This window comes from Oncorhynchus masou, chromosome 16 (genome assembly GCF_036934945.1).
Source record: "Oncorhynchus masou masou isolate Uvic2021 chromosome 16, UVic_Omas_1.1, whole genome shotgun sequence".
In the NCBI taxonomy this organism is placed as follows: Eukaryota; Metazoa; Chordata; class Actinopteri; order Salmoniformes; family Salmonidae; genus Oncorhynchus; species Oncorhynchus masou.
The window spans coordinates 23,593,261-23,715,547 of record NC_088227.1 but is presented as its reverse complement, the minus strand read 5'-3'; the positions used below and the strand labels follow the sequence as shown (position 1 = coordinate 23,715,547).

Below are 122,287 nucleotides of genomic sequence, written 5' to 3'. Positions count from 1 at the left end.
GTTGGTCAGGATGATATCTAAGAGGGTGCCCATGGTTACGGATTTAGGGTTGTACCTGGTAGGTTCCTTGATAATTTGTGTGAGATTGAGGGCATCGAGCATAGATTGTAGGACGGCCGGGGTGTTAAGCATATCCCAGTTTAGGTCACCTAGCAGCACAAGCTCTGAAGATAGATGGGGTGCAATCAATTCACATATGGTGTCCAGGTCACAGCTGGGGGCTGAAGGGGGTCTATAACAAGCGGCAACAGTGAGAGACTTGTTTCTGGAAAGGTGGATTTTTAAAAGTAGAATCCCAAATTGTTTGGGAACAGACCTGGATAGTATAACAGAACTCTGCAGGCACTCGGCCCACCTTGGCAGTTCTATCTTGTCGGAAAATGTTGTAGTTGGGGATGGAAATTTCAGGATTTTTGGTGGCCTTCCTAAACCAGGATTCAGACATGGCTAGGACATCTGGGTTGGCGGAGTGTGCTAAAGCAGTGAATAAAACAAACTTAGAGAAGGCTTCTGATGTTAACATGCATGAAACCAAGGCTTTTATAGTTACAGAAGTCAACAAATGAGAGCACATGGGGAATGGGAGTGGAGCTAGGTGCTGCAGGGCCTGGGTTAACCTCTATATCACCAGAGGAACAGAGGAGGAGTAGGATAAGGGTACGGATAAAGGCTATAAGAACTGGTTGTCTAGTGCGTTCAGAACAGAGAGTAAAAGGAGCAGATTTCTGGGCGCGGAAGAATAGATTCAAGGAATAATGTACAGATAAGGGTATGGTAGGATATCAATACAGTGGAGGTAAACCTAGGCATTGAGTGGCGATGAGAGAGGTTTTGTCTCTCGAGGCACCATTTAAACCAGGTGAGGTCACCACATGAGTGGGGAGTGGAACAAAAGGGCTAGCTAAGGCATATTGAGCAGGGCTGGAGGCTCTACATCGAAATAACACAATAATCACTAGCCAAAACAGCAATGGACAAGACATATTGACATTAGGGAGAGGCATGCGTAGCTGAGTGATCATTAGCGTCCAGTGAGAAGCTTGGCGAGCTGGAGACACGGCGATTCAGACAGCTAACGGGCCGGAGCTAGCAGGCTAGCAGAAGGGCCTTCGGGGGACGTCGCGACGGAAGAGCCTGTTGAGACCCCCGTCGGCACACCAGTTGTGATGGATCGTTGGCACTCCGTGTCGGCAGTAAAAGGGTCCAGGCCAATTGGCAAAATAGGTATTGTAACCCAAGAAATTGGCTGATGGACCTCTTCAGCTAGCCAGGAGATGGGCCTAGCTCGAGGCTAGCTCCAAGCTAACTGGTGCTTGCTTCTGGACAGAGACGTTAGCCAGGAGTAGACACTCGGATAGCAGCTAACTAGCTGCGATGATCCGGTGTAAAGGTTCAGAGCTTGTGGTAGGAATCCAGAGATGTGGTAGAGAAAAAGTAGCCCAATATGCTCTGAGTTGATATCGCGCTGTGCAGACTGGCAGGAATTGACTGGGCTGTCAACATCATACTTTCAAAATCTTAGTTAGCAGTCATCATCATGAATCAAGTCGACAATCTACTGGCAAATAATTTTTAATTATTGTCATATTAAGAGAAATAATGAAGAGAAATTATAGATTAAACATTGGTGCTCATCGGCCATAAACATCACACAACAAGTTAGAAATCCCAAATTCAACAATGAGTGGTTTGGAAGGAATCAGTGACAGTGGCTAACTGCAAGCTTTGCAAACCAATCACTAGCCTGCTATTCAGTAGAATGGCTGTGTGGTCCCAAATCTGGGATTAAGGGGCTTTTTTCCAAGTTTCAAATGATAAACATTCACATTGGCCATGCTGTCAATGAAACATAATTTGTGCCGCGGTCTAAACAACTTAACTTGGAACTGCGAAAACAACTGGGAAGTCGGGAATAAATGCATTGGAAAATACATTTTGAACGGTCATCCAACTCGGAACTGTAAATCTGGTCTCTTTCTACAGCTATGACCTGAAGATCAATGACGTCATCACGATTTGACCTTGTTTCCCCCCCAGAGTTCCCAGTTGTTTTGAAAGCACCATAAATCCAGAGAATGACAGACTTTGATGACAAAATATGCCCATGAAGGACGTGCCACCTTCCTGTTCAAGTGAGCACAGCACAACAAGGTGAGTCCAAAAATGTATTGTATGCTCCTGCATAAATTATGCAATATGCCAGGTAGATATGCATACTGTAGCTAAGAAAGTAATACTAAGTGTATGTTGTGCAGTAAGACGTTAGTAGCCCATGTGCCTCACACTAATAATTTGGTCCATATACCCCTCTTAATTTTGCCTACTGTTCTGACTTGGTGGTGTACGTGTAGCATTTAACCTGTTTTAGAGAACTGTAATCATTGAATATTGTAAGAGCTTTCATTGTCTGCTTATATGCCCCCTTTATTTATCCTACGGTTCTTCTGACTTGGTGTACAAGGAGAACACTATAAGAATGGCCCATGTTCTGAATTGTGGCGCTGTACATTTCAATAGTGCAAAACAAATAGTTATATTGACTAGGTCCGTCCTACTGTAGCTCGCTCAATGTCTTCATCGAAATTTCAGATTGCCTCATCTGCTTGTCGTCACCTTATATCATAGTTTGTACATCTCAATTGTCAGTAGACACCACATTTGTTTTAGCAAGTCAGCCATATCAGCAGTTTTTTTAAAAGGCAGTAAATGAGGCTGAATAAACTGTTTTTCACTGCCAGACAAGGCTCTGCTGATAGCCAGGTGTAGCAGTGGTAAGGTGATGAGACTGCTGTTGGTTGGGACAGCTTTATGTAGGCCTTAACAGTTTGTGCGCATTGTTTGTCACCGTTATAGTGCAATTAATGTATTGTTTAGTGTTGTGTAGTGGCTTTGCTAGGATGCATCCCTCTTTTATTTATTTTCCCCCATCAAGATTTACTTGCTAAAATCGCTACTGGTCTTGTGTGCGTGCGGCTGCTCGCTCATAGAAACCCATTTCATGAAGCTCCCGATGAACAGTTCTTGTGCCGACCTTGCTTCCAGAGGCAGTTTGGAACTCGGTAGTGAGTGTTGCAACCGAGGACAGACAGTTTGTATGCACTATAGCACTCGGTGGTCCCATTTTGTGAGCTTGTATGGCTTACCACTTCACATCTGAGCCGTTGTTGCTCTTAGACATTTCCACTTCACAATAACAGCACTTACAGTTGACCGGGGCAGCTCTAGCAGGGCAGACATTTGACAACCTGACTTGTTGGAAAGGTGGCATCCTATGACACTGCCACGTTGAAAGTCACTAAGCTCTTCAGTAAGGCCATTCTACTGCCAATGTTTGTTTATGGAGATTCCATGGCTGTGTAGTCAATTTTGTACACCAGTCAGCAACGAGTGTGGCTGAAGCAGTCACATCCACACATTTTAAGAGGTGTCCACATACTTCTGTATATATAGCATATTTAACTCTTTATAGAGTGAAATATTTAACTCTTTCTGGGTGTAGAGATAGAGACCCAGCTGCACCTGATTTCAGTCAGAGCTGGGTACAGGCAGAGTACAGGGTGAAAGACCTCTTTCATTCCACCCTCATAATCAGCACAAACACACTCTTTGACGCTCCGCTCTGCTTATAGACCAACTCATTTTCATTCCTATCCATCTCTACAGAATCTTCAGACGGGGCCTTCTGTGTGTGGGTGGGTGTTGTCCCAAATACACAAGTCCGGCAGAACAAGACATGACTCACACTCACTCCCACAAACACACTAAAAGAAATGCAAATGTGTACATGGAGAGTACAAATCATTTTTATTAAATCAAACTTAATTTCTCCTCTTTCTGGGTGACAACGTATCGCAAATATTTCTATACATAAAATAATACCTCAACAACCAAAAAGCACATGCATCAGATAGAATATAGATTTATTTGTATTTATGTGACGAGAATAGAAAGAGGGAGATTAAATAATGATTGAAGATTGCACTGCGGTATTAAGTGGAGTGAGGCAGAGAAGAGCTGTCATAGACACCTGGATAAAGGCATGGCTGTGTCCCAATTGTCTTAACACATTTCCTTACTAACCACTGCTATGTAAGGATTTGATAGGTGAAAGCAATATTGTGAAACCGCTCAGCTGTTTTTGAAGGAAAGAAAACAAGGGAGCAATTTACGAGTATTGAGACCCAGCCACCATGTTTGGCACTGGCTTTGGGTGAAGCATTGGCTCGCTGATGTTTGGCTTCCATGGACGAGGAGTAGGCTCCCATTGCATAACCTCTAACATTCCCCATCAGGATTTGTCCTTCCAGAAGGGAGAAAAGCAGAACTCCATGTTTTTGGAAAGATGTGAATAGTAAAAAAAAAAAAAAAAAAAAAATAGGCAGGGGGGAATTAGCGAAGCATGCAGTTCTATTTTCTACAGAACGTCAACAAGGCACAGTGGCAGGAAAGGGTCGAGCTTCCTGTTAGAGATCGAGGAAGTGAGTGAAGGAAGAGGCGGGGCACTGCCAGCAGTGTTCAGACACACTCACAATCAAGGGGCGTGGTGACCCACTCTCTCTCATATCTGCTGGAACTTAACTGACACTGCATAATGCAACATGTCTACTCTGAACTGTGAGTGTTTCAATCACTTAAAAAAAAATCATAAACACAATTTCTGTTGAAATGCTGTGATGCTGGAGTAAGGTCCAAAAGATAACCAGGGGATAATAAAGAACCATGGAGCAAAAAACAACATCCACAAAAGCATGCTTGGTCATGGGAGAGATCCATAACACATCCATCCAAACATTACCAGAGAACCAAGGTAGGGAACTGTAGGTTTACTATAATGTGGAACTGAGGAAGTCAGTCAAACAAGGAAATGCAAACAGTATCCTCTTTGCCAGGGGAAGAGAGCTGCTCTTTGACCTCTGCATTTTGAGTGAATCACTGAGGCAGTGAGGGCAATGCTTAACTATGCAATATGTTCAACGAGGGCCTGAATGTTTGTCATGTTACCCTGACCTGAGACACAGGAAGAAGTCAGTGTTGTTTCCTGTGGGACTGGGCTGTTTGGTGATGTATGTGGCACCCACTGTGCATCAGGCATGGCTGCAATCCACCCATTTGGGTTTCGACTGTCTACACCTCTTCCTAAACAGTTCCTAGACTGTTTAAAACAGATTACATTAGCATCATTAGCTAACGACTGCAGGAAATGAAATTGCACTGAGCGCAAAGGGAAAAAGCAACAGAGTGAGAAATAGAAAAAGCGAGATCTCTTGGGTGTTAAGCTGTTTCTTGCATTTTCAGTCTTAGGAGGCAGGTTTACATGGTGGTGAATTGACTGTGTGCTTGCTTCAGCTTCTCAGCAATCTGCCCAAACCAGGAATAAAGAGAAAAATCCCATTGAAAGCCATGTGCTGAATGCCTAAATAAAAACATTCATCAGATTTGAGCATTGTTGATGGACTACTATTTGTATGTACAGATGCATCTATTCATAGCAGTCCCTCTCATAGCAGACCTTGTGACCAGGGTCAGAGACAATTGCATGTGAGCATGTGGAAATGACCCATTCATTAATATAATTTCAATGCTAGCAATACTCATTTGCTTTAGATCCACTGTCATTCAGGCAAAGAACTCATAGGTTTTCTATTTGAGAAGAAGAAGCTGACATTTTAAAATTGTGTTCTTACCGTCTCATAGAACTTCACTTGCTCCTCCAGGTACAGCTGCATCACCCTGTTGTAGTCGTAGATACGGTTGCTATGGAAGTGGTTCATCTCAGCTGTGGGCGGGGAGAAAACAGGAAATCCACTGTCACGTGATTTAATATAGATGATGGAAGCATCTCTTTATACGCCATAGGCTTACAGTACTTTGTGCTAGCACATTTAACCATCGCTAACACATTTAGCATTAGACCAGTAGCCTTACCTTGTAGTGCATATGACTTGGTGCTAACACGTTTAGCATTAGACCAGTAGCCTTACCTTGTAGTGCATATGACATGGTGCTAACACGTTTAGCATTAGACCAGTAGCCTTAACTTGTAGTGCATATGACATGGTGCTAACACGTTTAGCATTAGACCAGTAGCCTTACCTTGTAGTGCATATGACTTGGTGCTAACACGTTTAGCATTAGACCAGTAGCCTTACCTTGTAGTGAATATGACATGGTGCTAACACGTTTAGCATTAGACCAGTAGCCTTACCTTGTAGTGCATATGACATGGTGCTAACACGTTTAGCCATGGTCACTTTGTCTTGAGGGGTGATCTTGCTAGCTGCCACCAGCCGGTCTCCCTCCTTCACCTTCTCTATGGCCGCCTAACAGTGAAAAGAAGCAGTCTTTAGCTTTACAAAAAATCCTAGGGATTCAACTTTACAGCTATACTGGATTAAACAGGGATCTACATTAATAGCAAAGACACTGTAGGTCCTAACCAAAATAAAATGGTTTTGTTCTTTTAGCAATGTTATTTTCATATGGTTGTTATTCTCTCGCTCTTTCTCCTCTGCCCTAGGCTCAGTATCATGTGAATACCAATCCCTCTCCCTCTCCCTCCCTCTAGGAGCCTACCTTGTGTACTCCAATGGTGTCAGGGAAACATCCCAGAAGGCCTTTGTACTCATTGTTGTTCTCCATGAGGAAGTGCAGGTCTTTCCTGGGCTACAGGGAGAGAACATGGACAATTAGATATCAAATCACACACACAGCCGCACAACCCAATATCCCCTTTCAAATGAACAAGATGAGTACAATAATACAACTGTGACATCATCAGAAAGAAATGTAGTAGCAATGTCTCAAATAGCAAAAAACAGGAAACCACTTAAAAACGATAGAAATATGACCAAAAACAGAGATAATAAAGGACCATGTAGGGAAAACAACATCCACAAAGGCGTGCTTGGTCATGGGAGAGATCCATAACACTCCATCCAAACATTACCAGAGAACCAAGGTAGGGAACTGTAGGTTTACTATAATGTGGAACTGACACACACACACACACACACACACACACACACACACATATATATATAGACAGCACTGTGTCTGAGTGCTAGTAACTACCCAGGAATGGAACTACACAGCTAATGCTAATGATTGGTGGAGGTCAAAAGGTCAAAAAGAAGTCAAACAGAGTCTGGACCAAGGACAGAAACCTCTGGACTGGAGCAACACATGCTTACCAGATGAGTCCTCCATGTCGACGCTGCTGCGACAACATCAAAAACAGGGTGGGGCTTTGATTTCATTACAAACCACACTACACTCTCATGGATATAAATCAGAGAACTGATATTCAAACATTATGTTCAACTGAACTCTCAGAGGAACGTAGAGAACATATTTTGCTCTGGTGGCCTTAAATTTAGTGCTGGTGGCCTTAAATTAATGTCATGGAGTAATCATACAAGTCTTGAACTCTTCCCTTCAGATAGCACACACCTCACACACAGGATGCTTAGTGAAAGGGTCAGAAGAAGGTCAGAACTAGGATATAAAACAGACACTGTGAGGTCACAGGAAACGCACGCAGACATCCAGGAAGTGACATCAGACAGGAGCAGCTTGGGGCGATGAAGAAAAAAAGAGAGACCAAAGGAACGGGAATAGAGCACAAGGCCTTTGGGGCTAAAGGAAGTACACAGAGCAACAGGAAGTTGCCTCCACTCGCCCAAAGCTGCTCCTGAAAGTAGACTGGCATACATTCCCTCAAAGGCTTATTTTGGATTCCAAGGCCTCAACAACTGAGACAAAAAAAAAAACAAGGCTACATCTGACGTATAGCACACATTGCCTTTCAAATACTAATACACATATTTACAGCCCTTGAGCAACTACACTCTCAACGGAGACTCTTCGGCAGCCTCTGAGTGGAATAATGTGTCTGTGTTAGAACTACTCCCAGTAGCATTAAATGGATAGTGTGCTTGTGTGAGCAATCCCTCCTAGTTCCTTTGTGAATAGTGTGTAAACTGGATGTTTTTGTGTTCTTATGATTATAAGTAACCAAATTGACCTGCCAATTTAGATGTGTATGTTTTTATCGTGCCACATTATGCCAAACACTGTCATGAAAGAGGACCACAATGGAAATAAGTCACAGACATGTGCTTTTTTGTGTTCATCCTCAATGATTCTTTAATCAATGTAATAATTTTGTATGCATATTGTTGGATTCGAGCTCGAAATATACTTTTACTATACTAAAACATATTGATACTTGTACATGTATAAGGAATGTATATGTTGGGGTCAATAAAGGGTGGATAGGAATCTGGTGTAAGTCCTAAGGAGGGAGGTAAAGGGCAACAGGGTAGTTAATCTCTTTTAGGGCAGGCCAGCTGCGAAACGTGAGAGGAGCGTGGAATTCGGCTCGAGGTTAAGTCAACAGATGAAGTGAGAAGAAACCTCTGGGAGGGGGGCCAGAGGGGCCCACCACAACAGTCCTATCTCACACACACACACACTTCCACACCCACCAAGGTTCTAGCATCAGGAAGGACCATGACTACACCAGTGAGAGAAACCAATTAAGCTCCTGCCTGGCGACAGATGTATTGGCTGTCTAGACGTGTAAGGAGTTGACCCTGCCTAGGAGGAGGTTATAAATATATGTGCTTGTGTCATCATGCTTTGTCTTTGCAGGTGTATGAGATTTTTCCTAGTCATCCGTTTGAGTTTTTACTCTATTTGTTCAGAACCTAACAGTATCTTGTTTTTAAATGATCAAATAAAATAACATGGAAATTCAATTCTGACACTGAAAATAACCACACATTCGGATCATTTCTTTTAACCCAGAGGAGATAAAGGGTTAAGAGAGAGATCTGCAGGTTATGACACGTCTGTACTGGTACTGTACCTGCTCAGCCACCATCTGAGCTATCTCCTCATAGGTCTTTCCCGCTGAAGTCATGGCATCGGTGAGGGTGGCCTCTCCTGCAGATACAAGAACCTGTTTTTTTTACATTACACGCGGCAGGGTAGCCTAGTGGTTGGAGCGTTGGACTAGTAACCGAAAGGTTGCAAGTTCAAATCCCGAGCTGACAAGGTACAAAATCTGTCGTTCTGCCCCTGAACAGGCAGTTAACCCACTGTTCCAAGGCAGTCATTGAAAATAAGAATTTGTTCTTAACTGACTTGCCTGGTTAAATAAAGGTAAAATAAAATATTTAAAAAACACTTACATTGAACAAACTAAAACATACAGAGATCCATATATATCCCATTTAGTGGGGTAAATGTCTGTCCAAGCAGGCCTACCTTGGTATCCACTGCTGGTGAAGACAGACGAGAGGTTCTGGAAGGCCTTGCCAATCCTCTGGTACTCTTTGGGCAAAGCTGAGGACACACACAGATTCGGTCATGTGTTATAACTACAGTGCCTTGCGAAAGTATTCGGCCCCCTTGAACTTTGCGACCTTTTGCCACATTTCAGGCTTCAAACATAAAGATATAAAACTGTATTTTTTTGTGAAGAATCAACAACAAGTGGGACACAATCATGAAGTGGAACGACATTTATTGGATATTTCAAACTTTTTTAACAAATCAAAAACTGAAAAATTGGGCGTGCAAAATTATTCAGCCCCTTTACTTTCAGTGCAGCAAACTCTCTCCAGAAGTTCAGTGAGGATCTCTGAATGATCCAATGTTGACCTAAATGACTAATGATGATAAATACAATCCACCTGTGTGTAATCAAGTCTCCGTATAAATGCACCTGCACTGTGATAGTCTCAGAGGTCCGTTAAAAGCGCAGAGAGCATCATGAAGAACAAGGAACACACCAGGCCGGTCCGAGATACTGTTGTGAAGAAGTTTAAAGCCGGATTTGGATACAAAAAGATTTCCCAAGCTTTAAACATCCCAAGGAGCACTGTGCAAGCGATAATATTGAAATGGAAGGAGTATCAGATTACTGCAAATCTACCAAGACCTGGCCGTCCCTCTAAACTTTCAGCTCATACAAGGAGAAGACTGATCAGAGATGCAGCAAAGAGGCCCATGATCACTCTGGATGAACTGCAGAGATCTACAGCTGAGGTGTGAGACTCTGTCCATAGGACAACAATCAGTCGTATATTGCACAAATCTGGCCTTTATGGAAGAGTGGCAAGAAGAAAGCCATTTCTTAAAGATATCCATAAAAAGTGTTGTTTAAAGTTTGCCACAAGCCACCTGGGAGACACACCAAACATGTTGAAGAAGGTGCTCTGGTCAGATGAAACCAAAATTGAACTTTTTGGCAACAATGCAAAACGTTATGTTTGGCGTAAAAGCAACACAGCTCATCACAATGAACACACCATCCCCACTGTCAAACATGGTGGTGGCAGCATCATGGTTTGGGCCTACTTATCTTCAGCAGGGACAGGGAAGATGGTTAAAATTGATGGGAATATGGATGGAGCCAAATACAGGACCATTCTGGAAGAAAACCTGATGGAGTCTGCAAAAGACCTGAGACTGGGACGGAGATTTGTCTTCCAACAAGACAATGATCCAAAACATAAAGCAAAATCTACAATGGAATGGTTCAAAAATAAACATATCCAGGTGTTAGAATGGCCAAGTCAAAGTCCAGACCTGAATCCAATCGAGAATCTGTGGAAAGAACTGAAAACTGCTGTTCACAAATGCTCTCCATCCAACCTCACTGAGCTCGAGCTGTTTTGCAAGGAGGACTGGGAAAAAATGTCAGTCTCTCGATGTGCAAAACTGATAGAGACATACCCCAAGCGACTTACAGCTGTAATCGCAGCAAAAGGTGGCGCTACAAAGTATTAACTTAAGGGGACTGAATAATTTTGCACACCCAATTTTTCAGTTTTTGATTTGTTAAAAAAGTTTGAAATATCCAATAAATGTCGTTCCACTTCATGATTGTGTCCCACTTGTTGTTGATTCTTCACAAAAAAATACAGTTTTATATCTTTATGTTTGAAGCCTGAAATGTGGAAAAAGGTTGCAAAGTTCAAGGGGGCCGGATACTTTCGCAAGGCACTGTATATAGCCTGCATAGCTGCTGAGTAGTGTTTATGTAGAGTATACATACGTCCTGTGCATCTCTTCCAGTGCTCCTGGCCCACTGTGAGTAGATCCTTTACACCATCATCCATAGCTTTAGTGAAACGACTGAACTGATCACACTTCTGCTCCCTGTTACGCAATGGAAACAAATGAAGAAAAACAGCCCATAACATTTCATATTGTGTATGTGTGCTGCAGAGTGGTGTGATGTCACTCACACTTCGATGGGGTCCAGGTCGGGGGCTTCAGGCTCTATGGAGGAGAAGATCATCACTCCCACATCCTCGTCTTTCTCTGCTTTTCTCTTCCCTGTTTTCCAGTCCTGCAAAACACAGTGCTCAATAGCCAATCCTCAGTGTCACTACCAGTCCTGTACAGTCAGAGCTCCATGTCCAGTCTGATACTGCACCCCTCTGCTGTTCCTGGGGGAGGAAGATGAGGAAGACTCCTACTGTACCTTCTCGTCCTTGTAGGTCAGGAAGAGTTGGAAGACGTCACTGCTGGAGACCACAGGGTGCCGACACATCCTGGTCATCCAGCCCTGCAACCTCTCCATCCTCATCTTGATAAACTCCTCCTCAAAACGCCCTGGCAGAGAGGGAGAAAGGGAGAGAGAGCAGATATAAGTGGTGTGCATTGAAAGGAGAACCCCAGGCTCCACATATACCTTCCTGCATTAAGTGAACTCCTCTCCTATAGGATAGACAGAGGGTTTCTCAGTGGAGGAGAGGAGAGGTTAGCAGGTCAGTCTCTCACCTGTGACCTGCTTGTCCGGTAGAGAGGGGATGGGGATGGCTGAACCAAACTTGTCCAGTAGCCTCTCATACAGCCAATCAAAGTGCTTGTATCGGTGATTGACAGGTCTGTTTGTGGTCTGCAAACCAATCACACAAAGTTAACATGCACTATAATGCCAATGGGTTGGCATAATATTGGCTTTCGGCAACTGCAGCTTTTATCTGAGACAGCTCGTTATATCAGGCATTTGGACAATGTATCTGTCCCTAGAAATGATCGAGCCAGAAACACTAATGACCATTCACATTGATACTAGTAGTGGTCCCACAGACACTTACGTTGGGTATGACATGGTACTCGATGTAGCTCTTCAGGCCGTACATCTTGGTGCCCTTCTTAGGGTCGGCTACGACACAGTCCAGCTGAGCCTCTGGATAAGACCACACTGGACCAACCTCCCCCATCTGAGACGGAGCAGAGACAACCCTATTAAATCCTACAAGATAAATCCTACAGCAATTTGAAAAAAACTCCAGTACAAAAAATTGCTAAACAACACAGCCAACCACACTCCATTCAATGTCCAGTACTGATGAAGGTCCTCCACCAACTCACATAGATGGTTATCTTCTCCTTTCCCTTGGGTGGTTGCTTGCAGAGGAGGAACAGCTCAGGACCAGACTTGGAGAACCCGGGGAACCTGCTCAAAGAGGAACACACAGGGGTAAAGGTCAGGGGTTAAGTGTCAGTGGTTAGGTGGAAAGGGACACTTGACAGTCTGGAAATCCAACGGCAATGGTTTAACAGAGTTGGACTAACTATCCTCCGCCAAACGTCTCAGATTCTAAACCACAAACTAAGATGGCCAAACTCTGTATATTGACTCAATGTTTATGTTTACCGTGGGTAAAATCTGGGTAAAAGTGGCTAGTGTTTGTGGATTCAGTGTGATGGTTTGGAGTAGTAGTCAGCTGTCTTACTTGTTGAGGGAGATCTTCATGGAGGAGCCAGTAGCCCCTCCTCTCTGGATGGCCCCTCCATCTCCAGACTCGGAGTTTGACTTCACATCATCCCACTCATCATCCCACTCATCGTCCTCCGCTCCTACCCACACACACACACACACCCACACACCCTTAGTAACCAAATACATGGAAGAGAGATCATACAGCATAAAAAGCCTAAAACCGAGATCAGAGAACATGCACTAGACCAGTGGGTTTCAAACCTCTCCTCGAGGACCCCCAGACGTTCTTATTCCAGAGCTAGCACACCTGATTCCAATCACTAATCATTAAGCCCTTGATTAGAGAATTAGGTGAGCTACTTCAGGGAAAGTCTTGGGTGCCCGATGAGAGGTTTGAAGACCACTGCACTGCACTACACCGTGCTATGTTTTGAGAGAAAAATTGTAAATATACTGTACAGTATGTAGCCAAACAGAAACAACAAACCTATTACATCAGTCTAGATAATCAGTTAGATATATCCGCAAAACCAACCAATTAAGTGTTAAGCTATAAATACTGTGAATAGCTTTCTTGAGATAAAATACACACAATTGAAACACATGCCTGCAATAGAGAATATAATGTACATTTACTGGTTATACACATGCCAGACATTTTCTTAAAACAAGAAACAGTCACTCGCACAAACAGGGAAACCCTCCCAGCAGGCAATGCATGGTGGGATACCTGACCAGTCAATAAGGTAGGGATATGGATAGATATCTTTGGAAGGAAAAAGAAGAGGCACTTTGTTATTTCGTTCATTCAGTCAGTCACGTCTTAACTCAGAATATAGTTTTAAAACGGGAAGTGAAAAACCAAAGCCAGCAAAAACTCTGCAAAGGCAAGTGATCTCATAACTATCGATGACAACACCGTCCCCTGTTTAAGACCACACCTAGAAAATGCATTGCAAAACACCACCCTTCATGTATGCCAAAGGCTATATTCTTAAAACCCAAAACATAGATATTATCAATGGATAAAGTTCCTAAAAAGAGGTATAACAAGGGGGAAAAATCATTTCTGGAGACATCTTTCTGCAAGTCTTTTGCCAGAAACTTGCTAAAGTAGGTCTTCCCTACAGTATTACGAGTAAATTATTACCAAAGTGTTGAGGTCCATAAAGGGGCCCTCATTGCCCTTTAGTTCCTCTAGAACAGTGACTCTTACCTGGGCCCTGGTAGGCCTGAGGATGGCTCTGTGCTGTGGAGCCCCAGGGGTCAGGGGCAGCACTCTTGCCTGTAATGGTGCCTGTAATAGTGCCCTCTGGCTGGGCCGCCCAGTTGTTGGAGGAATCTCCCGTGGTGTCCTGGTTCCATACCGACCACGGGTCTTTACCGTTACTCGCCTAGAGGAGCGAGAGAGAGGAGAGAGAAAAATAGGTAGGGGTAGAGGAGTAGAGGCCTTTTTAACAACCAATACTGGTTTTAAATTGTCAGGGAAAGAAATTACAGGGTATATAACTGGACTTGATAGAAATTTGAATATACAGTAGGGCAAAAAAGTATTTAGTCAGCCACCAATTGTGCAAGTTATCCCACTTAAAAATATGAGAGGCCTGTAATTTTCATCATAGGTATACTTCAACTATGACAGACAAAAGGAGAAGAAAAAAAAATCCAGAAAATCACATTGTAGGATTTTTAATGAATTTATTTGCAAATTATGGTGTAAAATAAGTATTTGGTGAATAACAAAAGTTTCTCAATACTTTGTTATATACCCTTTGTTGGCAACGACAGAGGTCAAACGTTTTCTGTAAGTCTTTACAAGGTTTTCACACACTGTTGCTGGTATTTTGGCCATTCCTCCATGCAGATCGCCTCTAGAGCAGTGATGTTTTGGGGCTGTTGCTGGGCAACACGGACTTTCAACTCCCTCCAAAGATTTTCTATGGGGTTGAGATCTGGAGACTGGCAAGGCCACTCCAGGACCTTGAAATGCTTCTTACGAAGCCACTCCTTCGTTGCCCGGGCGGTGTGTTTGGGATCATTGTCATGCAGAAAGACCCAGTCACGTTTCATCTTCAATGCCCTTGCTGATGGAAGGAGGTTTTCACTCAAAATCTCACGATACATGGCCCCATTCATTCTTTCCTTTACACGGATCAGTCATCCTGGTCCCTTTGCAGAAAAACAGCCCCAAAGCATGATGTTTCCACCCCCATACTTCACAGTAGGTATGGTGTTCTTTGGATGCAACTCAGCATTCTTTGTCCTCCAAACACGACGAGTTAAGTTTTTACCAAAAAGTTATATTTTGGTTTCGTCTGACCATATGACATTCTCCCAATCTTCTTCTGGATCATCCAAATGCTCTCTAGCAAACTTCAGACGGGCCTGAACATGTACTGGCTTAAGCAGGGGGACACGTCTGGCACTGCAGGATTTGAGTCCCTGGCGGCGTAGTGTGTTACTGATGGTAGGCTTTGTTACTTTGGTCCCAGCTCTCTGCAGGTCATTCACTAGGTCCGCCCATGTGGTTCTGGGATTTTTGCTCACCGTTCTTCTGATCATTTTGACCCCACGGGGTGAGATCTTGCGTGGAGCCCCAGATCGAGGGAGATTATCAGTGGTCTTGTATGTCTTCCATTTCCTAATAATTGCTCTTTTTATTTTTTATTGTGTCTTTTATACTGATAACAAGTTCAAACAGGTGCCATTAATATAGGTCAATGAGTGGAGGACAGAGGAGCCTCTTAAAGAAGAAGTTACAGGTCTGTGAGAGACAGAAATCTGGGTGACCAAATACTTATTTTCCACCATCATTTGCAAATAAATTAATTAAAAATCCTACAATGTGATTTTCTGGATTTTTTCCCTCATTTTGTCTGTCATAGTTGAAGTGTACCTATGATGAAAATTACAGGCCTCTCTCATCTTTTTAAGTGGGAGAACTTGCACAATTGGTGGCTGACTAAATACCTTTTATCCCCACTGTAAGACTGCTTGAGAAAAATGGACATAAAACATGAAACAAGGAAGAAAAGATGGTGTTCTCACTCAAACCCTTACCTGGCAGACTCCCTCCCCACACATCCCACTCAAAATACAGTGTCAGGCAACACACTCACGTGTGACTGTGTGTTGAATGGTATGGAAGTTGAACCCTGGACTTGCAGGTACAGCATGTTTCCTCAAGTCACACAAAGTTATGCAAAAACGTCTCTCGCGCACAATGCCACTCTCACGCTTATCTAAATAATAGAGAAATTCATGCCTCGTATTCAAGTCCAGCATTGTGACGCACTGCACTGTCACATTCAGATCATGCCAAGGCACAGCAGGATGCAGCACGTCACTGTGAGCCTTTCTCCCAGTCATTTCCATTGCTGGAGGACTAAATGTGGTGAAGGACAACACAAGCAGAACAGACACACATCTCATGCGTTCTACAGTCATTCATTCACTGAGACTATAGAAGAATTTTGCATCAAGACAATCGACAGGACAACTGCATGCCATGCGTATGGGGCAGACGTTGGCCATGCCGCAAGCATGTGTGTGTAGATCAGGGCTGTTCCTGGAGCGCTACCCTTCTCTAGGTTCACCCCAACCCCAGTTGTAACTGACCGGATTCAGCTCATCAACTCGCAAATTATTAGAATCAGGTGCGCTAGATTAGGGTTGGAGCGAAAAACCTACAGGATGGTAGCGCTCCAGAAACAGGGTTGGAGAGCCCTGTGTGGATGTGTGTGTGTGTGTGTATGTGTGCACGTTTGGATAGGAAGTTGCTGACCAAACATCTCCATCATAGACTACTTACAGTAAGCCACAAAACAAACAGAGGGAGAGAGAGTACATTAGAGGACCACAGTGGTGGGGAACACAGGCTCATAGCAGCTGTAGTGTGTTACCACAGAACAAACTGCAGGAGTTTTGACTTATTCTGCTGAATTGTCCAACAATTTGTTTACAACATTTAAAAACAATGGTAAAATTGAGACAAATGATTGCTGGCTCTTGCCTGGTGGGAGAGCTTGTTCACTGATCACTGTAATAATTGATTGGTTATAGGGAACCGTGAATGTTGAGATCTTTCGTTTGGTGTTTAGTGCTGGTAATAAGAAACATTGATCCATAGCGGTGCATGTTGTATCAGAGATGTGCTGATCAATTTCATTCATCTGTGATGGGATGCGTGTCTGGAGGTGTAGGGGGTCGGTAGGCTTGATTCGGCCTCTGATTTGGAGGTTCCAGTTAACAGTTATCTTATCCTTATCAACTGGCTCCAGGTCAGTTGTAGTTTGAGGGACAGAAAGTAAGTGGACCCTGGTTTAGGGAGTGGGGTGTAGGAGAGGGTGGGGGTGGTACAATATAAGATCATGCTCTAGCAGGCTGAGCTGGGGGTGTGGAGGGAGGGGGGGGAGGGGTTGCAGGGGGGTTGAGATGGGAGGTGGGGGACGGGGCCCTGACCACCACTCGCTGCTGGTTACCTCATCAGGGGAAGAGGAGGAAGGGGGGGCCTGGGTGTCAGGGGTGTCCGGCTGAGGACTACAGGCCCCAACATCCACCTTGAGGGGAGAGAAGGTGACATCATCACAAAGCGCCTGCGAGTGAAGGGTAACCTGGGCAACGCGGACCCCAAGCAGGGGCCACAGTGAAGTAGGAATATTTGATGAGAGACAGTAATTTGGTGTTCTGTTGTTGACTGCCCTCTAACTTATAATAGGGGTACCATGTCTTCACAGTTGTATAGCTATCCCATTTTCCAAGAAAAATAAATAGCTTGCATCTAGCATACAGTGCCTTGTAAAAGTATTCAGACCCCTTGGATTCCTCTTGGATTTATTGTGCTACATAGTGGGATTAAAAGGGATTTAAATTGTCATATTTTGTCAATAATATACACAAAATACTCTGTAATGACAAAGCGGATAAGTAAAAAAAAAAATCTTCTGAATACAAAATGTAATAAATAAAATGTAGTTGTTGCATAAGTGTTCAGTCCCTTTGTTTAGGCAAGCCTAAATTAGTTAAGGAGTCAAATTTGGCTTAACAAATCACATAAAAGTTACATGGATTCACTTTGCGTGAAATAATAGGTTTGGTAGATGGGTAACAAATAGGGCTGTCGCCGACAACATAAAAACATTTTTTTTTTTTTAAATTGTCGACCGGAAGTTGTCTGTTCTTTCAAACAATCGATTGGTCGAAATTTTAAAACATGTATTTTTTTGCAACACACCCAATGTTCCCTCTAAGCTGCATGCGTGTGCACAGTAGCCCAAGACTGCCACGCAGCTCCTCTGGGACTGCCGCGCAGAAATACCAGCCCACAGAGAGAAGCACAAGATTAAACTTCACTTTCTAGAGCAGTGGTCACCAACAGGTCGATCGCCAAACATTTCTGTAAAAAACAACAAACGATAAAGCCTTGTTTTCCTCTTTTTTTTGTATTTGTCTCAGGCTGTTGGCGATAGATGCACCCGATTTAGCTTCCCTGCGCCAGGTAGGCGAACTGTTGCCATTTTGAACCATTTAATGTGTCTGAAGGTACAAACTCAGCCTTTCCAGCGGGCCAGAGAGCATATCAAGTGCACTATAGGTCTACCGCTGGCCAATCGGATGGCTCAGATGACCGTGTCTACAGTAACGTAACAGGCATAAAAGAAATCTACAGTAAAATTGATACTGTGATATTTCAAAACTTTTAAAACCATGACAGGAGAGAGACTGTCAACGAATACATCAAAGAGCTGCTGTTTGTAGGAGTTCATGTTCTTACTCAGCACTGTCAACACTTTGTATTCAACACTTTCAAAAACCATAAAATGCGCATTCTTCCTATTTCCACTCAGCGCTACAACAAGCACTGCAGCAGTAATGAACGAGTAGGAAAGTGTATCTATAGGATTGCATTATTATTATTATTAACAGCTTGGGTCTTTTTTTAATATCGAGGAATATTTCACTTTCTCTGTTCATACGAGTAACAACATGAATCTGTGGATGAGGCATAATGCGGTGCGACTCAAGTTTCGCCATTAGCTGGAAGACAGTGTGACTTTTTGGTCAGTGGAGGAAAGGAAGAGCGGAGGGATGTTGAGAAGTGGACCCTCAGTCGGCTGCTCTCCCTCTGCTGAGACTGACCATCAGATGCAGGCACCATCAGCCCAGTAAAAGAAAAAGCTAATTATTTAAATGCTTACTCAACTGTGCTTCACAAGTAATACAACATCAAATCTATTACTGGTGTGATCATATTAACTTTTCAAATGTTCTTACGTTACAGCCTTATTCTAATATTGATTGAATAAAGCATTTTCCACCAAGACGCTCGGCCAAATGGAGTTTTCCAAAAGGACTCTCGAACAATGAGAAACAAGATTCTCTGTTCTGATGAAACCAAGATTGAACTATTTGGCCTGAATAACAAGCATCACATTACAGCCAGGCACTGCTCATCACCTGGCCAAAACCATCCCTATGGTGAAGCACGGTGGTGGCAGCATCATGCTGTGGGGATGTTTTTCAGCGGCAGTGAGTGGGAGATTAGTTTGGATCGAGAAAGCTGAAAGGAGCTAAGTACTGAGAGATCCTTGATGAAAACCTGCTCCAGGACGCTCAGGACCTCAGACTGGGGAGAAGGATCACCTTCCAAAAGGACAATGACCCTAAGGACACAGCCAGGACAATGCAGGAGTGGCTTCGGGACAAGTCTCTGAATGTCCTTGAGTGGGCCAGCCAGAGCCCGGACTTGAACCCGATCTAACATCTCTGGAGAGACCTGCAAATAGCTGTGTAGCAATGCTCCCCATCCAACCTGACAGAGCTTGAGAGGATTTGTAGAGACGGATGGGAATAAAAGTGATACTTCAGTTTAATTTGCAAACATTTCTAAAAACCTGTTTCTGCTTTGTCATTATGGGGTATTGTGTGTAGATAGTTTTTTCCCCCTCACCAATTGAATCCACTTTAGAATAAGGCAGTAATGTAACAAAATGTGGGAAAAGTGAATACTTTCTGAATGCACTGAATGTGGATCTGTACCATTTACTTTGAACTGGACTGTGTTTACAGCATGAGTGGTCGTGAGTTGATGTGCTTGTTTTGAGATCAAAGTGAGAGCTGCATGTAGCCACGTGTGCACAGTTTGTTCATATCCTTTGCTAGTTACTGAGTTATTAGCCCAGTTATAGATCACTTGTAGTCAGCAATAGGGGAGTGATTGCTTCCTACAAGAGCACAAAATATGTACATGTCTAGACATCTTTGAAAAGCGAGTAAGGTAAAGAGCTTGTTTTGTCATAAACAGGTAGTGTTGTATTTTGAGACAGTCTTGAATAAGCTAAGAAACCAATAGGCAGAGGGTAGCATAATTTGTCTGATTCTCTGTAATAACGGTATGGGAATAATAATGCATTTTATTTTGTAAAGTGGTTTCTTGCATCCCACAACACTTTCAGTCACCTTGTCTGAAGGACAAGTGGATTAACAGGTTAATGTCAAGCCCTGCATGCTTTTTCTTCTCCAAAAGTCTCATGGAATGTAGGCCTACATTGAACACCACACAATGGCTGCTACTGTAGGCTGAATGATTTCCATGTTAAAATGTTATGGGATGCATTTTCTCCTTTGATTTTGATGCTATGCCACAATGGTAGGCCTACATCATGATGAAATAGTCATGGCCACTGTTAAAACTGTAACTTAAAGTGGGTACAGACTCAGTGTTCACAGTAAATGTGCACTGGAATTTGAACAACTTCAAGTTTGCACTCGGCATACCTGAAATTTGCTCAGTGCCGGAAAACAATTGAGGGAACATTGGGCACACCCAAGGGAACATTGTAAAGTAGATTAATGTGCATTACTTTAAGAAATTATTTGGCCAGCCACTTTAGTTGTGATACAAACCTTTAAAACATATAGGCCTATGGGCTAGGCTACATGAGGTTTGCGACTATGATTAGAAAAAGTAATTGCTTCTTATGCTAGGCATCATTTACAAGTGATAATATATCATATCAGTAATAGGCTAATATTGTCACCCATCAGACTATTCTTGATTTAATATTGTCTTTACATATACTAAATAATACGTGTGACATTTGTTTTGATATAAAATAGACCATTATCACACACAGGGGTAGCTTGATTTTCTACACATTTGCATTGATGTCAAAGTGATTAGAGGGACAATAGAGTGCTGAGTACCAGGCAGTTAGCAAGTTTGAAGGGCTAATAATGACCATCAGCAGCATCAGAGCTTAGAGAAGCCTAATTACCGTGACTAAATGGTCATGTGGAATTTGACAGCGTTCATGACTTGTGACCGCCGGTGTGGCGGTAATAGTCACCGCAACAGCCCTAGACACACCATTTGTGTTTTAATAAAATCAACTATACATTCACATTGAGCTTGTCTGTTGCTTTAAGCCAACTGTTTGATGAAATAAGACACAAATGACTAAAGAGGGAGCTCGAGATTAAGATTTTTGACCATCCTCTTCCCACTCCTACTGGCTTTTGCAGATTCTGCAGTGACTGCAATCTTTCTCATGTGGAATGCCAATTTAATCTTACCATTTACTACCATGCACACTACGTAAATATAGCCTATAAAGCCAACAAATAAACCACTGCAGCCTGCAGGTAGAAAATATTTGGATAAAATTAAATATCCTAAGGGAGAGAGCTGGAAAGAGTTTTTAAATACATTGAGGAACTATTGTCATTCTCAATGGATGTAAAAAACAGACTTCGCTTGTTTGCTGTTTGAGGTGAGGAAAACATTACTTTGAGAAGCTCCACAGCTCATTACTGGTGGTTTGTTAAGACAACCAGAAATACTATCAGATCCCAAAATTGGCACATTTATATGCCTACATTAGTGCACAGGCCAGGTAGCCTATAGGCCTAGTTCTATGGGTAATCAACATTGACAGGAGTGCTCCAAACAAAAGACAATGACTAAATTGACAACTTGTAAGTGGAATGAAATTAACCAAAAAGTGTTTCTCACAAGTGTAGCACAGGTTGTGCACTCTGGATACAACGTGTCCACTCCGACAACGCGAACAGCAAAAGACTGGAATAATATATTGAGTACATAATTGGCGGAGAGAGTGCATTCTGGACAGAGATGTGCATCTTAGCCACACTCCCCTTCTTCTTGGACTGTACCATCCCCATGGCCTCTGCAATCGATTAGTTCAGAGGAGCTAGCCAACAACACCCCTAACACAATAACTTCAAACTGAAGCTGGAAAGACCACAAACTAGCTGACCTTTGTTTATGTTCTACCTTTTATCAATTGACAATTCTTTGTATATATCCATAAAAATGATGTCAGCTGATTCATGATTTCGACTGGCTGAGAAACACTGCCTGCCTCTCTCTCTCGTCCCGACTCATTACTATGGAACAGCTGGAGATCGAATTGGAATATTGAAACAATGTTGCAAATGTCTGAGAGACAGACAGCAAGCTTATACAAATCTCTGCTGTTTAAAACTAAATGTTAGTCTAAAAGAAATGTGAGAATTGTCTAGATGCTTTTTATAGTGGAAATCAAGTTTCTAAATTGCCTGGCTGGGCTGATGAGACACTGGATTGCGCAGTCAGATTGAAGAGTAAATAGGCATTTTAAAGTCATAGATTTAGCCAGTGGTAACTTGTGGAATAGACACCGGCTGGAATGTGGTTTTAACCAATCAGCATTCAGTATTAGAACCACCCGTTGTATAATGAAGAATTATGCTGTGCATTATGTATTAAACCACCCAGACACCTCAAAGATAGTCAGTCATCCTTCTGAACTGAGCAGGAAGGAAACTGCTCAGGGAATGATACCATGAGGCCATTGGTGATTTTAAAACAGATACAATGTTCAATGACTGATGGAAGAAACCTGAGGATAGATCAACATTGTAGTGACTCCACAATAAATGACCTAAATGACAAGGGTGAAAAAAAGAACACAAACATACTAAATAAATATATTCCAAAACATGCATATATTGTATGCAACAAGGCACTAAAGTAATAGTGTAAAAAAAAAACATGGCAAACGAATACATGTTTTGGCCTTTGGGCAAATCCAACACCAGACATCACTGAGTAACTGCCTCCTTATTTTCAAGCATGGTGGTGGCTGCATCATGGTATGAGTATGCTTGTCATCAGCAAATACTGGGGAGTTTTTACAGGATTAAAATAAACGGGATGGAGCTAAGCACATGCAAAATCCTAAAGCAAAACCTGCTTCAGTCTGCTTTCCACTAGACACTGGGCGAGGAGGTCACCTTTCAGCAGGACAATAACCTACAACACAAGGCCAAATCTACACAGGAGTTACTTACCAAGAAGTCAGTGAATGTTCCTACTGTAAGTGGCCAAGTTTTTACTTAAATCTGCTAGAAATACTATGGCAAGACCTGAAAATTGCTGTCTAGCCTTGATCCCCAACAGCTTGACAGAGCTTGAAGAATTTAAAAGAATAATATGCAAATATAGCACAATCCAGGTGTGTAAAGCTCCAAGGAGACTCAAAGCTGTAATGGCTGCCAAAGGGGATTCTAACATGTATGGGCTGAGGGAGCTGAATACTTATGCAATGACTACATTTTAGTTATTTTATTAATTTACAAAAAATATAAATAATTTTTCCACTTTGACATGAGTATTTTGTGTAGATTATTGACAACAAAATGGAAATTAAATAGATTTGAATCCAACTTTGCAACAAAATGAAATCCAAGAGAAACTTTTTTTTGCAAGGCACTGTAGTTCCCATTCACTCATACTCACATTCCATTGTATTTTTCAATACATACACAATCACACAATGTAACCCCCTGTCTTTTGCTGAGTCCTAAGACCAATATCTAAAAACAGGGATCATTTAAAACCCACAACCGTGCAGAAATAGTTACGGCAGCTGCTCTTCCTTCTTCATTTCAGAGGTTCGGATGGGTAGAATAATATTCATTAGATGAATAAAAGACTGAGGTCATCCCTCAATTCTGCACTCTGCTATCTCTTTCACTCAAAACGTCACACCACCATGGTATCGTTGGGAGCAGTGCATTGTGGTCTAGCTTGGCACAGAGGCCACTGTAGCAGGGAGGGACTAGTATAGAGTGATAAGAATTAGTAAGAGGCGAGTGACATGTAAAAGCAGAGGAGAAGAGACAAGGGAAGTATGATATAAAGAAGTATTGGGACAAAAACCCAGAGGCAGACAGAGACATGAGGTTACACCACAATTATGATGATTTAAAAGACATTAGCTCCTATTTGAAATTAAATATTTTCTCACTGTGGATAAACATGTCATTACTTCTTCAGTGTGCTACCTGGTTCTGAGTGGTGTTGTTGACTGGGGCAGCGAAGGCGTCAAAGAATGATAGGTCTGGGGCGTGGGCAGCTACTGGGGCAGCCACATGTCCTACATTTCCCCCTCCTCCTGGGAGCTGCAGACAGAAGAGAAGCGACAAAGGAGAGAGAGAGAGACAAACATTTACAAACAACCACATTTTACACCTTCAAGTTCTAAGCTCAAGTTATGGTTGATTTATAGGTTGAGGTTGAGTGGCTAACCACCTGGGAGGCCACTGAAATGGTATAGTGAAACTAATTGAGTAGCCATACACTGATGAACAAAAATAAATCCTAACTAACTCTTTACTCAGCAGAAGTAGCCCTGTTTTGTATACACCTCCCCCCGAGATTGTAGCCTGGTGTACAGAGATAGAAACCACTTGCTTTAGAGACACAGTGAACTTTAGTCCTGCTGTTTTCACTGAAGAGAACAATAACAGCATGTGGATATCAGTTGTCAATGGGAATATTATGACCCTGTGTGGAACCCAAACTATCTAGGACAGCTGGGGAGGTAACTAAGGGTCAAATAGCTGGTGGGAGCATGCCCAATAGTAACAAACACGCACTTCCATCCTCTGAATAAAGAAAGTAACACTGAGCAGTTAGGGTGATGAGTTTTTACTGGTCCTCCAAATACACACACACACACACACACACACACACACACACACACACACACACACACACACACACACACACACACACACACACACACACACACAGTGATCTGTTACTGCTGTGACTACTCGGTGCTGTTTGGAGTAAGACTAAACTGTTTAGCAGACCTCTCCTCTCTCTGCCATCGACTGACTGGACAGAACTCACATCTCTGTCTTGGCTTTAAGAAGACCACAGAGTGACTCACCCCATACTGAAGTTGATACTGTATCACAGAAACACACTACTCAGAAGGGTCCCTACACCACTGCATTACATAAACATAGTGATACAACCCCCAGTCCCGAAGGAGGTTTATCCTGTCCTGGTTTCCCAAAAGCAGAGAAACTTGGCGAGTGCTGCCTTTTCCTTGACCCCTTTCCACAACCCTGAGCCCATTCCCATTGACAATCCCAGTAACACGACACAAGCTGCTTATCCATGTGTAGTAACACTGTAGGTACACTACTAACAGGTTCAGGCTACAAGGCGAACGCAACTGGTAAAAAAAGAAAAAGTAAATTATACATAGAATATTTTAAAAACGGTGAAACAATATATGAGAAGGAATAAGACATTGATATAAAGTGTAAATGAAGCCAGTTCCATCGACAACACTTCAAGCCACTCCCTAACCTCAATGTAGTCTTCTGGCACTAGTCCAACCTCTCCTCTGGAATTCTGTGCTTCTATCCAGCCTCCTCCAACACCCTGAAACAAAACACACCAATAAGAGAGACTGTGATTGGCTTTGTGAGAAGAGTGTCATGATATGACGTGATTGGCTGATGACAGATTTGATGATGAAACAGTTAGTCACTGCAGTGACCTTTGAACTGCCGTTCCCGCATGATAGCAGTGACATCACGTTGGCTCATTACACTACAGAGAGGAGCTTTTATTGTCTATGTGATCATGTGAGATATTGATCATGTGACTTTACAGGGCTGTAAACAGGACACAGAATATAGTTGAGCCAGCAAGACATGATACTTTTATACTCACATAAATGCACACAGAACTGATGATATGCATAGTGTGGTGTGAGGGGGAAAATGAGAGAAAGTTAGATGGGGGATAAGAGCTTGCACGAGAGAAAGGGGGTTCGAGAGAAAAAGATACTGTATGAGGACAAAAATAGAGACAGATAGAGAGATATGTGGAAGAGAAAGACAGCGATAGAAAAAGAGATGGGTAACGATAGGGATAGAAAAAGAGAAACGGGGTAATGAAGTGGGGGGGGTCAGTCACGTGCTCACCTGATTGGTGATAGTGACTGTCTCTCCCTCTCTCACGGTCAGCTCGTTGTTTCCAGGCTCAGCAGTGAAGTCATACAAAACCTGTGCCTGAGAGAAACACAACAAGAGTCAACACAATCAGGGCCAGGCCAATCAGGCCAAATACAGACACACATCATCATTTATCTGCTGAGGAGTGGAGTGAGGAAATCTCAACCTCAAACAAGCTGAACTGGTTCTGCTGCCAAGGACTTCTGCTGTGCGGACTCAACCTCAGCACCTGTATATACATATCAAACAGAGCTTGAACCCTGATAGGCCCATTCCGATGGCCTCAACTCACCCTAGTGACTCAGTCCACTAGACCAGTGGTTCTCAAACTGTGTGTGTGTGCGCGTGTGTGTGGGGGGGGGGGGGGTAGAATAGTAGAATGCACAAGGTGCAATTTCAAAAATTGGGTAGTGCATCATCAGTTCCTCTTGTCATGGCAGTCATTGCATACTTATATATTTATAGATATTTATAACTTGTCAGAAATGTCCAGATCAACTAGCCCATGTTAATGTTATTTAGCTACGATGTTTTGCCCATAGATTGTTGTAATGTTTGAGTTACTCAAACATCACATGAATACACATTAGACTTGGAAAAATGTGCAGAGTTAGCTTAAAAATGGAAACATTTTCTATGCACCCCATGACAAAATGTGTAGAATTAAAGGAAATAAGCTTTAAACCTGCTAAATGTTCTCTCAGCCAACAAGAGGGGTGTGAACAGTTTGTGAGATAAACAGAGCTTGTGCCCATAGAAATAAGCGTGTATGCAGGGGGGGATCTGACAGTGGGAACAGTGTTCTTGAAAGGGGGCTCCTTCGAGAAACAGTAACCCCCCCCCCCCAATTCCCTCTACGCCTCTCTAAGAGGGAAGTGAGAGAGAAACAAGTGATCATATCACTCCAAGATTAACCTCTTTCACTTCTTCACTGACACCATTTTTAGACAGCTCAGCTTGACCTCTGCACAGATTGGTCTATTGGTAATCCCAAGGCTACATCAGTAACTTCAAAGAACGTTGTAGCATTTCAGTATGAAAGGCCTCTGGGAGAGTTAGGAAGCCATAGCTAGGGGCAAGAGTTATTCCTGGTTAGGTCACATGGTCAGGGAAACCTCCTGGCCTATGCTATGTACAGAAGATAAAGGAGGGGATGAGAGTCTCGGACAGAAGAGGGAATGCTATTGTCATAATGGTGTAACAGAATCTCCATCAGGTTTTAATGGGACCAGATTTTTTATGTACTCTAAATTAAGATTCAAAGATGTCTGCAGAAAGAATTGTGTGTCAGCAATGACATGGCACCTTGAGTAAAAAAAATATATATTTTGGTTATTGAACTACAGTAAGTGAAGTGGATTTACACCCTGCAACAGAATTACGGTAGCGGAATTACATCATGGGTCCCTGATGTGTAACTTTGGACATCACAGCCCAGTGCAGCGGAGCACAGGAGAGTACAGTGCAGTACGATACAATACAGCACAGTAGGGTAGAGTTCAGTACAGTAAAGTAGAGCATAGTTCAATACAGTCCAATATACTGTACTATACCACATCGGACTGTACTCTACTGTGCTCTACTCACTATATTGTATTGTGGTGCCCTACTCACTATTGTACAGCACTGTAATGTACTCAATACTGTATTTGACAGTGCTCAACTGACAGTATTGTACTCAATACTCTACTCTACTCACTGTACTGTCCAAACTTGTGAAACATACAGTACCAGTCTAAAGTTTGGATACACCTACTCATTCAAGGGTTTTTCTTTATTTTTACTATGTTCTACATTGTAGAATAATAGTGAAGACATCAAAACTATGACATGACACATATGGAATCATGTTATTAATTTATTTAACCTCTATTTAAAAAGGCAAGTCAGTTAAGAACAAATTCTCATTTACAATGACCCGAACAACCCTGGGCCAATTGTGTGACACCCTATGGAACTCCCAATCAAGGCCGGTTGTGATACACCCTGGAATCGAACCAGGGTCTGTAGTGACGCCCAAACGTAGTAAACAAAAAAGTGTTAAATGGAAATATATTTTAGATTCTTCAAAGTAGCCACCCTTTGCCCTGATGACAGCTTTGTACACTTGTCATTCTCTCAACCAGCTTCACCTGGAATGCTTTTCCAACAGTCTTGAAGGAGTTCCCACATATGCTGAGCACTTGTTGGCTGCTTTTCCTTCACTCTGCAGTACAACTAATTCCAAACTCTCTCAATTGGGTTGAGGTTGGGTGATAGTGGAGGTCAGGTCATCTGATGCAGAGCTCCATCACCCTCCTTCTTGGTCAAATAGCCCGTACATAGCGTGGAGGTGTGTTGGGTCATTGTCCTGTAGAAAAACAAATGATAGTCCCACTAAGTGCAAACCAGATGGGATGTCGTATTTCTGCAGAATGCTTTGGAGCCATGCAGGTTACGTGTGCCTTGAATTCTAAATAAATCACTGACAGTGTCACCAGCAAAGCACCCCCACACCTCCTCCACCATGCTTCACGGTGGGAACCACACATGCAGAGATCACAAAGACACAGTGGTTGGAACCCAAATTTGCAATTTTTTTAGTCATCAGACCAAAGGACAGATTTCTACCGGTCTATGGTCCATTGCTAATGTTTCTTGGCCCAAGCAAGTCTCTTCTTATTGATGTCCTTAAGTAGTGGTTTCTTCGCAGCAATTCGACCACGAAGGCCTGATTCACACAGTCTCCTCTGAACATTTGATGTTGAGATGTGTCTGTTACCTCAATTCCGTGAAGCATTTATTTGGGCTGCAATTTCTGAGGCTGGTAACTCTAATGAACTTATCCTCTGCAGCAGAGGTAATTCTGGGTCTTCCTTTCCTTTGGTGGTCCTCATGAGAGCTAGTTTAATCATTGCACTTGAAAGCTTTTTGCGACAGCACTTGAAGAAACATTCAAAGTTCTTGAAATTATCCGGAAGACTGACCTTCATGTCTTAAAGTAATGATAGACTGTCATTTCTCTTTGCTTATTTGAGCTGTTCTTTCCATAGCACTATTTGGTAAAAGACCAAGTCCATGTTATCTTCTGTATACCACCCCTAACTTGTCACAACACAACTGTTGGCTCAAACACATTAAGGAAAGAAATTCCACAAATCAACAAGGCACACTTAATTGAAATGCATTCCAGGTGACTACCTCATGAAGCTGGTTGAGAGAATAGCAAGAGTGTGCAAAGGGTGGCTACTTTGAAGAATCTCAAATATATAATATGTTTTTTGGTTACTACATGATTCCATGTGTTATTTCATAGTTGATGCCTTCACTATTATTCTACAATGTAGAAAGTAGTACACATTAAATAAAAACCCTTGAATGAGTAGGTGTGTCCAAACTTTCGACTGGTGCTGTATTTGAGATTCTTCAAAGAAAACAATTATGAGCTGAACAGTATGCCAGTGAAAGGGAGTAGCAGGTAACCCAACTGTGGTTTGTGACCATTATGATTTCCCATTGTAGCAACTTCAGTTGCAGTAATTCCGTTACTGATTTTTTGGGTAATTCCGTTAACAATTTAATAATGAATCACTTAATCATTCAAACAAAGAGGAGTAAAATTATCAGTAAAATTACTATAACTAATTGGTAGGTCTACCAGTGCCTTCATTAACCTGTTGAGTGTAAGGGGCAGTATCTTGATGTTTGGGTGAAAAACTTACTCAAATGAAACTGCCTATTTCTCAGGCCCAGAAACTAGAATATGCATATACGTGTCAGATTAGGATAGAAAACACTCTAAAGTTTCCAAAACTGTTCAAATGTTGTCTGTGAGTATAACAGAACTGATATTGCAGGCGAAAACCTGAGTAAAATCCAAAGAGGAATCCCAAGTGCCTTCTATTTTGAAAGCTCCCTGTTCCATTGCATGCATTCGCTCCATTTAAAAGGGATATCAACCAGATTCCTTTTCCTATGACTTCCACATGGTCTGAACAGTCTTTAGACATAGTTTCAGCCTTTTATTCTGAAAAATGAGCGAGAACAATCACATCGCGTCAGTGGATGGCTGAATGCCAGCAGAGTTTTGCATGCGCCAACAGCTTGAGGCAGACATTTTCTCTCTCTCTCTCCTATTGAAAAATCTACGGTCCGGTTCAAATATTATCGATTATTTATTGTAAAAACAACCGGAGGATTGATTATAAAAAACGTTTGACATGTTTCTACGAACTTTACGGATACTATTTGGAATTTTCGTCTGCCCCGTCGTGTTCGCTCGAGCCTGTGGATTACTGAACAAAACGCGCCAACCAAATGGAGGTGTTTTGGATATAAAAATAATCTTTATGGAACAAAAGGAACATTTATTGTGTAACGGAGTCTCGTGAGTGCAAACATCCGAAGATCAAAGGTAAGCGATTCATTTTATTGCTTTTCTGACTTTCGTGACCAATCTACTTTGCTGCCAGCTGTTTGTAATGTTTTGTCTGCTGAGAGAGATGTCCTTACATAAACGCTTGGTTTGCTTTCGCCGAAAAGCTTTTTTGAAATCTGACACGCCAGGTGGATTAACATCAAGCTAAGCTGTGTTTTGCTATATTGCACTTGTGATTTCATGAAAATGTAATATTTTCAGTAATTTCATTTGAATTTGGCGCTCTGCAATTCAGCGGATGTTGATGAAAATTATCCCGCAAACAGGATGGGGGCGCCAAGAAGTGTTCCTACCTCTTGACTTGATTCCACATTTTGTTGTGTTACAGCCTGAACTCAAAATTGATTACATTTGAGTTTTTCACCAATATACACACACAATAGCCCATAATGACAAAGTGAAAACATGTTTAAAAAAATGTTAGCAAATGTATTGAAGATGAAATACAGAATCTCATTCATATAAGCATGCACAGCTCAGGCAATACTTTGTAGAATCACCTTTGGTAGCAATTACAGTTGTGAGTCTTTCTGTGTAAGTCTAATAGCTTTCAATACCTGGATTGTGCAACATTTCCCATTATTATTTTCATTCTTCAAGCTCTGTCAAATTGGTTGCTGGTCATTTCTAGATAAGCATTTATGTCTTGCAATAGATTTTGAAGTAGATTTAAGGAAAAACTGTAACTCGGCCACTCAGGAACATTCACTGTCTTCTTGGTAAGAAACTCCAGTGTAGATTTGGCGCACATCTCCCAGTGTCTGGTCGAAAGCACCCTGGACCAGGCTTTCTTATTGGATTTTGCCTGTGTTGAGCTCCCTTCTGTTTCTTTTTTATCCTGAAACACCCCCCAGTCCTAAACAATTACAAGCATACCCATAACATGATGCAGCCACCACTATGCTTGAAAATATGGAGAGTGGTACTTGGATTTGCAACAGAACATTACTTTGTATTCTGGACAAAAAGTGAATAGCTTTTTCCACCTTTTTTACAATTTTACTTTAGTGCCCTGTTGCAAACATGATGCATGTTTTGGAATATTTTTATTCTGTACAGGCCTCCTTTTCACTCTGTGAATTAGGTTACTATTGTGGAATAACTACAATGTTGTTGATCCATCCTCGGTTTTCTCCTATCACAGCCATTAAACCCTGTAACTGTTTTAAAGTCACCATTGACCTCATAGTGAAATCCCTGAGCGGTTTCCTTCCTCTCCGGCAACTGAATTAGGAATGATGCCTGCATCGTTGTAGTGACTGGGTGTATTGATACACCATCCAAAGTGTAATTAATAACTTCACCATGCTCAAAGGGATATTCAATGTTTGAAGTTGCCCTTCTTCGTGAGGCATTGGAAAACTTCCCTGGTCTTGTGTAGGCCAGTGACAAAATAAATCTAAATTGAATCAATTTTACATTCAGAATGTGTAACAACAAAATGTGGAAAAAGTCAAGGGGTGTGAATACTTTCTGAAGACACTGTATTTGTTACTTCTATGAAATTTCATTGTCGTCCCTCTTCATAAGGGCATGAAATTAGAAAATATTTTAAAGATACAGTATGTGGGTTTTTGGTAACGGAATTTAAAGGCACAAAGCAATATGTCTTGAATTTACAGAAGGTAAGGAAAAAACTAAATATAAGTGTTGATATTAGTTGACAGCGGTCTTTATCTATTTCTGATACCTTTTAAGACTTTCTGGTAGATGTTTTCTAAGACCCCTTTTCCATCTGTTTTTCCCAGAAATCAAAGCCTTTACTTATTCCTCATTTTTAGGATGGAAAATGGTTGAAAAACGTATTTATGCCTTAATTACCCAAACATATATACTTTCATTTGACACCCAATTTGATATGCTCCTATGATTTTCACATGTTGGTGCTCACGGGTCCTTTTCCATGGAAATGCCCCTGTCTGTCTCGGTCTCCCTCTCTGTCTGCCTGCCTGCCTGTCTGCCTGCCTGCCTGCTTAGCACCTTCAGCCTCTGAATAGAGGTCTATTTTAACATTAGCCTCCCAGACAGCTTCCACTAGGCCGGGAGAAGACGGGGGACAGAGAGGGGGAGGAAGAAAGAATGATACCATAGACAGAGTGACTCAGTCAGTTTTGGCAGAAATGCAAGTTGTCAGAAGACTTTAGGGTGCTCTTTAGCTCAGTGTCTGGATCTACAGCTAGGCTACACACTGAAGCTGATGGAAGAGAAGAGCGTTGGCTAATACAACATTCCTAATGATTCATAGAATGGATTACAATGAGACGAGAGGGTGGAAGCAAATAGCCAACATTCTTTGGAACGTCTGGACAGACCATAAAAAGGAATGCAGAACTTAGGCTACATAATAGGATCTATTTGATGTGGCCCTCGTGTAGCCTACATACTCTTGCCGATGATAAAAGTACAGGAATGGCTGACATGTTTCAGTTGAATACTCCATAGAAAGGCAGAACCACATAGTCAAGATTCCTTAGAATGTGAAATCAATTTCAATTCTGTCCTTCAAACGCTACCCCAAAAGGAAGCATGCAGTCTCAAGCGAAATCACCAGAGATTAACTCAAAAGACAGCATATTTTATACAACGTACACCTCCATAGAATTCTAGGATGCTCCATTATAGAATGTTAGAGGAGGAATCCTTCATAGAACGAATGGGCCTTTCCCTTTCATTCCAAGTCAGTCTATTTCACGCCGAGCCTCAACGTAGCATTTTGCACATAATAATAACAGCTATAGATTATAGTACCCTGCATAGTGCAATGTTAGTAGCTTGGTACCTTAGTTATCTTTAGTGGGCTTTTATGCGTATCAATAAGTTAACACCAACTCGTTTAACATTTTCACCCTCTGCCACAAAGTTCTGTGCTCAAAGCACTGCACTTCCCAGAGTTCTTAGCGTAAAGAAATGACCCGCACTGGAAGGGTAATAAAATGTCACAAGACACGTTTTAATGATACATATTTTCCATGTTCATATAAAAGCGTTCCTAAGCCATTTTGAAGTACGAACAACAGAGAAAATAAAATGTCTTCTCCCCTGTCTTAATACCGAGGAAATAGTTCAAATGTAACAAATTTCGGGGTAAGCGCCAGACTGAAAATAGAACTCTCACAGCCCTGATATTCTCCTTCTCCGACTAACTCTGGTGCTAAAACAATTCAAAATGGATAGATAGCCAGATTTCAGAAAAAAACACTTCTGTAAAGATGTCATCCTACCTTGTTTGCCATTGTCGGTGCATTAATCTATCATTACAAAACGGGCCGAGGTTTTCGTGGGTTACAAATCCTCAGCCAGACATTTCCTCGCAGCTCAACTGGGCGAAAACAAGGCACTTCTTGGGGCGAGTCGTCGCAGAACAAATTTTAATACATCACTAAATACAAGATGCCCTTTAACCTCAAACCTGAGAGAGACAGCTAAAATGGTTGAGTGCGAAAAAATCCGCGACAGTCAATCCCAATTGTGTATATCAACAAAAATATGACATTTCTTTATAGCGGGTAAATAGCTGAATTGACTCCAGAGCCCGGGGAGCAAGATTCCTGTAGCCTACCGGTAGTAAGAAACCGGAAAGATAGTGGGCTCAGTCCAATGGTTCTCCCAAGACAAGCAGGCCTATAGACTATGTATATGACAAGTTAGTTGTGTGAGTTTGTAGATCCAGGTCAGGACTCTCCTATCCCCAGTAGCCTTGGCCAAGCTAAAAACAATAATACTAATCAAACGTATAATAATACTAACAACAACAACAATAATAGTAAGGCCTAATAATAACATAAAACTAGCGCTACTACTACGTCGACTTCTAATAATAATAACAATAATCATTTATTTTAATACATTTTGGTATGTTGTCTTTTATTTTGAAATTGTATTTATCACACAGAAAGATCAGTGAACAGCATGTAATTGTATGTCAAATTAGATTCAAATAACAATTGGTTAGTGCCATGATATTTCAATATAATAATTGAATTGTTACAATGTATCCTTGTGAAAAAGTTTTGACAGTTTGACAGCGCATGACAGGCAGGTGTGAAGGGCGCTGTTCAAAAGAGGACTAATAAAAATGTCGCCATCTGCTGGACAGAAGCATGGTTAAAGGTCCACAGGCCTAATGAATTTACAGTGTCAGTCCATTAGAAACGCATTCAAATTGTTTTAAGTTTGACACAGGCTTTTCTTCCTTCCTAGATAAATTTGCTCAGGAGTTTGTCCCACTGTTTAAAATGATTTGGATTCATAGTTATAGGTAGATTCTGGAAATGTAATACAAATCTTGTGAGGAAAGTAATTTAAAAGTTTAACTTATTCCTGTTAGAACAAAGGTTCAAACGATGAACGTAGCCTTAAGATGCTTTTGGGCGGCCCTATCCTTACTCCTTCCAATGTGTATGATATGATGAAATATGTGCCCCTTGTTATTGTACTGTTTGGAGAAATGTAAGCACTAAATAATCATATATATACCGTATATATTTATATTTGTTGCCCTACATTATATCCCTTTGATACCCATGTCATCAGTTTGATAATGCTAATTACTCCTTTGTTATGTTTATCCTGGCAGTCTCCTGCGTTGGTTGTTATATGTTAAGCCAATTCCCCATAGTCACCTGGCACTACTTGGTCATGTCTGCACCTCTATGTTATGTGTTGATAAAGTTTCCCTTTTGTATCTTCCGTCCAGATCATCACATGTCTGTCCTTGCCCTAGTCCTTTTCTTCACTACTACTATTTGGATAGATAGGAGGTGGAGGATGATTGTAGATAATGTCTACAGTATCTAATTCTCTAGTTGCAAGTCATTACGTGGCACTGTTTCTCCTCATAGGCAGTACTAATATGAGTTTGACCTAAATGTAATGTTTCTGTGTGAATTGCATCCTGATTCCCCACCTTTTTCCCAAAGCACATTTTCTTGTACGGATTTAGCAAAGCAATGCTGGAAACTATCCTATGCTTTTAAATCCATGACGAGGAGTGTGCAAATGCACACTTCAGGAGAAGGGTGGAGAAGAGCCCTTGTAGTTGAAGCCTACAGTGCTCTCTCAACCACCTTCTATGCCAAGTCCTGTAGCTGAAGCCTACAGCAACATATTCTGGATGTAAGTGCTACTCTACAGCATGGTAGTGTTCAGGTTATTGTAGTCCCATCCTCCACCACAGTGCTTGTGACATTTTGTTTGCAAGTAAAGTTTCTGTTTGCATACAGTAGTAAATATAGTCAATTGTCAACACTACAGTAGTGAGTTATTATATCTCACAGGGGACAATACCAGAGACTCTGTAAGGGGGCTGATCTATGATATGGACTGTAATCAATCTTATTCTTCTGAATTTCTGTTGTCTAAAGGGTACAAAACATTTTGGGGGAAGAAAAGCCTTTCCTATATTCACTTATTTGGTCCAGTCCAGACCTTACATTGTTCCTTTCAACTCATCTATGATCTGTGATCTTACCCTTTGGAAACTATGAGAAGGGAGTGGTTCACCTGACGAGATGTTTATGTCTCCACCCTAACAATGGGAATCATTGTCCCAAAAGCGGGAAGGCAGGGAACAAGCCCATAGGGCCAAAATAAGCCCATGGAAACACATTGGGCTTATTTTGGACAGATCTTGTCAAGAGTGAAACCTCTCGTTTTGCCTCTTCCTCTCTGCTAACGTCATTGCTGTGTGCAGGCATACCCCAGCAGCTTTTCCAGCAGACTTCCCCCTCCTGCCTTCCAGATGCTGCTGACCAAGCTGCCCCCCATCAGCCAGGTGGAGATGCTCACCCATTGGAAGCAAGGGTTGGAGTGGCACCAAAATGGCAGAAAAATTACCGGTTACTGGTCTTAAAACGCATGTGTAATTCTGGTAAACTGTTTGCCACTTGTGGCAATACATATTGTTGCCACATTTTTGCCACAGATTGAAACAGAATCTCGATATAATTATTTGCCAGAAAAAACTCAGTTGAACTGTTTGCAACTAGTGCAAATACATTTTTATTGTTGCCAAAGGTTTGCCGCAGTTTCACCACTAGTGGCAACATTTGCAAACTTCTGGCAACGTTTTGTGGCACACAATTTAGTTTGCAGCAAATTTGCCACAAACTTGCTGGAAGTTTGCAGCTAATATTTACTTTTGCAAGGGTATACATTGCCACTCAGCTGTGTTCAGTCAAGTTTACAGTGTCAATTTGTTTGCCACTAGTCACATGTTCAATAATTCTGCAAATACAGTTGAAAGGAAAAGTATGTGAACGCTTTGGAATTACCTGGATTTCTACATAAATTGGTCAAAAAAGTGATCTGTTCTTCCTCTAAGTCACAACAACAGACTAACACAATGTGCTTAAACTAATAACCCGCACATTATTGTATTTTTCTTGTCTATATTGAATACATAATTTAAACATTCACAGTGTAGCTCGGAAAAAGTATGTGAACCCCTAGGTTAATGACTTCTCCAAAAGATCATTGGAGTCAGGAGTCAGCTAACCTGGAGTCCAATCAATGAGACGAGATTGGAGATGTTGGTTAGAGCTGCCCTGCAATCTAAAAAAACACTCACAAAATGTCAGTTTGCTATTCACATGAGGTATTGCCTGATGTGAACCGTGCCTAGAACAATAGAGATCTCAGAAGACCTAATATTAAGAATTGTTGACTTGCATGAAGCTGGAAATGGTTACAAAAGTATCTCTAAAAGCCTTGATGTTCATCAGTCCACGTTAAGACAAATTGTCTATATATTGAGAAAGTTCAGCACTGTTGCTACTCTCCCGAGGAGTGGCCGTCCTGCAAAGATGACTGCAAGAGCACAGCACAGAATGTTCAATAAGGTTAAGAAGAATCCTAGTGTCAGCTAAAGACTTACATAAATCTCTGGAACATGCTAACATCTCTGCTGATGAGTCTACGATACGTAAAACACTAAACAAGAAGGATGTTCATGCGAGGACACCATGGAAGAAGCCACTCCTCTCAACAACAAAAAACATTGCGGCAAGTCTGAAGTTCGCAAAAGAGCACCTGGATGTTCCACAACGCTACTGGCAAAATATTCTGTGGACAGATGAAACTAAAGTTGAGTTGTTTGGAAGGAACACACAACACTATGTGTGGAGAGAAAAAAGTCACAGCACACCAACATCAAAACCTCATCCCAACTGTAAAGTATGGTGGAGGGAGCATCATGGTTCGGACTGCTTTGCTGCCTCAGGGTCTGGACAACTTGCTATCATCGACGGAAAAATTAATTCCCATGTTTATCAAGACATTTAGCAGGAGAATATAAGGCTATCTGCCAACTGAAGCTCAACAGAAATTGGGTGATGCAACAGGACAATGACCAAAAAAACAGAAGTAAATCAACAACAGAATGGCTTCAACAGAAGAAAACATGTCTGACCTCACCCCGATTGAGATGCTGTGGCATGACCTCGAGAGTGGTTCACATCAGACATCAAAAGAATATTGCTGAACTGAAACAGTTTTGTACAGAGGAATGGTCCAAAATTCCTCCTGACCGTTGTGCAGGTCTGATGCTCACCTACGGAAAACGTTTGGTTGAGGTTATTGCTGTAAGAGGAGGGTCAACCAGTTATTAAATCCAAGGGTTCATATACCTTTCCAACCCTGCACTGTGAATGTTTACTCGGTTCGTTCAATAAAGACATAAAACATATAATTGTTTGTGTGTTATTAGATTAAGCAGACTGTGTTTGTCTATTGTTGTGATTTAAATGAAGATCAGATCAAATGATATAACCAATTTATGCAGAAATCCAGGTAATTCCAAAGGGTTCACATAATTTTTCAATACAAAAATGTTCTTGCTCTTTCGTGAAGTTCTTCCAATCTTAAGTTGTAAATCATTATCAAGGTAAACTAGTTGAAATTCTAACCTGTTAATAACAGGTTACCTGTAGGACAATGTCTCTATCACAGATCTCCAAGTGTACAGTAAGGGGTACAGCCTTCATCAAATCATTTGTGATAGTTAATTATGCAGACTGATTGCTACGGTATGGACATGACAAATCGGTATGGACATGACAAATCAATGAATTAATTGAACACTGTTATCTGCTTTATGCCTCTCATTTTCCAGTTTACATTAGCAAGGAAAAACCTGCAATAACACCTCATGTCTTGCAGCTTTAACAGTATTGAGTTAAGAAACAGCTTTGTTAACTGCCTCACCGAGGACTAACTCAACTACTCAAAGAATGTTAAGGCCAAGGTTATGTAATCTACTCTGATGATTTTGTTACTGGCCATATATTCATAGATTGATGTGTTTAGAAAAAGTTGGTTTTGGCTTTGGTTATGTTGCACTGCAGCTATTTAGCTAAATGACCACAGACATTTGTGTGAATCAACTTGCTAGCTAGCTTCTTAGCCTGTTAGCTAGCTAACATATTTAGGGGCTGAAGATAGTAGTTCAGGGGATACAATCGACACATCTAACTTCTGGAATTAGCAATCAAGCAAATTTATATGTAGTGGACTTGAGTCTGTCATGGTTGCTCATGGTCATGTAATGAGGTAGCCCCACCTACAACTTCAAAATCAGTGTTGGCCCTTAACCCAAAAGATCATGTAATGAGGTAGCCCTGCTTGCAACTTCAAAATCAGTGTTGGCCCTTAACCCAAAAGATCATGTAATGAGGTAGCCCCACCTGCAACTTCAAAATCAGTGTTGGTGTCACGACTTCCACCGAAGTCGGTTCCTCTCGTTGTTTGGGCGGCGTTTGGGGTCACCGTTCTTCTAGCCATCGTTGATCCATTTTTCATTTTTCCATTTGTTTTGTCTTGTTTTCCTACACACCTGGTATTCATTTCCCTCATTTATTGTTGTGTATTTAACCCCCTGTCCCCCCCCCCCATGTCTTTGTGTGGTATTGTTTGTTGTAAGTGCTTGTGCACATGTTGACTGGTGCGCGTCGGGTTTTGGACCCATGTTGGTTATTTCTTTATGCCGTTGGTTTTTCAATGAAACTGTTCCGGCTATTACCTAATGAAACTGTTCCAGCTATTACCTAATGAAACTGTTCCAGCTATTACCTAATGAAACTGTTCCAGCTATTACCTAATGAAACTGTTCCAGCTATTACCTAATGAAACTGTTCCAGCTATTACCTAGTGAAACTGTTCCAGCTATTACCTAATGAAACTGTTCCAGCTATTACCTAATGAAACTGTTCCAGCTATTACCTAATGAAACTGTTCCAGCTATTACCTAATGAAACTGTTCCAGCTATTACCTAATGAAACTGTTCCAGCTATTACCTAATGAAACTGTTCCAGCTATTACCTAGTGAAACTGTTCCAGCTATTACCTAATGAAACTGTTCCAGCTATTACCTAATGAAACTGTTCCAGCTATTACCTAATGAAACTGTTCCAGCTATTACCTAATGAAACTGTTCCAGCTATTACCTAATGAAACTGTTCCGGCTATTACCTAATGAAACTGTTCCAGCTATTACCTAATGAAACTGTTCCAGCTATTACCTAATGAAACTGTTCCGGCTATTACCTAATGAAACTGTTCCAGCTATTACCTAATGAAACTGTTCCAGCTATTACCTAATGAAACTGTTCCAGCTATTACCTAATGAAACTGTTCCAGCTATTACCTAATGAAACTGTTCCAGCTATTACCTAATGAAACTGTTCCAGCTATTACCTAGTGAAACTGTTCCAGCTATTACCTAGTGAAACTGTTCCAGCTATTACCTAATGAAACTGTTCCAGCTATTACCTAATGAAACTGTTCCAGCTATTACCTAATGAAACTGTTCCAGCTATTACCTAGTTCTGCTCTCCTTCCCTCTCCTGCCACCAGTTACGCACCCCTTACAGTTGGCCATTAGCCCAAAAGGTCACTTAATAAGATAGCCCCGCCTGCAACTTCAAAATCAGTCAAGCTAGTTTATACAGTGTGTAGCGGACATGAGTCGGTCATGGTTGCTCAAGGTCACGTAATGAGGTAGCCCCGCAGGCAACTTCAAAATCAGTGTTGGCCCTTTTTTTAAATGTAAAAATGCCCACAGTCATCAAGCTAGGGGAGAGATCATTATTACATGCAGTACCAGTCAAAAGTTTGGACACACCTACTCATTACTGTGTTTTTCTTAATTTTTTACTATTTTCTATATTGTAGAATAATAGTGAAGACGTCAAAACTATGAAATAACACATACGGAATCATGTAGCAACCAAAAAAGTGTTAAACAAATCAAAATATATTTTAAATTTGAGACTCTTCAAAGTAGCCACCCATTGCCTTGATGACAGCTTTGTAAACTCTTGGCAAATAAAGAAAAACCCTTGAGTAGGTGTGTCCAAACTTTTGACTGGTACTGTACCTCCAGCATATTGACTGATCTAGCCCAGTAATACAGACAACCAAATATAAGGGCCATGTAAGAATCTCTGTTAATTTAACCTATTTTTCAAGTTATTTTTGGGCATTTAATATTGCCTATAGGGAGCAAAATTGCTAGGACCATGGCTGGTAAGTGAGCTGCGTCACATACGCCTAAAATAACAAAAGGAGCCGATCTACAAGAGGTTTTAATTTCAACAGCAGTTATCTTGCCAGCTACATCAGTCAACTAAAGAGTAGCCAGTTTCTGCTCTGCTTACTTTTACAACTCGGTGAAAGAGCTCAACACACTGAAATATGCTCAACTCTCCCTTGCTGGTCCAGCCAGACTTCCAGAAGCTTTGCTTTCACACAGCCTATCAGCCGCTCTGTGGTGTCCACTCAGTCCTCCAGCCTTCTCAACACTCCAAACAGCCTACCCGACCGCTCTAGGCAACCGCATGGTCCTAAAGTACACCATTGCCGCATATTGTTTCACATTGTTTTGATAATACTGGGGGAGACAAAAATGCAATTTCAGTATGTGGGGGGACATAACCCCATTGAATGTTGCGCCCCTGCTTCCCCCCATCATCTACACTAATTGAAGTGTATTTAACAAGTGACATCAATCAGGGATTGTAGTTTACACCTGGTCAGTCTGTCATAGAAAGAGCAATTCTTAAAGTTTTATAAACTCAGTGTATATTCATTTACATACAAGCTGCATATATTGTGTTTCCTGGTATTGTAAAGATATGGGTGTTTTTTTCCATGCTGTGTGTGTCGGCTACATGTGAGTGTTTCTAATGAGTGTTATGTGTGTGAGTGTGTGTGTACTGTACAGTAGTATCCGCCCACATCCATTCAACTCACAAAGGGACAGGATGTTCTCGAAGGAGAACTCAGATCAGTAACCAACAGAAACAGAAGCACAGACAGCCACTGTCTTGAGAGTCTGTAAGAGAGACACAACATAATGACTAAACATATCAATAACAATGTGAAAAATGTACTACTTCAATGGAAAATCCTTGAGTTAAGGAAACATATAATAAATCATAACACTGAATTGACTGCATGATGAATGTCTACCTCACAGAGTAATAACACTGGTGGGTTATGGTGAAGTATTTGAGAAACACAGTGACTGAGTTTATTTTTTACATTTTTAATTTCACCTTTATTTAACCAGGTAGGCTGGTTGAGAACAAGTTCTCATTTGCAACTGCGACCTGGCCAAGATAAAGCAAAGCAGTGTGACACAAACAACAACACAGAGTTACACATGGAGATAAACAAAACATATAGTCAATAATACAGTAGAAAAAGAAAAAAAAGGGGTAAAAAGTGATAGTCATTGTTTACCCAGGTAGTCAAGGAGCTCAGAGTTGGGCTGTGGTAGTCATGAAATTGTGTCAGCCAGTTATTATATTGCAAAAGACTAACTAACATACTAACATAAACGTGTTTAGCATATCCAGGCCTTCACACATACAAGCCTCATACAAATGTTGATGCGCGCCTTTGGAACATCTACATTTTAAAAGTCTATTAAATCAGTTGAATATACACCATCACAATAAATCCATTATTTATTTTAGACAGGTCTAAACAACTACTGATTGAGAACCACAGAGTTACGGCAAGTCGCAATGAAAACAGGAGTTCCTGTTCACGAAACGGTCTATCACCCTGTCATATTGTACACGCTTTTATTTTTTGTTGTCCTAGGCTACCTGGCTAAAATGCTTGCTCGCAAGCCTCTCTTCCATTCATGGGCAATGTTAGCTACTGTAGTTAACATTAGCCTTCTACATCTAGCTACATTCTGAACTTCCATCTGTCAACAAGGCAAAGGGTGGCTACTTTGAAGAATCTCAAATATAAATATATTTTGATTTGTTTCACACTTTTATGGTTACTACGTGATTCCATATGTGTTAGAAGCTGTTTAGAAGCCTCTTGTACCTAGACTTGCGGTACCACTTGACTAGGGTTGCTGGAGTCTTTGACAATTTTTAGGGCCATCCTCTGACACCGCCTGGTACAGAGGTCCTGAATGGCAGGAAGCATGGCCCTGGTGATGTACTGGGCCATACACAATACCCTCTGTAGTGCCTTGTGGTCGGAGGCCGAGCAGTTGCCATACCAGGCAGTGATGCAACCTGTCAGGGTGTTCTCGATGGTGCAGCTGAAAAACCTTTTGAGGATCTGAGGGCCCATGCCTAATCTTTTCAGTCTCTTAAGGGGGAATAGATTTTGTCGTGCCCTCTCCACGATTGTCTTGGTGTTCTTGGACCATGTTAGTTTGTTGGTGATATGGACACCAAGGAACTTGAAGCTCTCAACCTGCTCCACTACAGCCCTATCAATGAGAAAGGGAGGGGCGATCGGTCCTCCTTTTCCTGTAGTCCACAATCATCTCCTTTGTCTTGATCACATTGAGGGAGAGGTTGTTGTCCTAACACCACACGGTCAGGTCTCTGACCTCCTTCCTATAGGCTGTCGAATCATTGTCGGTGATTAGGCCTACCACTGTTGTGTCATCAGCAAACTTAATGATGCTGTTGGAGTTGTGCCTGGCCGTGCAGTCATGAGTGAACAGGGAGTACAGGAGGGGACTGAGCACGCACCCCTGAGAGGCTCCTGTGTTGAGAATCAGTGTCGGATGTGTTGTTCCCTACCCTCACCACCTGGGGGCGGCACGTCAGGAAGTCCAGGATCCAGCTGTAGAGGGAGTTGTTTAGTCCCAGGGTCCTTAGCTTAGTGATGAGCTTTGTGGGCACTATGGTGTTGAACGCTGAGCTGTAGTCAATGAATAGCATTCTCACATAGATGTTCCTTTTGTCCAGGTGGGAAAGGGCAGTGTGGAGTGCAATAGAGATTTCATCATCTGTGGATATGTTGGTGCAGTATGCAAATTGGAGTGGGTCTAGGGTTTCTGGGTCTGGGGTATTGGTGTTGATGTGAGCCATGACCAGTCTTTCAAAGCATGTCATGGCTACAGACGTGAGTGCTATGGGTCGGTAGTCATTTAGGTAGGTTACCTTAGTGTTCTTGGGTACAGAGACTATGGTGGTCTTCTTGAAACATGTTGGTATTACAGGCTCACGTCCTGTTACACGTCCTGGTAATCTGTCTGGCCCCGCAGCTTTGTGAATGTTGACCTGTTTAAAGGTCTTACTCACATCGGCTGCTGAGAGCGTGATCACACAGTCATCCGGACCAGCTGATGCTCTCATGTATGTTTCAGTGTTACTTGCCTCGAAGTGAGCATAGAAGTTATTCAGCACGTCTGCTAGGCTCGTGTCACTGGGCAGCTCTCGATTGTGCTTCCCTTTGTAGCTCTATCCAACAGCCCAGCTGGATAGATTTAGCTAGCTATCATACAAATGTGAAGGCTATGGATAGCTATGTTATGTATATGATTGTAACAGAAATAATAATGTACTTGCGTTACCAGCTGCAACACCGTTTTAGCTAAAATATAACAAAAGACCTCCTCCACCCACCAACAAACTGTTCAAACGGTGAGTTAGTTAGATAATCACTTTCACAGGCAAGTATACAACAAAAAACAATGGGGATCCTCGGGACCCTTTTTTCACTGTAAACAGGTCTAACTAGCTAGATGTTAGCTGAGGAATGCTCACCTCTGTTCTCTTATATTGATATACATTCAGTGGCAAGTTAATTAATTAGTACCGGGTCGGCCAGGTTTCCCCCAGAACAGCCTGAATTCTTTGGGGCATGGACAATTGGTGTCAAGGGACCTAATGTGTGCCAGGAATATATTCCCTATACCATTACACCACCAGCCTGTACTGTTGACACCAGGCAGGATGGGGCCATGGACTTAAGCTGCTTACGCCAAATCCTGACTCTGCATGATGTAACAGGAACTGAGATTTCTCTGGACCAGGTGATGTTTTTCCACTCCTCAGTTGTCCAGTGTTGGTGATCGCGTACCCACTGGAGCCTCTTCTTCTTTTTTTAACTGATAGGAGTGGAACCCGGTGTGGTTGTCTGCTGCAATAGCCCATCCGTGACAAGGACCGATGAGTTATGTGTTCCGAGATGCCATTCTGCACACCATTCTTGTACTGCGCCGTTATTTGCCTGTTTGTGGCCCACCTCTTAGCTTGAACGATTCTTGCCATTCTCTCATCAACTAGCTTTTTTCCCCCACTGGACTGCTGCTGACTGGATGTTTGTTGTTTGTCGCACCGTTCTCTGTAAACCCTAGACACTGTCGTGAGTGAAAGGCCCAGGAGGCCGTCCATTTCTTAGATACTGGAACTGGCGCGCCTGGCACTCAAAGTCGCTTAGGTCACTCGTTTTTCCCAGTCTAACGTTCATTCGAACAGTAACTGAATAACTGAATGCTGACTGAATGAGTCTCATAGAAAAGGGTTTGAGCACTCATGTAAATAAAGTATTTCTGTTTTTAATTTGATTTAATTTGCAACCATTTCTAAAAACCTGCTTTCACTTTGTCATTATGGTGTATTGTGTGTAGATTGATGAGGGGAATAAAATAATTGTATCAATTTTAGAATAAAGCTGTAACGTAACAAAATGTGGAAAAAGTCAAGGGGTCTGAATACTTTCTGAACCGCCTCAATATAAGAGAACGGAGTTAAGCGTTCCTGAGTTAGCTAGTTGTTTTTAGAGAACCAGCTGTGCTTATGGCTTAACACAATTTAGTTTGCCGTGGAAAATATCAACGCCATGACAACATTCTCATGGCCAAATCAGTGAAGCAGTAATATATCACACTAGCAAATACCAGCGCCATACCGTGACCAAATACCATACCGTGATGGAGATAATTATGAAACTAGCTAGCTTGTTAACTTCATCTATCTACGTCAGCGTCCCCAATATCAAACGACTTTGTTTCGAAGGTAACAATAACACAATAACAACAAGGAGTAACTAAATAAACCCTAAGCTAAGCTAGCACACACTGCAATAATAACAATACTACCAACAATAGTGAACTTGTGTTTTTCTACACATCCCAAAGGCATAAGTCTGACCATGCTCTCACAACAAATCACACAGGGACAAAGGACGGTCCGGGACTGGGATCTATTTATACCCTTGAAAGAGCATGGGTCGGACCAACTGGCCAACCAGAGGCTAGAAACACTGTATGCCCATAATGTCCAGGAGGCGGAATTCTGTACAGTGCTAATGTGGGCATGTTTGCTGAGAAAAGATGGGGGCTGCCCTCACCAGATATGGGTTTCCCACACTCGGCTCATGCCTTGGTTGCAATGTGGAAAGGCGCATTGGCCCAATGTGTGGAGCCTACACATTGTCCCAATGTGAACATGTTTGTTGGGATTACTTCTATTCTTCTGGATCAAAAAACATACAGAACTGTTCACCTGTTCCCCAACTCCAAATCAAAGGCATCCCTCCTCTCCTCCTCGTATCATATATCACTCCTACAGTATATGACTCCAGACTCAGGACTTCCAGTAATCCACTGACAGTGTCATTTCGGCAGGAGGGAGCTGTGGGAACAGGTTTATATGAGGAAGGAAGGAGGAGGTAGGAAGGACCCAGGAGGAGGAGAGGAAGGTGGCAAAAGGAGAGAGAACATCTCAGAAAAGTTAGAGCTAGGGAGTGTGTGTGAGCGTGGAGCAACCCTGTAGGACTCTGTTGTTTAAGTGAGTGAGTGTGTATCAGAATCTTAGCGGTGCTCCGTAGCTAGAAACAGCTGTTTGTTTGGGAGTGTGTGTCTCTCAGCAGGTAGAGGTCTCAGGGTCTATCTGAGGGTGACAAGACAGTATGATCCCTCTACTTCTCTCCCTGCTCCTGGCTTGGCCTCCAGGGACAGGGGCACAGCAGGACCCACTCATGCCCTTCATGGATAACCTTGACGCAGACAGTAACGTCATCCTGAAGTGGGGGTTCAGTGAGGTCCAGGGCACCATCATGTTCCAGCTGACCGTCAAGACCCTCGGCTGGCTGGGATTCGGGTTCAGCCCAAATGGAGGCATGGCTGCATCGGACATCGTTATGGGAGGGGTCGGACCAAATGGAACCTATTTCATGGTATCTAATTAACCTGTTATTCTAGTTTCTAATCTATTACTATTAGACACAAGAGAATGAGTGGTAATATATTGTAGTAGTTGTTGTTCTGTTATGTGCAGGAATAGCAGTAGTTATGTTGTAGGGTAGAAGGAGGCTACTGTAACAGTGAAGTGGCTATAATAGTAGCAGTAATCATGATTATCTAGTTCAGTGTTTCCCAACTCCAGTCCTCAAGTACCCCCAACAGCACACATTTTTGTTGTTGCCCTGGACAAGCTCATCTGATTCAACTCATTAAGGACTTGAGTAGTTGAAAAGTTGAATCAGGTGTGATTGTCCGGTGCTACAGCAAAAATGTGCGCTGTTGGGAAACACTGATCTTGTCATATGGAGTTTATTTTTACCTTTATTTAACTAGGCAAGAACAAATTCTCATTTGCAATGACGGCCTACAATGGGTTAACTGACTTGTTCAGGGGCAGAATGACATATTTTTACCTTTCGGTTACTGGACTAACGCTCTAACCGCTAGGCTACCTGCCGACCCAAAGAAGGAGGAGTTGTAGGTGTATTGGTTTTCAACACCTGCAAACCGTTGGAAAATTAAATTACTATTTAAAGTGACCTGTAAATGTGTTGCTCCTTCAGAAACGCCACAACATTTTTGCTTAACAACACAGAACTCTATTATGCTTCATATAGACTCCAGATAACTTCAGTATTTCTGTGTTGTCTCTCTTTCAGGATTATCATGCCATAGGGAACTCATTTCCCCTGGTAGATAAGAAACCGAGCTACACCCTCCTGTCCCTGACCGAGGCAGATGGCCAAACCACCATGACCTTCAGGAGGCCCATCCAGTCTTGTGACGAGGAAGACTTCCACATCACCGTAAGTCAACGTTTTCACACAGACACAAACTGTTAACAAGTCATCTGTACTAAAAGTCTTGAAAGGATTGAAGAGGAAAATCATGTTCCGTTATCATGATTGACTATTTCTATTCATAAAAGGTTAGTTTACAAATATCTAAGCAACCTAAGCCAGTTTTGAGAGTTGTTCCCTTTTAACCTAAATAAATGTGTTCTTTATAACACATAGAGTTAGTTTCTCAAGTGATGGTGGGCCAAAATATAATTTCCCCGTCTGTTGCCATGGTAATAATGGTATGGCCTTCAGGCGCTCACACCCCTGAGAAATAAGATCTGCTCCTATGGCCGTTCCAATGGTTCAATGTCTAGATTAAGGTGTGATACGTTCCATTGTTTGGACCACAATCTTTTTACACTATATTGTGGTCTGGCATTTCATTGTTGTGCTTCATTGTTTGTACTTTTACATCTTCTCATAATCTCACTACAGGCCTCCGTGCAAAGCTCCAGTTTCCTTCTAATCCCCGGATTAATTTATTGTGTGTTCAATCTAATGTACCTGCTCTTTGAAAGCACTCTGGAGACCATCTCTGGTTTACATGCACCTACTGATTTATTTTATTTAGAGTAATTCAACACAATTAATCAGGGGATTGGAACAATGGCCTAAACACAGGGAGGCAGGCAAACATTTTCAAAAGTGAGCAGTTGTAACCCTAGATGGTACACAAAAAACAGCATTAATAAAGACAATGGTGTCAAAACACCAATGTCACTAAATTATGCAGGCCCTACTAAGTGTCTACTGACTGCTAGACTTTTTCTTCACACCGAGTCCTCACTCTGTGATTTTTGTATGTTTTATGTCAATTGATGTTGTTTTTGTTTTTGTTCCATCCTTCTCATAGAACAGTCCAGTGAAGCTGATCTATGCCTATGGTACGTCTGATGACATAAGTTACCATGCCAAAAGAAGGGGGACCAAGGAGGTCAATCTACTCAAGTTCATGCCCACATCCAGCACCCCAGACAGCAACTATCTAGACTTCGTTGTGGAGAATGTAAGAGTGACCTCACACACATGTCCTGAAGGGGAATCATCTATTTCCTCTAGATCAGGCACAGCAGGACTTTTAGTTTGAAGTCAAATATTTTACTTTACTCCTGGGGTGGAACAGGTTAAAGATGATTGAATGAAATTAATTTGAATTAATATTGTGATATTGAATATACAGGAGGTGGTATCTTTAGTCTACAACATGTGACTGTGGAACAGAATGGACTGGCAACACTTATACTATTAAAGTGGTGCTCCAGAACTTCTGTATAATTTCAGCCAGTAGTTTTCAAAGTGGTGCTCACGAGCCAAGACGGGTCCCTGTTTTTGTGTACTACTTCATCCGTTTCGTATGAAATGTTATGTCCTGCAAATTCTTATTATCATCTGTTATTTTCTTTGCAATTTGTAGGTTATGAATCCAATTCATACAATATCATATGTTACAAATCTGTTGTACTTAAGATCCCGGACTGCATCGTTAACACAGTAGTCCTTCTTCCATTGCAGGTTACTGTCCCTGCCGAACGTACATACTACCACTGCAAAGTCATGAAGGTGCCAAAGCTCAACAGCAAACATCATATCTATCGGGTAAATCTCTCATTTCATGGTCTAATCATTTTGCAATTACATCATACGTTTGTCATTGGAGTCATCTCTTTCCTCTCCCTGCGTCTTCTCTCTATGCCTCCTTCTCTCTCCCTGTCGCTCAGATTGTGCCGGTGATTAAGCACCTGGACCTGGTCCACCACATGCTTCTCTATGGCTGCCCCTCCTCTGTGAACCAGACCTACGAGAAGAAATGCTACACGGAAGGATCAGGGGAAGACTGCATCAGAGTGGTGTCTGCCTGGGGGGTGGGAGGAGGGGTGAGAGACTGCCCCCTTCTGAAAGCATTAATATACACACATGCATGCATGAACACACATGCTAGTCTGATCTCTGTCTCTACATTGTCTTCTCCATTCCAGGCTTTTGAGCTTCCAGAAATAGCTGGGATCCCTATTGGAGGACAGAATAATGATGAGTTCTACAGGCTGGAAATTCACTACAACAACCTGGCCCAAGAAGCAGGTAATCATTCACTAGCTAATAATTAAAATGTTCCAATCCACTAACATAGGATTAACAGGTTTACCCTGCTCCAATCTTGATGAAAGGTGAACCATGTGCTTATCCTTGAACAGAACAAAGCCTGCACACCCTGAGGTTCTCCAAGACTTGGATTAAATTTAGCGATCATCTAAAGCCCTCATCATCACGTCTTCTCCTCTGTCTCCCCCTGCAGGCCGGATGGATAGCTCAGGCCTGAGGCTATACTACACTGCCCAGCTCAGGCAGCATGACGTGGGCATCATGACTACAGGCCTAATGGTGGCCATTGGCTGGGGCTACGCTATCCCTCCCAATGCCACAGCATTCCACAGCTACGGCCTCTGCAACACATCACACTTCTCAGACGTACGTTCAGTGCCCTTTGACACTAGATTGAAGAAGGATGGTTGATTTTGATGACATTGTAGAGCAGATTGTCGTCAAAAAAGGGAAGCGCCAGCTTACTCTTTCCTTTCTGGTTTACTATGCATAGCCATCTCTGTTTCAACAAAACAGGATTTTGTTCAAAATGAGCCTGCTTTCTGTCTTTCCCCAGATCCTGCCTGACCCTGTCCCTGACCTCTCTGTGTTCTCCGTGGCACTGCACACTCACCTGGCTGGGAGGAAGGTGCAAGCTGTTCACATCAGGTGAGAGAGCAGCAGGGTCGTAACTTATACTTGGGGCATTCTGAAATTTCATTTTTGTTACCCCCCAGTTCTATCCTTGGAATGTGATACAGAGCAACGGTGCGCTTTAGGACCATGAGGACTCCTCCAAGTGGTTGGGTAGGCTGTTTGAAGTGTTTGTCCGACTGGAAAAAACAAACAAACAAATGTGTGTGTGTGTGTGTGACACACACAGTGGGGCAAAAAAGTATTTAGTCAGCCACCAATTGTGCAAGTTCTCCCACTTAAAAAGATGAGAGAGGCCTGTAATTTTCATCATAGGTACACTGACTGAGGTTGTGGACAGGTCTTTTATACTGATAACAAGTTCAAACAGGTGCCATTAATACAGGTAACGAGTGGAGGACAGAGGAGCCTCTTAAAGAAGAAGTTACAGGTCTGTGAGAGCAAGAAATCTTGCTTGTTTGTAGGTGACCAAATACTTATTTTCCACCATAATTTGCAAATTCAGAAAAAATCCTACAATGTGATTTTCTGGATTATTTTTCTCATTTTGTCTGTCATAGTTGGAGTGATAAATTACAGGGCTCATATTTTTAAGTGGGAGAACTTGCACAATTGGTGGCTGACTAAATACTTTTTTGCCCCACTGTAAATGTCCCCCCCAATTCTAAAACCGAGGTTGTGTCCCTGGAGAGAGGACAGCCAAAAATATGATCCATGATACCAGCCTATGATATGACCAGTACATGGTGTCATTGTTTGGATAATTAGCAATAAGCTTTGATGATCCTTCTGGATGATTCTTCACTCTCACCACTGATGTGCTCTTGATTCTAACCTCCACAGGAATGGAGAGCAGATTGACTTCCTGGGCTTGGATGAGAACTTCAACTTTGAGATGCAGCAGGCCACCAATCTGGGAAATATTAAGACCATCAAACCAGTGAGCATCCACGTATTTCAAATGGGTGTCATGGATGAGTGGTATTGTTAGTCATTAGAGCTTTCTTAAAGCAGTATCTCTTCCCCACTGCAGGGCGATGAGCTTGTTGTGGAGTGCACCTATAACACAACCAATCGCAAAGGAATCACACAGTTAGGGCTAGCCACCACTGATGAGATGTGTCTAGCCTTTGTCTTCTACTACCCAGCCATCCCCATCACCAGCTGCTGCAGCCACCCTGACATGCATGCATACATGGACATGATGGGGAAGACAGTCAACCAGTAAGAGCCTTCACATTGTCACAGTTTTCACCCACACATTTACATTTTTAGACTGATACTGTAACTGTTTGTTTTGGTGGCTAGTTACGCATGACATTATGAATGAATGAAAAAAAAATTGTCAAATCACCAATTAGCAACCCATCCCTTATGGGATTAATTGGCACAAAAACAAACATTACCATAATTCACTGTGGTAATTTAAATGATAATTCTTCTTCCGGCATTCTCTGCATTGCGCATCACCTAAAGGGTGAAAAAAATAATAATAAGTAAATCAATACCTAATAGTAAGTAAGGTAATCCAAAGAATAATTACATCCCAGAGCAGTAAAATAATATTAATGTAAGTCACTTGGATAAAAGTATCCGCTAAAAGGCATATATTATAATAAGTTGTTACATGTAAACCAGAATGACTTTGTGTGCCCCACAGAAACATTGAGGAGATGTTGAAGACTGCAGCTTGGAACCAGTCGTCTACTGCCGTGCACGAGGCCACAATGAAGAACGTCCCTCAGATTGGGTTCATCATAGATGTCAATGTAAGCACCCACTCAATAAAAATGTAAATGCTCATGCTGTCATTTCAAAACATCCTCTCCATCCATGTCATGTTTGTTCCTTCTACAGAAAAACTACTCCATGTATGAGGGAAACATCCGCAACATGACTGCTACTCTTTCAGTGAGTTGCAGGAGTGATCCATCCTTACAGGCTGGGCCCTTGGAGCCATTTAACTACAACACGTCCCCCAGAGGAAGCGGTTCCTGGGTCGTGACCTCTGCTGCTGGAAGTGTCTTCCTGATGCTCTGGACGACAATGCTATAAGAATCCGTCCAGGCCAAGATGAGAAAAAACATCAACATATATGTATTAAATTTCGCCCTGCTCTGGGTAGGTCCCTGAATGTTTTTTTTGTCCATTATATACATGTTTCTTTCCCCCCCCCCATTCATGCTCTAATGATTACAATGAATTAATCAAAATAGCCACTGGCTATGCCTATTTAGCATTGATTGCTCTTTGATTGCACTACATTAAATCAACCAAACTTTGATTTTGATGACAGGTCTTTGTTTATTCATGGCAATAAATATTAGCCTGGAGCTTCCATGATATTTCTAAAGTAGGTCTATTCAATGTTACTGCATATGTTTGTACTTTTGTGATTCGATTAAAATGTGTTTCATCACCTTGACTCTCTTTGTCTGTCTTCTATTCTGTTTTATCTCATTGGTCTAAAAATCTAAATCATACGTGCATTGTGGCTGAGACAAATATTGACTCATTAAGTGGAGTAAGGTACAGATTAAAGGTGTCATCTCTGGCATCTCGTCAGACATGGATGCTTCATGGTTTATGATGAACATGCCAGGAGGGTTAGATGCAAGTCGCTTGACCCAAATGATAGACTTCACTCCTTCTTTCTGTCTACCTGTTCCCTTTCAGGGGAAAGGGGATACCTAGTCAGACGCACAACTGAATGCATTCAACCGAAATGTGTTTTCCACATTTAACCCAACCCCTCTGAATCAGAAAGTTATGGGGGCTGCCTTAATCGACGTTCACGTGATTGATGCCCAGGGAGCAGTCGCTATTGGGAGAACAGCATATTTTTCCACCTTGTCGTCCCAGGGATTCAAACCAGTGTTACTGTCCCAACACTCTTCACCGCTAGGCTACCTCAATAGAACACTGTTAAGTCGCATTCTCACAAGCTCGACTGAAGAACTTACAATCAAGCCTGACAAGGCCAATGAAAGCCGTGCCTCGCTAGAAGCCCCGCCTTCCACAGGTGATAACACCGAGGCTCTGATTCATTCAATTTTGCTCTTCACATTGAGCTGAGCAGAACAATTCAGTTACTTAGACTGCTTGTTTATCATACTTTGCTCCAACTAAACTCTCCTTTTGTGGTTGAGCCCCCCTTTGGATGTTCCGTGATAGAGTTTGTATTTTGTTTTCGTAGTTTCCTACCTACAAACCAATTAGTTATTCTTCAGGTTGCTACGCCTGGCTATAGCAATGAGTGAGATGGCGAACGAAATGACAAAAGCCAACAAACCGGGTTCAGGTTAGCGACCATGCGGTTACACCATATCAACAAAATATACTCATGTTTGTTGCTTGGTGCATGCTCAGGCTGCCCTTGCTTTAACCAGTTCACGTGCACATTGTCACCGGCTGCTTGGTGATTCCAATAGTGACCATCCCCTCCCGGAGGCCTGTACCGCGTCTGAGTTGTGGGATGCGGGATGGATTTGGGTCTTTGGTCGGATCAAATGTCTTGTTTAGCCTGGGCTTGTTGCATGCAGAAGCTGCTCTCGCTCAACCTGGGTCTTGTGCGCATTGTCGCCGGTTGCGGGAGGCTACTCTTGAAGGGAGAGGTCGGCCAGGTTCGGTGGGGACTCCCTGCCTTCTGTGCCTGCCTTGGTAAAGCGCCACTTTCCTAATTTCCCAGACTTGGTCAAAGAAGGGTTTGGCTCGCCTCAGTGATCTGGTTCTATGAGACTGTTGAGACAAGGTTCGATAAACACTGCATAGCATGTTAACCAGACTAGCTAACTTGCCCAGGCATGCTAGCTAATGCTACTAGCTATTCCTGCCTCCCCACGGTGGCATTTAAGAGGAGCTCTGTCTTATCGAGGTTGAGCTTGAGGTGGTGGGCTGACATCCAAGCTGAGATGTTTGGCAGGCACACAGAGATGTGCGTTGCTACCTGAGTATCAGAAAGGGAGGATGAGAAAAGTAGTAGTGTTTTCTGCATAGCAATGATAGGAGAGGACATGTGAGGATATGATCGAGCCGAGTAACTTGGTGTAAAGAGGAGAGGGCCTAGAACCGAGCCCTGTATTACAAACCCATGGTGCAGACACAGGATGAGATGAGATGCCCAGTCCTGAGAGGGTGGAGAGGAGGATCTGATGGATAACGGTGACGAGGCAGTGGATATATCTAGGAGGATGAGAACAGAGGAGAGAGAGTCAGCTTTGGTAGAGCGGAAAGCCTCTGTGACACAATGGAGAGGGGCGTCAGTTGAGTGAGCCTCCTTGAAGCCTGACTGGTTAAGGTGAAGAAGATCATTCTGAGAGACATAACAAAGGAGTTGGTCAAAGACAGCACACTGAAGTGTTCTGGAAAGAAAATAAATAAGGGATAATGGTCTATAGTTTTTCATGTCATGTGGGTTGAGTGTTGGTTTCTTGAAGAGGGAAGCGGCTTTGACCATCTTGAAGTCAGAGAGGACGCAGCCAATGGTCAGGGATGAGTTGATGAGGGAAGTGAGGTCTGCAGAGAGGTCTGGAGAAGGCAGGAGGGGATGGGGGCAGGTTGTCGGGCAGCCAGAATTCACTAGTCACAGAATTTAATCTGGAGAGCGAGGGGAGAAAGAGGTCAAGGCGTAAGGTAGTACTGTGTGAATGAGACCAGTGGACTCAGTAGGACTGAGAGATGGACTGAGAGATGGACTGAGAGATGGAGGAGGTGGAGGATTAAGGAGGAAAAAGTGGAGAAGAGCAGGGGTTGGAACCAAAATTATTTTCCAATCGTTTAGTTCTAAACATAATTCTATATTTTTTTGTTCCGTTCCATTGTTCCGAACACCAAAACAAAGTTCTGAACCGGTTGAAACCCCCAAAATTGACAAGTTAAATTGTTCCTTTCTGTTATTTTTTATTTTTTTAAACATTTAACTCAACATTAAATTACTTCACAATCAGTGCAGATAGAGCAGCTTGCTATGGAGCGGGCAAGCTATTTACATGCATTGGACAGAGAAGTGTAGGGCAAGAGACGTGACTGAAATTTTGCAGTGGGGAGAGAGTGAGAGAGGATGGAGGTTATCTTGTTACGAAATGCATTATCTGAATTTCGCCCACAGAGTTATACCTACGTAGGACCGGCTTCTATGAAAGAATGTTGAATGTCATTGAACTTCAGAGTTGGCTTAATGATGGACCAAAACTAGCTAGATAGCAAACAAGCTTGTGTGTGCACAGCGGCGCCAGAATTAAAATAACACATCTTACCTTTTTGAAGTTAATAAATCCAATGTGAAATGTAGTATACTCAACCAGCGTTGAAAAAGTTAATCCATTCTTTTCAACAACAACACATCTCTCTCCTTAATTTCTGAATCACGCTTGTAACGTCAGTATTAGGCTAGTAGACTATGCTGGAATAAGATACTGGAATACGTTTCTGAGTGACAGAGTGACTAACTGGTTTCCTTGCTTTTAAAATAAATGTTATTTTCTGGAACAGTCGATATCACTTTAATTTCCAGTGCTGATCCTGTCCTCGAAAAAAATGGTTTTCGGTTCTGTTCCCTGAACCAGATCCAACCCCTGGAGAACAGTTTCCCAGGGTGGAGGCAGAGGCTTGAAATGTTGATTGATAGAAAGCAGCTTTAGCAGTAAATACAGAGGAAGAGGAGAGAGTGGAAGGATGATTGGTCCTCCGGAAATGGAGTTTTCCGCCATTTCCGCTCGGATGACTGCAGCCCTGTTCTGTGAGTACTTAATGAGTTACTCAGCCACAGAGCAGTAGGGGAGGACCGAGCCAGTCGGGAGGAAAGAGGACAGTGAGAGTCAAAGGATGCGGAAAGGGAGGAGAGTAGGATTGAAGAGGCAGAGACAGTAGGGAGAAGGATTTAGCAGAAGGGAGAAATTCTAGGATAGAAGTGGAGCGTAGTGGGAGAGAGAGGGGAAAGATTGCGATGGTGCATGACCATCTGGGTAGGGGCTGAGTGGGTAGAGTTGGAGGATAAATGGAGAGAAAAATAAACAAAGTATTGATCAAAGACCTGGAGGGGGGTTGCAGTGAGATTAGTAGGTTAACAGCCTCTAGTAAAGATGAGGTCAAGCATATTGCCTGCCTTGTGAGTGGTTGGGGACTGGGAAAGAGTGAGGTCAAAGTATAGAACAAGAAGGCCCGCACACTGTTAAAGACCCCAATTCACCGGTTCACTGACAACGTTCCGATCCGAAACAGATCTTCTTCGGAAGATGTCTCCGCGTAACAGGGAATTCCTGCCCATCGGCTCCTTGTATAGATCCACGCTAAAACCACCCCACTCCCTCTTAATCAAAATGTCACGAAAACATATTTCATGCGCATCAAAGGTGAGGGTGAATTTCAAAAAGCCCACCCAATCTACCTACCTCATCTCCATACTGTTTGTATTTGATTTACTTTTCTGCTCCTTTGCACACCTGTATCTCTACTTGCACATCATCATCTGCTCATTTATCACTCCAGTGTTAATCTGCTAAATTGTAATTATTCGCTCCTTTGGCCTATTTATTGCTTACCTCCTCATGCCTTTTGCACACACTGTGTATAGACTTTATTTTTTCTACTGTGTCATTGACTTGTTTATTGTGTTATTGACTTGTTTATTGTTTACTCCATGTGTAACTCTGTGTTGTTGACTGTGTCACACTGCTTTGCTATATATTGGCCAGGTCACAGTTGAAAATGAGAACTTGTTCTCAACTAGCCTACCTGGTTAAATAAAGGTGAAATAAAATAAATAAATAAAAATGTTCACTGCTTGTATTGACGAAGGAGTGGAATCGATGAAGTTCCTCTGCTGTTCCCTGGAATAGAACAAATATGTAATTTGTTTCCAGAGTCTGATATGGCACAAGAATGGATAGTTAGGGCTGAAAATCACATTATACTCAAACAACCCCACATACATGGCATAATTCAGTGACATTTTGCTACCTATAGCAGTTATCTTCTGTTGAATGAACATGTCATTTTCAAACATGAAAAAGTTCTTAGTCAGAACAATCTCAGCAAGTTCAACAATAGAGTTAGCGCTTGGTAGTGTACCAGTGGGTCGTTGACTAAGACAGTGTACCAGTGGGTCGTTGACTAAGACAGTGTGCCAGTGGGTCGTTGACTAAGACAGTGTCCCAGTGGGTCGTTGACTAAGACAGTGTGCCAGTGGGTCGTTGACTAAGACAGTGTACCAGTGGGTCGTTGACTAAGACAGTGTGCCAGTGGGTTGTTGACTAAGACAGTGTGCCAGTGGGTCGTTGACTAAGACAGTGTACCAGTGGGTCGTTGACTAAGGCAGTGTGCCAGTGGGTTGTTGACTAAGACAGTGTGCCAGTGGGTCGTTGACTAAGACAGTGTACCAGTGGGTCGTTGACTAAGACAGTGTGCCAGTGGGTCGTTGACTAAGACAGTGTCCCAGTGGGTCGTTGACTAAGACAGTGTGCCAGTGGGTCGTTGACTAAGACAGTGTACCAGTGGGTCGTTGACTAAGACAGTGTGCCAGTGGGTTGTTGACTAAGACAGTGTGCCAGTGGGTCGTTGACTAAGACAGTGTACCAGTGGGTCGTTGACTAAGGCAGTGTGCCAGTGGGTTGTTGACTAAGACAGTGTGCCAGTGGGTCGTTGACTAAGACAGTGTGCCAGTGGGTTGTTGACTAAGACAGTGTGCCAGTGGGTCGTTGACTAAGACAGTGTACCATGGCTCCTAGGCCTCCCTGATAGGGGATATTAGTATACAGGGATTCAACATCAAAGCAATCCATAAGCATCTCCACATTGATATTGTGCATTGTCTTGAGGCTGTTACTCATGTCCATAGAATCACGTACATATGCAGGGAGTGACACCACACATATTTTTCTACCTATCTGCAGTATGTTTCTAGGAAGGGATTTCTGTATCTGGGAGGACAAAAGATGGATTTAGCTCGAAATTGGGTATGGGTTCTGTGGGAAATGTCATTCTCTATTGTGTCACCCATAGCCTGGACACTCGTCTCACACATACTTGACACATCCACATTTTAACTCCCCAAGTCTCAATGTACAAAAGAAAAAGGTGGAAAGAAATTAATTGAAATCAGGCGTCGGGTGGTTGAATTCGCCCAGTACAGTATGAGTGGTGAGCCATCGTCAGGAAGTCAGCTTATCAAGGTGTCAAGCTTATTTAACTATCCAAGGGAACCTGGTTGGCGATAGAATGGACATGTGACAGTGACAGCATGGAATTAAAATGAGGAGATAGACAGGTGAGAGTGGGAAAATAGAAAATCTCCACTTAAAGAGAAATAAGTAGCCCTGTGCCAACCCCCGCAATGATCAGATGCTCTTGGACTATGAGAGAACACATAGTCAGATGACGAGAGAGCAGGTGGAGTAGCAGTGTTCTCTGGGGTAACACATGTCTCTGTCAGGGCCAAAAGGTGTAGGGACTGATGGGCAACATAGGCCGAGATTAACTCAGTCTTCTTGACCGCAAATCGGCAGTTCCAAATGCTGCACGGGGACTAGAAATTCCACACGGGTTGTGCGAGCAGGATACACTAAATTAGAAGGGTTGTAGTCAAGGGGTAGGGAGTGTCTGTACAACCTACAGGGAGAGAAGTCAACAGGGATATGAAACACGCACACACTTAACAAAGCTACAAAAGAGCAAAATGAGATCATCAGAAGAAAGATAAGATACTCAAGAGAGAGAGAGTGGTGTGGAGCCTTCCTCTCTATCCTTCCTGGAATAACCAAGTTATTAATGCCCCCTCTGTTAATCCGAGTCCCTTGGGGTTCACGGGTTTCAAGTGTTTTTTTGTTGTCAAATTTGAACCCGATTAAGAACCAACCCCACAGACAATCGACAGAGTAAGTTCAAATATAATTGTATTCAGTATTTGTGACAGACAAGGGATGTTTGGGTTTTCTTCCATGTTATAATGCGTGGCTATGCTGGACAGCTTGGACAGGCAATGGAAAGCATCTCCACAATGGGACTACCTGTAAGGGTGAAGAAGGTCACAGTAGGTAGGGCTATCCCAATTTAAAAATAAAAAAGGTAGGGCTATCCATCAGGTCTCCTATGTGGAGGCTGTGGAAATAGCTGAAGGAGCGGGTGGAGATGAGATGGTAGTAGATACTGTTCAAGTTTGAAATAAGTCTAGAAAGATCAACATCATTGTTTCTGCAGCTAAACAATATCTGGGATTAAAAGATTTCCCATCTGAAGAGCTCCATGGAGTACTGTCTCGAGTAGTCCCAGCCTGAGGAGGGAAGTTTGAGTTATCAAATGACTGAAGGAGTGGGAAGATTTTTCCTGATAATACTTTTTATTTTTTTGTGAAATATTATTATTATTATTTTTTATCTTCCTGTAATGGAATTTACTTTTAATTTGTGAATGTATCCCTTATCCCTTCATCCCTGGTCCAGTTGGTGTGGGAATGCAGCTCTAACTTTTGTTTGCAGACTGCCATAGTACCGAAGAAGAATTTGAGGAGCCGGTCTTTCGGCGTGTCATTTTGCAATATGCAGCCAAAGATTTGTACAACTAACCCACGATAGTTATAAAAATCTGTCATAGTGGGAAAAACAAGCAAGGAGGTGGGCAGAGACAAGCACAAACTAATGAGATCCTATTGGCATTTATTCGCATATTTCCGTTAGGGAAAGCCCACTTTGAAGTGTGCGTGTGCAATAACTCAATTCGACCTGGCACTCCTAAACGACACATTTAAAAACAACTTTGGCAAAGGGTAAAGTCTATAAAACGCAGTCCACTCTGTTTGTTACAGATTTTAGTTTCGGAAACTGTATGGAGATCAAATGTTTCATCGATGAGAGAATTATCTGAATGTCGGCAAAAATCCATCTCACTCCTTATTCCCCCACTGCTGACCACAGGTTTATTCTCATCCCATTATTTGGATGTGAGTGGAAACGCCCACCGGATACTTCACATTCATACATCCGGTGAATTATCTGGCTCATTGTTCTATCTCAGTGTAGTAGCGGCTATCTGGAACGAAGCAAAGCAGCCCCGGCTTTTTAGACTGGGAATCAGCTGGCTGGCTAATGGCTATGCTTCAATCAGAATGATATCGCAGCGGGAACGAGGAGAACTTGCACGTTTTTATACTGTTACGGACCCTAAAAAGCACAAGAAAGGCTATACAGTGTACAAAGTCACTGCAAGGGTAAGTTGACAGAGGCTGTGTTGTTGACAGCTAGCTACCGTGACGTTAGTTAGCAGCTAGCTAGCTAACGTTATCATGGTTGTTTTATCCTGTCGTAGCTACAACTGCGAATACTATTCATACGGATATGTTGTAGTTGATAAATAACGACGTTTTAAACCTTATGTTGGCTGCTTATATGTGACATTTTCCAGTTCACCTGCTATCTTGTTCCTATTATTCAGCTAACGTTAACTAACTAGCTGTCAAACTAGTGCCTAGCTTGCGCTAGCTAATAACTAGCTCGTTTATGTCTGATAATGGAGATAGAAAGCTGCCTAGTTAGCCAAGCTCGGTGATAACAAGATCAAGAGAGGAGATTACATTGAATGCCACCTTCTGTCATACCACTATATGCCAACTAGATAGTTAGCTAACGTCAGTTAACTAACTGTTAATGACAATAAAGCTAACTGAACAGTGTGCAATCATGAGACCAGTAAGAAGCTGACACTTATAAGTTTGCTGCTGCCCCAGTATCTGTGCAAGCCTTTAGAGCCGTCGACGATGAGTATGACGTCTCTCCCCTCTAACGCCCAGGAAGCCACCATTCAAATTCCATTTAGATAACTCTGCATGCGTTATAATGTCAGTTACTCACCAAATATGGGGTTTCGCTGAGTAACTATCTTAATTTACTCCCGTTATGGCTGGTATGTACTTCCAAAGAGGTCAATGAACCGAAAAAAATGCCTCTTTGGCAGTGGTGGAAAAACTACGAAATTGTCATACTTGAGTAAAAATAAAGATACAGTACCTTAATAGAAAATGACTCAAGTAAAAGTCACTCAGTAAAATACTACTTGAGTTAAAGTATTTGGTTTTAAATATACTTAAGTATCAAAAGTAAGAGTAGAAACCATTTAAAATTCATTTTTTAAGCAAACCAGACAGCACCATATTTTTATTGACGGATAGCCAGGGGCACACTTCAACACTCAGACATAATTTACACATGAAGCATTTGTGTTTAGTGAGTCTGTCAGATCAGAGGCAGTAGGGAAAACCAGGGATGTTCTCTTGATAAGTGAATTGGACCTTTTTCCAGTCAAAATGTAACAAGTACTTTTGGGTATCCAGGGAAAATGTATAGATTAAAAAGTACATCATAAAAGTTAGCAAAAATATAAATAGTAAAGTACAGATACCCCTAAAAAAACTACTTAAGTACTTTACACCACTGATCTTCGACACCCCTAATGTGTTGGGCTGTTGTAGACTTTCAATCTGTGCTTAGCAGTAAGGTTGTAGCTCCTCAGAATCCTTGCGACGTGTATGCTTATACAGTTTCATTTAGACCTTATTTGGAAGTACATACTGGCTGTGATGCTTGCAGAGCTGTCTAATAGGAGTTTCAATCAGAGCTTCCTGAGTGTTAGAGAGGAGACTCGTCATACTCATTCATCGTCAACATTTCTAATACATAGATACTGGGGCATCTAGTTGCATACATTTTACTAATCCGTCTCAGTAAGTGCGTATGCAGCATGAGAGAAACTGCAGTATATGCAATTTATTGTCTAGCAAAAGGAAGTCCACGGCAACGACCCGAAGTTACCCATTGTGCAAAAGTAATCATCATTGTTGCATCCAGACCCACTCCCAGAGATGTTGATGCTCTACCTTTTAGTTTGTATTTCACATCAGATTCAGAAAGGTCACATCCCAGCAACACAGATTTTAGCACTATCAGAGATTAATCTCCAAAGGGAACCATATCAAGTCTTTCCAATGGCTACGATACCACACAACCAGTTCAGTGTCACACATGCGCACCCATACAAATGAAAAAGGGTTGATTTTTGTCACAAAGGTGCTGATGGGAGAGAGAGGGTTATATAATTTCCTCGTCTGTCTGGCTCTGTCACTGTGAGTGGTGCAGGAGGTCAGAACACTACAGGGTTTTGAAACTGGGACACTATCAGACAGAATGAGTCGTCAGTGTGCCCACAATGTTCTGAGAGGAACCGAAATAATGAATAAATAGATGCTTCCATACCCACCGCTGCAGTTTTTTTCTGTATCAGAAATGGGCTTAGGTGGTGGGTGTGACAGGGGGCGTGGCAGAGGGCAGGGCAATGAGCATAATTGGTCGTTGGCGGCTACATTTGAGAGAATTTGAGGCCCCCATCTTTGCGTTGTAGAGACAGTTTTGCATTCAAGACAATTTCCTGTAATTCTATACATTTCTCCATGGAGCTGAGATATTTAGTACATTTTTAAGTTAATTTCCTGCAGTTCTACACATTTTGCTATGCAGCTAAGAGAAAATGTAGCATTTTTAAAGCTAGTTTCCTGTAATTATTTGCATTTTGCCATGTGTATTGCTGTTCTTTTGCTCGACAATAATAATAAAATGAATATGGTTAAATTCATATTTTTTTTGCATTTTCAATTCTCTCTGACTGTCTAGCTTTTATTTTGGTGAGTGTTCATTCTCAAATGTTATATTAAAAAAATATATAGGTCCATTATCTTTTCTACATACTTTATATCTGGTTTTAGTGGTTTAAGTTGGAACTTAAGAGTTTTTCTAACCTGAAAAGTAATAATAATAATTTTAAAAACGTTTTTTATGCTCTTTGACTTAGGCTACCCAGAAAAATGCTAAAATCAAAACAAACTTTATCTGCGCCGAGTACAGCAAGTTTAGACTTTACCGTGAAATGCTTACAAGCCCTTAACCAACAGTGCAGTTCCAGAAGAGTTAAGAAAATATTTACAAAGTAGATGAAAACAAAAAATAATACAAAGTAACACAATAACAAGGCTATATACAGGGGGCACCGGTACCGAGTCAATGTGCGGGAGTACACGTTAGTTGAGGTAATTTGTACATGTAGGTGGGGGTGAAGTGACTATGCATAGATAATAAACAGCGAGAAGCAGCAGTGTACAAAGGGGGGGGGGGTCAATGTAAATTGTCCGGTGGCGATTTTATTAATTGTTCAGCAGTCAAATATATACCTTGGGGGTAGAAGCTGTTGAGGAGCCTTTTAGTCCTAGACTTGGCACTCCGGTACCGTTTGCCGTGCGGTAGCAGAGAACTTGGGTGACTGGAGTCTCTGCTAATTTTATTGGCTTTCCTCAGGCCTATTGTATAGGTCCTGGGTGGCAGGAAACTTGGCCCCAGTGATGTACTGGGCTGTTCGCGCTACCCTCTGTAGCTCCTTATAGCCAGGTGCCGAGCAGTTGCCATACCAGGCGGTGATGCAACCAGTCAGGATGCTCTTGATGGTGCAGCTGTAGAACCTTGTGAGCATCTGGGGACGCATGCCAAATCTTTTCAGTCTCCTGAGGGGGAAAAGGTGTTGTCGTGCCCTCTTCACGACTGTCTTGGTGTGTTTGGACCATGATAGTTTGTTGGTGATGTGGATACCAAGGAACTTGAAACTCTCGACCCGCTCCACTACAGCCCTGTTGATGTTAATGGGGGCCTGTTCGGCCCGCCTGTTCCTGTAGTCCACGGTCAGCTCCTTTGTATTGCTCACATTGAGGGAGAGGTTGTTGTCCTTGCACCACACTGCCAGTTCTCTGACCTCCCTATAGGCTGTCTCATCGTTGTTGGTGATCTGGTCTGCCTCCTTTAAAAGTTGCGAGCTTGCACTGTGGTACTTAGAGGTACCCAGCAGCACGGCGTCATTGCTCCAGAACACCACAATGTGGAGTTAGAGCACTCATTATGTATTTCGTCATATAAAAACCTTGGGATCAAATCGAGTGCTTCCAATGACGAATTTGACACGAGCCACCCGTCCCTGGGTGAAGATGGCTGACAAAACATTACGGTGGAACCAACTGTAAGTAGTTATGTCATAACGAGTCAAGCCAAAAAAATGACAATTGAGAGGAATATGTTAATATAGAGACAAACATTTGTGCATATTTTTTTGTCATAAAGTTCATTTACGAAAATCGCTATTTAGCAAGTTAGCTGACTAGCTAACATTAGCCAACTAACTACCTATGGATAGAGTAGAATATAATAACTTTGTGCCAAGGATGCAAGTCCTATATACGTACTGTACGTACTCCTATATATGTACTGTAGTTATTACCACGCATGATATTCCCACATTGTAGCCTGTACATTGAATATATTCACTGATCATGTACTCTTCCTTGGCAAATGAAGGTGCAGTTCAGGTATGAATTTCTGAGACATTCTTTTTCAGTCTTATCAAACTCCATAATTTGAATGAAGCTGTGTCTGCATGTATGTATTACAATTATACACTTCAACAGTGTTTACCGCTCCTGGGACATCAATGATTACACATTGTAACTATGCAATAGACTAGAAACATGACTTAAGTAAAGGCTGACTTGTAATTCAGAAAAAATACAGAAAAAAACTATGCATATCTAACTCCCTTCATCTGTATTAATCTGAGGACACAGGATACTATTTCAATGAGATGCTTAATTTCAACCAGTGGAGAATGTGAAACGCTTTATTGAAAGAAGTTCATTATCCAGGTGTTATAAATACATAATACATGCATTATAATTATGATAATTGTAATATATTATAAATACAAGTTCAATCTGTACTACAATGCACATATGGTGTGCATTATAAAACGAGAAAGAAAGACGAGGTGGGGAAAGAGGTGTAGAAGACAGAAAGGGAAAGAGGTAAGAACGGTGGTAGACAGCATATGATTAATGAATTACAGTGCTACCCTTATTCTCTCAGTTCATCACAATTGTGGTGTCACCTAACCAGCCTTGGGCCCCCATTTGTCCAAAGGTTATCTTAAGAGCGGGTGAGGTGGCGATGACGGTACTGGCTTCCCCTCTCACATCAAAACATACCTGCAAACGAGAGAAAGATGGATAGAGAGAGAGCATGATTAACCTCGTTTCTTTATTCGAACACAGTCAGTCATCATAATCATCAGGAGATGATATGCAAAACTGACCTTGGATCATTAACTCTGGGACTACTACATCTCCGTCTGTATTTCAATGTAAAGCATATATTTAATAATACTTATTTTTGACCCAAACCAAGTGACCTCTCACCTATTATAATGCAGTGCCCTCTGTGTCAGCCAGTTCAGATAAGGGACGGGTCCACCAAAACCGCTGATATAACCTAGAGGATTTAGGGAGAAGGGGGAGAGGGATGAAGTGAAGAAGAGACTGTTATTGTGTGTGGTCTCACATGGTGTCCACACGAAGTGGCTGCAAAGTACTCTATGCTAAAAAACAGACACATGAGGACAAACAATAGAAGATAATGTATGTGACCCAGACACCTATCAGAGTGTACCTGAAACATTTAAAAATAGAGGGCTATGTGTCTCACCACTTGGTTATTGCAAGGCAAACCCCCAGGGAAATTATGACTTGGCAGCAACAGATAGTCCAGTGACAATGGCTGTGTTTATGTGGTGTCAGCTGCTAATTTTCAGATTTACATCTTAAGTTTTTTTTAAAATTAATGCATGTGAGACCGGTTCTATGTACTACAAGACAGGCAGAGATGAAGACAGAAAAAGAACACATAACAGTTTACCTCTGGTTATGGACACTTTTGCCAGCAGTAAAGCTTCCACGGCCTGTTCCTCGGACAGTGAACATCTGGCAATATCTACATTTTTGACCCCTTGATCAGCTTGCTCTCTGAAAGTAAAGAAGATATCTACAAAAAATAAGCTATGAAAACAATAACAGATATGACCAATCTAAAGCAGCAGACGTCATTTTCAGGATACGTCAATACAGCGTAGAAAGCTTAATACCAGGCTGGTATTGTGGTTGTTCATTAGGTGATGAGAAATATGCCATGATACCTGCACCATCTACACACTGCGAAGACTCGCTAACTCTTCGTGACAGACATATTGTGTTTTTTCATCCTTCTGTAAAAAAAGCTAACCGTTACACGGTCATGAAATATGACTATATATCCACTTTGAAACAAATATGACATGGCCTGCTTATGAGTTTCCATGAAAGAAAGATTAGTTGAACTGAAAATGGCGAGAGCAGGCATTCATAGCTAAATGCTTTTGGTTAGCTTGAGAATAATAATTGCATGATTTTTCATTCTATGTTATCCTGTTGCAACTCTAGGGGCAGTATTTTCATTTTTGGAAAAAAAACGTTCCTGTTTTAAATGGGATATTTTTTCAGGACAAGATGCTATAATATGCATATAATTGACAGCTTAGAATAGAAAACACTCTAAAGTTTCCAAAACTGTAAAGCTATTGTCTGTGAGTATAACAGAACTGATTTTGCAGGCGAAAGCCTGAGAAAAATCCAATCCGGAAGTGCCCCATATTTTGAAAACGCTGCGTGCCAATGAGTCCCCATTGAGCTGTGAATGTGCTATGAACCAGCTTACGCTTTCTACGTATTCCCCAAGGTGTCTACAGCATTGTGACGTAGTTTTACGTTGCAGAATACCCGTAGGGGGCTACATTGCGCAAGTGGTCACATGATGCTCCCGGAGAAAATATTGCGTAAAGTACAGAGGTAGCCATTATTCCAATCGCTTCTACTGAGAAACCAATTGTCCCGGTGGATATGTTATCGAATAGATATTTGAAAAACACCTTGAGGATTGATTCTAAACAATGTTTGTCATGTTTCTGTCGATATTATGGAGCTTATTTGGATTTTTTTTTCAGCTTTGTCGTGACCGCAATTTCCGGTCGATTTCTCAGCCAAACGTGAAGCACAAACGGAGCTATTTCGCCTACAAAAATAATATTTTGGGAAAAAATGAACTTTGGCTATCTACCTGGGAGTCTCGTGAGTTAAAACATCTGAAGTTCATCAAAGATAAACAATTTAATTTGATTGCTTTTCTGATTTTCGTGACAGTTGCCTGCTGCTAGCAAGGCATAATGCTATGCTAGGCTATCGATAAACTTACACATGCTTGTATAGCTTTGGCTGTAAAGCATATTTTTAAAATCTGAGACGACAGGGTGATTAACAAAAGGCTAAGCTGTGTTCCAATATATTTCACTTAAGATTTTCATGAATAGAAAGATTTTCTAGGAAGATTTATGTCTGTTGCGTTATGCTAATTAGTGTCAGATGATGACAACGGTCCCGTTCACGGGATGGGGTGTCACTAGAGGTTAAATAGTAGAATGTTATGAACCGACACTGAATCGTAGGAGCTATGTAAAAGTTGGATGGAAGAACACCCAGTGTTGCTTTCCTGAGATGCCATCATCACACAGTCCTCCTTCGTAGGTGTCCGCTATGACTTCCTTTGTGTCGGAAAATGGTTGCTTTCAGAATAATTATTTTTGATTGAAAATAAAAAAAGTTTTGCTCTCGACAAGAAGACACATGTACCTCCATAGCATATAACAATTGGCCTGTGAATAACTACACCTTTATACAAATGTGCTACTGTATGCAGATTTCTTGGTGCACAACCGAAGATGCTGCCATATCCTATCAGCACGCCCGCAAGCGAGCCACTCAGGCGCAGAATGATGATGCGTGGAAGAGGGAAAGGAACGAGATTGGAACAACAACACTTTGTTGCAAGTTGGGGACGGGGGCTAATAGCTGAACAATAGACTATTCAACCTTTACTAAAGAATAGTCTAATAGCCGAGCTAGTTGTGAACCCCCCCCCCCCTGATATCATAGACCAGATCTGCCCTAACGACCAAGGGGTAGCTTGCTACTCAATGTAATAAAGTAAGGACCTTTCAAATAAGTTACCTTACACGTTATGTTGGCTGACAATTTGTTAGCTCCACTGTCCTTACGAACCACGGAGCATATTACAGCATTATGTACCGGTATGTTAGTTAGCTACCTAACGTTAGTAGATAGACATCAAACTTTCCAGTATATTAACTATAGGCTATCTAACTATCCAATGTTTATTGACTTGATTATTTCCGGCATTCTTAGCTTAGCTAAATGTTATAGTTGTTGTGCGTTCTCAATGGACATTCGGGTGCTTTCGTAAACATGCTCTGGCCATCTACATCGATTTCACTCTCATCTGTGTACCAGAGCGCAGAATAATACGTTTACGAGTGCTCCACACCGGTTGAAAATGGTCAGAGTGATCTCATTTGTGTCTGAAAGTAGCTAGCAAGCTAGCCAATGTTATCGAAACGGTCTGAATTTTACAAATGGACAATCTGACAACGCTCTGAATTTATGAGCGCCACGTTGTACAGCGCCATATTTTCTGTTCCGTCCTAATGGTGACGTCCAGGGTTTTTTATTTTTCATGGAATAGAAACACCATAATATGAATCAAATTAATTAAGCAAGTACAACTCAAAAGTTTGGACACCTACTTATTCCAGGATTTCTTTATTTTTACCATTTTCCACATTGTAGAATAATAGTGAAGACATCATAACTATGAAATAGCACGGTCTCCCGTGTGCCCCGCATTCTGTAGTACAGACATGGCCTGCTCTCCTTTATATAAGGAATTAGGCAATTTCCCAAGTTTACTACAATATGTATTGTAGACTGCACAGTAGCCTAATAAACACATTTAGTTAATAAAATAATGATAAAAAAATAAATAATAATCAAATTGCAGATGTTGATTTAGTTATGGATCCATAACAAATTACTATGAGAATAAATATCACTGATTTACAGAAATATTGGAACAAAGTTGTCTAATGAAGGTGAACTATTTAGAATCCTCCACTCCTGTAGGCTACTCTCTACCGTCACTTTGTACAGCACAATATTTTCCATTCCATCCAAACGGAAAACCTAAGAGATTAGTTTTTTGTTTTTCTCTGAACAGAAACACCATAATATTAATCAAAATAATTAAGCCACATTTAAATCAATCCCATGTACTATGTTATTACAAAAAAGGCTTTACGTTCTCTGGTAGTGCCAATACGGAATACTATCAAATGCTTCTCAAAGATGCCCTCTGGTGGTCAAAGTAGCAATAACTTGCAGTAACAGGAAAAATGGCTGACATTTTAAGGTTGGGCCACAGAATTCGGTGGCAGCACGCAAGGTGTGCCGCAGTATGACACTACTTTTAAAGAAGGAACCACTGTTCCACTGTGTCATCAGCAAACTTAATGAAAGTGTTGGAGTCTTGTTTGGTGCGCAGTCCTGTATTCCCTGGGTGAACAGGGAAAACAGGAGGGGACTAAGTACTCACCCCTGAGGGACCCCAGTGTTAAGGATCAGTGTGGCAGACGTGTTGTTGCCTACTCTTACCACCTGGGGGCGGACCGCCACGAAGTCCAGGATCCAGTTGCAAAGGGAGGTGTTTAGTCCCAGTGTCTTTAGCTTAGTGATGAGCTTCGTGAGCACTATGGTGTTGAACGCTGAGCTGTAGTCAATGAACAGCGTTCTCACATAGGTGTTCCTTTTGTCCAGGTGAGAGAGGGCAGTGTGGAGTGCAGTTGAGATTGCATCATCTGTGGATCTGTTGGGGCGGTATGCGAATTGGAGTGGGTCTAGGGTGTCCAGGAGGATGCTGTTGATGTGAGCCATGACCAGTCTTTCAAAGCACTTCATGGCTACTGATGTTTTTCCACCGGGCGGTACCAGGTTACCTTCGCCTCCTTGGGCACAGAGACTATGGTGGTCTACTTGAAACATGTAGGTATGACAGACTCGGTCAGGGAGAGATTGAAAATGTCAGTGAAGACACTTAACATTTGGTCCGTGCATGCTTTGAGTACACGTCCTGGTAATCCGTCTGGCCCAGCGGCTTTGTGAATGTTGACCTGTTTTGTTCACATCGGCTACTGAGAGCGTTATCACACGTCGTCCAGAACAGCTGGTGCTCTTGTGCATGCTTCAGTGTTGCTTGCCTCAAAGCGAGCATAAGAGGCATTTAGCTCGTGTGGTAGGCTTGTGTCACTGGGCAGCTCGCTTTTGGGTTTCCCTTTATAGACCGTAATAGTTTTCGTGCCCTGCCATATCAGACGAGCGTCACAGCCGGTGTAGTAGGATTCAATCTTAATCCTGTATTGACGCTTTGCCTGTTTGATAGTTCACCTGAGGGTATAGAGGGATTTCTTATAAGCATCCGAATTAGTCTACCGCTCCTTGAAAGCGGTAGCTCTAGCCTTTAGCTCGATGTGGATATTGCTTGTAATCCATGGCTTCTGGTTGGGATATGTACGTACAGTCACTGTTGGGACGTCGTCGTTGATGCACTTATTGATGAAGCCGATGACTGAGGTGGTGTACTCCTCAATGCCATTGGATGAATCCTGGAATATATTCCAGTCTGTGCTAGCAAAACAGCCCTGTAGTGTAGCATCTGCGTCATCTGACCACTTCCATATTGACCGAGTCACTGGTGCTTCCTGCTTTAGTTTTTGCTTGTAAGAAGGAAACAGGAGGATAGAATTATGGTCAGATCTGCCAAGTGGAGGGCGGTGGAGAGCTTTGTATGCATCTGTGTGTAGAGTTAAACTGGTGTCTGATTTTTTTTTTTTCTCTCTCTCTGGTTGCACATGTGACATGCTGGTAAAAAGAATTGGCCAATATACCACAGCTAAGGAGTCTTATTTGACAATCAATCAAATTGATTTATGAAGCCCTTTTTACATCAGCCGATGTCACAAAGTGCTATACGGAAACCCAGCCTAAAATCCCAAACAGCAAGCAATGCAGATGTAGAAGCACGGTGGTTAGGAAAAACTCCCTAGAAAGGCAGGAACCTATGAAGAAACCTAGAGAGGAACCAGTCTCTGAGCGGTGGCCAGGCCTCTTCTGGCTGTGCCGGGTTGAGATTATAACCGTACATGGCCAAGATGTTCAAATGTTCATAGATGACCAGCAGGGTCAAATAATAATAATCATAGTGGTTGTAGAGGGTGCAACAGGTCAGCACCTCAGGAGTAAATGTCAGTTGGCTTTTCGTAGCTGAGCACTCAGAGTTCGAGATGGCAGGTGCCCTAGAGAGAGGGAGTTGAAAACAGTAGGTCTGTGACAAGGTTGCACGTCCAGTGAACATGACACAACTCGGAGTGCCTGGATATAGCTGTTTGGCCAAATACCATAAACCCCCGAGGTGTCTTATTGCTATTACAAACTGGTTACCAATGTAATTAAAACAGAAAAAAGTTATTTTTGTTCTTACCCATGGTATACGATCTGATATACCACGGCTTTCAGCCAATCAGCATTCAGGGATCGAACCACCCGGTTTATAATATGCTATAATGTCTGTAGAGCAGTTATTTTTTTTCCATGATACTGATGGCTTTTTATTGAAGGTATCGCAAACAAATGTTTAGGTTGTCTGTGTGCCTTTGATAAAACTGTTTTCCTTCATCCAGCGATCTTGGAGTTGCTGCCCCTTTGTGGTGTGTGTATGTATAGTGCCCTGTGTGTGTGCTCGTGTGGTGACATCTCGTTTGTGCACTGCTCCCCCACCGTGTCGCTGTATAATGTCCTCATTGTCAAGCGGCTAGAACTCTGAACCCTCCTCCGCTGTCTGTGAATGACTCCGCTCTCCACAGCAGAACAGGGAATGTCTACTACAGTTCTACAGGGCCCATCCATCCAGGGTCCCCATTTTCAGTCTGTAGTGCAATGAAGAACTTTTGGTGGTGAAGTTTGCTTGCTGATCCTTACCCCTCTTTTTCTCTCCTGCTCAGATCATCTCCAGAAAGAACCCGGAGGACGTCCAAGAGGTAAGAACTACAGGATTATCTGACAGTGATGGGTAGAAAGTGAGAAAAGAAGGGAAAAAGGGAAAACGGAGAGCGCGTGCAAGAGAGTGGCTTTGGATTTTGCTCCAATGGCTGTTCATGTTTCATAGGTTAGTGACCACGATTATAATGGTGGTGACCATGTTGACCTTTGTAGTAGCTGTGACAATAACAACTGTTCTTATCACAAACCAATGACAGTTTTGGTCCACCAGCCAGTGTGACAGCCACTGGGTTTTTTTAGCCGGCAAAATATTTTTCTTCATAATTACACCAAAAATCACAAAAATGAGTATGCCTTCTAATGTATTACCAGTAAGAATAATGGGGTATATTGCTGAATTTTATTTCATTTTGTGACTTGAGTCTTTTAACCAATGTATGTTAAAATAAATAATTTAGATCCAATAATAAAAACAAATAAGCGCTTCAACAACTGACCGTCAAGAGTAAACAAAGTGCCTGCGCTGCCACACGAGTGAGTGATGCAGGCTATTAGTATAGTTCAGGTCTCTAACGCTGACATTTTTTACAAGGAGTACATGATGTGCTCCTAAGTAGAAATCCTAGATGAGCGTGTGTGCTTCTACATAACAATGATTTTTAGGAGTCATCTTTGCTCAATCAAGCACAATTAGTTGAGACAAAAATGTTCAACTGGAACTTTAATGGACAGGCCGTTACCATGATAACTTGGGCACTCGCTTGTCTGTGATGGAAAATAATCTGACTGTGACGTCTTCCTAGCAGCAGACAGTTGCAGCAAACTCAAATTGAGAAACAACCTGTGAACAAAATGATGGAACTGTTCAAGAAACATGAGAACAAAGTTACACTTTAGTAGCCTTTGTCAATTCAACCAACTTCTACATGTGGGCTTAAAAAAAACATATAAAAATCACAAATGCTCTATGTGCCCACCTGCCAACGTGGCTGGTGAACTATACATTCTTATGGCTCATGTACACCGTGCAGTGAACCCGCTTCCCATTCATTTTCAATGGAAGGAACGCGGTGAGAAGCGGAGTGGTCTGGGGACCGTTGGGTGGCACGAACTTGGCGTGGGAGGTGGTGAAAAAGTAATGCATTTCCCAACTTTATGAAATCACCAGCGGCTAACGTTGGGCAACGAGCAATCATATCGAGTGGTTCCCATGACGAATTTGACTCTGCGACCCAATGCTAGAGACTTTCTTCAGCAAAGATGGCTGACAAATGGAAGTAATTATGTCATAACTAATCATGAAAAAAATGTACAGTCGACAGGAATAAGTTAATGTAGAGACAATTATGCATGCTTTTGTGTCAAAATCTCTATTTAGCAAGCTCGCTGACTAGCTAACATTAGCCAGGTAGCTTTATGAGCGTTTTTGTTGTTTAATGTTTTGGGGTTCCTGAGAGAACCAGGCTGTTGTCTTGGGAAAGAGTGGATGTAAAGTATCTAGCTAGCTAAAGCATTTACTGCAAATGTAAAGTACAATTTTGTAAGCTTGCCTTGCTGATATTTGCTATGCAATGCAGCTAAAGTAATGTAGTTAGCTAACTCTTTTCTTATTGCATAGTGGAGGATAAAAATACCTGTATGCCTATGGATGTATAGCTAGTTTTGTAGCTTATCTGTGTGTGGACCCTAAAACATTTGGTATACATATTAGTTCAGAACTGTGATTTTTATTGCTTCCACCAGTTAATCATTAATCCCCAAGAAATTGCAGAAAATTACTGTTACACACATGACTGTTACATGCTAATATTATAATGTCAATATTAGCTAGCTAGCTATGAACCACAGCAATCATAGCTGGTTGTATTAACTTCAAGACATTCTAAATGGCATCAATGAAGCTTATGGATTGAGTAGAATATAATATAACTTTATGGTGCCAAGGATGCAAGTTGTATATACATGTAGTTATTACCAAGCATGAGTTCCCCACATACATTGAATGTATTCTCTGATCTTGTACTCTATCTTGGAAAATAAAGGTGTGGTTCAGGTATGAATGTCTGTGAGGCATTCTTTTTTCAGTCATATCCAATACCAGGAGTATCAAACTCCAGCCTTTGAATGATGCTGTGTCTGCATGCACTGTATTTATTACAAATATACACTTCAACAGTGTTTACCATTCCTGGTCCTAGGACATCAATGGTTATACATTGTAACATTGCCTTAGACTAGAGCACATGATTTAACTAGTTAAAGGCTGATTTGTAAGGCATACATATAGGACCAGAATTACAAAATCAGTACACCACACTTCCTCTGCATCATGTAAATAATGTAAAACAGGTTCTTCTCGCCAGGTCATTTCCTTAATCTACACTGATCTGAGGACACAGGATAGGTGTAGTATTTAATTAAATTAGAGACTTAATTTCAACCAGTAGAGAATGTGAAAAGCTTGTTTGAAAAGTTCTTTATCCAAGTGTTATAAATACATAATTCATGCATTATAAATATGATTTTTGTGATATTATATTTGAAATACAAGTTCAATTGGTACTTGAAAGCATCTGGTATGCATTATAAAAACAGAGGAAGGAAGAGGTGGGGAGAGAGGTGTGAGTGTGACCGACAAGGGGAAAGAGATGAGAACAGAGGAGCAGGGAAGACTTGCACATGAGTAATGAATTCCAGTGCTACTCAACGTCATTCTCTCAGGTCATCAGAATTACAGAAGTATCTCTAACCAGCCTTGGACCCCCAGTTGGCCCAAGGGTTATCTTAAAGTGGGTGAGGTGGTGATGATGCGACTGGGGGTTGGTATCCTCTCTCACATCAAAACATACCTGCAGATGAGAGGGAGAGAGAGAGATGGGATGATTAAGCCTAGTCTTTTTAATACTAACAGTATGTCATCATAATCATCTGGAGGTGAAATGCAAAACCATGGATCATGGATCATTAACTCTGGGACAACTACATCTCTATCTGTATTTCAATGTAAAGCATATATTTTATAATGCTTCATGTTGACCCGACCAAGTGACCTGTCACCTCTGTTCATACTGTTCCCTCTGTCAAGCAGTTCAGAAGCGGGAGGGGTTCACATATATAAAGAGACTGTTCAAAAGAGACCGTGTTCAACAGGAATCTGTGTGTGTGTGTGGCCTCACCTGGTGTCCAGTGTCCACACTGAATGGCTCCAGAGTACTTTATACTGAATAACATGCACAGACACAGGACAAACAATATAGCGTAGTAATAGAAATAATGAGATGTCTTAATATTCTCCATGGTTGGTCCTCTTGCCTATTCTTTGAAGGTGGGCAGACACCTGAGCCTGCTTACTGCACAAAACACAATCCATAAATCAGATTGATATACAGTGCCTTGCGAAAGTATTCGGCCCCCTTGAACTTTGCGACCTTTTGCCACATTTCAGGCTTCAAACATAAAGAATCACATAAACATAAACATTTAAGAATCAACAAGTGCGACACAATCATGAAGTGGAACGACATTTATTGTATATTTCAAACGTTTTTAACAATCAAAAACTGAAAAATTGGGCGTGCAAAATTATTCAGCCCCTTTACTTTCAGTGCAGCAAACTCTCTCCAGAAGTTCAGTGAGGATCTCTGAATGATCCAATGACCTAAATGACTAATGATGATAAATACAATCCACCTGTGTGTAATCAAGTCTCCGTATAAATGCACCTGCGCTGTGATAGTCTCAGAGGTCCGTTAAAAGCGCAGAGAGCATCATGAAGAACAAGGAACACACCAGGCAGGTCCGAGATACTGTTGTGAAGAAGTTTAAAGCCGGATTTGGATACAAAAAGATTTCCCAAGCTTTAAACATCCCAAGGAGCACTGTGCAAGCGATAATATTGAAATGGAAGGAGAATCAGACCACTGCAAATCTACCAAGACCTGGCCATCCCTCTAAACTTTCAGCTCATACAAGGAGAAGACTGATCAGAGATGCAGCCAAGAGGCCCATGATCACTCTGGATGAACTGCAGAGATCTACAGCTGAGGTGGGAGACTCTGTCCATAGGACAACAATCAGTCGTATATTGCACAAATCTGGCCTTTATGGAAGAGTGGCAAGAAAGCCATTTCTTAAAAATATCCATAAAAAGTGTCGTTTAAAGTTTGCCACAAGCCACCTGGGAGACGCATCAAACATGTGGAAGAAGGTGCTCTGGTCAGATGAAACCAAAATTGAACTTCATGGCAACAATGCAAAACGTTATGTTTGGCGTAAAAGCAACACAGCTCATAACCCTGAACACACCATCCCCACTGTCAAACATGGTGGTGGCAGCATCATGGTTTGGGCCTGCTTTTCTTCAGCAGGGACAGGGAAGATGGTTAAAATTGATGGGAAGATGTATGGAGCCAAATACAGGACCATTCTGGAAGAAAACCTGATGGAGTCTGCAAAAGACCTGAGCCTGGGACGGAGATTTGTCTTCCAATAAGACAATGATCCAAAACATAAAGCAAAATCTACAATGGAATGGTTCAAAAATAAACATATCCAGGTGTTAGAATGGCCAAGTCAAAGTCCAGACCTGAATCCAATCGAGAATCTGTGGAAAGAACTGAAAACTGCTGTTCACAAATGCTCTCCATCCAACCTCACTGAGCTCGAGCTGTTTTGCAAGGAGGAATGGGAAAAACTTTCAGTCTCTCGATATGCAAAACTGATAGAGACATACCCCAAGCGACTTACAGCTGTAATCGCAGCAAAAGGTGGCGCTTCAAAGTATTAACTTAAGGGGGCTGAATAATTTTGCACCCCCAATTTTTCAGTTTTTGATTTGTTAAAAAAGTTTGAAATATCCAATAAATGTCGTTCCACTTCATGATTGTGTCCCACTTGTTGTTGATTCTTCACAAAAAAATACAGTTTTATATCTTTATGTTTGAAGCCTGAAATGTGGCAAAAGGTCGCAAAGTTCAAGGGGGCCGAATACTTTCGCAAGGCACTGTACCAGTGTGTGGGTTGTAGGGTGTTAATTGTTGACTTTTTTTCAGTATGGGTGACTCTTAAGAGCCTGTTTTGTTTTTGTGCAGACACTCACACTTATCTGAGGAGTAGAAATGAAAAGGAGAGAAACCGGGAATTGTAATAACTGGAGTTGACAATGTAAAGAATACTCTTTATTGTGGGCGTCTCTTAAAATAGCCTTTGGTTGTGCATAGTGCAGTCTATGGTGTTGCCAGGGAACAGCACCCTCTTTGAAGTAGGAGGTGAAGACATTCTCCACATCGTTTGCCTCCCGTGTTGCATTGTTGTCCCCATCCGTGCAACATCTTGTAGAGCAGCAGAACTCTGGTCTGGCACACGGCGGAGAGCTGCATGTCCTCTCCTGGTCCTCATTTTCACATGCTGTTTATAGATTTTTTTTTTATATTGACTGTACCTTTGTGTATCACATGTGTAACTCTGTTTGTCGCACTGCTTTGCTTTATCTTGGCCAGGTTGCAGTTGCAAATGAGAACTTGTTCTCAACTGGCCTACCTGGTTAAATAAAGGTGGGAAAAAAAAATTCCAACATGAAGTTATGCAGGACACAGTTTGCCTTCACACATGCCTGAATTCCCCCATTCCCAGATGGCCCTGGTCACACTCACAACAATGCACCCAACTGTGAAGTCCCTTACACTGTAACTGTAGGTAATCGTTTTGAAGGAATCTCCAGGAATCTCAAGGTATCTGTAGGTATATGGAAGATAATGTCATTATTAGACTTTTACATCAGCGGGTCATTGTGGATTACTAAAGTATAATATCTCTTATAACAAATCATAACATTGGATAGATAGATGCATGTGACAGAAGGATCATATCAAGGAAAATTAATACATAAATGCCACTTGAAGCTTGATGAGTTGATCTTTTGTAGTGCTAAGGTAGAAACTTAATTGACAGCTGGAGCTGCTGTCCTTTCACCCTCTTTCATGGCTGTTTTTTAATTTTTAATTTATTTCACCTTTATTTAACATTTACATTTACATTTAAGTAATTTAGCAGACGCTCTTATCCAGAGCGACTTACAAATTGGTAGGAAAGTTGAGAACAAGTTCTCATTTATAATTGCGACCTGGCCAAGATAAAGCAAAGCAGTTTGACACATGACACAGAGTTACAAATGGAGTAAAACAAACACAGTCAATAATACAGTATAAACAAGTCTATATACGATGTGAGCAAATGAGGTGAGATAAGGGAGGTAAAGGCAAAAAAAGGCCAAGGTGGCAAAGTAAATACAATATAGCAAGTAAAACACTGGAATGTTAGATTTGCAGTGGAAGAATGTGCAAAGTAGAAATAAAAATAATGGGGTGCAAAGGAGCAAAAATAAATAAATAAATAAAATAAATACAGTAGGGAAAGAGGTAGTTGTTTGGGCTAAATTATAGGTGGGATATGTACAGGTGCAGTAATCTGTGAGCTGCTCTGACAGTTGGTGCTGAAAGCTAGTGAGGGAGATAAGTGTTTCCAGTTTCAGAGATTTTTGTAGTTCGTTCCAGTCATTGGCAGCAGAGAACTGGAAGGAGAGGCGGCCAAAGAAAGAATTGGTTTTGGGGGTGACTAGAGAGATATACCTGCTGGAGCGTGTGCGACAGGTGGGAGATGCTATGGTGACCAGCGAGCTGAGATAAGGGGGGACTTTACTGAGCAGGGTCTTGTAGATGACATGGAGCCAGTGGGTTTGGCGACGAGTGTGAAGCGAGGGCCAGCCAACGAGAGCGTACAGGACGCAATGGTGGGTAGTATATGGGGCTTTGGTGACAAAACGGATTGCACTGTGATAGACTGCATCCAATTTGTTGAGTAGGGTATTGGAGGCTATTTTGTAAATGACATCGCCGAAGTCGAGGATTGGTAGGATGGTCAGTTTTTTACAAGGGTATATTTGGCAGTATGAGTGAAGGATGCTTAAATAGATTTAACTTTGGATTGGAGAGTTGTATGGCATTGAAGCTTGCCTGGAGGGTTGTTAACACAGTGTCCAAAGAAGGGCCAGAAGTATACAGAATGGTGTCGTCTGCGTAGAGGTGGATCAGAGACTCACCAGCAGCAAGAGCGACATCATTGATGTATACAGAGAAGAGTCGGTCCAAGAATTGAACCCTGTGGCACCCCCATAGAGACTGCCAGAGGTCCGGACAGCAGACCCTCCGATTTGACACACTGAACTCTATCAGAGAAGTAGTTGGTGAACCAGGCAAGGCAATCATTTGAGAAACCAAGGCTGTCGAGTCAGCCGATGAGGATGTGGTGATTGACAGTCGAAAGCCTTGGCCAGATCATTGAATACGGCTAGCTACCAACAAATGCTACCTGTTAGCTAGCTACCTACAAATGCATTTGTTTGTTTTTAATTTACAATGATAAATACATCAAAACAGCTAGCTAATATGAAGTTATTTAATTCACTTAGCTAGCTATACAGTGTTTAATGTTGGCTAGTTAGCTAGCTACGTTAGTATCTTATTGGCCGCCTCGATTCGGACTTATGTAGCAAAATTTGAAATGGTGTTATTTACATTTGATAAAAGTAGAGGCTCATAGATAGAAAAGTATACACACAAAAACGACAGGCTGCATGACATCAGCAGCCTGGGGGTCCAAAATGGCATTACTGGTGCATTTTAACACCAATAAACCCATCAGGTTTAAAAATGAATTTACAATATGTCAATCTAGCAAACCAGGCAACTAAAAGCAACTTTCTCAACCATATTTTTGGTTACTTTCTAAACTCAAAAGTAAAAAATTAAACTTCCCTTTTTTAGGACCCTGTCTTTCAAAGGAGGAGATGCACACTTGATACTCCCCATCCCGGATCCGGGAGCGTAATCATCGACTGACACTAATTAGCATAACGCAACGGACATAAATATTACTAGAAAATATTCCTATTCATGAAAATCACAAGTGAAATATATTGAGACACAGCTTAGCCATTTGTTAATCACCCTGTCATCTCAGATTTTCAAAATATGCTTTACAGCCAAAGCAAAGAATTGGTTTATCGATAGCCTAGCATAGCATAGCATTATGTCCAGCGAGCAACAGGTAACTTGGTCACGAAAAGCAATCAAATTAAATCATTTACCTTTGATGAGCTTCGGATGTTTTCACTCACGCAACTCCCAGTTAGATAGCCAATGTTCCTTTTTTCCAAAAAGATAATTTTTGTAGGCGAAATAGCTCCATTTGTTCTTCACGTTTGGCGGAGAAATCGACCGGAAATTGCGGTCACGAAAACGCATAAAAAATATTCCAAATTAACTCCATATTATAGACAGAAACATGGCAAACGTTGTTTATAATCAATCCTCAAGGTGTTTTTCAAATATCTATTCGATAATATATCCACCGGGACAATTTGTTTTTCAGTAGGACCGATTGGAAAAATGGCTACCTCTGTATTTTACGCGAGAATCACTCAGAGCCATCAGGTGACCACTTACACAATGTAGCTGCTTACGGGTATTCTTAAACATAAATGCGTAAAACTAAGTCACAATGCTGTACACACCTTGGGGAATACGTAGAAAAAGTAATCTGGTTGATAGCCCATTCACTGCTCAATAGGACTCATTGGAACGCAGAGCTTTCAAAACACGAGGCACTTCCGGATTGGATTTTTCTCAGGCTTTCGCCTGCAATATCAGTTCTGTTATACTCACAGACAATATTTTTACAGTTTTGGAAACTTTAGTGTTTTCTATTCTAAGCTGTCAATTATATGCATGTTCTAGCATCTTGTCCTGACAAAATATCCCGTTTTACTTTGGGTACGTTATTTTTCCAAAAATGAAAATACTGCCCCCTAGTCACAACAGGTTAATGCCGCTTGTGGCTTCTCAGATACTGACTGTTACTTTTGATTTTGACCCCCCCCCTTTGTTGAGGGACACATTATTAAATTTCTGTTAGTCACATGTCTGTGGAACTTGTTCAGTTTGTCTCAATTATTGAATCTTATGTTCATACAAATATTTACACATGTTAAGTTTGCTGAAAATAAACGCAATTGACAGTGAGAGGACGTTTCTTTTTTTTCTTGAGGTTAGCTTGTTAGAAGGTGTAAACGGTACAGTGAAATGGTTACTTGCGTAGTGGAGTATTTTATTTAGACCTGTAGCTAGCTAAACATTGAACTATTATCCCAACTCATAACGACACTACCCTGCATGAATCTACAGGTAGCTAAAGCTAACTATTTGCGATCAAATGCCTGAATTTTCTCCATCTCCTTAGCTGTCATGCTCTGCTTCCACTGGGCATTGCACTGATTTCAAAACTCGCTTCTCCAGAAGGTGGAGAGCATTAGCAACACTTGTGCAGTTAGTGATCTCTCTCAAAAAAGCTGCTTACCTACACAATCTAAGCAGCTCATGTTAGACAGAAGCGGCTTCATGGCAGACCAATCCAAACTCATCTCTCGGCATGGCATGCCCATCCATTAACTCAGCCAATCATGGCTAGCGAGAAGGTTCCAGACTTTTTCTGTGGCTTAATCAGCTCAATGTTACCATTTTATTTGTGTTTATAGATGGCATGCAAGTTTGTATTTAAGTCACATGAAAGGTCACATTTCAGGATGGCATTGGCATTTCTCTACTTGTAGGGTGAGTCAACATGTTTTTTCTACTTACATGCACGCATAGAAATCAGTCCCATGGACAGCCGCATCATATTCAGCTTTGGTTGATTGGACGGAATTGTTTCTGGGATCTTTTCGTTGTCACTGTATTAGACTACGCATAGACTACGCAGAGGTGATTTTATGACTTTGAAATGGTGCTGGAATAGTGGAGGCAGTACATAATTGTCGGGGACATTAACTTTCTTGACCGTTCTGTAGGTGATGTAACTTTGTTACATGCAATATGCTTTGTGGACTTCACAGGACAAATGTGGCTCTGGTTTTGTGATGAAATAAAAGTGTGGTTGAATTTATTCTGCCAGTGTGTCTCCTTATTGTCTCGGCCTTAGGCCTATATATCACGGTGCCAAGGCATATGAACTAACAGGTTATAGAGAACTTATTTATCACAACACTGGTTGTAATGGCCTTTTATTTGTATTTTTTTGGCTTGGCTTCCCCATTGATTTGACCCACACACAGCTAATGCACATAGAACTATAGGTTGGTGATACGCTGGAAAAGGTTGCAACTTATGCCTGTACACACACAGCCCTGAGGCCCGCTCTAATACAGCAGGCATGATCCCAATTACTTTTGTGTGTGTGGTCGGGAGAGAGAAAAATGGGAATACACACAGCTCCATTGTTGAGTAGTCCTTATCTCTGGGAGTGGTGCTGTGTCTCGTGTCCCTCACACACTGGACCGGCAGGCCAGACCGGAGCAGTCCGAGCTGGGGTTCAGACCTCTGTCTGCCCTATACTACACCTGGGCCTGGATGTCTGGAGCTGGTCTGGGGCTGTTCAGGTTGGGAAGAGGGGTTTTACTGGAGTTAATGAATGTGTGTCTGTCTGTAGAGAGACAGAAGAGGGGATGTGTGTGGAGGTTTCATCGTGTGGGTGGAGGTTTCGCCGTGTGTGGGTGGAGGTTTCGCCGTGTGTGGGTGGAGGTTTCGCCGTGTGTGGGTGGAGGTTTCGCCGTGTGTGGGTGGAGGTTTCGCCGTGGGTGTGGAGGTTTCGCCGTGGGTGTGGAGGTTTCGCCGTGGGTGTGGAGGTTTCGCCGTGGGTGTGGAGGTTTCGCCGTGGGTGTGGAGGTTTCGCCGTGGGTGTGGAGGTTTCGCCGTGGGTGTGGAGGTTTCGCCGTGGGTGTGGAGGTTTCGCCGTGGGTGTGGGTGGAGGTTTCGCCGTGGGTGTGGGTGGAGGTTTCGCCGTGTGTGGGTGTGGAGGTTTCGCCGTGTGTGGGTGTGGAGGTTTCGCCGTGTGTGTGGGTGTGGAGGTTTCGCCGTGTGTGTGGGTGTGGAGGTTTCGTCGTGTGTGTGGGTGTGGAGGTTTCGTCGTGGGTGTGGAGGTTTCGTCGTGGGTGTGGAGGTTTCGTCGTGGGTGTGGAGGTTTCGCCGTGGGTGTGGAGGTTTCGCCGTGGGTGTGGAGGTTTCGCCGTGGGTGTGGGTGGAGGTTTCGCCGTGGGTGTGGGTGGAGGTTTCGCCGTGGGTGTGGGTGGAGGTTTCGCCGTGGGTGTGGGTGGAGGTTTCGCCGTGTGTGGGTGGAGGTTTCGCCGTGTGTGGGTGGAGGTTTCGCCGTGTGTGGGTGGAGGTTTCGCCGTGTGTGGGTGGAGGTTTCGTCGTGTGTGTGGGTGTGGAGGTTTCGTCGTGGTGTGGAGGTTTCGTCGTGGTGTGGAGGTTTCGTCGTGGGTGTGGAGGTTTCGCCGTGGGTGTGGGTGTGGAGGTTTCGCCGTGGGTGTGGAGGTTTCGCCGTGGGTGTGGAGGTTTCGCCGTGGGTGTGGAGGTTTCATTGTGTGTGTGTGTGTGGAGGTTTCATTGTGTGGGTGTGTGTGTGTGTGTGTGGAGGTTTCATTGTGTGTGTGTGTGTGGAGGTTTCATTGTGTTGGTGTGGAGGTTTCGTCGTGGGTGTGGAGGTTTCGTCGTGGGTGTGGAGGTTTCGTCGTGGGTGTGGAGGTTTCGTCGTGGGTGTGGAGGTTTCGTCGTGGGTGTGGAGGTTTCGCCGTGGGTGTGGAGGTTTCGCCGTGGGTGTGGAGGTTTCGCCGTGGGTGTGGAGGTTTCGCCGTGGGTGTGGAGGTTTCGCCGTGGGTGTGGAGGTTTCGCCGTGGGTGTGGAGGTTTCGCCGTGGGTGTGGAGGTTTCGCCGTGTGTGGGTGGAGGTTTCGCCGTGTGTGGGTGGAGGTTTCGCCGTGTGTGGGTGGAGGTTTCGCCGTGTGTGGGTGGAGGTTTCGCCGTGTGTGGGTGGAGGTTTCGCCGTGTGTGGGTGTGGAGGTTTCGTCGTGTGTGTGGGTGTGGAGGTTTCGTCGTGGGTGTGGAGGTTTCGTCGTGTGTGTGGAGGTTTCGTCGTGTGTGTGGAGGTTTCGTCGTGGGTGTGGAGGTTTCGTCGTGGGTGTGGAGGTTTCGCCGTGGGTGTGGAGGTTTCGCCGTGTGTGTGGGTGTGGAGGTTTCGTCGTGTGTGTGGAGGTTTCGCCGTGTGTGGGTGGAGGTTTCGCCGTGTGTGGGTGGAGGTTTCGCCGTGTGTGGGTGGAGGTTTCGCCGTGTGTGGGTGGAGGTTTCGCCGTGTGTGGGTGTGGAGGTTTCGTCGTGTGTGTGGGTGTGGAGGTTTCGTCGTGGTGTGGAGGTTTCGTCGTGGGTGTGGAGGTTTCGTCGTGTGTGTGGGTGTGGAGGTTTCGTCGTGGGTGTGGAGGTTTCGTCGTGGGTGTGGAGGTTTCGCCGTGGGTGTGGAGGTTTCGCCGTGGGTGTGGAGGTTTCATTGTGTGTGTGTGTGTGGAGGTTTCATTGTGTGGGTGTGTGTGTGTGTGTGTGGAGGTTTCATTGTGTGGGTGTGTGTGTGTGGAGGTTTCATTGTGTGGGTGTGTGTGTGTGTGTGGAGGTTTCATTGTGTGGGTGTGTGTGGAGGTTTCATTGTGTGTGTGTGTGGAGGTTTCATTGTGTGTGGAGGTTTCATTGTGTGTGTTGGTGTGTGTGGAGGTTATTGTGTTTGGAGGTTTCATTGTGGGTGTGGAGGTTTCATTGTGGGTGTGGAGGTTTCATTGTGGGTGTGGAGGTTTCATTGTGTGTGGGTGTGGAGGTTTCATTGTGTGTGGGTGTGGAGGTTTCATTGTGTGTGGGTGTGGAGGTTTCATTGTGTGTGGGTGTGGAGGTTTCATTGTGTGTGGGTGTGGAGGTTTCATTGTGTGTGGGTGTGGGTGTGGAGGTTTCATTGTGGGTGTGTGTGTGTGTGTGTGGAGGTTTGATTGTGTGTGTGTGTGTGTGTGTGTGGAGGTTTGATTGTGTGTGTGTGTGTGTGTGGAGGTTTGATTGTGTGTGTGGAGGTTTGATTGTGTGTGTGGAGGTTTGATTGTGTGTGTGAGGTTTGATTGTGTGTGTGGAGGTTTCATTGTGTGTGTGTGTGTGTGGAGGTTTCATTGTGTGGGTGTGGAGGTTTCATTGTGTGTGTGTGTGTGTGTGTGTGGAGGTTTCATTGTGTGGGTGTGGAGGTTTCATTGTGTGGGTGTGGAGGTTTCATTGTGTGTGTGTGTGTGTGTTGGTTTCATTGTGGGTGTGGAGGTTTCATTGTGTGGGTGTGGAGGTTTCATTGTGTGGGTGTGGAGGTTTCATTGTGTGTGTGTGGAGGTTTCATTGTGTGTGTGTGGAGGTTTCATTGTGTGTGTGTGTGTGGAGGTTTCATTGTGTGTGTGTGTGTGTGGAGGTTTCATTGTGTGTGTGTGTGTGGAGGTTTCATTGTGTGTGTGTGTGTGGAGGTTTCATTGTGTGTGTGTGTGTGGAGGTTTCATTGTGTGTGTGGAGGTTTCATTGTGTGTGTGGAGGTTTCATTGTGTGTGGAGGTTTCATTGTGTGTGTGTGTGGAGGTTTCATTGTGTGTGTGTGTGGAGGTTTCATTGTGTGTGTGTGTGGAGGTTTCATTGTGTGTGTGTGTGGAGGTTTCATTGTGTGTGTGTGTGTGGAGGTTTCATTGTGTGTGTGTGTGGAGGTTTCATTGTGTGTGTGTGTGGAGGTTTCATTGTGTGTGTGTGTGGAGGTTTCATTGTGTGTGTGTGTGGAGGTTTCATTGTGTGTGTGTGTGGAGGTTTCATTGTGTGTGTGTGTGGAGGTTTCATTGTGTGTGTGTGTGTGGAGGTTTCATTGTGTGTGTGTGTGGAGGTTTCATTGTGTGTGTGTGTGGAGGTTTCATTGTGTGTGTGTGTGTGTGGAGGTTTCATTGTGTGTGTGTGTGTGTGAGGTTTCATTGTGTGTGTGTGTGTGGGAGGTTTCATTGTGTGTGTGTGTGGAGGTTTCATTGTGTGTGTGTGTGGAGGTTTCCTTGTGTGTGTGTGTGGAGGTTTCATTGTGTGTGTGTGTGGAGGTTTCATTGTGTGTGTGTGTGGAGGTTTCATTGTGTGTGTGGAGGTTTCATTGTGTGTGTGTGTGTGTGTGTGGAGGTTTCATTGTGTGTGTGTGTGGAGGTTTCATTGTGTGTGTGTGTGTGTGTGTGTGTAGGTTTCATTGTGTGTGTGTGTGTGTGTGTGGGAGGTTTCATTGTGTGTGTGTGTGTGTGTGGAGGTTTCATTGTGTGTGTGGAGGTTTCATTGTGTGTGGAGTTTCATTGTGTGTTTGTGTGGAGGTTTCATTGTGTGTGTGTGTGTGTGTGGAGGTTTCATTGTGTGTGTGGAGGTTTCATTGTGTGTGTGGAGGTTTCATTGTGTGTGTGTGTGTGTGTGTGGAGGTTTCATTGTGTGTGTGGAGGTTTCATTGTGTGTGTGGAGGTTTCATTGTGTGTGTGGAGGTTTCATTGTGTGTGTGGAGGTTTCATTGTGTGTGGAGTTTCATTGTGTGTTTGTGTGGAGGTTTCATTGTGTGTGTGTGTGGAGGTTTCATATTGTGTGTGTGGTTTCATTGTGTCTGTGTGGAGGTTTCATTGTTTGTGTGTGTGTGTGTGTGTGGTTTCATTGTGTGTGTGGTTTCATTGTGTGTGTGGTTTCATTGTGTGTGTGGTTTCATTGTGTGTGTGGTTTCATTGTGTGTGTGTGTGTGGTTTCATTGTGTGTGTGTGTGTGTGGTTTCATTGTGTGTGTGTGTGTGGTTTCATTGTGTGTGTGTGTGGTGGTTTCATTGTGTGTGTGTGTGTGTGGAGGTTTCATTGTGTGTGTGTGTGTGTGGAGGTTTCATTGTGTGTGTGTGTGTGGAGGTTTCATTGTGTGTGTGTGTGTGGAGGTTTCATTGTGTGTGTGTGGAGGTTTCATTGTGTGTGTGTGGAGATTTCATTGTGTGTGTGTGTGTGTGTTTGGAGGTTTCATTGTGTGTGGAGGTTTCATTGTGTGTGTGTGTGTGTGGAGGTTTCATTGTGTGTGTGTGTGTGGAGGTTTCATTGTGTGTGTGTGTGTGGAGGTTTCATTGTGTGTGTGTGAGTGGAGGTTTCATTGTGTGTGTGTGTGGAGGTTTCATTGTGTGTGTGTGTGGAGGTTTCATTGTGTGTGTGTGTGGAGGTTTCATTGTGTGTGTGTGTGTGGAGGTTTCATTGTGTGTGTGTGTGGAGGTTTCATTGTGTGTGTGTGTGGAGGTTTCATTGTGTGTGTGTGTGGAGGTTTCATTGTGTGTGTGTGTGGAGGTTTCATTGTGTGTGTGTGTGGAGGTTTCATTGTGTGTGTGTGTGGAGGTTTCATTGTGTGTGTGTGTGGAGGTTTCATTGTGTGTGTGTGTGGAGGTTTCATTGTGTGTGTGTGTGGAGGTTTCATTGTGTGTGTGTGTGGAGGTTTCATTGTGTGTGTGTGTGGAGGTTTCATTGTGTGTGTGTGTGGAGGTTTCATTGTGTGTGTGTGTGGAGGTTTCATTGTGTGTGTGTGTGGAGGTTTCATTGTGTGTGTGTGTGGAGGTTTCATTGTGTGTGTGTGTGGAGGTTTCATTGTGTGTGTGTGTGGAGGTTTCATTGTGTGTGTGTGTGGAGGTTTCATTGTGTGTGTGTGTGTGGAGGTTTCATTGTGTGTGTGTGTGGAGGTTTCATTGTGTGTGTGTGTGGAGGTTTCATTGTGTGTGTGTGTGGAGGTTTCATTGTGTGTGTGTGTGGAGGTTTCATTGTGTGTGTGTGTGGAGGTTTCATTGTGTGTGTGTGTGGAGGTTTCATTGTGTGTGTGTGTGGAGGTTTCATTGTGTGTGTGTGTGGAGGTTTCATTGTGTGTGTGTGTGGAGGTTTCATTGTGTGTGTGTGTGGAGGTTTCATTGTGTGTGTGTGTGGAGGTTTCATTGTGTGTGTGTGTGGAGGTTTCATTGTGTGTGTGTGTGTGTGGAGGTTTCATTGTGTGTGTGTGTGTGTGGAGGTTTCATTGTGTGTGTGTGTGTGTGGAGGTTTCATTGTGTGTGTGTGTGTGTGGAGGTTTCATTGTGTGTGTGTGTGTGTGGAGGTTTCATTGTGTGTGTGTGTGTGTGGAGGTTTCATTGTGTGTGTGTGTGTGTGGAGGTTTCATTGTGTGTGTGTGTGTGTGGAGGTTTCATTGTGTGTGTGTGTGTGTGGAGGTTTCATTGTGTGTGTGTGTGTGTGGAGGTTTCATTGTGTGTGTGTGTGTGTGGAGGTTTCATTGTGTGTGTGTGTGTGTGGAGGTTTCATTGTGTGTGTGTGTGTGTGGAGGTTTCATTGTGTGTGTGTGTGTGTGGAGGTTTCATTGTGTGTGTGGAGGTTTCATTGTGTGTGTGTGTGGAGGTTTCATTGTGTGTGTGTGTGGAGGTTTCATTGTGTGTGTGTGTGGAGGTTTCATTGTGTGTGTGTGTGTGGAGGTTTCATTGTGTGTGTGTGTGTGGAGGTTTCATTGTGTGTGTGTGTGTGTGGAGGTTTCATTGTGTGTGTGTGTGTGTGGAGGTTTCATTGTGTGTGTGTGTGTGTGGAGGTTTCATTGTGTGTGGAGTTTCATTGTGTGTTTGTGTGGAGGTTTCATTGTGTGTGTGTGTGTGTGGAGGTTTCATTGTGTGTGTGGAGGTTTCATTGTGTGTGGAGTTTCATTGTGTGTTTGTGTGGAGGTTTCATTGTGTGTGTGTGTGTGGAGGTTTCATTGTGTGTGTGGAGGTTTCATTGTGTGTGTGGAGGTTTCATTGTGTGTGTGTGTGTGTGTGTGTGTGGAGGTTTCATTGTGTGTGTGGAGGTTTCATTGTGTGTGTGGAGGTTTCATTGTGTGTGTGGAGGTTTCATTGTGTGTGTGGAGGTTTCATTGTGTGTGTGGAGGTTTCATTGTGTGTGGAGTTTCATTGTGTGTTTGTGTGGAGGTTTCATTGTGTGTGTGTGTGGAGGTTTCATATTGTGTGTGTGGTTTCATTGTGTCTGTGTGGAGGTTTCATTGTGTGTGTGTGTGTGTGTGTGTGTGTGGTTTCATTGTGTGTGTGGTTTCATTGTGTGTGTGGTTTCATTGTGTGTGTGTGTGTGGTTTCATTGTGTGTGTGTGTGTGGTTTCATTGTGTGTGTGTGTGGTGGTTTCATTGTGTGTGTGTGGTGGTTTCATTGTGTGTGTGTGTGTGTGGAGGTTTCATTGTGTGTGTGTGTGTGTGGAGGTTTCATTGTGTGTGTGTGTGTGTGTGGAGGTTTCATTGTGTGTGTGTGTGTGTGTGGAGGTTTCATTGTGTGTGTGTGTGTGGAGGTTTCATTGTGTGTGTGTGTGTGGAGGTTTCATTGTGTGTGTGTGGAGGTTTCATTGTGTGTGTGTGGAGATTTCATTGTGTGTGTGTGTGTGTGTTTGGAGGTTTCATTGTGTGTGGAGGTTTCATTGTGTGTGTGTGTGTGTGGAGGTTTCATTGTGTGTGTGTGTGTGGAGGTTTCATTGTGTGTGTGTGAGTGGAGGTTTCATTGTGTGTGTGTGAGTGGAGGTTTCATTGTGTGTGAGTGGAGGTTTCATTGTGTGTGTGGAGGTTTCATATTGTGTGTGGTTTCATTGTGTGTGTGTGGAGGTTTCATTGTGTGTGGAGGTTTCATTGTGTGTTTGTGTGTGTGGAGGTTTCATTGTGTGTGTGTGTGTGGTTTCATTGTGTGTGTGTGTGTGGTTTCATTGTGTGTGTGTGTGGAGGTTTCATTGTGTGTGGAGGTTTCATTGTGTGTTTGTGTGTGTGGAGGTTTCATTGTGTGTGTGTGTGTGGTTTCATTGTGTGTGTGTGCGTGTGTGTGTGCGGTTTTATTGTGTGCGTGTGTGTGTGTGGAGGTTTTATTGTGTGTGTGTGTGTGTGGAGGTTTCATTGTGTGTGTGTGTGTGGAGGTTTCATTGTGTGTGTGTGTGGAGGTTTCATTGTGTGTGTGTGTGGAGGTTTCATTGTGTGTGTGTGTGGAGGTTTCATTGTGTGTGTGTGTGGAGGTTTCATTGTGTGTGTGTGTGGAGGTTTCATTGTGTGTGTGTGTGGAGGTTTCATTGTGTGTGTGTGTGGAGGTTTCATTGTGTGTGTGTGTGGAGGTTTCATTGTGTGTGTGTGTGGAGGTTTCATTGTGTGTGTGTGTGGAGGTTTCATTGTGTGTGTGTGTGTGTGGAGGTTTCATTGTGTGTTTGTGTGTGGAGGTTTCATTGTGTGTTTGTGTGTGGAGGTTTCATTGTGTGTGTGTGTGGAGGTTTCATTGTGTGTGTGTGTGGAGGTTTCATTGTGTGTGTGTGTGGAGGTTTCATTGTGTGTGTGTGTGTGGATGTTTCATTGTGTGTGTGTGTGGAGGTTTCATTGTGTGTGTGTGTGGAGGTTTCATTGTGTGTGTGTGTGTGTGGAGGTTTCATTGTGTGTTTGTGTGTGGAGGTTTCATTGTGTGTTTGTGTGTGGAGGTTTCATTGTGTGTGTGTGTGTGGAGGTTTCATTGTGTGTGTGTGTGTGGAGGTTTCATTGTGTGTGTGTGTGTGGAGGTTTCATTGTGTGTGTGTGTGTGGAGGTTTCATTGTGTGTGTGTGGAGGTTTCATTGTGTGTGTGTGTGTGGAGGTTTCATTGTGTGTGTGTGTGGAGGTTTCATTGTGTGTTTGTGTGTGGAGGTTTCATTGTGTGTTTGTGTGTGGAGGTTTCATTGTGTGTGTGTGTGTGGAGGTTTCATTGTGTGTGTGGAGGTTTCATTGTGTGTGTGTGTGTGGATGTTTCATTGTGTGTGTGGAGGTTTCATTGTGTGTGTGTGTGGAGGTTTCATTGTGTGTGTGTGTGTGTGTGTGTGTGTGTGGAGGTTTCATTGTGTGTGTGTGTGTGTGGAGGTTTCATATTGTGTGTGTGTGTGGAGGTTTCATATTGTGTGTGTGTGTGGAGGTTTCATATTGTGTGTGTGTGTGGAGGTTTCATATTGTGTGTGTGTGTGGAGGTTTCATATTGTGTGTGTGTGTGGAGGTTTCATTGTGTGTGTGTGGAGGTTTCATTGTGTGTGTGTGTGTGTGTGGAGGTTTCATTGTGTGTGTGTGTGTGGGTGGAGGTTTCATTGTGTGTGTGTGTGTGGGTGGAGGTTTCATATTGTGTGTGTGTGTGGAGGTTTCATATTGTGTGTGTGTGTGTGGAGGTTTCATATTGTGTGTGTGTGTGTGTGGAGGTTTCATTGTGTGTGTGTGTGTGTGTTTGGAGGTTTCATTGTGTGTGGAGGTTTCATTGTGTGTGTGTGTGTGTGGAGGTTTCATTGTGTGTGTGTGTGTGGAGGTTTCATTGTGTGTGTGTGTGTGGAGGTTTCATTGTGTGTGTGTGAGTGGAGGTTTCATTGTGTGTGTGTGTGGAGGTTTCATTGTGTGTGTGTGTGGAGGTTTCATTGTGTGTGTGTGTGAGGTTTCATTGTGTGTGTGTGTGTGGAGGTTTCATTGTGTGTGTGTGTGGAGGTTTCATTGTGTGTGTGTGTGGAGGTTTCATTGTGTGTGTGTGTGGAGGTTTCATTGTGTGTGTGTGTGGAGGTTTCATTGTGTGTGTGTGTGGAGGTTTCATTGTGTGTGTGTGTGGAGGTTTCATTGTGTGTGTGTGTGGAGGTTTCATTGTGTGTGTGTGTGGAGGTTTCATTGTGTGTGTGTGTGGAGGTTTCATTGTGTGTGTGTGTGGAGGTTTCATTGTGTGTGTGTGTGGAGGTTTCATTGTGTGTGTGTGTGGAGGTTTCATTGTGTGTGTGTGTGGAGGTTTCATTGTGTGTGTGTGTGGAGGTTTCATTGTGTGTGTGTGTGGAGGTTTCATTGTGTGTGTGTGTGTAGGTTTCATTGTGTGTGTGTGTGGAGGTTTCATTGTGTGTGTGTGTGGAGGTTTCATTGTGTGTGTGTGTGGAGGTTTCATTGTGTGTGTGTGTGGAGGTTTCATTGTGTGTGTGTGTGGAGGTTTCATTGTGTGTGTGTGTGAGGTTTCATTGTGTGTGTGTGTGGAGGTTTCATTGTGTGTGTGTGTGGAGGTTTCATTGTGTGTGTGTGTGGAGGTTTCATTGTGTGTGTGTGTGGAGGTTTCATTGTGTGTGTGTGTGGAGGTTTCATTGTGTGTGTGTGTGGAGGTTTCATTGTGTGTGTGTGTGTGTGGAGGTTTCATTGTGTGTGTGTGTGTGTGGAGGTTTCATTGTGTGTGTGTGTGTGTGGAGGTTTCATTGTGTGTGTGTGTGTGTGGAGGTTTCATTGTGTGTGTGTGTGTGTGGAGGTTTCATTGTGTGTGTGTGTGTGTGGAGGTTTCATTGTGTGTGTGTGTGTGTGGAGGTTTCATTGTGTGTGTGTGTGTGTGGAGGTTTCATTGTGTGTGTGTGTGTGTGGAGGTTTCATTGTGTGTGTGTGTGTGTGGAGGTTTCATTGTGTGTGTGTGTGTGTGGAGGTTTCATTGTGTGTGTGTGTGTGTGGAGGTTTCATTGTGTGTGTGTGTGTGTGGAGGTTTCATTGTGTGTGTGTGTGTGTGGAGGTTTCATTGTGTGTGTGTGTGGAGGTTTCATTGTGTGTGTGTGTGGAGGTTTCATTGTGTGTGTGTGTGTGGAGGTTTCATTGTGTGTGTGTGTGTGGAGGTTTCATTGTGTGTGTGTGTGTGGAGGTTTCATTGTGTGTGTGTGGAGGTTTCATTGTGTGTGTGTGTGTGTGGAGGTTTCATTGTGTGTGTGTGTGTGTGGGAGGTTTCATTGTGTGTGTGTGTGTGTGGAGGTTTCATTGTGTGTGGAGTTTCATTGTGTGTTTGTGTGGAGGTTTCATTGTGTGTGTGTGTGTGTGTGGAGGTTTCATTGTGTGTGTGGAGGTTTCATTGTGTGTGGAGTTTCATTGTGTGTTTGTGTGGAGGTTTCATTGTGTGTGTGTGTGTGGAGGTTTCATTGTGTGTGTGGAGGTTTCATTGTGTGTGTGGAGGTTTCATTGTGTGTGTGTGTGTGTGTGTGTGTGGAGGTTTCATTGTGTGTGTGGAGGTTTCATTGTGTGTGTGGAGGTTTCATTGTGTGTGTGGAGGTTTCATTGTGTGTGTGGAGGTTTCATTGTGTGTGTGGAGGTTTCATTGTGTGTGGAGTTTCATTGTGTGTTTGTGTGGAGGTTTCATTGTGTGTGTGTGTGGAGGTTTCATATTGTGTGTGTGGTTTCATTGTGTCTGTGTGGAGGTTTCATTGTGTGTGTGTGTGTGTGTGTGTGTGTGTTTCATTGTGTGTGTGGTTTCATTGTGTGTGTGGTTTCATTGTGTGTGTGGTTTCATTGTGTGTGTGTGTGTGGTTTCATTGTGTGTGTGTGTGTGGTTTCATTGTGTGTGTGTGTGGTGGTTTCATTGTGTGTGTGTGGTGGTTTCATTGTGTGTGTGTGTGTGTGGAGGTTTCATTGTGTGTGTGTGTGTGTGTGGAGGTTTCATTGTGTGTGTGTGTGTGTGTGGAGGTTTCATTGTGTGTGTGTGTGTGGAGGTTTCATTGTGTGTGTGTGTGTGGAGGTTTCATTGTGTGTGTGTGGAGGTTTCATTGTGTGTGTGTGGAGATTTCATTGTGTGTGTGTGTGTGTTTGGAGGTTTCATTGTGTGTGGAGGTTTCATTGTGTGTGTGTGTGTGTGGAGGTTTCATTGTGTGTGTGTGTGTGGAGGTTTCATTGTGTGTGTGTGAGTGGAGGTTTCATTGTGTGTGTGTGAGTGGAGGTTTCATTGTGTGTGAGTGGAGGTTTCATTGTGTGTGTGGAGGTTTCATATTGTGTGTGGTTTCATTGTGTGTGTGTGGAGGTTTCATTGTGTGTGGAGGTTTCATTGTGTGTTTGTGTGTGTGGAGGTTTCATTGTGTGTGTGTGTGTGGTTTCATTGTGTGTGTGTGTGTGGTTTCATTGTGTGTGTGTGTGGAGGTTTCATTGTGTGTGGAGGTTTCATTGTGTGTTTGTGTGTGTGGAGGTTTCATTGTGTGTGTGTGTGTGGTTTCATTGTGTGTGTGTGCGTGTGTGTGTGCGGTTTTATTGTGTGCGTGTGTGTGTGTGGAGGTTTTATTGTGTGTGTGTGTGTGTGTGGAGGTTTCATTGTGTGTGTGTGTGTGGAGGTTTCATTGTGTGTGTGTGTGGAGGTTTCATTGTGTGTGTGTGTGGAGGTTTCATTGTGTGTGTGTGTGGAGGTTTCATTGTGTGTGTGTGTGGAGGTTTCATTGTGTGTGTGTGTGGAGGTTTCATTGTGTGTGTGTGTGGAGGTTTCATTGTGTGTGTGTGTGGAGGTTTCATTGTGTGTGTGTGTGGAGGTTTCATTGTGTGTGTGTGTGGAGGTTTCATTGTGTGTGTGTGTGGAGGTTTCATTGTGTGTGTGTGTGTGTGGAGGTTTCATTGTGTGTTTGTGTGTGGAGGTTTCATTGTGTGTTTGTGTGTGGAGGTTTCATTGTGTGTGTGTGTGGAGGTTTCATTGTGTGTGTGTGTGGAGGTTTCATTGTGTGTGTGTGTGGAGGTTTCATTGTGTGTGTGTGTGTGGATGTTTCATTGTGTGTGTGTGTGGAGGTTTCATTGTGTGTGTGTGTGGAGGTTTCATTGTGTGTGTGTGTGTGTGGAGGTTTCATTGTGTGTTTGTGTGTGGAGGTTTCATTGTGTGTTTGTGTGTGGAGGTTTCATTGTGTGTGTGTGTGTGGAGGTTTCATTGTGTGTGTGTGTGTGGAGGTTTCATTGTGTGTGTGTGTGTGGAGGTTTCATTGTGTGTGTGTGTGTGGGAGGTTTCATTGTGTGTGTGTGGAGGTTTCATTGTGTGTGTGTGTGTGGAGGTTTCATTGTGTGTGTGTGTGGAGGTTTCATTGTGTGTTTGTGTGTGGAGGTTTCATTGTGTGTTTGTGTGTGGAGGTTTCATTGTGTGTGTGTGTGTGGAGGTTTCATTGTGTGTGTGGAGGTTTCATTGTGTGTGTGTGTGTGGATGTTTCATTGTGTGTGTGGAGGTTTCATTGTGTGTGTGTGTGGAGGTTTCATTGTGTGTGTGTGTGTGTGTGTGTGTGTGTGTGTGGAGGTTTCATTGTGTGTGTGTGTGTGTGGAGGTTTCATATTGTGTGTGTGTGTGGAGGTTTCATATTGTGTGTGTGTGTGGAGGTTTCATATTGTGTGTGTGTGTGGAGGTTTCATATTGTGTGTGTGTGTGGAGGTTTCATATTGTGTGTGTGTGTGGAGGTTTCATTGTGTGTGTGTGGAGGTTTCATTGTGTGTGTGTGTGTGTGTGTGGAGGTTTCATTGTGTGTGTGTGTGTGGGTGGAGGTTTCATTGTGTGTGTGTGTGTGGGTGGAGGTTTCATATTGTGTGTGTGTGTGGAGGTTTCATATTGTGTGTGTGTGTGTGGAGGTTTCATATTGTGTGTGTGTGTGTGTGGAGGTTTCATTGTGTGTGTGTGTGTGTGTGTGGAGGTTTCATTGTGTGTGTGTGTGTGTGTGGAGGTTTCATTGTGTGTGTGTGTGGGTGGAGGTTTCATTGTGTGTGGGTGGAGGTTTCATTGTGTGTGTGGAGGTTCCATATTGTGTGTGTGTGTGTGGTTTCATTGTGTGTGTGTGTGTGGTTTCGTTGTGTGTGTGTGTGGAGGTTTCATTGTGTGTGTGGTTTCATTGTGTGTGTGTGTGTGGAGGTTTCATTGTGTGTGTGGAGGTTTCAATGTCTGTGTGTGTGTGTAGGTTTCAGTGTGTGTGTGAGTGTGGAGGTTTCATTGTGTGTGTGGAGGTTTCATTGTGTGTGTGGAGGTTTCATTGTGTGTGTGGAGGTTTCATTGTGTGTGTGGAGGTTTCATTGTGTGTGTGGAGGTTTCATTGTGTGTGTGGAGGTTTCATTGTGTGTGTGTGTGTGTGTGTGTGTGTGGAGGTTTCATTGTGTGTGTGTGTGTGGAGATTTCATTGTGTGTGTGTGTGTGTGTGTGGTTTCATTGTGTGTGTGTGTGGTTTCATTGTGTGTGTGTCTGTGTGTGTGTGGAGGTTTCATTGTGTGTGTGTGTGTGTGTGTGTGTGTGTGGTTTCATTGTGTGTGGAGGTTTCATTGTGTGTGTGTCTGTGTGTGTGTGTGGAGGTTTCATTGTGTGTGTGTGTGGAGGTTTCATTGTGTGTGTGTGTGTGTGTGTGTGTGTGTGTGGAGGTTTCATTGTGTGTGTGTGTGTGTGTGTGTGTAGGTTTCATTGTGTGTGTGTGTGTGTGGAGGTTTCATTGTGTGTGTGTGGAGGTTTCATTGTGTGTGTGTGGAGGTTTCATTGTGTGTGTGTGTGTGTGTATGTGGTGGTGGTTTCATTGTGTGTGTGTGTGTGTATGTGGTGGTGGTTTCATTGTGTGTGTGTGTGGAGGTTTCATTGTGTGTGTGTGTGTGTGTGTGTGGAGGTTTCATTGTGTATGTGTGGAGGTTTCATTGTGTGTGTGTATGTGTGGAGGTTTCATTGTGTGTGTGTATGTGTGGAGGTTTCATTGTGTGTGTGTGTGTGTGTGTGTGTGTGTGGAGGTTTCATTGTGTGTGTGTGTGTGTGTGTGGAGGTTTCATTGTGTTCTGTGGAGGTTTCATTGTGTGTGTGTGTGTGGAGGTTTCATTGTGTGTGTGTGTGTGGAGGTTTCATTGTGTGTGTGTGTGTGGAGGTTTCATTGTGTGTGTGGAGGTTTCATTGTGTGTGTGGAGGTTTCATTGTGTGTGTGGAGGTTTCATTGTGTGTGTGGTTTCATTGTGTGTGTGTGTGTGTGTGTGTGTGTGTGGAGGTTTCATTGTGTGTATGTGGAGGTTTCATTGTGTGTATGTGTGTGTGTGTGTGTGGTGGTTTCATTGTGTGTGTGTGTGTTTGGAGGTTTCATTGTGTGTGTGTGTGTGGAGGTTTCATTTTTGCCTTGCTCTCTCTCTCCTTCCCTCCCTCCCTCTCTCTAGATCACGGTGTGGAAGAGGTACAGTGATTTCCGGAAACTTCATCACGACCTCTGGCAGCTCCACAGGAATCTCTTCAGCCAATCAGAGCTCTTCCCACCCTTCGCCAAGGCCAAAGTGTTTGGTAAGGGGCCGCTATTAACATATTACCTGACGTGTGTGTGCGCATGTGTGTGTAAAATAAACACAGTGTAATAACATATTACATGACATGTGTAATAAACAGTGTAATTACATATTACCTGACCTGTGTAATAAACAGTGTAATTACATATTACATGACGTGTGTAATAAACAGTGTAATTACATATTACATGACGTGTGTAATAAACAGTGTAATAACATATTACATGACGTGTGTAATAAACAGTGTAATTACATATTACCTGACCTGTGTAATAAACAGTGTAATTACATATTACATGACGTGTGTAATAAACAGTGTAATTACATATTACATGACGTGTGTAATAAACAGTGTAATTACATGACGTGATGTGTGTGTAATAAACCCAGTGTAATAAGTGTGTGTGTGTAGGTCGTTTTGATGAGACGGTGATTGAGGAGAGAAGGCAGTGCTCAGAAGATCTGCTCCAGTTCTCTGCTAACATCCCAGCCCTCTACAGCAGCCAGCACATCCAGGACTTCTTCAAGGTACACACACCGCACACACACTCATCATATATGCTGCTGCTACTCTGTTTATCATATACCCTGATGCGTGGTCACCTTACCCCTATTCACATCTACTTCTATCGATCCAGTATCCCTGCACATGGTAGTGGAACTGACCCTGTATAAAGTATGCTTACTTTTTTGTTCTTATTTTTATATCTGGTGTGTTTTTGTTCTACCTTGTTAGTTGTAGTATTACATTGTTATTGATAACCACAACAATGCAGTAAGAGCTTGGAAAAAAAGGCATTTCACGGCACTGAAACACATGAACACACACATACAAACCTCCTTCAAGGTATTGGTCCACCTAGCATCACGTTGCTAATAAACATCTGTCCCTGACTCCTCATAGGCTCCCTCTCTGATTGGTTGTTGGTTGTGTTTCAGGGAGGGGAGGTCAGCGACGGCTCAGAGCTTATTGGACCGGCTGAACCCTTCTTGGACTTCCTGGCTGACAGCCTATCAGACTGCGGCTCTGAAGGTAGGGCGGGACCTGAGGAGTATTCATTAGTTTCATCCCAGTTTAACCTCATATTTGAGGGAAAAGGACACCTACCCTCGTATCACTCATCGTTGGTGTCTGTGTGTTTCTCTCCCCAGTTCAGAGGGATCTTGGTGGAGCAGATGATTTGACCATTACCAGTCAGTCTGAATATGGAGGTAAAAACAATTTTGTGTGTGTTTCTACATACGTTGTCTGTGTGTGTGTCTACCCTCCTGTATTTGTGTGTTGTCTGCACTGATGTCTATCTATGTGTCCCTTCCCCAGGTCCGTCCAGTGACAGTGACCTGACCTCCCTGGCCGTGGACATAGACTCTTTGGCCGAGCTGGACGATGGCATGGCCTCAGGCCGTAGCTCGCCCAACCAGCCACTGGGAGGCTCCAGCACCATCACCAGTACCCACAGCAGCCCCTCTCTGCCCCCCCTGTATGACTACCAGCAGCACCGCCATCAGCAGCACACCTCGAATCCAGCCCCCAGCTCCCCAGCCCCCGAGGTCAGCCGAACCAGCAGGACAGCGCTGTTCACCTCCAGTCTGAGGAGAGGTAACGCTAACGCTAAGGAAACCAAGAGAGACTACCTGGACAGGGCTAGTGAACACATCCGATTGGCCGTGCAGAAGGAAGCAGAGCAGGACTACCAATCAGCGTTCTCCTACTACAGGAGCGGGGTGGATTTGCTTCTGCAAGGGGTGCAAGGTAAGGTACCCTGGAGGGAAACACTAGGTACTTTGTTGAGGAGACAATATGTTTGTTTGTTTGTTTGTTTTGTGTTAATGGGTTCTGTTGAGAGGAAGCGATGGCCAGCCATTTGTCACTAATGACTGTTATTAACTCAACACCCCTTAAAACGTCAATTACAGCTCTTAGTCCAGACACACACTGCTACACTACACAATACCTCTCACACTCTCTCGTTTTCTCTCTCCCTTTCTTTCTTGTCTTCGCTCTTGCTCGTACTCATACAAACCTAAACGAGTTCTGCCCGTTTAGGGGGAAATGGTGTATTGGTGCAAATGCGGCACGTGATTTTTTTTAAATTGAAATTTAATCTTTTGTCTAATTAGGGAAGTCAGTTAAGAACAAATTCTTATTTTCAATGACGGCCTAGGAACAGTGGGTTAACTGCCTTGTTCAGGGGCAGAACAACAGATTTTTACCTTGTCAGCTCGGGGATTCAATTTTGCAACTTTTTGGTTACTCGTCCAACGCTCTAACCACTAGGCTACTTGCCGCCCCAATTTGATTGATTGGCTTTGCAATCTGAATTGGCTGGTTCTAAGTGTTTGTATCTTACATAATTCTCCTTCCCTCCATCTCCCCCTCTCCTCTCTCTCCAGGCGAGCCCAGCCCTACGAGGCGGGAGGCTGTGAAGAGAAGGACGGCTGAGTATCTGATGCGTGCTGAGCAGATATCCAATCAGCATCTGAGAAACAGCATGGGTCAAGGGTCAACACAGACCGTGGTCAGTGGCTACAAACAATCTCATTGGCTCACTGATGCACCCGTATAATCATTATTGTAAAATACAACATTTATTCTCAATGACTTGCCTGGCTTTGTATAAGGTTATATAAAATCAATCTTATGTCCATCTATCTCAGGCCATGGGGGCGCAATGCTCTACCGCCACCTGCAGAGGGGGTCAGCAGAGTCCAGCCGAGGAGCTCAGGGCCTACATGGTGCTGGGGGTCATAGATAAGGTCAGTCTGGGGGAAGGATGGGTTGAAGGGCAGTCATATAGACTGTTTGTTTTAGGTTGGTGCAGATGGAAGGGAAGCCACTTTAGACTATAGAGAAGCATCCTGTGGGCAGTTATCATCGGTTCGAAGTGGTTTCCTCATCTCCTTTCCTGGATCTAAGTAGAAAGACTACTGTGTTACCCTGTTTTCACCTATCCATGTCTTTTTTAAAATCGGCTAGGATCAAGGAAAGGAGACGAGGAAAGGAAACCAGTGTGTGTGTCGGGGTGCCACAAGGTCAGTTTAGGTTACTGGTCCTCTCAAACAGCTGCTGGCAAAGTGACTCCAGCACTGGAGCATGAAATGACTTGGCAGGCAGAGCGGACATCGCACAACACAGAATCAATGGAGCTCAGCACAGGCCAGAGCCACAGCATTATACACAACCAAACACATATCAAATGGACACAGTGTAACACACGTTAGTGAGGCCCTACACACAACTAAAACCATACAATGTTTGCACACAACTCAGCAACACAACTAAACACCTGCGGGTATTTGCTCCCTTATTCTGTGCATATAGAAATGGCGGCCAAAGAAAGACAACAACATTGTTTTTTTCACCTAATGGACAATGACATACACAGCTCTTCTCCTTCTCCCTCCTTCTCTCACTTTTAATTGGGGATAGGGGGACAGATGGAGAGAGCTCCTCACCCCTGCGCCTCCTCTCCTCTCCCCCGTCCCTGATGTTGGTGTGTTAATTATATTAGCGTCCTGGCTAGCACTTTCACTCTGTTTACTCACAACTCCATTCATATCCATTTAGCCTGCACCTGTTTGGGCCCAGCCAGGGTCACAGAGAATAAAACACACACACACACACCCTGCCACATATGCTCCAGCTCTCCCCTGAGAGAGGGAGCAGGAGAGAAATGGAGATGTCAGAGAGAGGAGGAGAAGTGAAGGAGAAAACAAATGAAGATGTCAGGAAAGAGAGAGAAGGGGGGGGTGCAGGGAGGTGAAACAGACATGATTTAAGAGGGAGGGAGGCAGGGATGAGATGGCGGGATACTGTAATGTTATTTCTGGATTTGAATGTCGTCTTTCCCCTCAGGTTCTTTTGGTTATGGACAAGAGAACACAGGAGACCTTTATTTTGAAAGTAAGTCTATGTGCTGAATTAGTAGTCCTACTAGTGTGTGTGTCAGTTCCTAGTATTCATGGTGGCTGTGTGTGTGTGAAAGCCACCATGTATCAAGACTAGCGGTGTGTATGTGAGAGTCACCATGTGCCCTGAGTGTAACGGTGTGTATGTGAGAGTCACCATGTGCCCTGAGTGTAACGGTGTGTATGTGAGAGTCACCATGTGCCCTGAGTGTAACGGTGTGTATGTGAGAGTCACCATGTGCCCTGAGTGTAACGGTGTGTATGTGAGAGTCACCATGTGCCCTGAGTGTAAATGTGTGTATGTGAGAGTCACCATGTGCCCTGAGTGTAACGGTGTGTATGTGAGAGTCACCATGTGCCCTGAGTGTAACGGTGTGTATGTGAGAGTCACCATGTGCCCTGAGTGTAACGGAGTGTATGTGAGAGTCACCATGTGCCCTGAGTGTGACCTGTGTAATTGATTCTAATGGCCGTGTCCCTGTCAGCTCTCCTGCTCTGGGGCGAGACGTGTGCCAGATGCCATCGAACAGCACGCCACAGGCACAGACGACAAACACACACACACTCATTCCTGCACTGAAGTCTAGAATAACTCAGATCTACTGTATATGTCTTAATGAATACAGACACAGGGAGTCGGGTTGGCAGGGCAATGTTTGCACAACCTCAATGCAATGTTTCTCCTTCATCCCTCCTCATGGCTCCCTCCCTCCCTCAGGGCTTGAGAAAGAGCAGTGACTGTGGGAGACCCAAGCGGACCATCATGCCTCACTCTGTGCCCCACATGGTGCGGCTGAGGAAGTTCATTGTCTCAGAGGACACTGTGTTTCTTCTGCTACATTACGCTGAGGGTATGATACACACTTCTTTAGTCTCCCTCACTCTCTCCATCCTTCATATCTCTTCTCTCCTTTATCTCCCTTCACTCACTCACTCCCTGCCTGCCTGCCTGCCTACCCTTGTTGTAGACAGATGTTTGATAGAGTTGGGTGTATGTCACAGGTCATTATTCTGAATACCAGGTGGTGCTGCGCTTCATTAGCTATGCTAACACCTGGGCATCCTTATTTTCCACTCACCAACGTGTGTGTGCGTGTGTGAAAGAGACAGACTCTGATAGCAGTTAGAGTAACTTCACACTTGTATAACTTGCGAAAAGACAAATAGATTTATTTTTTTGTTATGCACCTATTGATTTACCATCATTTAGAAAATGAATGCGTTTTTCATATGGAGTTCAAATATTTGATTGGCTAGCGCAATATTTGTTTTGGAAAACTAGATATGATAATATGATGCCTCAAATGGTAGATACAATCCAAGTCTAAGAAAAGCACAGCTGAAAGTAGTGCATTACAGTATAGCGAATCTGTCCCACATGGGAAGAGCAGACAAACAGCCAGCAAAGTAGTTGAGAGCAGACAGAGGGAGGCAGTGACCTGAGTGACATTCTCCAGTCCAACATGTGGTTGTTTTTCCTCCTAAGTGATCGTGCTGCCCTACTATCATTATCACCGCCCGCAGCATACACCCTATTCAGTCTCATCATACACAACAGATGCTGTCCTACAATCACTCACACCACAGCTGGGTTAGAGTGAGTGTGTGCATGTGTGTTTGGGGAGGAGTGTGTGCTCATTTCTGCCTGCCAAGGACAGTTTCTAAATGTTATCATGACCCTTGAGGTAATTGAGTCCCCAAAACAATTAAACTGTTTTCACCATATATGTTGTTTTTTCCTTCTATTTACCTTTTGCGCAACCCACCTTCTTACTTTGATCATTAAACAAGTTTCAATTCTCCCCATCTCTTTGTCTCTTCTCTCTCTCTCTCCCTCTCCTCGGTCCAGGTGGGAAGCTATGGTCTCACATTGGGAAGTTCCTGCGTAACTCCAGCCCGGAGGACAGCTTCGACATTCCCTTCATTCAGAAAAGCCACACCACGGCAGTCCACTCTGTCCAACATGCTGCTCCCAAGCTCGATTTGGACTCTGGCAGCTCTGGGACTGGGCCTGGATGTGTGCTCCAGAGGCAAGGGGAGTCTTCTCTTGTCCTCCCCCAGAAGAGTGCTCTGCCTCCTGGGCTGGCTGACCGCCTTAGGTCCCAGTTGGACTCTCGAGCGACCTCTGAGTTAGAGTGCACCGACAGTTATCTGAATCTCTGTAATGAGTACGAGCAAGAAAAGGTAGAACCAGAAGCTCTAGGAGAGGAGGAGGAGAAGGAGGGAGAGGTGTGTGTGTCGAGAGGACAGGAAGCATCGTCGCTGGATTTCACCGTCACCACGACAACCACTTCCTCCAGGACTCGCTCACTGCTTAGCAACGACAGCCTCTGCTCTCCAATCAGCGCCCAGGAACTGCGTTTCTTTACTGAGACGGCCGTGGATCACAACAACGGGCGTTGCCAGGACATCGGGCAGAACCACGGCGAGGTGTTCAGCCCCTTGCTCTCCCCCGCCGTTCCCCTCTCGTTGGACCAGTCCAAACGCACCCCCATGGAGTTCTTCCGCATCGATAGTAAGGACAGTGCTAGCGAGGTGACGTGGTGTCCTGACTCAGCCGAGCTGAGGCCCAAACCAGACCCTTCCAAGCCGCTCCCCTTCCTGTCCACCTCTGACCTGGGCTCTGAAGTCACAGACCTGTCGGACTTAGTGGAGGAGGTGAAAGGTCATGGAGGTGGGTCTGACCGGTGGGGTTTGGATGGTAGTGACCAGGGCTCTAATGAGTCGGTACCAGTCATCTCCTTTAAAGAGGCAGTGGTGGAGGACGAGGGTCGACCCCCTGACCTCCTGGTCAACCTGCCTGGGGTCATTGGTGGGGAGGGGTTGGTGGGGGTAACTGGGGAAGTGGAGGCCCTACAGGAGGAGCTGGTGTCCTCAGGGGTATGTCTGGCCCAGGAGGCCAAAGCCTCCCCTAAGTTGATCCAGCCGGACGTCCTGCAGCTCCACCATGAGCTTGAGGAGGGGGAGGAGCTGGCTGTGTGTCGGGCCCTCCCCTCGAGGAACAAACGCACCACCTCTTCCTCTCCCTGCGCCTCCCTGTGGGACGACTGTGGCCTGGCCTTCGGACAAGATGCCAAAATGGCTTCCGTACTCCCGAATAAGGACATTCTCCCTGCCAGCGCTGTCTCTATGGTCCCGCTCTCTTCCTCCAACACAGACATTCCATTCGCTGACTCACTTAGCTCACTTCCTGAAAGATTAGAAGCCATTTTGAACCCACAGGTACACCCTGACAGTTTGGTTCTTAACCCAGACGGGACGATAGCTGGCTCCAACCGCGGTCAGGATGGGACAGGGGCCAGCTCTGGGGCAGAGAGTGCACTAGGCGTTGAGTCCCAGTTCCAGGCCAGTAAGGCTGGTGTGTTTGGTGTGGAGGACATGGTAGAGTCAGATAAGGATGTGTCTCGGCTGTTTGCAGAGCTTGACCAGTTGTCTGCTGTAGCGTCCCAGGCCAGGATTCCAGAGGAGTTTGTGAGGTGCTGGGCGGTGGACATGGTCTCTGCCTTGGACTCACTCCATCAGGAGGGCATCGTCTGTAAGGACCTCAACCCCAACAACATCCTCATCAACAGCAAAGGTCAGAGGTCACACAGCTCTACTGAATCAACAGGGCTTTGTGATGGGTGTTTGTATATAGCGTTTATACATCAAAAGTGAACGCCCATCATACGTGTTGTGTAGACCCAGTTATATGCGTTAGGAGAAATATGCAGGCCTCAATCTAATTTCCTCTGTCAACTAGGAGAGGTTATGAAACAAAGTACTAAGACTTTCACACTATTTCATCATTTTCATTATCTTTCACTTTTCCTTCAAAGCTGAAACTACTAAAGGTCTGCCAGATATATTCATAGAGATAGGACACGCCACTCATACGCCTATCTGTCTGATACCAGTGGTTTGGAAACTCCCTCCAAAGCATTATCTTTGTTTTACACCGACCCAAGCTTGAATCTCTCTCCTTGCCTTTCTAGTCCCATCATCTCGCTGTACCTTGTTATGGACACTTGTCTAATTATCTGAGTGGCTGTTTTGGTCTCCCTGTGTTCCCCTCTGTGTGTAATTATTGTTCTGAAGTGCTATCAACAGCCTAGTAGTAGTATAGTGCATCAGTCTGGTTAACTCCGGCTGATGCCATCGGCTAGCTAATGGCAACATTAGTCCTAATGATACTGGTAGCCGTTAGCAGCTAAACAGGAGTAATCACTGGGGCCGTGTGCTGCTGGAATAGCTCTGTTAGAGAGAGAGAGGAGGTAAAGAGGTGTGTAAGTGTTCTAGAGGTCAGCTGAGTGGACTGTTGTGTGCAGAAGAGAGCGAGGCAGTCAGGGTGACACAAACACTGTTTTTGGAAGTTGGAGATGTGTGTGTGTGTGTACGTGTTGAGAAGTTGGAAAGGGTTATTTTTTGGGTTTGTTGACATGACTCATTTTTCTCTCTCTCGCTCCTTCGTTCCTAGGCCATGTTGAGCTGACGTATTTCTGCAGCTGGAGTGAGGTGGAGGACTCCTACGACAGGGGGGCCATCTCCAACATGTACAGTGCACCCGGTGAGAGACACACACCGCCTCAGAGGACACGTCGTAAAACCACAGAAATGGTTCCAATGCTTTTTCCGACGTTCATTTTTCACATTGTGAATTTTACGAAAAAATACATCTGTGTGTTTGGTGTCGGCTTGCCGTGACGTTTTGATAGCCGTGTCTCTCGGGACAAGGTGACTTTCATCAATATATTGGGCTCAATTTACTTACAAAAATGTGCTATGCTAATTGAAGTGACCTTGTCCGAGAGAGATTTGCGCACTTGTCAAAACGTCACGCCGACAAACACAGACCTTATATGAAGTAGTTCTGAAATCACAGAGGCTAAAATAGACTATTGTAACCATTTCAGGGTTTATGACTCATACTGTGGTACTCAATTGTTCAAAAATGTGTGTGTGTGTGTTTCCAGAGCAGAAGGCCTCAGTAGGTTCGTAGTGAGGCTGTGAAGAGGTTCATGTTATGCAGACAACTAGGCCACTCTCCCTCCCATCTCCCACAAAGGCCTCATTCATACAGGAGCAAGACCACGTAAAAAGTTCACTATGTATGTGGGGCCTCGGGAAAGTGGGTTTAAATGGCAGTAGAGCCCATTCATTCATGCGTGTAGATCTACAGATAACACACTAGAGAACATCATTTTGGTGTGCATGCCTTGAGAGTTCTCATTCATTTTTTAAATTTAACCTCTAGTCTTTTAAGACCAAATTATTATTTATAATGAAGGCCTACCAGTGGGATGTTCAGGATCAGAACAACAGATGTTTACCTTGTCAGCTCGGGGATTCGATCCGGCAGCCTTCCGGTTACTGGCCCAATGCTCTAACCACGAGGCTACCTTCCGCCTCATAACATGAACAAGTTTTAAACCAACACATTTCCCAGAGAATTATTTCCCGAGTCACAGATGCACAGAAGGCCAAACTTTTCTGTGAGTATTGATGACACACAATTACTGTCTTCTATAGTTTTGACATATTTTAAACAGATTAAAATGGACTGAAAAACATGTATAGATTTAGAAACTGAATGTAGTTCCTGGGGTGTCCTGTAGAGGGTAGTGTGGCGCCAGCCTGTGTTGGCGTGGTGTGACTTACCTCTCCTGTGGCCTGAGCATGCCTGTGGAAGCCCTGGCATGCTGTTTAAAGGCTGACTAAACACACTGCTGTTACACACAAGACTCTACCGCACCTTGTGTGTGCGTGCGTACGTGCAACACTGATGGCGCATGACGCTGTACTGGAACACCAGACGACGTGCGACACATAGTTAACATACTGTGTGTGTCGCTTTGGATTAAAGCAAAAATGACAGATGTATATACTTTTATATACTTAAGTTCTCTCTCCCACCCCCTCCTCCCAATCCTTCTTGACCAAACCAAATGTATGACAGAGTGCAATAAGTATGAAAGCAAAGCTCCATCTCTCTCCACTCATGTTATATTCCAGAAGTCCCAGCCAGACAGACAGGCAGGCAGACAGGTAGGCGGGCAGACAGACAGGCAGGCAGACAGGCGGGCAGACAGACAGGCAGGCGGGCAGACAGACAGGCAGGCGGACAGACAGGCAGGCGTGCAGACGGATGGACAGACAGGCAAGCGGGCAGACGGATGGACGGACAGGCAGACGGACGGACGGACAGGCGGACGGACGGACAGGCGGTCGGACGGACAGGCGGTCGGACGGACAGGCGGTCGGACGGACAGGCGGACGGACGGACGGACGGACAGGCGGTCGGACGGACAGGCGGACGGACGGACGGACAGGCGGACGGACAGGCGGACGGACGGACAGGCGGACGGACGGACAGGCTGGCGGGCAGACGGACAGGCAGTCCAGAGCAGCAGAACACTGTCCGTGTGTTAAGGCATTATATTGGAGATAGGAACTCGACACCGAGGAACATACACTGAGTATACCAAATATTGAGTTGTCCTCCCTTTGCCCTCAGAACAGCCTCAATTCGTCAGGGCATTTCCCCTACTAGGTGTCAAGCCTTCCACAGGGATGCTGGCCCATGTTGACTTCAATGCTTCCCACAGTTGTGTCAAGTTGGCTGGATGTCTTTTGGGTGGTGGACCATTCTTGGTACACACAGGAAACTGTTGAGCGTGAAAAACCCAGCAGCGTTGCAGTTCTTGACACTAACCGGTGCACCTGGCACCTACTACCATACCCCGTTTTTGTCTTGCACTTTCCCGCTCTGAATGGCACACATACATACACAATCCATGTGTCAATTATCTCAAGGCTTCAAAATCCTTCTTCAGTCTATCTTCTCTCCTTCATCTACACTGAGTGAAGTCGATTTAACAGCTGACATCAATAAGGAATCATAGCTTTCACCTGGTCAGTCAATGCCATGGAAAGAGAAATGTTTTGTATGCTCAGTGTATGTCAAATGATCAAGCCCCAGATGTCAACCGGAGAGGCACTAAGGACAGATGAGGGAGGAATAAGCAGGCAGAGGTTAGGGAGTGTGTAGGTCAGCTGTCCTACTTTAATTTGTGAAAGATATTGGATTATTTAAAAGGGTGTGGTGACTACCGATTAGCTTCTGCGTAGATGGACTTGTAGGTCCATAATAGGTGTATCTCAGATCTCAGTGTATCTCGGTTTTGTATCGGTGGTTACTTCCGCATCTGGTTGATCATTGGGCAGCATGTGGTAGGTGTATTAGCCATGAGGATCCAGCAGAGGGATTCATGCTCTGTCTGTCTGACTTCTCTATCTCTGCTTTATAGCCTTCACTCTCACTCATTTGCTCTCTCTCTAAGTCTCACTTTAACTCGTACTTTTCACTCTCTTTCAATCTCACGCTCTTTTTCCATTCTGTCTTTCATTCTATCTACCTCAATGTCATTCTGTAATCCCCCCCCCCCCCCTCCCACAGATGTACTTACTCCACCCCCTTATGTATTGCTGTTTACCCAGACAGGGTCAGTCCCAGCTATGGTTCATTCCTGATGACAGATTTATGATTGTTTGCCAGAGAGCTTGCAGGGTGCCTGCTGTGACAGGGCGCTGTGTGTGTTTGTGTCAAGAGGGAGAGAGAGAGGGAGACAACATGTTTTCAACACACTCACACCCAAAAACATAGGAGGGGACTGGGAAAGTATTTATTTTATTTTGATCTATTAGTTGTTTATTATCTCTAACTGAGATTAGAACTGATTCTGTAAACACCAGAGTGCTTTTCTGTTATTTAAAAAATCACCCAAAATAATATTTTTTACATCCCTCCTCCCCATCAAACTAACAGCATGTTATTTAGTGACAATGGTGTTGATAATAATATGCGCATTGTCACTTATTGTCCGATTCACTTAGATAGGCCTTAGATTCTCCTTCTCCCTATTGTATTCAACAACACAGTAAGTACATCTGTGGTTAACGTCAACTGCTTCTACCTGAAGCGTGAGAAGCTCCAGACTCTCCGGTCCTCCTCTCTTCACTTCCTCCTACATCACTTCCCCTTCAAACAATGGCAGTCGGTTGGTTTTGGGGAAGTGGAGAAGAGAGAGGAGAAGAGAGAATGTTCCTCCTGGCCCTAAGAGATGAGAGGAGAGAGTGCTTTTCTTAAACGACTGACCGAGGAAGAGGGAACTCCTTTGCTGTAGAGAAAAGGGAAGTTCTGTTGTCTAACGGCAGAATCGGAACACATCACACCTGGGCTGAGAACACTGTGTGGCTCCACTCACTGTCTCTTAGCTGGCTTGGCCTTCCCTTGACTTCACTCTTTTTGTAAAGATTAGCAGAGGCTCCCATCCCTTTAGATGAAATAAGAAAGACAAGGTGGAAAGGAGACATTTTTAATGAACTCGTGTGTATTATAGTCATGTAAAACGGAGGCTTACTGTACGAGTGGGTTTTGTTAGTGACCCACTCTTTCCCCTCTCTCTCTCTTCCTGCCTTGCTCTGACAGAGCGCTAAGTGTAGCCAGCTCCGCTGTCTTCTCCCTGCAGCTCCTCAGACATTAATCCATTGTGATGACAATTGACCTTGCTGTGAGACGTGTGTGTCCAGTATCCTCCCCCCAAGCTCATACCCACGCAGGTATCACTAGTCTGTTCAATGACGATCTCTTCTCCTTGGCTGTCAAAACGGTGGTCATGGGGAGCCCTGAAGACTGGTTGCTCAGTTGTGTGTGTGTGTGTGTATGTGTGAGAGAGAGAGTGCTGGCTGGATGTTCCTTTAAGGGCGGCCAGAGCGAGGAGTATCATAGCCCGAACTGGGGCTCTCTAACCTTGGCTGAAAGGGAACCCCCTGGAGCCTCCTGGAGGAGAGGGAGCTTTGTCTCTTCTCCTCCCCAGCTGAGGAGCCTGGTCGCTGGGCACACACGCTCTGACTCCTGGGCCCCGGCCCCAGGGTTACCAGGCCCCCCTCTGGAGAGAGGAGTGGAGAGAGACACAAGGGGCCATCTGGTGCCCAGTGGAACGCACGCACGCACGCACAAACACACACCAACACACAGGCAAGACCACTGACACACACATACACCACACAATAATGGCACATGCACCAGTGGCCCCCCCAGCCGACCTGCCTGTCACTCCGGCTGTGTGTCCCTGCTCCCCTAACCTCCTCTGTGGGATAGAGAGCCAGGGGCCTGGAGAGCCCAGGGAGGAAGAGATGGAACAAGAGGGAGAGGGGGGGAGAGAGGGAGGTGGTGTTAGAGGAAGGACGCACGGCCGACACAACGTTCACCTTGACAGGGTCTTACAGTTTAGGGGGAACATGGAGGTTTGTCTTCAGTAGTAGAACAGAAAGACTAATCGAACAAGAGAGATACAGTATGGAGGTGGGAATTTAAAATAGCATTGAATTGAAAACAATAGATAGAATATAGGGAAGACAGGACGACAGACCAGTGAGGTTTAATTCAAGGCAGCTGGAACTAACAGACAAGACGACAATTCAGTGATGTTTAATACAAGGCAGCAGGAACTAACAGACAGGATGACAGACCAGTGATGTTTAATACAAGGCAGCTGGAACTATCAGACAGGACGACAGACCAGTGATGTTTAATACAAGGCAGCAGGAACTAACAGACAGGATGACAGACCAGTGATGTTTAATACAAGGCAGCATGACAGACCAGTGATGTTTAATACAAGGCAGCTGGAACTAACAGACCAGTGATGTTTAATACAAGGCAGCTGGAACTATCAGACAGGACGACAGACCAGTGATGTTTAATACAAGGCAGCTGGAACTAACAGACAGGACGACAGTTCAGTGATGTTTAATACAAGGCAGCTGGAACTAACAGACAGGACGACAGACCAGTGATGTTTAATACAAGGCAGCTGGAACTAACATGAGGATGAAATGGAGGGCAGAAAGGAAATGTTGATCAAGGCATTAAGTGGAAGTGTATCGTGTATTGTGTCTCTGGACTGGAGAAGTGTGTGCATTTCTGAAGGAGTGTCTGGTTGGTACCGTGTGTGTGTGTGTGTTTCTGAGGGTGTTTATGTGTGTGTGTGTTTCTGAGGGTGTTTCTGTGTGTGTGTGTGTGTGTGTGTGTGTGTTTCTGAGGGTGTTTATGTGTGTGTGTGTTTCTGAGGGTGTTTATGTGTGTGTGTGTTTCTGAGGGTGTTTATGTGTGTGTGTGTGTTTCTGAGGGTGTGTGTGTGTGTGTTTCTGAGGGTGTGTGTGTTTCTGAGGGTGTGTGTGTGTTTTTCTGAGGGTGTGTGTGTGTTTTTCTGAGGGTGTGTGTGTGTTTTTCTGAGGGTGTGTGTGTGTGTTTCTGAGGGTGTGTGTGTGTGTTTCTGAGGGTGTGTGTGTGTGTGTGTGTGTGTTTCTGAGGGTGTGTTTGTGTGTGTGTGTGTTTCTGAGGGTGTGTGTGTGTTTTTTTCTGAGGGTGTGTGTGTGTTTTTTTCTGAGGGTGTGTGTGTGTGTTTTTCTGAGGGTGTGTGTGTTTTTCTGAGGGTGTGTGTGTTTCTGAGGGTGTGTGTGTGTGTGTGTGTTTTTCTGAGGGTGTGTGTGTTTCTGAGGGTGTGTTTGTGTGTGTGTGTGTGTGTGGGTGTTTCTGAGGGTGTGTGTGCGCTTTTCAATTTTTTTTGTGTGTGAGGTCAGGTCATGCAGATGGTGTGAAGTTGCAGCACAGACGGTTTCCTCAATTTGACTGCTTTTTTATTATGCAAATCACCCCTTTACGAGACACACACACACACACATTTGGCTCCTCACTGGTTTGTGTGTGTGTAATATGTTAATTAAATAAAATATTAAGTCGTTGTCATTTCATAGTGTTATTATGTGGTATTCTAATTTTGGGATAGTGAATTTAAAGGAATTGCGCTAATCACAAGTCAGACCTGATGTTTTGTCAGCTACATGTCATATTATCGCTTCTCTCTCCTTTGTTGTAGAGGTGGGCGGTATCAGCGAGGAGACTGCAGCGTGTGATTGGTGGAGTTTGGGAGCCATCTTGTTTGAGCTGCTCATAGGCAAGGTAAGAGGACAAATGGCATCAGTGTGGCTGTGTGTTAGATGGATGCCTGTGTGTGTGCGGGGGCAGTGAAGACATCTGTGTGGTGGTATATGTTGGCTCTCGCTGGCCATCGCTCTCGCTGTGCCAGGGTGGACATGTGACCATCTCTGTCAGGTGTGTGTGTGGAAGGTGTTTTGTGGTGTCTGTGTGTAGGTGCATCTTGGCTCTTCCCTCCTCTCACTGGCTGGCTAGCTGTGCCAGGGTGGATGTGGGTGTGTGTGTGTATACATACATGCATACACACAGGCATATATGTATGTATGTATCTGTTGTTTGTGTGTTTGGAGGTGTCTGTGTAGTTGCGTCTTGGCTCCCGTCTCTCCCCCTGGTTCTCGGCTGGTGCCAGGGGCAGCGGTGTGACTTTCTCCCCCAGCCTGGGCTCCATCTGCTGGGGCAGGGGGTCACCTCTCCCTGGGCCCTCTCCTGGCTCTCTGTCCCTGGATCAGGGCTGGGATGGAAGAGCGAGCCAGCTCTTAGGACTCCTTGGGCTGAGCTGACTGACCTTAGATCAGTATAGAGGTGGGAGAACAGAGCAGATCTCTTGGTGATATACTGCTGTGGCTGTTCCTGGGTCAGGGGTAGATGAGGACAGGTGAGGAGGGAGATATCACTGTCTTCGAGAACACAGACACACTCGTGACAGGTCCAGAACACTCCTCAAACTTTTAATTGTCCTTAAATTTGAATAAATCCTAACTGACTGCCAGTGGCGTAGTTTCATCTGAACGATCTTTAGTTCCCATCACTAGATGAAACAGATGAAACGGACAGCCAGGTTGTAAGTTTGTTTTAACATTGTGAATACATTTACTGGCAGAACTTCAACAAACCCACAGATTTCTCTTTTGAGGATTTTAGTTGAGGTATATTACACACATACACACACACACACACACACACACAGGCGCTCTTGATCCTTGCGCTCACACACACACACACAGGAGCTCTTGATCCTTGCAGGATAAGATTTTGCCCAGGGCGATCTTAACTGTTGCTGGGATCTGAGCCATAACTCCTGCAGCATGTGTTGGAAAAAGCAACCGATCTAACTGATGAACTAACAGGGTTTTTCCATGCTAATCTCACATACGCACGCACACACACACACACACACACACACACACACACACACACACACACACACACACACACACACACAAATGACTGTATAAAGGGAAGCACACATACAAATATTTTATACTGAAAAAAATATATAAACAACAGTCAAAGGCATTACAGTTCATATAAGGATATCAGTCCTTTGAAATAAATTCATTAGGCCCTAATCTATGGATTTCCCTTGACTGGGAATATAGATATGCATCTGTTGGTAACAGATACCTTAAAAATATATATTAAGGTAGGGGCTTAGATCAGAAAACCACTCAGCCATTTGCCTAATGCTGCGCCACGCGTCTCCTTCACATAGAGTTTTTTTATTGTGGCCTGTTGGACGTACTGCCAAATTCTCTTATTAAATTATCTGTCAACAGCTCTGGTGGACATTCCTGCAGTCATCATGCCAATTGCACGCCCCCTCAACTTCAGACATCTGTGGCATTGTGTTGTGTGACACAATTGCACATTTTAGAGTGGCCTTTTATTTTAACCCAGCGCAAGGTACACCTGTGTAATGATCATGCTTTTTAATCAGTTTATTGATATGCCACACCTGTCAGGTGGATGGATTATGCTCACTAACAGGGATGTTAACAAATTTGTGCAATTTGTGCACAACATTTGAGAAATAAGCTTTGTGCTCATGGAAAATTTCTGGTATCTTTTATATCAGCTCATAAAACATGGGACCAACACTTGTTGTGGTCATAGTTTTGTTCAGTGTATTTACTTGGCTTGTGTTTTTCAACATTTGGGCTGCGCTGGGTTTTAAGTAAAATCTCAAGGGCTTGTTGTAACACAGTAATTACGACTACCTGTGGTGTAGGTGCACACACACCCAATTACATTACCACCTGCCTGACTCTGTTTCCCTTTGTAATGCATGTTTATAGTGACTTCAACAGAATAACTGTCTGTCTGAGTTCCCCCTTCTATCTCTTCCACTAACCTCTCCCCATGTGAAAAACAACCTTTTCCATTAGGTCACAAGGAAGAGCAACAGCCCAGTGAAATCACACTGATATTATCTCTGCTATGATCAGTATTATTTCAGGTGTTTTCTCCCTCTCTCTTGTCTTCTGTTTATCCAGTCAGCTTTTCTCCTGTAGTGGCCTCCGCAGGCTGGGGGTCTGTCTCTGTCTGCCTCTGTGGCAGCTTCACACAGACGGTAGCCGAAACATGAACAGCTTTTGTCGTGACGGAAACAGATAAATAAACTGTGGTTTGTCTGATGTGTATCTGAGACCGTGGAGGTTGATCCAGGCTGGATAACATTTCACCGTCTGAATGACACCGAGCGAGAATAATATGATCCGACCAGGTGTCAAATGAATGCATGTAATTGTGTGCGCATGTTTTTGATGTGCATAATGTGTGTTTCTCTTCCTCCCCAGTCTCTGCTGCAGTGCCACCCAGCTGGTATCAGTCGCCACACGGCCCTCAACGTCCCCGAGTTTGTATCTGAGGAGGCCATGTCGCTACTGGTGGAGGTCAGTACTCTTCTGTTCTATAATACACATTGTGGCTCCTCCTCCTGTTGACTATTCATCTCTTCTGTTCTATAATACACATTCTGGCTCCTCCTCCTGTTGACTACTCATCTCTTCTGTTCTATAATACACATTGTGGCTCCTCCTGTTGACTACTCATCTCTTCTATTCTCCTCTGTACTGATGAGTACTTCATGTACTAAAGTAAACACAGACCTCTCGCACTGTGTATAAATACATCCTATATTTAACGTTCCCTTGCTAATTCCTCATTCCGATGTTTAATATAAACTGGGTAGCATTCATACTGCTCCTGTCGATCTATCGAATACAGCGTGTGTGATGCGTTATAATAAAAAGTCACAATTGGTACCCCACAATTGAGAAAACACCATCTAATGAGAGTCAGACTGACATTTTGATTGGCTCATGCCCGGGTTTAATAATGGATTACTATGGAATGTCCTATGGTGTGATGATAGGCATGGAGAACAGCCATTACACACATTTTAAAACTGTTGTCTTTATGTCACAAATACATTATCTAATGAATGCATAGATGCTATAATGAGTGAGCTGATGAATACATGGCAGATGTGCGATTTCACACCAATGGGAGCGGAAAATATTTGTATCTCGTATTGTTCTGGCAATTCTCACATAGAAACTTCATTGGGAGGAAGGATGTCTGTAATGCTTTTAACAAAATGCTTTTATGAAATGCTTTTCATGCGTTTTATTTTTTTGAAAGTCATGATGACGGTGACAATTTTAGGCCCTTTTCAGACCTATATATGCCCTCTGTAAGACCTTATGATCTGTGAACCATACATGATACAGACAACATCTTGCTGTCATTATACTCCAAGATGTTGTCTGTTTCATGTACAGTTCACGGATCATAGGGTCTTACAGGAGGTATGTTTCGGTCTGAAAAGGGCCTAAAATGGCTACGTTCATTCATCATTAGAAAAAAATATATATATATACACTGCTCAAAAAAATAAAGGGGAACACTTAAACAACACAATGTAACTCCAAGTCAATCACACTTCTGTGAAATCAAACTTAGGAAGCAACACTGATTAACAATAAATGTCACATGCTGTTGTGCAAATGGAATAGACAATAGGTGGAAATTATAGGCAATTAGCAAGACACCCCCAATAAAGGAGTGGTTCTGCAGGTGGTGACCACAGACCACTTCTCAGTTCCTATGCTTCCTGGCTGATGTTTTGGTCACTTTTGAATGCTGGCAGTGCTTTCACTCTAGTGGTAGCATGAGACTGAGTCTACAACCCACACAAGTGGCTCAGGTAGTGCAGCTCATCCAGCATGGAACATCAATGCGAGCTGTGGCAGGAAGGTGTGTCTGTCAGCGTAGTGTCCAGAGCATGGAGGCGCTACCAGGAGACAGGCCAGTACATCAGGAGACGTGGAGGAGGCCGTAGGAGGGCAACAACCCAGCAGCAGGACCGCTACCTCCGCCTTTGTGCAAGGAGGAGCAGGAGGAGCATTGCCAGAGCCCTGCAAAATGACCTCCAGCAGGCCACAAATGTGTATGTGTCTGCTCAAACGGTCAGAAACAGACTCCATGAGGGTGGTATGAGGGCCCGACGTCCACAGGTGGGGGTTGTGCTTACAGCCCAACACCGTGCAGGACGTTTGGCATTTGCCAGACAACACCAAGATTGGCAAATTTGCCACTGGCCCCCTTTGCTCTTCACAGATGAAAGCAGGTTCACACTGAGCACATGTGACAGACGTGACAGAGTCTGGAGACGCCGTGGAGAACGTTCTGCTGCCTGCAACATCCTCCAGCATGACCGGTTTGGCGGTGGGTCAGTCATGGTGTGGGGTGGCATTTCTTTGGGGGGTCGCACAGCCCTCCATGTGCTCGCCAGAGGTAGCCTGACTGCCATTAGGTACCGAGATGAGATCCTCAGACCCCTTGTGAGACCATATGCTGGTGCGGTTGGCCCTGGGTTCCTCCTAATGCAAGACAATGCTAGACCTCATGTGGCTGGAGTGTGTCAGCAGTTCCTGCAAGAGGAAGGCATTGATGCTATGGACTGGCCCACCCGTTCCCCAGACCTGAATCCAATTGAGCACATCTGGGACATCATGTCTCGCTCCATCCACCAAAGCCACGTTGCACCACAGACTGTCCAGGAGTTGGCGGATGCTTTAGTCCAGGTCTGGGAGGAGATCCCTCAGGAGACCATCCGCCACCTCATCAGGAGCATGCCCAGGCATTGTAGGGAGGTCATACAGGCACGTGGAGGCCACACACACTACTGAGCCTCATTTTGACTTGTTTTAAGGACAACACATCAAAGTTGGATCAGCCTGTAGTGTGGTTTTCTACTTTCATTTTGACTCCAAATCCAGACCTCCATGGGTTGATAAATTTGATTTCCATTCCATTTTTGTGTGATTTTTGTTGTCAGCGCATTCAGCTATGTAAAGAAAAAAGTATTTAATAAGAATATTTAATTCATTCAGATCTAGGATGTGTTATTTTAGTGTTCCCTTTATTTTTTTGAGCAGTGTATATACACACACACACAAATGTAAAAAGCATGTCAAACAAGTTTCTATGTGAGTTGTTCCAGAACACTCTAAGATACCAAAAATGTTTTCTGTTCATGCTGGCGTGGAATCACCCAGATGTATATTATGTGTGCATGTTATATGACCTGTTTTAGATCAGGAAAGCTCTTTTCACTGATTTTCACTTTGCTTAGTTTGCTATGCAATCAGTGAGATATCAGCGAAATAGTTTGTCCTCCACCGCTTGAGTGTTAATAGCGTTTTTTATTTTATTTTATGGGTGTAGCTTCTCCAGTTCAACCCCATAGAGAGGCTGGGGGCGGGGGTGGCAGGAGCAGAGGACATCAAATCACATCCCTTCTTTGGCCGAGTGGACTGGCCCAAATAAGCCCAGTGCATTGTGGGACGGTGGAGGCCAGAAATGAATGCTGTGGGCGGATCGAGCTGCTGACAGGGTGGGCACAAACACACACAGACACAGAGACCCAGACGTGGCCAGTGTCAACAAGTGAACTCTTGTTGGGGAGTTGGACATATTGTCTACACACCTACCTTGTACGTGTTACTCTCACTGACGTTCTCTTTATCCTCACGTTGAGCAGCTTAGACTGTTGAGACATGATGCATGTGGTGCAATAAACTAACTTGTCCTTTTATGGAAGGGTGGTTCACAAAGTCAATGAAACTTTTTCTTATTTCAACAAGACAACCAACGGTGTTCTGACATTTCACAGTCCACATACATTCCCCTGTATTAATAGGTTGCGTACTGTTTTCTCCGACCTCAAATTGTAGATGCCCTCCTCTTGGCCGCAGAGCCAAAATATTTCTGTTTCAAAGCTTAATATCCTGCAATTCTACACTTTGCCTTGGGGCGGACTGAAAATGTTACTGTTTTAAAGCTAATATCCTGCAGTTCTACACTTTGCTTTGGGGCGGACTGAAAATGTTACTGTTTTGAAGCTAATATCCTGCAGTTCTACACTTTGCCTTGGGGCGGACTGAAAATGTTACTGTTTTAAAGCTAATTTCCTGCAATTCTACACTTTTACTACAATTCTACACATAATTAAACACATTTTGCTGTGGGGTGGTGAGAACATTTTTTACTTTTAAAGCTAGTTTCCTGCAATTCTACACATTTTGTCATAGCATAAGAACACGGCATAAGCCATTTGAGTGACTCAAACATAATATCTATGGGGCCCCGTGCCGTTTTTTGACTTTTAGATTCTCCCGGACTGTCTAGTTTTTGTTTTGGTAATTGTTAGTTCTCAAAGATGATATTATTTTAAAACTTATAGCTCTTAGCTTTTCTACCTACTTTTATATCTGGTTTTAGTCGTTTCCGTTTACACTGAAAACATTTTATCCTGAAAGTTATTTGAATTTTTGCATATTAAAAAAAACTACATATTTTTGGGAGTGTTGACAGCGATTGGCCACTGCTAAATTAATATAGGGGAAACACTGGCATTGTACTCGGGAGATGCATTGTATAACAGTTGCCATGGTTGAACAATGGTTGAATGAAGGGTGAATATTTGTTGGATTATGGTTGAGTAATGTTTTTGTAGGGTTGTCTGAATGGTATAGTCGAAGGTGCGTGTTTTTTTTACCCAGAGAAACCCACTGTACTGTACATCAGTGATTTTCTGTGCATTTGATTATATATCATATTTAATAAAAAGACAACTATTATAGATTCAATAATTGATGTTCATGCATTGATCTCGTCATGTCCATTGTCATGTAGCCTAAAACTCCCCATCTGTGTGTTGTCAAGGTAACTTGTAATGTCATTTATATTCATCTGTCTCACACCCAATCCTAATTCTCATTGGTGTCCACTTCTACTCTGACCAATACCTACTACTTTCAATCACTCACTACTTCTACACAATTTTTTTTACAATGAATGTAGAGCTCCCATCGGATGACCTGACAGACTCCGCCTATTACAAGTCCCACTGTATGCTGCCTTCCTTGTTAAAATGGCAGAACACTGTCATCCCCAATGTCACTCCTGCGCATCACATACTGCCTCCTGCGCATCCCATCGCATACTGCCTGTAACTAACCACAGATCTAGGATCTAGCTTACACTAACCTAATATAACCATAAACTACTCAGAGGAAAAACTGATTATAGACCAGTACTTGGGGACACCTTGATGATTTGAAAATCACTATTCAAACCTGATTGATTCCTCCATTTTGTTCTGGCTCTCTGGTTAATTGATTGACTAACGACATGGCATGGACCTAGCAGTTAGCCGTACACTTAGTCACTATCCATGTCATACAATGACCTATTCTCTGAGATGCCAAACACTACCAGTGTGTGATGTATGTGTGCCTGCAATAGTTGGTTTTCTATGTTTCTTACTGTGTCTAGCTATTCTCACTTACACATGTTTTATGTATTAGTCTGTCCTCTCTGGAATACAACTTAATAAACACACATCTGGATCATCTATCAGTGGTGGGATCTGCTTCTTAGGCCTGTGTGTGTGGATTTCACTGGGTGTGTTTTTTGTAGTGGACAAGTGGTTTTAGTCAGTGGGTTATCATCTGCCATTTGTACTCAGTTCATGGTGGATCTGCCGGGTGTGTGTTTCTGGGGATACAGTCCATCTCTCTGATCAGTAGGAGTGATGACACTCCTAAAGAGCTGCTGTCAGTCCTGCTGAGTATCACCCTGACCCTGATAGAAGCCAACACACTCCCCCCCTCCACACACACACACACACACACACACACACACACACACACAAGTAAGGAGTTTTTAGCATTGCCAGTGTATCAGGTTCAGTGACTCTAGTTCCTGGCTGTGCCTTAGTAAGAACTGATTATGGGCTGATTGGCTGGTTAATATCAAGACCTGACTCATTAGTTACACACAGGGTGTAAGGTTCACGCCACCGCACTGACCACTACCTATCGTGTTTGTGTGTGTGTGTGAGAAAGAGACTGTAAAGGAATTATCCACTGCTCACAAAAGTCTCAGACTATAGTCCCTTTTCCAGTTGGGACACAATCCACCAAGTGTATCAAGCCTTTCCAGGTTTGATGTCTTCAAAGGAGGGAAATGATGTTCCTTACAGTGCTACATGTCTCACCTTATGGACCTTATTGATATCCTATGGTGTTTTCATGTTGTACAGCATAGTTTGTTGAACTGTCCTGCCCTTGGAACATTCTAGAATCCTCTCAAAGCCGCCTTGCCCTGGGAACAATGGCTCCTCACACACAAAGGACCCTGATGCCAGTGTGCGTGTGTGCGTGCCACAGGGAAGGACTCATCTAGTCAGGGGCTAGATTAAGAGGACATGCCAAGGTCCTCCCATGATGCAACAGAATGCTATCAGCTCAAGCCTCAGAGCGGAGCGCCACCAAGACCTGCAGGGAGGAGATCAACCTCTGATCCCCAGCAACTTACTGTTCCACTCATCCCTCTCTTCCTCTCTCTCTTTGTCTTTCTCTCCCTCTATCCATCTCTCGCTCACTATCTGGCATCCACTGTTCTTCTGTCCTACACCCTGGCATCCTCTCCTTTTTGTATGTAACTCCCTTCTGGTGTCCTCTCTCTCTCTCCCATACACGCATGCAGCCAATTGGCTTGCCCTCTGCGTCATACTGCTGGTGGTCAGGTTTTGTTTTTGTCTTTGGTGGTTTGACTTTCCTCCACAAAGCACAGGAGGACTCCAAATAGCCCAGGGTGGGACACACAGCTGAAGAGTTCTGCCGCTTACGATCCCCGGGCATCTTCTCCAGCTTCTGTCAGAGCCATGATGTTATAATGAAGAGATGCAAAGCTTTTAGTAATAATAATAAAAAAAAAATGAATTTATTTAACTTGTGTAGCGCTATTCATTATTATTCAGAAGAATCTCAAAGCATGTTAAAAGCAGCCAGACAACACACCTGCCTTTCTGACGGTCACCTCCTCCAGAAGTCCCTCCTCCGTAGGTACTGGTGCTCCATTGATGAACATTTTGGTGATGCCACAGCTGCTGAAAAGTGCACACAAAGTACCCCCATCAACCCATGTACCCCCATCCACCCCATCACACTCACACACGACTTCCACCTCTTGGGATATATGCTACACTGTCAGAGTAGTGATATGAGGAAGGATGCGGGGGCTCCACAGGACTACAGTCTAATAGAAAGGGTTGAGGTTAGGCACCAAGTGTGTAGTAGCAGGTGTTCCACTGCCTCATTCCCCTGTTTCACGATAACAATGACAGGATGGGGTCAAGACTGCAATATTTGGCCCAATCACAGATCTAGGATCAGATAACATGACCTTGATCTTAATTGTTAACTGCACTTCAGGGTAGCATCTTACATTGGGGCACAGGGACATGTTGGGCACGTTGTGACCCTGTGACAATTCCTTAGCCTCGCGGTGTAGATCACTAGTTACTCCCGGAGACAATTTCACAAGGTCAACGGGAGTTCAGCGTAAACATTACAGGTCGTCCTGGTCATCGTTGGTAGCAATTATAGGAATGTTTGGTGTAGAATACTTTATAGATATATTATTTGACCTTTGAACCTATGATACTTATACAGGCCATACTTCGTAACCCAAAAAAATAAATCGTACTATTGGTTATTGCATAAGCAATGACACAATTGAATAAATTTTTTTCTGAACATTATTGTATTCTACTTTACATGCATACATAGGCCAATTAAAACACACCTTGCAGGGCTATGCTTTTTTTTCAGTTTGTGTATGAGAGCGAGAGAACAAGAGACTAACCCTAGGAGATATC

At 43.5% G+C, this 122,287-nt stretch overlaps 3 protein-coding genes across 6 annotated transcripts; 2 read left to right on the top strand and 1 right to left on the bottom strand.

Moving 5' to 3' along the window:
* Positions 1–3,781: 3,781 nt before the first annotated feature.
* Positions 3,782–34,132, bottom strand: snx9b (sorting nexin 9b). 4 transcript variants are annotated; one of them, XM_064991224.1, is made up of 19 exons: positions 33,707–34,132; positions 26,039–26,125; positions 25,416–25,490; positions 24,095–24,211; positions 17,227–17,304; positions 13,962–14,139; positions 12,759–12,882; positions 12,394–12,481; positions 12,117–12,242; positions 11,797–11,914; positions 11,498–11,628; positions 11,259–11,362; positions 11,066–11,169; positions 9,271–9,348; positions 8,870–8,946; positions 6,574–6,663; positions 6,206–6,320; positions 5,685–5,776; positions 3,782–5,358 (listed from the first exon to the last, which is right to left on the bottom strand). In XM_064991224.1, exons 1-19 carry the CDS (start codon positions 33,716–33,718, stop codon positions 5,311–5,313), a joined length of 1,842 nt encoding a protein of 613 aa, XP_064847296.1. In that variant the 5' UTR covers positions 33,719–34,132; the 3' UTR covers positions 3,782–5,310. The 4 variants fall into 4 exon arrangements, with proteins under 4 accessions (XP_064847296.1, XP_064847297.1, XP_064847298.1 ...); XM_064991225.1 differs by having other exon boundaries at positions 12,394–12,478; positions 33,707–34,131; XM_064991226.1 differs by lacking the exon at positions 17,227–17,304 and having other exon boundaries at positions 33,707–34,129.
* Positions 34,133–46,432: 12,300 nt separating this feature from the next.
* moxd1l (monooxygenase, DBH-like 1, like) lies at positions 46,433–52,996 on the top strand. The gene is made up of 12 exons (XM_064990421.1): positions 46,433–46,929; positions 47,656–47,802; positions 48,692–48,844; positions 49,351–49,434; positions 49,557–49,712; positions 49,815–49,917; positions 50,132–50,304; positions 50,495–50,586; positions 51,415–51,511; positions 51,605–51,795; positions 52,232–52,340; positions 52,429–52,996. The coding sequence occupies exons 1-12, from the start codon at positions 46,663–46,665 to the stop codon at positions 52,624–52,626; spliced, it is 1,770 nt and encodes a 589-aa protein (XP_064846493.1). The 5' UTR covers positions 46,433–46,662; the 3' UTR covers positions 52,627–52,996.
* Positions 52,997–60,557: 7,561 nt separating this feature from the next.
* On the top strand, positions 60,558–119,977 carry rps6kc1 (ribosomal protein S6 kinase polypeptide 1). The gene is made up of 16 exons (XM_064991223.1): positions 60,558–60,769; positions 72,412–72,447; positions 97,266–97,386; positions 97,801–97,916; positions 98,328–98,421; positions 98,541–98,600; positions 98,710–99,141; positions 99,783–99,907; positions 100,047–100,145; positions 101,245–101,292; positions 102,016–102,148; positions 103,147–104,874; positions 105,754–105,843; positions 112,217–112,299; positions 114,852–114,947; positions 117,787–119,977. The coding sequence occupies exons 1-16, from the start codon at positions 60,668–60,670 to the stop codon at positions 117,886–117,888; spliced, it is 3,465 nt and encodes a 1,154-aa protein (XP_064847295.1). The 5' UTR covers positions 60,558–60,667; the 3' UTR covers positions 117,889–119,977.
* The last annotated feature ends 2,310 nt before the right edge of the window (positions 119,978–122,287 follow it).

Excerpts from the sequence above, each read along its gene's own strand:
- snx9b (XM_064991224.1), bottom strand. Across the intron at positions 17,305-24,094 it reads ACAACACCACTCAGAACCAG|GTGGATGTTGGGGCCTGTAG; the intron begins GTAGCACACTGA and ends TCTCCCCTCAAG. Across the intron at positions 12,482-12,758 it reads ATGAAGATCTCCCTCAACAA|CAGGTTCCCCGGGTTCTCCA; the intron begins GTAAGACAGCTG and ends TTCCTCTTTGAG.
- rps6kc1 (XM_064991223.1), top strand. The coding sequence starts at position 60,668 with ATGATATCGCAGCGGGAACGAGGAGAACTTGCACGTTTTTATACTGTT. Across the intron at positions 99,908-100,046 it reads AAGGGTCAACACAGACCGTG|GCCATGGGGGCGCAATGCTC; the intron begins GTCAGTGGCTAC and ends CATCTATCTCAG. Across the intron at positions 114,948-117,786 it reads CCATGTCGCTACTGGTGGAG|CTTCTCCAGTTCAACCCCAT; the intron begins GTCAGTACTCTT and ends TTATGGGTGTAG.
- moxd1l (XM_064990421.1), top strand. The coding sequence starts at position 46,663 with ATGATCCCTCTACTTCTCTCCCTGCTCCTGGCTTGGCCTCCAGGGACA. Across the intron at positions 51,512-51,604 it reads ATATTAAGACCATCAAACCA|GGCGATGAGCTTGTTGTGGA; the intron begins GTGAGCATCCAC and ends TCCCCACTGCAG. Across the intron at positions 52,341-52,428 it reads GGTTCATCATAGATGTCAAT|AAAAACTACTCCATGTATGA; the intron begins GTAAGCACCCAC and ends TTCCTTCTACAG.